The 137,831-nt window shown below is 48.4% G+C and overlaps 5 protein-coding genes and 2 long non-coding RNA genes across 19 annotated transcripts; 3 read left to right on the top strand and 4 right to left on the bottom strand.

Moving 5' to 3' along the window:
* Positions 1–25,806: 25,806 nt before the first annotated feature.
* Positions 25,807–32,008, top strand: SFRP5 (secreted frizzled related protein 5). The gene is made up of 3 exons (XM_043597187.1): positions 25,807–26,344; positions 28,449–28,526; positions 30,227–32,008. Exons 1-3 carry the CDS (start codon positions 25,822–25,824, stop codon positions 30,571–30,573), a joined length of 948 nt encoding a protein of 315 aa, XP_043453122.1. The 5' UTR covers positions 25,807–25,821; the 3' UTR covers positions 30,574–32,008.
* Positions 32,009–37,692: 5,684 nt separating this feature from the next.
* Positions 37,693–60,123, bottom strand: ZFYVE27 (zinc finger FYVE-type containing 27). 7 transcript variants are annotated; one of them, XM_043597180.1, is made up of 13 exons: positions 59,913–60,019; positions 58,231–58,428; positions 53,678–53,748; positions 51,896–52,082; positions 48,951–49,046; positions 48,493–48,605; positions 47,620–47,759; positions 46,960–47,031; positions 45,330–45,350; positions 45,021–45,165; positions 40,702–40,748; positions 40,313–40,394; positions 37,693–39,313 (listed from the first exon to the last, which is right to left on the bottom strand). In XM_043597180.1, exons 2-13 carry the CDS (start codon positions 58,425–58,427, stop codon positions 39,249–39,251), a joined length of 1,236 nt encoding a protein of 411 aa, XP_043453115.1. In that variant the 5' UTR covers position 58,428; positions 59,913–60,019; the 3' UTR covers positions 37,693–39,248. The 7 variants fall into 7 exon arrangements, with proteins under 7 accessions (XP_043453115.1, XP_043453116.1, XP_043453119.1 ...); XM_043597183.1 differs by lacking the exon at positions 37,693–39,313 and adding an exon at positions 39,606–39,898 and having other exon boundaries at positions 59,913–60,105; XM_043597181.1 differs by lacking the exon at positions 45,330–45,350 and having other exon boundaries at positions 59,913–60,123.
* An 11,038-nt stretch (positions 60,124–71,161) lies between these two features.
* Positions 71,162–75,529, bottom strand: MARVELD1 (MARVEL domain containing 1). 4 transcript variants are annotated; one of them, XM_043597176.1, is made up of 3 exons: positions 73,368–75,484; positions 71,903–72,120; positions 71,162–71,761 (listed from the first exon to the last, which is right to left on the bottom strand). In XM_043597176.1, the coding sequence occupies exon 1, from the start codon at positions 75,404–75,406 to the stop codon at positions 74,885–74,887; it is 522 nt and encodes a 173-aa protein (XP_043453111.1). In that variant the 5' UTR covers positions 75,407–75,484; the 3' UTR covers positions 71,162–71,761; positions 71,903–72,120; positions 73,368–74,884. The 4 variants fall into 4 exon arrangements, with proteins under 4 accessions (XP_043453111.1, XP_043453110.1, XP_043453112.1 ...); XM_043597175.1 differs by having other exon boundaries at positions 71,162–72,120; positions 73,368–75,529; XM_043597177.1 differs by lacking the exon at positions 71,903–72,120 and having other exon boundaries at positions 73,368–75,529.
* Positions 75,530–75,560: 31 nt separating this feature from the next.
* Positions 75,561–78,833, top strand: LOC122493101. Its single transcript, XR_006299820.1, has 2 exons — positions 75,561–76,274; positions 78,092–78,833. It is a non-coding gene; the product is annotated as an uncharacterized LOC122493101 (long non-coding RNA).
* Positions 78,834–79,764: 931 nt separating this feature from the next.
* On the bottom strand, positions 79,765–82,292 carry LOC122493102. Its single transcript, XR_006299821.1, has 3 exons — positions 81,051–82,292; positions 79,981–80,645; positions 79,765–79,880 (listed from the first exon to the last, which is right to left on the bottom strand). It is a non-coding gene; the product is annotated as an uncharacterized LOC122493102 (long non-coding RNA).
* A 10,798-nt stretch (positions 82,293–93,090) lies between these two features.
* Positions 93,091–100,958, top strand: AVPI1 (arginine vasopressin induced 1). Of its 4 annotated transcripts, XM_043597173.1 has the most exons (4): positions 93,091–93,603; positions 94,676–94,876; positions 99,092–99,388; positions 100,383–100,958. In XM_043597173.1, exons 3-4 carry the CDS (start codon positions 99,102–99,104, stop codon positions 100,540–100,542), a joined length of 447 nt encoding a protein of 148 aa, XP_043453108.1. In that variant the 5' UTR covers positions 93,091–93,603; positions 94,676–94,876; positions 99,092–99,101; the 3' UTR covers positions 100,543–100,958. The 4 variants fall into 4 exon arrangements, with proteins under 4 accessions (XP_043453108.1, XP_043453109.1, XP_043453106.1 ...); XM_043597174.1 differs by lacking the exon at positions 94,676–94,876 and having other exon boundaries at positions 93,091–93,240; positions 98,942–99,388; XM_043597171.1 differs by lacking the exon at positions 94,676–94,876.
* A 1,056-nt stretch (positions 100,959–102,014) lies between these two features.
* PI4K2A (phosphatidylinositol 4-kinase type 2 alpha) lies at positions 102,015–135,202 on the bottom strand. The gene is made up of 9 exons (XM_043597159.1): positions 134,690–135,202; positions 126,297–126,497; positions 121,681–121,812; positions 121,177–121,330; positions 113,907–113,968; positions 111,858–111,957; positions 110,997–111,130; positions 110,437–110,496; positions 102,015–104,499 (listed from the first exon to the last, which is right to left on the bottom strand). The coding sequence occupies exons 1-9, from the start codon at positions 135,122–135,124 to the stop codon at positions 104,338–104,340; spliced, it is 1,440 nt and encodes a 479-aa protein (XP_043453094.1). The 5' UTR covers positions 135,125–135,202; the 3' UTR covers positions 102,015–104,337.
* Positions 135,203–137,831: the final 2,629 nt, after the last annotated feature.

The following is a 137,831-nucleotide window of genomic DNA, read 5'->3' as shown; positions in this document are numbered from 1 at the left end:
GACGAAGCATCTGCTGCCCCAAAGGTCAGATGGGCCCCACTTATGAGGTCCCGCCAATGGACACGAGAACCGCTAATGAGGGCATCATGACAGACAGAGGCCCGCGTGCCAGCTTCTCAGGAGATGGCTCTCACGTCAGGGGCACAGTGCAGGGCCTTGGGGAGGGGCAGGGGCCCCTGTGAGGACCAGGTGTTCTGGGTCCCTGCCTCACCTCTCTCATTCCTTGGAAAGGTCTCTCCTGGGCCCTTTTTCTTCTGTCCCTTCTCCTTCTCTGACTACCTAGAGGCCAATGACCTTGACTCTAGCTGTATAGTGATTCCTTCCAAAGTCAGAGAGGATTGAAGAAGCAGACATTTGCATTCCCATCCTCTCCCCTCTGTTTGACAGATGAAGTTACTGAGACCCAAGCATCATAGAATCACAGGCTCTCACAGAATGCCACTCTTAGAAAGGACTTCAGAATCTTCTCGTCCAGGGGTACCCAACAGGGAGTAGTAGTATCGTCCCCTCAGGGCAGGTAGAAAAGAGTGGGGTTGTTTGGGTGGCCACAATGCCTAGAGATACTACTGGCATGGCGCAAGGATGTTAAATGCCCTGCATTGCATTAGAACAATTTTGCACAGTGAAGAATTGTACCACCCAAAATGCAAACAGTGCCCCCTGCCCACCACCATCCATTTCTATAGAAGAGGAAACTGAAGTTCAATGAGGAAAAGTGATTCAAGGTCAAGGTCAAGTCAAGGTCACTGTGGCAGAAGCTGCCAGTTGCCTACCAACCTCCCTTTTCCTTGTCTTCCTTAGAAAAAGAACCCTTCAGGGGCGCCGGGGTGGCTCAGTCAGTTAAGCGTCTGACTTTGGTTCAGGTCATGATCTCACAGGTCGTGGGTTTGAGCCCCGCATTGGGCTCTGTGCTGAGAGCTCAGACTCTGGAGGCTGCTTCAAATTCTGTGTCTCCCTCTCTCTGCCCCTTCCCCACTTTCATTCTATCTCTCTCTCTCAGAAATAAATAGACATTTAAAAAAATTAAAAAGAAAAAGAACCCTACAAACAGCCAAGTGCCAGCCAGCTCAGAGATTCCATCTCCCCACTTCCCCGGCAGCTCCCTGTGAGCCATATGCAGTCAGGCCCACCAGATTAAACAGGTGTACTGGGCGGGACCACCGAGAAGCCTCCTTGAACAGGAAGTGTGCCTTTTTCCTGCTCCCCACTCCTCCTCCTGCCTAAACCTCAGATGGAGCCGTGAGGCAATGCACAAAGGATGGAGAAGCAGCAAAACAGAAGGCATCCCAGGTCCTAAAAAAATGTGGAGCCAACACCCAGGCCCCAGCCACCCTGCCTTCAGATGTCTGCTTTAAACTCTTTTAAAAAACTACTGTTATTGGGGAGATTTTCCTAGTATTTACAACTAAATTGACATAGTCATGTAACTTGCTCAGATTAATATTCCTCATAGTTTGAGCATCTAAAAATTTTCTTAACATTTATTCATTTTTGAGAGACAGAGTGTGAGTGGGGTAGGGGCAGAGAGAGAGGGAGGCACACAGAATTGGAAGCAGGCTCCAGGCTCTGAGCTGCCCGCCCAGAGCCTGACACGGGGCTCGAATCCATGAACCGTGAGATCATGACCTGAGCTGAAGGCAGACACTTAACCAACTGAGCCACCGAGACGCCCCTGAGCATCTTAAATGTGTCAAGCAGTATTTTGGGAGTTTTCTGTCATTATCTTGGGGGATAATCTTAGGAGATCTGATTTTTAATCCCCTAATACGTACAGACCACTTAGAAACCAAAGGCCTAAAAGAGGAAATAACTTCCTTACCCACGGCAAGGAATAAGCAAAGCCAAGACTGAAACCAAGTCTACTGACTCCTTTACTCTTGCTACTTCTGCTGCTAGCATGAGAAAAATTGGGGCCAGGTCAGTAACTCCTAAGAATGGCACTGCTCATCCTGCGTGACTAACACAGAAGTGTTCTTGGCCAGTATGGGCTCTTTGTGATGAAAATAAGCCCAGGAAGGTAGCAAAGCCTCCTTTAGTGAATAAGGCCAGGTTTGCTGTTTCTTAAGTTGGAAGGTCACAGTCACTCATTCTTCATGTGAACTCCTGGTCACAGTGGACAGAGTAATTCAGGCCAGTTCTTCACTGAGGACAATGAACAGAAGGTGAGCCAAAACACCGGACAAACGTCTTCTTGAAAACACCAAAGATTACAAACTACCAAGGAATTGCAGGGCTAAGATCTGGGAGAAGACAAGAATTCAGAGATGTGCATAGCCTACAAAGCTGCTTTTGTGCAGACGACATTTGCTACCCTGGAAGAAATGGGTACTGGAACAGGAGCTGGGCTTGGAATAACCTCAGTCCTAGAAGCTATTTCCTCTTTTAGGCCTTTGGTTTCCAAATGGTCTGTACATATTATGGGATTAAAAATCAGATCTCCTGAGATTATCTCCCAAGATAATGACAGAAAACCCCCAAAATACTGCTTGACACAATTAAGATGCTCAGGGGAGCCTTGGAAGTGAAAACAAGGGCTTGTCATAGGTGGTAACTCTGAAAACCCCTGCCCTGCGCAAAATTGGGACTACAAACCCTAGATGGGGTGCAGAACAGGTGAAGAATGAACTTGACATAAACCAGCCCTCACACAGACTTATATACCCTGATTTCTTACTCAGCAACATCAAGCAATGAAGTTGAATTATAGTGGTCCCAGAATGATAACACCCCCAAGCTCTTGGCTGAAGCAAATAAAACTACTCTCTGGATTTTGAACCCAAGACTTCAACATACTATTTCAACCTCCATGAGAAGAACCAAAGAAATAAGAGACAATAGAAAGAGACCCAAAAGTACACAAAGTATTGGTATCATCAGACACAAACTGAAAACAATTTTGCTTACTGTGTTCAAAGAAAGAAAGAAAAAAACTTGAAAAATCTGGCAGAGAACTAAAAACTATAAAAAGTGACAGAGCAGATTTGAAAAGAACCCAATAGAAATTCCAACTCTGAAAAAAAATTAAATTGGGATCTCAAGGGATAGGGCTGACAGCAGATAAGACACAGTTAAAAAGAGAAACAGTGAATTGGAATGTAGATGGAAAGAAATGACCCAAATGTAGCCCGCAGAGATTAAAGGTGGAAAATACAATAATGAGAGTGGGAGACATAGAAAAGAGAGCAAGAAGGAGTATCATACTTTTAATAGAAGTCCAAGAAGGAGAGAACAAAAAGCATATGACAAGGTATTCCTCGCGTGAATTTATTCTGTGCGAGTTCGCTATGGTGATGAAAGTTTTTGCCCTTAAGTAAGCAGAACACTGGTCACAAGCCCTGGGAGAAAAAGCCTAAAGTTTGTCAAAGCCTTCTGCTAATTTTCAACCAACCAAATCCTGAGCAGAGAGAATCCCCCCTGACATCTGACTGAAACCTGAGATGGCAGAGTTTTGCAAGACACGGGAAGGAGACTGGAGTCGGGACTCTGTTCTCCTGAGGTGGGGAAGACACCTACAGAAACCAGGGTGTGGATGCCAGACAGGGAGCATGTTGAGAGGTACCAGGGGGTTGGAAGGAGCCTGAGGAAGTCTGGGAAAACAGAGTGAAGTCCTGAGAGGGGTCTCCAGGAACACCTCTGAAGGGTTAAGTGGCCCTTAACTCCCTAAGCATCTGGTTTCCAGGGGTCTAGTCACACTGATCCTTGGGTGGGGACCTGTCACCAGGGTGGGCCTCTCAAGCCCAATCTAAAGCAGCTCCAGGCCCCCTTTCCCTCATGCACAGCCCTCAGGGGTCCACAGGTAACACACACACACACACACACACACACACACACACACACACCATAGATAGGTGGACCATCCCAAAGCAGACCTTTGTTTCCTACTCTTCACTCTGCCTTCTCAAGCTGTAAGCCACAGATTCACCTTTAGAGTCCTTAGATTTATATCAGACATGGCCTCCTGGGCCCCCCACCAGACCCCAGGAGATATATATCACATTCCCCTATCAGTCTCCTTGAAGCTCACTTACAAGGTTTGAGGTAAGGGAATCCCTCCCTCTGGGGTTGGGCCCTCAATTGTCCTAGGGATTGGGACTCATAACACAGCTTTCTACAAAGAACTCCTCTCAAGGGATGTCTGGGTGGCTCAGTCTGTTAAACATCTGACTTCAGGTCAGGTCGTGATCTCCCAGTTCATGAGTTCTAGCCCCACATCGTGCTTTGTGCTGACAGCTCAGAGCCTGGAGCCTGCTCTGAATTCTGTGTCTCCCTCTCTCTCTGCCCCTCCCCTGCTAGTACTCTGTCTCTCTCTCTCAAAAATAAAATAAACATTACAGGGCACCTGGGTGGCTCAGTCAGTTAAGCATCCAACTTCAGCTCAAGTCATGATCTCAAGGTTTGTGGGTTCGAGCCCAGAGTCAGGCTCTGTGCTGACAGCTCAGAGCCTGGAGTCTGCTTCGGATTCTGTTTCCATCTCTCTGCCCCTCACCTGTTCGGGCTGTCTTTCTCAATCTCTCTCTCTCTCTCTCTCTCAAATATAAAATAAAACATAAAAAAATAATAAAATAAATAAAATAAACATTAAAAAAAGAAATCCTCTCAAAAGTCCCCCAAATCTCCAGTTCCTAATCCTCTTTTGCCCTCAGTATAGATGAGCCATCTCACTGGTTCTCAACCACAGTGTCTGCCCTGCAAGTCCTTCTGTACGGGAATCTTTGTCTTCACGCCTCAGCCAGAACTGCAGTAGGAAGAGTACTGGTTTCGTTTCTCATTATGTGTATCGACAACTAAATAGAAAATTCTGGAAGGAGACATAATACAACACTAACAACAGTAATCACCAGAATTTGGAGTTGTGGGCGAATTTAGTTTTATTTCACTTTTATGTATATTTCAGATTTTCTAGACAAATGGTTTTACAGAGAGAAAAGACATCTTATAGAAGAAGGAAGGGGGGGAGGAGAGAAAGGGGGAAGAGGAGGAGGAAGAAAATGTGGTTCCTGAACCAAACATTGTTGGTTACCCACCAGCCACTATTTCCCCATTCCATCCTCACTAAATAACCCTTCAAAATTTTTTTCCATGTATCAGGCAGCCTGAGCTTCAGAGGAGGCTGGACTCTCTCTTCTGCTCCAAAACTGACACTTGTCCAGCACTTGTCAGTCACTTTCCCCTTGCCTTAGGAAGGAACATGTGACACAAAGGGATAAATTGTGACACATCCATGCAATGGAATATTATTCAACAAGAGAAAGAAATAAGCTATCAAGCCATGAAAAGACATGGCAAAAATTTAAACATATATTACTAAGTGAAAGAAGCCAACCTGATTCTAATTCTATGACATTCCGGAAAAGCAAAACTATGGAGATGATAAAAAGATCAGTGGTTTCGGGGAGTCAGGGAGGGAGGAGGTGAATAGTTGTGAGTTGTTGGCACACAGAGGATTGTAGGGCAGTGCAACCATTCGGCACGTTACCACAACGGTGGAGACGTCATTAAATGTCTCTCCAAACCCACAGAACTACAACACCAAGAGTGAACCCTAATGTAAACGACTACGGATTTTCTCAAGTGACAATGTGTTGACATAAGTACATCAATTGTAACAGATGTAGCACAGTGGTGGGGGATGTTCATAGCGAGAAAGACTGCAGTGGGGGAAGGGGGAGTGGAATCTGGGAACTCTGTACTTTCCCCTCAGTTTTGCTGTGAAACTAAAACTGCTTTAAAAATAGCTTATTTTGGGGGCACCTGGGTGGCTCAGTCAGTTAAGTGTCCGACTTCAGTTCAGGTCATGGTCTTGCAGTTCGTGAGTTCAAGCCCCATGTCGGGCTCTGTGCTGACAGCTCAGAGCCTGAAGCCTGCTCCGGATTCTGGGTCTCCCTCTCTCTCTGCCCCTCCCCTGCTAATGCTGTCTCTCTCCCTCCCTCCCTCTCTCTCTATCTCTCTCAAAAGTAAATAAACATGAAAAAATTTCATTAAAAAAAACAACAGTGTATTGAAAATAAAAAGTTTTGAAAAGACACGAGAAAAGAAATAGTTCCCTTCCTGCCTGTTGGCAAGTCCTTGTGAGATGCAATACAGCACCCACTGCCACGCAATGGAAAGACGGAGAATACCTGGCTTGTTGGCAGTGGGGGACCAAGGGCAGCACAGCGCGAGGGGTCCCCCCAGTGCAGGCAACAGGGGTGCAATGACAGAGAATTTTAAAACATTAGTAAAACAAATCAAAAGTCAGTCGCCACTTTATTATCACCAAGCAGCAATTTTAAGCTGTATTAGTGATAATATAACTCTTCCCTAAAAAAAAAAAAAAAAAAAAAAAATCTCTTGTCGGTCTAAGTTCTAAACAAGTGCTACAGTTCCTGCTGGGCTTTAATACACTGGCACTTCACACACTTTCATTACTTAGTCTTTAAAAAGCACCATAGTCCACGTGACCACTAATTCAGAAAGCTCCCAGGTATTCGGCCAGCCCTTCATACAGGCAGACCTAGCTACACATGTGATTTTTTTTTTAATTAATAGCCTTCATTTTCCAAAGCAGTTTTAGGTTTACAGAAAAACTGAATGCACATAGTCTCCCCTATTACTAGCATCTTGCATGAATGTAGTACATTTGTTGAATTGATGAACCAATGTTGATACACTGTTATTAACTCAAATCCACAGTTTACATTAGGGCTCACTCTTTGCATTATACCTTCTGTGGACTTTAACAAATGTACAAATTGTATTCACCATTTCAGTATCATATGTGATAAAAAATATCACTACCCTAAAAATCCCCTGTGCTCCACCTATCCCTCCCGGAACCCCCAGCAACCAGTGAGCTTTACTGTCTCCATAGTTTGGCCTTTTCCAGAATGTCACCGAGTTGGAATCATACACCATGCAGCCTCTTCAGAGTGGCTTCTTTCCCTTAGCAACATGCATTTCAGGATCCTCCATGTCTTTTCATGGCTCAATAGATCATTTCTTTTTCTAGCTGAGTAAGATTCCATTGTCTTGGGGCGCCTGGGTGGCTCCGTTGGTTGAGCATCCAACTCTTGATTTCAGCTCAGGTCATGATCCCAGAGTTATGGGATTAAGCCCCACATCAGGCTCTGCACTGAGTGAGGAGCTTGCTTAAGATTCTCTCTTTTTCCCCCTCTGCCCCTCCCCCCCCATAAAAAAATTCCATTGTCTGGATGCGCCATAGTTCATCCATCCACCTGCTGAAGGACATCTTGCCTGCTTCCCACCTGTGTGTTTCTAGGGTGAGTTCCTAACTGGTCAGAATCATTCAGATGCAATCTGTGTCCCCAAACACTATGATATTAGACGTTCCTGCATTTTAACAATAAATTCAAAATACAGAATGACTGGGGTGCCTGGGTGGCTCAGTCAGTTAGGTGTCTGACTTCGGCTCAGGTCATGATCTCATGGTTCATGAGTTTGAGCCCTACTTTGGGTGTACACATTACTTAAATAAACAAAACATTTTTTTTGGTAGCGGGGCAAAAATTTTTTGGTAGCGGGGCAACTGGGGTGGCTCAGTTGGTTAAACGTCTGACTTCAGCTCAGGTCATGATCTCGCAGTTCGTGAGTTCCAGCCCCATGTCGGGCTCTGTGCTGACAGCTCAGAGCCTGGAGCCTGCTTCAGATTCTGTGTCTCCCTCTCTCTCTTCCCCTCCTCTGCTCACGCTGTTTCTCTCTCTCTCAAAAATAAACAAACGTTAAAAAAAATTTTTTTTTTAAACGAAGAATGACAGCCAACCGAGTATGAAAACAAACAAAACAAAAAAATAGAAATTGAGTTCCTTCAATTCTGTTTTTCTCTAGAACAACTTGGAGGTTTGTGTTTAAAATCCAAAACAGTGATGCAGAGCGAGAACTGACAAGTGGAATGCTTTTGTTTGGTAAGCACAGCATTTGTTTATATGTGAAATACATTACTGAATTTGAACAGTATCTTTAAAAATGAAATTTCTTCCTTTTGCTTCTTCCAAAATTGTGGAACAAATTAAGAAAATAATTATTGCTGATTATTACATGTTTGTTAACCAAAAGAACTTCATTATGTTCATGTTCTAAGATGGCCTCTTAAGATTCCTGCCACCTGGTGTACATGGTCTGAATAATCCCCTCGCCCTGAGTGCAAGCGGTACTGGTGAATATAGTAGAATATTACAATCAGTTGACTTTGAGTTCCTCAAAAGGGAAATTATCCTGGGTGGGCTGACCTAATCAGGTGAGTCCTTTTTAAAGCAGGTAACGAATCCTTTTAAAGAAAGGTCTCTCAGGACACCTGGGTGGCTCAGTCAGTTGAGCAGTTAAGCATCCGACTCTTGATTTGGGTTCAGGTCATGATCCCAGGGTTGTGGGATCAAGCCCCACGTGGGGCTCCGTGCTGAGCTTGGAGCCTGCTTGAGATCTCTCTCTCTCTCTCTCTCTCTCTCTCTCTCTCTCTCTCTTTCTTTCTCTCTCTCTGCCCCTCTCCCCCATTCACATGCATGCTCTCTCTCCCTCAAATAAAAATAAATAGGAAGGAAGGAAGGAAGGAAGGAAGGAAGGAAGGAAGGAAGGAAGGAAGGAAAGTCTCTCCTGCTGGCCTTGAAGATATGGCTTCCATAAATTCCATAACTACAAAGAAACTAATTCTGCTAAATACTACATATGCTTGAAAGAGGATCCCAAGCCTCAGAAGACCCCACTGCCAGCTGACACTCTGACTGCAACTTTGTGAGACCCTGAGCATTAGCAGATGACCCAGCTAACCCATGCTGGGCCCTCCTGACCAACAGAAACAAGGATAATAAATATGTGTTGTTTTAAGCTGCTAAGTCTTGGAAATTTGTTCCAGCAGCAATAGAAAACCAATACATGTGCCTAAGGCCTCCCAGCGGGCCAAAGATTCACACTGTGCAGGAATCTTTGTCTCTGCTTGCAGGTGCCAAAACAGAGAAGTTAGGTGTCGTAGCCAAGATCACAGAGAGAGTGAGTGACCAAGCCAGGCTGGGAGCCAGGCCTGTTGACTCCAGGGCCCGTGGTGGGTTTGCTCCACGGATGCTCCTGCAGGTGGCTGATGGACTAAACGCCCTCCCCGCTGTCACTGCCCGGTTGTTATGGTGACTTGCAGCGGTTTCTGGTGATGACAGGAGCCCGCCGCCAGGAAGGGTGTTGTGCAGGAGGCAGTTCCCCTCACAGACTCACACACTGCTCCCCTCAATCCCCCCTGGTCTCTGGGTGAGTGGAGAGGCGGGCGCCCAGTCGTTGCCTGTCTCAGCCGTCGGCTTATTTCCTTTGCAGCACATTTGCAATTACTCCATGTGTACATCCAACCTCGTCCCAGGCTCCCCACTGGAAGGTCAGTGCTGTGAGAGTCCACATCAGACTTGGGCCCCCAGTGCCTACCAGGGTTCTGGTCACACAGTAGGCTCTCAATGACATCTGCTGAAAGGATCACAGAGTGAAAAATGAAAACCGCTGTTCCTCCTCTGGAGCCCAAGGGCTGCAGGGGTTGAGATACACTGGCACACAGAGGTCCAGGAAACTCCATCCTTTCTCTTCCTTTCCCACGGCCATATCTCCTGGGCTCTAGGGCTTCGGAGATTGCTCCCTTGCAGGGGGTGGGGGTGGGGGGGAATGAAGCCCCCACCCTTGACAGCTCTGCTCCAAACCACTCCTGTCCACTGAACCACCCACCCTACTGAGGGGCTTCCTGGACAGAAGCAGCCCCTGCCAGGCGACCTGAAACTTCCCAGGTTCCCAGACACGGCACCTGCTCCCTCTGCTGGCAGAAGTGGGCAAGTGCCTGGAGATCCCACCAAAGGGGAGATGCGGGGGAAGCACTGGGAACACCTGAGCCCAGAAAGACCCCGCGTAGGAAGGGGCTGGGGGAAGTCAGTAGCCCGGCCTGAGTCAGGCCAGCGAGGAGCCTCCTGCCCTGAGGCCTGCAAGCCTGAAGCACCCCCTTACCTCAGTCCCACTCCCAGGGCTGGGAAAGCAGCAACATGCCTCCGATGCGCTTTGCCAAGCAGGGGCTGGACAGGGGACTCCACACCAGGAAGGGGAACATTGCTGCCACCAGGAAAGCATATCATTCACAGGAGAGGCAGCCCTCTAGCAGCCCAGCCCTGAGAGTTACCTGGGCCCACTCCGTGATCATAACTATACACACACCCAGCACACACACCCCAAACTATGCTTGCAGCAGTCTTGCCGGGGGAATGCTATTACTTCTACCATAGGGATGAGGAAACTGAGGCACAAAGTAAGCGGCAGAGTCAGAATTCAAGCCCAGGTCAGGGTCTAAAAGTCCATGTTCTTCTCATGTCCTGTCCATGTGTGCCTCATATATTATCTCTAGTCCTAATCCAAGAAGCCCTCATTACCTTAGATGTCTCATGTGCGGCTTCAAAGCCAAGGCTGACTGGGGTACGGCTGAAGCTGGGAAGGTGCCTGGGGTGGGGAACGGCCTGGTCCCAGGACCAGACAGCGCTACGGGCATCTCCTGGCTGGGTGACCTTGGGCAAATCACTTAACTTCTCTGAACCACTATATTCTCATCTGCAAAAGGAACCTAATTCCTGACTTAGAAAGCGGTTGTGGGGATTAGAGATCAAATGTGTCAAGTTCCCAGCACAGAGCACCTAGGCACAGAACACCTGTTCTCTTTTGTCGTTATTGTCATGTATGTGTCTGATACTCCCCCCTTCCCTTGAAGGCGTGCCAGGCTTAGTCACTTGCTGCTAATGAACGGGATCAAGTGGAAGAGATGCTGTGCGCTTCGGAGAGCAGGTAGTAAAAGGCGCATTCCCTCCATGCTTGCTTCTACTTCATTTGCTCCAGAGAAGCCAGCTGCCATGTTGTAAGGACACTCAGGCTGTCCACACGTCCAGCCCCAGCCAACACCTTGATCGTAACCTCATCAGAGATCCTGAGTCACGACTACCCATCCAAGCCACTGGTGAGTTCCTAACCCACAGAAGCCGTCTGTGGGGATTCATAAATGTTCGCCGTTCTAAGTGTGTTGTTTATTCGTTAAAAAGATACAAGCAATACACGCTAGAATCAGCATCCTTGGATAGCAATTGCTTTGGGGTCAAGCTGCCCCGGGCTCCTTCATAGCTGTGGTCACAGGAAACCTGCCCTGAAGAGGTTCCTAGCCGTGAACGAAAGAATGATAGCTCATATTTACCGAGCGCGTGCCATCTGCCAGGCCTGGAGCCAAGTACTTTCCATTTATCCTCCTAACAAAACCCCAAGAGGCAAATGCTATCACCCTCGTTGTACAGATGGGGAAACTGAGGTGCCAGAAGGTTGGGTAACCCACTTGAGATCGCACAGGGCAGGATTTGAATCAAACTCCAAGTGTTTAACCAGTATACTGTGTGGCCCCCCCGAAGGCCCATCCCCTGCTCCTGTCCCACCGCCCCCCTCCCCCAACCACTGCTCCCAGACACACGTGCTCTCTCCTGTGTGACTAACACAGGTTCTGGGACGAATCCCACCCAGCCTGCTGTCCCTTAGCCATGGCAGTGCTTCTGCCCTCTCCCCGCTATCAGGGGAACCCACCCCTCGCTCCGTGCTTGGTCACTGAGCATGCTCACGGCGAAAGAGCCCCCGCCACATCATCTCGTCCAGCGCCCCCTGCCCCTCCTCCAGACATAGAAACAGGCCCAGAGAGGTGCCGTGGCTTACCTAAGGAAACAGAGGCACTCGAGGAAGCAGTGAGCTGGAAGCCGGGTCTCCCAGCTCCTCTCAGTCCAGCCTGCACATAGGGGCTGCCTTTCCCAGTATCACCTACCCCAGTGCCCACTGTGCGCCCCGGCCACCCACCTGACACCTGGGGTTGGAACCACAGGCCAAACTTCCCAGCATCCTCCACTGCCCCGGCCCCTGAGGGAGCCAGGAGGAGGGGGCTTATCTCCACCTGTGAGGTGATGTTGTCTCACCCCACCCCCACCCTCCCTGCCAGGCTGCCTTGATTAATGGGCTGGTGCTATCTTATCTCCCAGCTGCAGCAGTTAGGGATTAATGGGTAGTGGCAGGGCCCCAGGAGGACAGATTCTGCCCCCCAGATCAACCTGAGAGGTCTGCAAGAGGGCGGGAAGCAGGAGGAGAGGGCACCAAGGGGTCTGTTCTCCAGCTGCCATCTTGCTCTCCTACTTGAACTGGCTGAGTCACTGTAAAATGTGTAAAGCACTCAAAGCTGTGCCTAACACTTAATAGGAGTTCAATAAATGGTAACCATTATTCCATTCTCCTACTGTCAGCTCTTGGAGTCCTTGGACCTGTGCCTGCCCTGGGGCTGATCTGCCCCACTTTGCTAGTCAAAGTCTCCACCACTGAACAGCCCATGAGCGAACTTGGAAGTCATCCCCCACTCCAGCCTCAGGTGCCCCATCTATAAAATGGGCCTAGGTTTGGGGTTTGGGAACAGGGTTCTAGGTCTGATATTATTTTATTGAGTGACCTCAGAGTGGATTTAGGGATTTATTTATCCAGCTATAAGGCTTTAGAAAACCCCTTTACACTCAGCCTCAATTTCTTCATCTGTGAAAGCAATATTATAATCTCTGCATTGGCCTCCACACAACATTGCTGGGATGAAACTTCTGGAAAGCTGTTGGGACTATTCCATGTCATACTGGAATGTGGGCTTTGGGCTCCCAAAGGGGTTCAGATACCACACTCTGACCAAGGGGTTCAAGTTGACATATGTTGCTGCTCACCGAACCAATCCCCAAATCCAGGCTCTGCTCTCGAGGAGAAAGACCACCTGAGTCACAGACCCTCTCTGGCTAGGACTGAGGAGGAGGGACCAGATGCTCTGCTGTGCCCAGGGAAGTCTCAGGTTACTCCACTGCCTAGATGTGATTGCTAGTGGCACCCCCTTCACTCCCCAAGCTGTCCCCCCTTGGACAATCAGTTATGTGGTCCCTAGGCTGGAAGAATAAGGTTCTATCCTCCCAGAGGGACAGAGAGACTCCATCCAACCTTGAGCACATCTGAAGTCAGGCAGTTAACTCCACCAAGGCCATGCAGGGGTCTAGAGGCTCAGAGGACTCCCACCTACCTCTTCCCTGGCTGTCTCAAGAAACATATGGTCACTATGCAGAGGGGAGGAGGGATATGAGGATGAGGGAGGGGTGGGGGGGGAGGAGAGTGGAGTTTCAGATGAATAGATAGAATAAAGGGAAAATGAATGGAATGAGAAAGAGGGGAAAAAAACAGCTGGGTAAAAGCGGGGAGTGGACAAATAGAAGAAAGGAAGGATAGAAGGATGGAGGGACGAAGAGACACATGGATGGATAGATGGAGAGAGGGATGGATGGACAGATGGATGAGGGGTGGGATAAAGAGAGATGGATGTCAGAGTCTCACTGGTCCCCGTCCCCCATCGCTATGAAAGTACAGCAAACAAGGAGCCCAGCAGAGGATTTCATTTCCAGAAGGACATACAATTGGACCCTCAGGGGCCCCAGAAACTCAGTCTTCCCTCCCCCACTGCAAAGACATTCTTAGGACCACTCCTTTCCCCTGAATGTCTGCCTCTTCCCATGCCCCTTCCCAAAGGGCAAAGGGCAGCACAGCCAAGGAAAGCTATCTACTATCAGCCCCATTTATCCCAGCCCTGTTTACTCTGGGTCTGCAATTAACAGAGTCTCTTTCCCAGATCAGTTCATAGTGGGGGGCCCAAAGAGGGCACTGGGAGCCCCGACAGGTCAGGCTACTCACGCACGAACAATGGGGAATTGATGGAGCCTACTCCCTAATCCTGTTCTGAGGTGTCCCATCAGCCACTCCTTCCTGACTCTCAAAGAGGCAGTTCTTAGCTCAGAAAAGCTGACATGGGATGGTGCTAGAAAGCCCTGCCTCAAGCTGTGCAGCTGCAGGTGGGGTCCTGGATCTGCCTTCATCTGGGCAGCTCCCAGGGTCAGGGTAAAAAGGCTGGACAGTCTCATGAAGATCATCGGCCTAGAAAGGGACCAGACCTGGGTTCATAGACCCATCTCTTCCCACTTAGCAGCTGTGTGACCTTGGGCAAGTGACTTAGTCACTCTGAGCCTCTGTCTTCCCCTCCGTGAAATGGGCATGATAGAAAGACAGAGCTCTATCAAGGGAGCTGCAAGGATGGAAAGAGTTAATGGAGCATGTCAGTCACTGGCCACAGCTTTGAGCTCCTTTAGGGAGCCTGGGGCACCCATCCCAGCCTGTGCATCCTCCCAGCTCCTTCTATGCTCCCCTGAGGTCCCTGCAGGTACCAGCAGACATTTGGAGGTTCTATCTCCTCCCTTGCCCAGAAGGATTCAAGAGGTTTCCTGGTTGTCCAGGGCAGTAGCCACCAGCCACATGTGGCTATTTAAATTTAGATGAACTAACATTAATGTTCCCCAGCCATTAGAAAGGACCGCAACACTGACGCATGATACAAGCTGAGCGCAAAAGGGCACGCACTGTATGATTTCATTTATGTGAAATGTCCAGAGTAGGCAAATCCACGGAGACAGAGAAAACGGAGAGTAGCGTGGTGGTTTCCAGGAGCTGCGGCAGGGGGAATGGGGAGAAACGGCCTAATGTGTGTACAGTGTCTCCTTTCGGAGAGACGAAAATGCTTCAGAACCCGAAGCGGCGGCTGCAGAATGCTGTGGATGGGCTGTGTGTGCCGCTGAATTGTTCACTTTAACAAAACGGCTGATTTCATGTTATGTGAATTTCATCGCACCAAAAATGTTAAATTAAATTAAAAACTCGGTTCCTCGGTAGCACTAGCCACATTTCAAGTGCCCAGCGGCCACATGTGGCTAGTGGCTACCGAACTGGAGAGCACAGATCCAGATCCAGAACATTTCCATCCAGGAAAAACTGTTTTTTTAAACAATCTTGACCTTCAGCGAGTCAAATCAAGGTGATAACACCTCTTCACATCCCTTCTCTGATCCTGTCGCCAGGATGGCATTATTTCCATTAAGAGATGGGGCAACCCAGAGAGGGGCTGTGCGACCCCATGGCTGCACAGGAAGTGGCAGGCCAGGCACTTGCTCTAGGGTCTTCGGGCATCGGGTCTGGGATGCTCTCTGCCTCCCTCAGAGCTGGGCCCCGGAAGCAACAACTAAAGTGTCTGGCCGTCCGGCCGTCCTGCTCACACAGCAGCCTCAGCTTCCTCTCGATCTGCTTTCTCCCAAAGGGGCCCTGGCACCAGTTTCAAACGGGAAAGGGTGTGAAAGTGTGCAGTCTGGAAGATGAAGGGTGTTTGGTTCCTGTTTGCAAAAACTGTGGGGAAGAGGACTGACTTATTGCCAAGTGATTTGGAATTTTAACAAAAATTCCAGGAAGCCAGAGGCCGAGTAATGTGAGTGGAGGGAAAGAATGCACCTTTCCCTGACCCCAAGTTGCCTGGCCACAGAACTCGGTCAAGAGGGCACAGACCTCCGTCTCTAGCGGACCCTGAGCTGTCTTCAGAGTCCCCCCGGGTGGGCTGGGGAGGGGCACATCTCAGGCTAAAAAGGCCTGAATGTTTTCCTGACCGTGGCACGGTCTGGACTCCTGGGGAGGCAGAAAGCTGGGAATGTAGGGAGAGTCAAGAGTTTTGTTCAATTCCAACTCCTCACTTTACTGCCTCAGTGACCTGGACTCAGTTTACTTACTCAGTTTACCTACTAACTTACTTACTTACTCAGTTTACTTCCCCTAACCTCTCTGCGCCTCAGTGTACTCATTGGCGAAATGGGGACTGATTGCTCATGTCTCCCTCAGTCGCTGCAAGGATGAAGCAAGATAAGAGACGTGACTCCCAGACACCCAGTAAAGACGAATTATCCCCACCAGGACCCCAGCTGTCCTCTACTACTGTTCCCATGAGGATCTCCCCTTAAGCACAAACCTCTGGAAAGTCGAAACCAAGTCGCTGCTGATAATAATACTAATAACAGCACCATGCCAGACTCACTGAAGGGTGATTATGAAATCCCAGACGGAGGGATAGGATGGCTGCCCCATCTGTATCAGAATGTATGTGGTGGAGTCCCATCCGTCTGGAAGATTCCCAGCTGTGTGACCTCAGGCAAGTTCCCCAGTCACCTTTGATTTCTCATCTGTAAACGACAGTGATAAGAACATCTGCCTCTTGGCATCATTGAGAGGTTTAAATGAGATGATAAAGCACTTAGCACAGCGCTGGCCGGCCGAGGAACCGTCTGCTGACGCTGTTATTAATCAGAGCATCAGAGCCCTGCGCTGCACGCTGGAGAAGGTAAGGTGGACAGGAACCCAACCCAAGTTCCTCCCCAGGCAGAGGAGGCAGGTTGTGTGAAGCTTCCAGATGGGAGAGTTTTCACATTTCCACCTCAAGGGGGCCCATGAGCCTTGGAGTGAGGCTGCAACAAGCAGGGTGGGTGGGGGGATGGAAGAGGGGAGCAGGCACGGTCCCCTCTGAGCGTCCTCTCTGAGGCCAGCGTTTCTTATCATGGTCCCCAGGCCACTGCCTCAGAACCACCTGGGGTGGTCCAGTCGGTTTAGCATCCAACTCTTGACTTCAGCTCAGGTCATGATCTCATGGTTCGTGGTTCACAAAGCCTGCATGGGATTCTGTCTCCCTCTCTCTCTGCCCCTCCCTGCTTGCTCTCTATCTCTCTCTCAAAATAAATAAAAATAAACTTAAGAAAAAAAAAAAAAGGACCACCTGGGGTGATGTGTATTGAACTGAAATCTGTAGGTAACTCAGCAACAATCTGAACGTGTATTTTAACCAGCTTCCAAGGTGATTGCTTCCCACTGCAAATTTGGGAACCTCTCTCCTCTCCTGGCTGTGGGTATGCCCTGCGATGGCCCAAATCGGCCAGCCTAGTCCAGGTAGACCAAGGAAGCCAAGGACAATTTACAACCATAGGAAGTTAACCCCAAATCTCATTTGCCTGCCCACCGTACCTCTCTATCAATTAAACAAAATCAAACAAACCACGGTGCATATGCAGAGGTAAGGCATAATGACAGGCACAGTGCAGACACTGCCTGATCTTAGCAGATGTCCAATGGCTGAGAATAGATGCCCACCAATCAGTCAGAACACCCAGAGCAGCCAAATCGGGCCTAGCCTACAGCATGAGGCCCTGGAGAGAATTCACACTGGACAGGAGCCACTGTGGGGTCTGGGAATGCTCTGTGGGTAGGCTCTGGGCCCCGCCCCAGACCTCATCTGTTTTATCTGCTGAGTTCCCACAAGCCACATCGTTTGAAAACAGAGTTGCCTTACTTTAAAAACACCAATGATGAAAAGCATTGATTTATGAGCACTTCTCAACAGGGTCTCTATCAGCCTTTGGGGCAGGACAACTCTTGGTCATGAAGGGCTGGGCTGGACACTGCAGGAGTTAGGCATCCCTGGCCCCTGCCCATTTAAATGCCGGTATCAGCCCCGGGCTCCCTGATAACCAAACCCAGGCAGGGTGGGGCAGGTTCTCCATGCAGCTGAGTACTTTGAGCCTAATGCTCCCCAGCTTTATAGGTGAAACAATTGAGACCTGAGAAGTCAAGCAACCAGCCCAAGGCCACAGCAGAGCACGCAAGTGGAGAACAGGAGAGCCACAAAACCTGGGCTGAGCCTCAGACCAACCTAGTCAGGACTCAGTTTTCCAGAAGTGGGCAGGAGGGAAGCAGGGGCCCTTTTTCAGAGAGCCTTGTACGAGCACCCACACCCTGAACCACCAGCTGGAAGCACTAGGACCAGGTAGCCTGAAGCTAAGCATTGAGCACAGAGGAGCCATTCTGAATCCAGGCAAAGAGGCTGGGACCACCTCAGTGGCCCTCAGGGCAAGCACCCAGCAGTTCCCAGGCCCAGGCCCCAGCTCCCTCCTAACAGAGGACAATCGCTCCATTGGCCAGGGTAGGGGATTGGAGATTCTCTGGCTCTGCTGGGCTCCTCCCCACCAACACCCTCTCCTTAATGAGGCCATTGTTTGCCCAGGGTGCCCCAACAGCTGGGCCCCACCCCTACCACTCCTGCCCTGGGTTTCCCCTCTGCAGTCCTGCCCTCCAGCACCTCCTGGGGGCTTCCTGACTTCCTCTCCTATACCCTGAGCACAAAGGCCCCTGGGGCCTCTCTGACCTACAGTTCCCCTTGCTTGGCCACTCACTTCCCTCACCCAGTCTCTGTTTTTTAAATTAATCAAAGATGCACGGACTGCCAATCTACTCCTGTTCAGCATGAGAAGGCCTTCCATCCTGAGAGCCTGTAATTCCAGCCCAAAGCAAAGCAATCCGCTGTTTTATTTACGGGCAAATGAGCCGTTCTGTGTTGATTTGGAGAAACGTGGAGAACAGTTTATGAACCTTCAGTAGTGCCTTCACAGACCCTGATGGTCAAGAACCACAGGAATAGTGAACAGCTTTCAACTGAAATGTTTTCTAAACCTGGGGTCCTGAGGGCCCGAGGAGCCATAGCTGGAACCGAGAGACTGGGGGCCGTGCGCAGGCTCCCTCCCATGATCGCACAAACTCTGACCACTTGCACCCTGGCAGTTTTCAGCACCTTCAGGTACTTCTCATGTAATCTTACCACGCGTCTGCAGTAGAAAGTCCTTGTTTGCAGAGGGGGAAACTAAAGCACGGGTAGTTGTGTCTCACCCGAATCCCACAGTCCATAAATGGTAGAGGCAAAGCCTACTAATAGGTGCCTTTGACTCTGTGTCCAGTGCTCATTCTCCTTCCCACAAAGAGGAGGCTTTGGGGTACCTCTCTACATCCCAACCAAGAAGTCGCTGTAGTTGTGATTATAAACTATTCGTGAATTTTGTTCGTTGCCTGGCGGCCCCTCTAGATCTTGAGCTCCCCAAGGGCAGTGGCCTGGCCGAGCAGGGTCAAACCTACTGGCAGCCTCAGTTACCTGAGTCCCGTGGAAGTCTCGCTCTGGCCCTAGGGCCCTCCTCCTCTGCAAGACAGTTGGGGTCAGTGCTCAACAAGATGCAACTCCCCCCAGTCACTTCTCACATGCAGCCACAGAGGGAAGTCCAGGCTTCAAGTTTTGACTTCTTGGCTGTGTGATTGGAAGCAAGTTACTGAACCTCTCTGGGTCTCAGTTTTCTCATATTAATTGGGGGTAATAATACCTACCTCGCAGTGCATAATTAAATGAGATAATGTATGGGAAAGCACAGAGCCTAATATCGGGCACCAAGATGCCCTAAACAAGTGTTCAGGAGAGGACAGGGAAAGAGGGAGGGAGGGAAGTCAACATGAGCATAAGTGCTCGTCCATCACCCCCAATCCCTCAGCAAGCATGAAATACTTCTCAATTTACTCCACTCGTCCACAGTCACCCTATAGCCCTGCTGATCTTCCCTGAGCCACCCAAGAATTCTAACAGAGACCAAAACAGCTTAAAGGAAGCTGGCTCCAGCCTGAGCCCGGCTGGCTCCGAAGACTCCCTTCTTCAGCCACGTCCTCCCACCAAGTATTCATCCACCCGTTCAGTCATTCATTCATGCAACATTTACTGAGCACCTACTACATGACTGGAGGTGTACGAGGAACTAGAAAAATGGAGACGAACAAGATAAGCTCTTGCCCTTGTGCAGCACTCTGTCTCTGGGGATGCCAGAAATTGAGAAAATAAACCCAGTACTATGATGACCAGTGTGAGGAGGCCGCCGGAGGAGGGAGGGGGGGGGGGGGCGGGGCTGGGGCGGCGGGGTTCAGGTTCTATGTGCAAGCCCAAGGAGGAGGCCTGGCCCACTAAAGTCTTGGGAAGAAGTTTATGCTAAAGGCAATTGGAGCAACTAAGGGTCCTGAGCATAAGGGAGAGGCCAGCAGGTTAGCAGTGTGAAATGGTCAGTTCTCTCCTGCAGCAAGGAAAACAATGGGACCAGAGGGCAGCCCTCAGCAGTGAGGGAAGACAAGCCAGGAGGAGGGAGAGCACAGGCGGATTTAAGAGAAATTGAGGAGCAAGGAGCCACATAATTTGGTGACAGCCTCTGAAGACCATTGTCATGTCAATGTTCAATAGTATTCACTAGCAGCTATATAGACAGCTCTTCCGGTCTGCACTGCTGTGAGCAATTGTTAAATGAGTTCTAATCCTCTATGTACTCCAAAAAGGAATTATTGTTATTATCCTTACTTTACAGATGAGAAAGCTGAAGCCCAGAGAGGTTAAATAACCTGCCCAAGGTCAAGCAGCATTACTGAAATCAGAATCCAGTCTCATTCCAGAGTTCACGGTCTTAACCAGAACATCTGGCTGCCTCTCTAGCCAAGGTTACCCACTAGCCAGACCCTGGGGGTCCCAGGTGTGCTGGGAACCCAGGGAGAAAAGAAGAGCCTTCTCTCTGTCCCCAGCCCTGTCCTGAGAATATTAGCAAAGCCCACCTGCATGCTTTCTTTTGCATTTCAGGCATTCTTAGGGCCAGACATGCCCCAGGTCCAAGACGTGCTTGGTCTCTGCTTTTGTTCCCCCGAGGTCCAGGACAACCAGTGTGCCTGCCGGTGTCCAGGGTCATAGAAGGAAGGACTGCGACTTGTCTCCCTGGCCACTTGATTCAATGACAGCGGGCCCAGGTCCAGCCCCTCTGCAACCAGGCCCCCACTGCTAGAAGGCACCCAGAGATCCCAGACAGGCCCTTCTGAACTGCTTCCCAGAGCATAGGTTGTGCAGCAGGAAGACTCTGCAGAGCTGGGACTCTGCAACAGATGTTGACTTTACAGTCAACAAAGCTAAATGATGGAAAGTAAAACAGCGTTATAGGTGTGGTAGGAAGAGCACTGGGCTGGGAGCCAGGAAGGCCAAGTTCTAGTTTCCTCTTCTAGGCAATGGGAGGGGAGGAGACGCTGGGGGACAACAATGGGTTCCTGCTAGCTCTGTCTCAACGCTTTGGGCATCCCAGCCCTCCTGGGAGGCAGGCAAGCCTGTGCCAGCAGGACCTCCTCACAGACCGGGACAGAAGAGGTCCTTGGCCTTGAGCCAAGGACACAGCCAGCCTCACTTCCATCATCATCTCAACTCTCTTCCTCTTCATTATCTCATTTGATCATCGAGATGGCCCCATGGAGAATGTAAAGCAGAGGTGATCCTCCCCATTTCCCAGATGAGGACACTGGGGGTCTCCCCAGATGAGACTCAGGGTGTGTGGGGGGAGGGGACTTCCTACTGAGTTGAAAACACACAACTGAATCTTCTGAATCCAAGCTTGGTGCACTCCCCACTGTCATGCACTGCCTCTCCCTGGGGGCCTTGTAAGAGACATGAGAGGGGCAGACCTCTCGCTCATGGCTCCATTATAGTACTGATCACAGAGCTACCAGATGCCAGGCACTATGCTGGGTGCTCCTCTCCTCCCTTCCCTCAGTATGTCTTCACTAACACCCAGGAAATAAACGTTCTCCACCTCATTCTACACGTGAAGAAATTAAGGTTCAAAGCTCAAGAGACGTATGCCCAAGGTCACACAGCTAGCAAGTGCTCAGAATTCACCACCAGTCAGTCTGACTCAAAGCCCAGATTCTTCCTGCCACACTACGTTGCCTTTGTGTGTCCACATTCTCCACATGGACAGGGACTGAGACTATTTCATGTATATGCCCAGCCCACAGCAGGCTCTAGTTAAATGTTGGTTCCTGGAATTATTATTCCCAAGACCAAAGCATTAAAAGGAATGAAGAAGGCTATCTCATACAGATGGAAATTATAATCCAACCAGAACATATAATTGTCATGAAACTTTATGCTCCTAACACAGCTTCAAAGTATATAAAGCAAAATTGATTAAAAAAAAAAAAGGAAAACCCACAATCAAAGTAGATGTTATACACCTCTATCAGAAATGAACAGAATAGGAGTGCCCGGCTGGCTCAGTCAGTAGAGTATGCAACTCTTGAGCTCAGGGTTGTGGGTTCCAGTCCCACCCTGGGTGTAGGAATTATGAAAGAGAGAGAGGGAGGGAGGGAGGGAAGGAGAAAGGAAGGAAGAAGGAGGGAAAGGAAGGAAGGAAGGAAGGAAGGAAGGAAGGAAGGAAGGGAGGAAGGGAGGGAGGGAGAAAGGAAGGAAGGGAGGGAGGAAGGAAGGGAGGGAGGGAGGAAGGAAGGGAGGAAGGAGGGAAAGGAAAGAAGGAAGGGAGGGAGGGAGGGAAGAAGGAGGGAAGGAGGAAGGAAGGAAGGAAGGAAATATGTAAACTGGCAGTTCTTAAACTTTTTGGTCTTAGGAACCCTTTATACTCTTAAAAGTGATTGGGGTTTTTAGATTAATTAAAGACCTTTTGTTTATATGCTTTTATACCTACCAATATTTACACGTTTAAAATTAAAACTGAGGGAAATTTTATTTATTAGCCCATTTAAAATAACAAAAATAAACCTCTTATATGTTAACATAAATAACAAATTCTGTGGAAAATAATTATATTTCACAAAACAAAAAAAATAGTGAAAAGAGTGACATTGTCTTGATTTTTACAAATCTCTCTCATGTCTGGTTTAATAGATTTAGATTCTCATACCTCTTCCTGCATTCAATCTGTTGTTACGTGTTGTTTTGCTTGAAGCATATGAAGAAAATTTGGCCTCACATAGAAATGTAGCTGCAAAATAGAATATTTCAACAGCCTGTTCAGATATTGTACATATTCTTCTTTGATACTACTAAAAACCTGCCATGTGACAGTTCCTTAAATGTTGGTTGTAATGTAGAATCCGAATCCATATCAATAAACTTTTCTTACCCTGTTACCTTAAGATCCATTAGTCTATCTTGTTTAGAGTGAATCTCTGAATTGCATACAATTCTGACAGTTGTAGATTCCCTCAAAGGGACTTGGGGCCCCTCAGGAGAACTCTGACCACACTTGGAGAATCACTGAAGTAGGCAATAAAAAAGTAGAAAAACGTAGATTTGCTAACATAACTAACAAGTTTGATCTAACAGGCACCTATGTAGACCTTTGCTCACGACAAACCACAGATATGCTTTTTTTTTTTAACGAACGGTCCCTCAATCACCTCCGGGAAACGTGCACCTGGACAGACTGCAGAAGCTCCAAGATGGACAGATGCCCAGCACGCCAAGCGTTCCCCACAGCTGCCTAGGCCCTGGAACAGGCTCGTCAGGGAAACACATGACATCAGAGTGCAGCCTCCTCCCTGCCACAGAGCCAGGGTGACCCATTGACCTGGCTGGAGAGAGGGCTCTTCCTGACAGCCCCCACCTAGGCTTCATTCCTGCGAAGCCCTTCCCTCCTTAATCTCACATGTCAGGGAGTCTTGGGAGTCCCCAAGGCAGAGTTGTCGGGCAAAGACTGCCCATCTTCCCCTTCCAGGAGGCTCCCAGCTCGGCCCCTCTGCCCTTAGAAGCCCGTGAGCTGCTGGGTACAGACTCACCTGGCTCTTAGGCCTTGCACAGTTCTTACATAACCAGCAACAGGAACAGGCCGGGCACTGGGACTCCAAGAACAGCACAGGCGACCAGCTGCCCAAGGAGCCTGCACCTTGCACGACCACTTGGGGGGCGCCAACACTCCCTGCCAGTGCCCAGGACCACACCTCCCCGAAGTGCAGAAACCCTGCCAAGCCTGAATCAGGGATGAGAGCGAACTGGAGCACAGAGAACAGCATCGCTGCTCAGAGCCCCAGACCAGAGCCAAGGCCAAGGAAGCTTTCAGAACACACATCACATTCTTACCCTAAAGTCATACATTTCTTAGAGATCTAACATTCCTAGGTGCCTATTATACGCTGGCATTATGCAGGGGGCTTTCTTTCCAGGCGTCATTTTGTTGGCCCCTCACAATAAGTACTGAGAATGTTCCATTTACAAACAAGAAGATGGATGGTCAGAATGGTTAAGTCGTGGCCCAAGGTCACTCAGCAAAAGTGCGCTTGGACTTCAACCTGGCTCATTTTGTCTGCAAAGTCCTGGTTCTTGTACCATTACTACACTCTGCTGCCTGGGCCTGCAGGGAGAGGTCCTGTACCTTCTGGCTTTTCATCCACAGAACCTCTTCGTGCTGGGGGTTGGAAGAGGAAGAAAGGAGGGCAAAGGTCCTCTGCCTGTTTCACCTGAACCCAACTAGGTCATCCTGGACATCAAAAGCCATCATTTCCCACCCTGGGCTCTATCTGCTGAACTGCTTCTGTTTCTTCTGTCCTGCCGTTTGTCTTTTTTTCACAACTAGATTCAGATAAAGCATCCCATCTGTGGTGTGTACACCACACCCCAAGCCTTGCACATAGTAGGTGCTTCATGTGTGTCTGCTGAACATTAGGAAGAGTGGCCCCTCACCCCTCTCCACTACCACAGGAAGGACAGATCCATGGGAAGACAGGAGCCTTGGAAACATTCAGGAGGATGGGGGTAGGAGGTATAAGGGCAAGAGTGGAAGGGGCAAGCACAGACCCAAGCCCCAGACTTCCCCAAGCCTTCCTACGAGGCACATTCCCAGGGGACCTCCCCACCAAAGACCGGGGAGGTCAGGTCTCAGGTCAGGCTCTCAAGAAGAAGCTTCCCCACCCCCAAGCCTCCGTCCAAAGGCTCCTCCCACACGAAAGCCACTGGAAGGCAGGGGGCGAACATGGGGTTCCTGAATGCCTCCTCTCTGATGCCTCCCTGGATATCCTCAATTCCTTCCTCCTCCCACAGCCATTCCTGTCCTGGGTTGGAAATTACCTTTGGGCAGAGTACTTAAGCCCTGGCCTCTTTGGAGCCCAAGCCTGGATTCAAATTCTGGCTCCTTCACCTATTAGCTATGTGACTGAGGGCCAGTTACTTCACCCTAAGCACCCCATAGCCAGGAAGCCTGCAGACTCGGAATCCAGACTTCCTGGTTGTGCCCTGGCTCTGACTCTGGAACCAGACCACCAGGGTTCAAGTCCTGGCCCCTATCCTTACTTAACTTCTCTTTACCTGGATACTTTTATCTGTAAAGTGGGGATAATAACTACCCACTCGCCTTATTATAGCATTGCTCTGAGAATTAAACAGGGTAACCTATGCGATGTGCTTAGAACAGACACAGTAAGGATCCAATAAGCATTAACTAGCAATGGAAATAGTAGGTGATAAAGCCGTGAAGTGCTGCGCCGTGTCTACGGCCGTGGGAGCTCCGTGAATGGCAGTTATGATTACCTGCGCCCCCACTAGGCTACGATGTCCCTGGAGGTGGGAAGTCCTGGGTCAGATCCATCTCTGCTTCCCTGGCAGCCAGCACAGTGCGGGGCACCAGGGGGAGTTCAGACAAATGCTCGAGATCGGACGGGTGAAGAACTGCCCTCCTGGAGCAGGAGGGTGTGGGCAGCCAGGAGCCTCCCGCCAGGAGAAAGGAGAACCGAGGTGTCAGGGAAGAGAAAACAGAGCGGAGGGGGAAAGGCCGAGACGGACAGATAAGCAAGTGAAGTGAGTGAGAAAAGGAACAGGAGAGGCTGTGGCGGAGGGAGATAAGGAGGAAGGATGGAGAACTCGACCTGAGACGTAATGCCCAGGGAGGCGAGGGACGTGAGGACGCCCCGGGAGCGGCGCGAGGCCGGCCCCGCGCTGAGGCCGGGGAGCCGGTGCGCGAGAGAGGGGAGCGCGAGCCGGCGCGGGGCGGGACGCACGGGAGCCGGCGGGAGGGGCCGAGGGGGCTCCACCTCGACTCCCAGCCGGGGCCGGGGGGCCGGGCGGCCGGAGATTGGCTGGGGCGCGCGGCGAGGCCGGGCCCGGAGCCCCGAGGTGGGAGGCGCCAGGATCACTCGGTGCGCCCGGGAGCCGAGCACTCGGGCCACCTCGGCGGCGGCTGCAGGGGAGCGGCAGGGCGGTGGGCGCGCGCCTGGGCAGCTGGGGGCGCCGCGCACCGAGAGGCCGGGGTGTGCGCAGCCATGCGGGCGGCGGCGGGGGGCGCGCGGGCGGCCGCGCTGGCGCTGCTGCTGGGGGCGCTTCACGGGGCGCCGGCGCGCGGCGAGGAGAACGACTACTACGGCTGGCAGGCCGAGCCGCTGCACGGGCGCTCGTACTCCAAGCCGCCGCAGTGCCTCGACATCCCCGCCGACCTGCCGCTCTGCCACACCGTGGGCTACAAGCGCATGCGGCTGCCCAACCTGCTGGAGCACGAGAGCCTGGCCGAGGTGAAGCAGCAGGCGAGCAGCTGGCTGCCGCTGCTGGCCAAGCGCTGCCACTCGGACACGCAGGTCTTCCTCTGCTCGCTCTTCGCGCCCGTCTGCCTCGACCGGCCCATCTACCCGTGCCGCTCGCTGTGCGAGGCCGTGCGCGCCGGCTGCGCGCCGCTCATGGAGGCCTACGGCTTCCCCTGGCCCGAGATGCTGCACTGCCACAAGTTCCCCCTGGACAACGACCTCTGCATCGCTGTGCAGTTCGGACACCTGCCTGCCACCGCGCCTCCAGGTAGCGCCGCCGCCGCCGCCACCCTTGCCCCCGCGCGCTCCGACAGCCCCGGGCGCCCGCGAGCTGGGCCCTTAGCCTCCCGCAGATGGCACCCCACCACACAGACACACACGCACACACACACACACACAGCGCCTTCGCTCAGCCCTGCGTACCCCGGGAACTGTCCCCCACAGCCTTCCAGCACCTCCCACACACTGCCAGACTAGTGCCTTCCCAGGCTCTGGACAAAGCTCGCGTGTTCTCCCCATTCCAACTCCGTTCCTGAAGACGCCCCTGGGGTCCCTGGCAGCGCCCACCTTCCTAAACCTCTGGAATCCCTGGGTAGCCCCAATGCTGTCCCCCCATCCTGGGGCATCCCCATAAAATGCCTTGTGGCCTAAGCCCAAGAATGCCCAGGGTCGCTAAACAATGCCCAAGCCCATCCACCTCCTCCACATCTCTGGACCCCAGGGCACCAAAACAAGCATCACTCCCATCCCGTGTTGGGACCTCGGGAGGGGAGAAGGGCGGAGGGAAGGGGTTTAGCGAAGACTGGGGTAAGCACACTCCTGGGCTATGGTTTCCACCCCCCAACACTCACACCCCCCATTTTCTGCACCTGGGAACCCCAAATTCTCCCACTCTCTTCCCCAATCCCCCAGGTTGGGAGGCCTTGGGGTAAAAGCTCAATGCAGGAAGAAAGAGCAGATTGCCAGCGTCTGCCACTGACAAGGAGCCCTTGGGAGAGCTGCTGAACTTGGAGCTTCGGTATTCCCATAAGTAATATAGGAAGCCAGCTCAGGTTCCAGAAACCCGTGAGATCCTACGTGCCACCTCCCAACCGCCCCAAGTCCCATTACCCCTAATCTCTCCCTGGCCTCAGCCTCCCTTCCCTGTGCGCCCCATGGCCCGCCCCAAACACCAAACTCCTTCCAAGCAGAGTAAGCCTGGGCTGGGCACCAGACCGGGGAATAAACAGCGGCATGAGCAGGAGAGCTGTGTCTGGGCAGTTTGTCAGGAGTCTAAGGAGCCCCTGATGCTGCAACTTCCCCAGGAGGCAGCACTGCTTTCCCCTTTTCTTGTCTGACCACCCTACCCACCCCCTCAGGGCTCGCCTCACCCACACAGCCCTTGGTCCTGCACCCCCACGTCCCCTCCTGAGAGGGGTCCTGTGACTGGGTGTGGAGAGTGTGGAGAGAAGGGAAATACCCTGTGCTGGAGTCAGGAAGCAGGGGAGAGACAGCCAGCTCAAGCAGAGACAGTGCAGTCCCTAACAGGGATCCTGGCATGATTCCTTTTTCTGGTTTCCTTGGAACCCCAATATTAACAGCCTGTAAGGCAGGGAAATCCCAGGCTCAGAACCCCACCTGGCCCCGCCCGCACAGTCCTGCCCTCTTTGAAGCCCACCTTCCCCTGTGATGGGGCACCTACCTGGAGGCAGATACATGGGACAGAGGTCAGGTGCTGTGTGGTGGCCTGAGAACCAGAGGCGGCCCAAAGCGTGTGTGTGGCCAATAAAACAAAATATTTCATATAAAAATTAAGATTTGTGGCTTCCCTGGAAAAATCAGAAGTTCTGGCCACGCTAAGCCACCCACCTTAGAGGGTGGTCCCCTCAGTTTACCACAGTCCCTGTTCTGGCAGTGTCACTTGTTCCCCACCTTCCTGGACCTGTGTTCCTAGAAAGCCCCTGCAGATTACCCCTACTGCAGCACTAGCCTGGGAGCCTCAAATCCTGAGTCCTACACTCACTTCTCAATAGTTTTGCAGAGTGGGTAGCCACTCTGGACCTCAGTTTTCTTTTCTTGAATAGTAATACTTCATAGTCTGAGGATTAAATGAAACAAAGTTTAGAAGACAGCCCACGTCATGGTTGCAGTTGCCAGGGCCATGGAGCAGTGGTGCCCACTGGGACAGTTTTGTCCCCATGCAACCTTATCTCTTTTGAACCTCACAACCCCTCAGTGACCATCAGTACCGTCATTCCAGTTCCTGATGACAGAGTGGAGCCTTGGCAGGGGGAGGTGGCTCTTCAGTCATTAGCCTGGGCTCTAAGTGGTTTATTGAACTCTGATCCCCTCATGAGCTTCCCTCGCCTCCACCCCTGCTTCTCTCTTCACAGTGACCAAGATCTGTGCCCAGTGTGAAATGGAGCACAGTGCCGACGGCCTCATGGAACAGATGTGTTCCAGCGACTTCGGTGAGTGTGGAGCCCACATGGCCACTGCCCCAGTGCCTCTCCTTGACACACACACACACACACACACACACACACACACACACATCCACAACCATCACACTGAATACTAACAGTTTCTGCATCATGGATTCCTCTTAGAATCTGATCAGGGCCATGAACCCTCTCCCCAGGGAAATGCAGCTCTTTTTGCAGGTTATCTCAGGGGCTTCAGAAGCCCCTCAAGGCCATGGTCCATGGGCCCAGAAACCATCCCTGGCCAGGGCTCCTCCAGTCCTCCCTTGGCACTGGCCCACAGAGGGGCCTCCAGGGCTGGATTCCCTTTAGGAGAAGCAGGCTAAGCCCGGAGATGGATGGGGGCACCCGGGGGAGAGATGGGCCCCAGGGTGGAAGTACAGCACCCTCATCCCTGGGCACCTCGGCCTGGTACCCGATGCACCGCTGGCCAGGCAAGCTGCAGTCACTTGTCCCACGGCTTCGTCCTGGGGCCTCTCCACTCCTGGGACAGTGAGCCAAGTCTAGTCAGGCCCACACGACCCAGCATGTGGCCTTTGCCAAGTTGACTCCTGTTTTGTGTCTTAGCCTCCCTGTCTGTAAAAAAGAGATAGCAATGAAATCCTTACTTCAGCAAGTCTTTTATGTTGTTAGTCTGTTTGTAAAGAGATTACTATTATTGCAAGGTATGTGTGTATCCGAGAGAGGGAAAGAGAGGGGGTAAGGGGAGAAAGAGAGAGATAGAAAGGTTTTAGAAGTTTCCTTCCCTGGGTGGACAGAATCATTCTCTGGCATCTCCCTGGCTGCTCACACAGATGGGGGATCCAGATGTCTGTAGAAGGGGGAGACTAGCCCAAGTGACCCCCATGTTCCAGACTCCCAGTCCCCAACTGTATGAAGCTCTCTGCAGCCACCCTGAATGTCCTGATCACCCCGATCACTCAGGCCTTCAACCACCTCCCCCACGCTCACCCCTACATTCACACTCCAGACATACCACAGATACTCTCATACATAAAATACACAGCACCACACATCACACTCTGAACCCATTCTACAGTCACACAGATTACAGTGGTGTGTTTGCACCAGCAAGAGCTGGTTGTGCACGCTTCCCAACCTAGTGCTCTGTGATGCGGTGGGCCATGGTGGGGGGATTTACCCCATGGGAACCAGCACATGCTACAGAGCGGGCCCCCTCCCTAGGGCCAGCTGTCAAACATTTATCAGCCCATCATTGCTCCAAACACACACACACACACACACACACACACACACACAGCCAGAAATCGCATTTCAAAGCACCCCCAGAGATCATGAAGTCCAGCCTCCCTCCGTCACAAGGGCCCCGCCCCCCACCAAACCTCCCCTTCCAGTTGGGTAGCTCCACCTGAGGTATTTCCTGGGGACCCCGACACCCTACTCCACTCCCCACCAGGAGCTGTCCACCCTGCACTTGGTGTCATGGAAAGGCAGGGGCTCTGGGGTTAACCTCATTCCCCCCCACCAATACCTCAAGGCTGAAACATGATAGTGCCGATGAAAGTCCAGCACATGATAGGAGCTTCAAAAATGTACCCATATAAGCCCACCTTCCCAAGCCCCAGGCTTGGAACTTCAGGCTTGAGCACCAACGGTGGGGCCACCAGCAGCCGGAGCAAACCTGCCCATTCTCACACGGTCCCTCTGTCTACCCACCCCACACACAGTGGTTAAAATGCGCATCAAGGAGATCAAGATAGAGAATGGGGACCGGAAGCTGATTGGAGCCCAGAAAAAAAAGAAGCTGCTCAAGCCAGGCCCACTGAAGCGCAAGGACACCAAGAGGCTGGTGCTGCACATGAAGAATGGTGCCAGCTGCCCCTGTCCACAGCTGGACAGCCTGGCCGGCAGCTTCCTGGTCATGGGCCGCAAGGTGGACGGACAGCTGCTGCTGATGGCCGTCTACCGCTGGGACAAGAAGAATAAGGAGATGAAATTCGCAGTCAAGTTCATGTTCTCCTACCCCTGTTCCCTCTACTACCCCTTCTTCTATGGGGCTGCTGAACCCCACTGAAGGACGCTCCTCCCTGCCCCATCCAGCCAGCTGTGCCTTGCTCTCTGTCCCCACCCCTGGGGCATTCTCTCTCTTCCTGCCCATCTGGCCTCACCTCTATTCCCAGGCTGACCCAGCCCTGACAGAGAGCGGTTCCATGCAGAGCAGAGCTCTTACCAGCACAGGCCCTAAGGAATGGGCATGGAACCCAAGCTGTCCTTGACTGAGGGGTTCTGGAGTCCCTGGGGACTTCTCTTAGGAGCAGAGCTTTCTCATTTGAAAGCTCAGGGTTTCAGAAAGTAGGTGGTGGGAGGAGAGAGCAAGGGAAGCATGGAGGGGCTCTGAGCAGCCTCACGAGGTGGTTTCCAGAACAGACCATGCTGTCAGCTCCACTCTGTTGGTGGGGAGGCCTCGCCTCGGAAAGTCTCACTATTAGGCTGAGCTACTTGGGGGCCAGTCCCCCACCCCCACTGCTCCCTCGTGTCATCATAGTCCCCCCAAAGGAGGGGCATTAGGGTCGTAGCACCTTCCAGCTACAGTTCCCCACCTTCCCCATCTCTTCCCCTCTCTCTTCCTGCTAGACTGGAGAAGCCCAGCCCAGACCCCCTCCCACAGGCTGCTTTTTGGGATTCATCCCTCAGCCTCCGCATGTCCCTTTTACCCTGATGATGAGTAAATTATTGCTACGCAGCAAGGCCATAGATACTAGATTAGTTGCAGGCAAGGTTTGGTTTTTAATTTTTTTTTAAGTTTTTAATTAAATCAAAGAAAAATAAGTTGGTTTTGACTAGGTTATTTCTTTGTCAGCTGGTCCCCAGAGGTGGAGAGAGGGAGGGTCAGAAGGGACTTTTAGGAAGAGGCCCTTGTCATAACCCATGGCCTGTCCACACAGGCATACTTGGAACGCCTAAGAGCAATGCCCATGTTCTTGTAAGATCCCTTGAGAGCACCCTTCTCATCCCCATCACTAAGTGAGGGATGGAGATGGCCCTCCTTTTATTCCTGAAGAGGGAGATGCCAAGATCCCCAGCCTTCTCCCATGGTCAAAAGGCTCTCACAATCCTGCCACACCTCCCTGACAATGTCTGCCCTCAGTTCCCAAGAAGGTTGGAGCACAGAAAACTACTCTGAAGAGCCAGGGGTCTAAACATGTCTCTCCTACCCCTTCAGCACTCAGACCCCCCTGCTCCCCGCCACCCCCCCCCCCACACACACACACTGGGCACTGATCCTGAACTGTAGGGATAATGGTATAGACTTGTGCTACAGGGACCAGAGAATCTGTAGCCCCTAGGAGCTGGTTAGAAATACAAGCTGGGGGGGTGGGGGGGGGGGGGTGGGGGGGCACCCCAGGCCTGCTGTATCAGAATCTGCATTTTCACACATAAACCTTCAAATCTAGAGAGCTTTTGCAAAACACTGGGCCCCACTCTATGCAATTAAATCTGGATCTCTGGAGGGTGCTCGGAAATCTGAATCTCTAGATGCTCTCCGGGGTGGGATGCCGCCTGTGTTGAAAACCTTGATCTAGATAAGCCAGCCGCTGAGGCAGGAGGATGAGGGGCTGAGGTTACCTCAGGCTTGGAGCTTCTTGGTCCTGCGTGCGGGAAGGAAGTGGCTATAATAACCGAGGGGCTTCTTCAGCGACTTCAGAGCACACGCAGGCCGCTACCGTGAACTGAATGGGGCAGGGAGGGGAGAAGGCTTAAAATGGAGGCAACGGGCTCCTGCTACTCAGGGAAGGGGTGGTGTGAGGAAATCCCAGGGGTTTGTCAGGAATGCCGAGCGACGAGGCAGAGGTACCCAGGGCAGGGGGGCTGGGGACACCCCAGAGCAGCTTTCCTCACCAGCGACAGTACGTATAGCTGCCAAGTCCAGTCCAGGCTCCCCGCTCCTCCAAGACAATGGGGCGCGTCCTGTGAGGAGGACCTTGGCTTCCAGGGCTCTCAGAGAAGCAGGCTGCCACAGAGAAGTGAGGCAGGCCAAAGGGCCCACATTCTGCTGTGGGGCCAGGGGAAGCTAACAGGTGGTCTGACAGCCTGCCCGTAAATCACCTCCCCGGGCAGTCAGGTGGCCTCACCACAGGTCAGGAGCAGCAGAGGCCTGCTTGTTTGTCCTCAGCTCCGAGGAAGCCGCTGCCGCCCACCCTCACCCAGAGCCCTCCAGCTCCCTGAATCTGCCCCTTGTCTCCCAAACTCCTACCCCGACCAAATATTTACGGACACTTCTATGGTCAACCAGGACCAGGGATTATTTTTCCACTGAACACACAGGACTCAAAGCAACTTCTGGCTAGAGCACAATAGCGACCTCTGTCAGGTGCTGGCAGCCAGTGAGAGGCGGCGGGCGGGGAGAGGCTCCCTTAGCCCATCCTGGGAAGCCCCAGTAAAGCACTCCTCCCCCGCCCCCCACACAGGGGTCAAGCCCTGCTCTCTGCTCTGCTCCCGACATCTGCTGTGGGACCCTCCCGGCAGTCTCTCCCCTGGGACCAAGAAGAATCCTTCCAAAGACCGGGCAAAGCCCCACGCGGCCTGAGCCCACCCTTCATTTCCTTCAGTCACAACATGCTCCCTCCTGGCCGGCCTGGAGACAGACAGCTGGTGCTGCCCGGCGAGCATCTGGGCTGTGTGTCGGTGAACGGCTGCCTCTGACAGAAACCCCAAGAAACAGTGGGGCTGCTCCACACGAGAGGTCTGGAGACGGGCTGGTGGGAGGTCCATGTCCCTGGCTCATTCTGTCTTCCTGCCCTGCGAGGGGTGGCTTCTGTTCTCGTGGTCGCCTCCTCCTCCCCACTTCTCGACCACATTCCAGGCAGCAGGGCAGCGAAGGGCTTCAAGCAAAAGCAGCCTGTCAGCTGCCCCTGGCCCTTTTGATCAGGAAAACAGTACTTTCCCAAGTCCCACCTGGTAGATTTCCACTACGTAGCTCCTCGGCCAGAATGGAGTCACGTGGCCATCCCTAGTTGCAAGGGAGCAGAGGAAGTCAAGTGTTTCAGTCGGGTGCAAACTCAGAGTTCTGATAAAGAACGGGAAGGATTTGGGGCAGGCTGCTAGACACTCAGGATCAGGTGAAAAGAGGTAGGAGAGCCCAGTTCTGGGTTCCAATCCTGTGACTTAGATACCATGTGACATTGGGAACACCGTAAAATGGAGTAATAATGTCTACTTCACAGGGTGGCTGAAAAAATAGGAAAATATATGAAAAGCTCCTGGAGCCAGTGCCTGGCATTTGGAAAATGTTCATTAAATGATAATTAATATTTTTTATTAACCAAAGGCCTTGACCTAGCTAGCACAGTGCCTACACATAATGGGTGCTCAGTACATTCCTGATTGGTTAACTAAGAAACGCTACTGGCAGAAAGGCAGGGAAAAGACGGGAACATCTTACCTACCCGGAGTTGTTACTTTCAGGAGGACAGAACCTACACTTGGGAGTTTGCTTCAGAAAATACACACCCAGGTGCGATGTAAGCCAATGGAGGGGAGAAGACATAATACTAGCAATCAAAAAATGTCAAGCCCATGCTGGGTGGCAGGCACTACCCCAGGCACTTTGGTATTATAATTTAATCCTGCCAACAGCCCTTGGAAGTAGGTACTATTATTATCCCCATTTTAATGATGAGGCTGAGGTTCAAAGAAGTTAATTAACTTACTGAAGGACACACAGCTTGTACATAGTGGTGGCACTAGGATTTGACCCCATGCTCTTAACCACTATACTACTGGGGGCGAAGCCCAGCGGGGGTGGGGTACAATGCCTCTGCTGCCCTGCCTTACAGGAAGATTTCTGGGAGCCCTGCTCAGATCCCCCTCCAGGGGCCATGACAGCGGCAGAGAAGCCTGCCTCAGACGGCAGCTTTTCTCCTGACTCCTAAAGCAGCCCACCCCCAACCCCTCCTCCCCTCTCAGCCCCATCAGCATCCAGCCTCTTGAGCCCCACAAAGGAAGCTCACAACCCACAACTGTTTAGTCGGCTGTAATCCTGGCTAAAGTTCACTCCTTGGCAAATCCAACGTGGGGGGTGGTTGCTGCTGGAATGTGTGGGGCTGGGACCCAGTGTCCCAGCCCAGACAGCAGGCTCTGCTGGGGCCCTGAAGAAAGCAGGCGGCCAGGGGAATCCGGAATCCCCAGCCCCCAGCTGTGCTACAGAATGGAATGTGCTGCTCTGGGGTGTTGAAACAGACCCAACCAAGGGGGAGTGGTGCTGGCAGTTGCGGGGAGCTCCCGCCACAAGGCTGCCTCTGTTCCCCTGGAGGCTGAGCCCACTTTGCTAGGGCTAGGGATGGGCAGGCCCCTCCAGTTAGCTCAGGGGTGGCTCAGAAGATCCTGGAGCTAGTGGGGGCAAGGCAGAACAGAGGGGAGGGTGAGAACCAGGACTGTTACGTTCACCCAAAGTTTCTCTGATGAGGCATCTGCAAGCACCTGTGGCACGATCCACACCCTGGCTCCATGGCTTACTAGCTACGTGACCTTGTGCAGGTTACTTGACCTCTCCAGGCCTCCGTTTTACTCATCAGTTAAATGGAGTTAATAATCGAGCCTAGCTTCTAGGATTGTCATAAGGTTTAAGTAACAGTCGTGTTCAGCACATTGCCTGGTACGGTGCTCTACAAACGTAGGTGTTCTCATGATCTCAGAGCCAGCTGTAGGGGAGATGCTAGAACCACGGCCTCTCAAAAGGGGTGCCTAGAAGGTTCCATGGAGATAAGGGCATGAAAATGGAACTTCGTTTGGCTTCAGCTCTGAGGGCCAGGTGATAAATGACTACAAATTCTGAAGACCCCAGAAACCAGGACCAGTTCAAAGTCTGCCAGGGCTCACGGGAGACTGCTCCCCACCCCCACCAAACCACAAAAAGATGACAGAACCCTCAACTCAAGCCAGGCTGTGGGAGGTATCTGTCTGTCCCAGGTCTGTCCCAACGGGCACCAGAGCCAGAGCAGAACCTGGCTATTGTCCCTCCCGGTGGGTGCCTGAGAACAAACTGGGGACATCTTTTAAACCAGGCATCCAGGAGCACCTGGGTGGTTCAGTCAGTTGCGCATCTGACTTTGGCTCAGGTCACAATCTTGTGGTTCATGAGTCTGAGTCCCACATCAGGCTGTCAGCGTGGAGCCCGCTATGGATCCTCTGTCCCCCCCTCTCTCTCTGTTCCTCCCCTGCTCACGCTCTCTCAAAAATAAACATTAAAAATAAATAAATAAAAATAATAATAAACCAGGCATCCAATTCTCTGATGGCCAGTCCGTCCTCCAAGCCACCTCACATTCAGTCCTCTCCATGCCGTGGACCCCCGCCAGCTGGAAGACACAGTCCAATCCTGGTAAATCCCTCCATGGCTCCATCTTCCCAGCGGTACCTGCCCTTGAAAGTTGTCTATCCCTGGCTTCCCTTCTGTGAAGATCCAGACCCCGGATGGTGAAACCCACGTTTCCCAAGCCCCGGTATCCCATGTCCCAGACGCTACTCATGCTACAGACTATTTCATCAACGTTAGGCATTGTTTTCCTTTTCCCAAAATACTGACTCTGCTTTTTCAAACTACACGCTGGCCTGATTCTTTCCTGAATAATAATCTAAGATTATTCTCTGATTAAAATAAATAAATAAATAAAACACCACTGTTCTAAGCCATCCAGGCCATCTAGAACAGAGTTATCTTCACTGTAAGATTGCCAGGATGGTAGTAACAGACTGGTGTTTATGGAGCATTCAGCCTGTGCCCGGCACCGTGCTCCATGCCTTGCTCCATGCTCACTGACTCCTCACAGCAGCCCTAAAAGGTAGAGGTCACTATCATGACCATTTTACAAAGGAAAGCAGCACAGAAAGAAAGGCCTAGAGGCAATGCCCCTGTGGCAACTCACTCCAGCATGGCCGCCGCCGATGGGAGAGCAGGGCCAGGTGTGGGGCCGGCCATAGCAGTGCCTGCTCCTTACTGCCACCAGACTGTCGCTGGGTAACACAGGCTGCTCTTGCTCTGAGAAAGGCCCTTCTGGTTCCATCCTCTAATGCTGTGGGGAACACGTATCTTCAAATGGATGTGGTGTCGCTCCCAGACGGGCTGGTCTGGATGATCTCTGAACAGGCTGCCAACTGAGCTACTACCCACGACACACGCCATCCACGAGAGCATAGGCACGGCACCAGTAGTCTCTCCCCTGGGCCTGCACGATCACTGCTGTCCCCTTTGGTTCCAAGGCCCTATTTTCCGCTCCTCCAACATCTTTACTGTTCCTATGGACCACCAGGCTGCTGAGGCCACTCTGATGCTTTTTAAAGTGAACATGGTCTTCTGTAAAAATTGCCAGGAAGGGGTCCTGGCTGCTTCCCTGCCTCTCAAGGCCCCTCAGAGCTGCCAGGGCTCTCCCATACGGAATTTCCTGAGTTAGAAGAATCGCCACAGACCAAGGCCTCTGTGAGCTGCATATGCAGGGGGCCGTGACAATGTGGCTGCAACCTAACCTCAACTCTGAGGCAGGGTCTCTCCTCCCATTCTCTGCCCCAGGCCTCCGTCTGGAAGACCCAGCTCAAACTCAGCTCTGGTCTGCAAAGTGCCAGGTGAAACCTTTCACTACCACTACCTAACTTCCCTGGGCCTCAATGTCCTTACCTATAAAATGGGGGAACAGTGCCTACCTCACAGGGCCATCCTAAGGATAAAGAGAATAATGTGTGTAAAGCACTTACCACTGAGACTGGCACCCAGTAAACACCCGACAAACCCTGCTTTCAGAGAACTGCTAATCCGTCCCATCTCACAGCCAATCCTCTTTCGGCCACCCCCAGCCTGAGGGCCAATCCTTTTCTGCTTTCTAAGAGGGATTAGCTGAAATCTTTCCATTCTAAAGCCTGCATTGCTTAGTGCTGGCCAAGCCCTGGTCCTAACCCCAACCCCTCATAATTTGGTCACAAGACGGAGCCTCAAGTCAATCCGACACACATGTGCTGAGCCCCACCTGCACAAGGCACGGCTTTCCTCCCCTGCCCCGGCAAACACCCAGACTTCAGCGTCCACAACCCCTCCAGCCCTGTCCTGCAGGCACAGCTCAAGCCTGCAGACTCTGCCACTGCAGGGGGAGTCTGGCTCTCCAGCCTCAGGAGGAGGGTTAGTGCAAGGACCAGGACAAAAACATAAGAAGCTTGAGGCCTTTTTATTGACATTTCTCCATACACACAGAGATCCTTTCCGTTCCTCTCCAGTGTAAATGAAGCACAGGGTACTTCACTCTCATCTGTTAACAAAGGAGCCCGAGGAAGGGGGTATACCAAGGCCTGCCCACTTCCCCAGGGACTTGCACCTCCCCGGCCTGGAGCAGGCCCGACTGCCGGCCCTAGTTACACTGGTTGACCTGGCAAGAAAGCTGGCCTCAGATGGCCTCTGTCTCCCCAGCCCGTCTCCTTGGATCCCTGCTTGCCTCCCATGGGTCCTGGGTCCCCGGCAGCCCGTGGCTCCGGGGAAGCATCCTAGAACAGAAGCACCCCACTCTTCTTCATTCCATTCCTTGTGCCACCTGCTCCCAGGAACCATGCAATAAATAAATAAATACTTCAAAAAGGCAGGGCAGCTCCAAGGGAGGGAAATGGTGCCTGAGCCTGCTCAAGGCTTAGGGAGAGACACTGACGGCCTAAAAGTCCAGAGTGAACAGAAAACTGTTGGAGAGGATGGGGACCTCAAGTGGCCTTAACCCGTGAGACTGTCCTGCTGGGGAACAGTGCCAGAGTCTAGGACCCAGCCCAGAGAGATCCTACACTTCCCAGGCCCCCAAGGGTCAAGGGCTTCAGGACCTCTGCTCTGCTTGCCTATCTCACACTCCATGGGACAAGGGGCCAGGGAGAGAAATGCAGCTCTGTGCCAGAGGAGGGATGCCCAAGGCTCCGAGCAAAAGAAACAAGAGTGATCTGAATGCCTGGCATCTACCCAATGGAGCTGTCACCAGGGTAATATGTGGCCTGAGATTCTGCTAGTGAAGGTTTCTGCAAGGTAAGGCTGAGGCCCTTTGAGCTGCTGGGGATCCCTATGTTTTTTCCCACTTAATACTAAAGAACTCTGACAGGTCCTCCTAGACACATCCTCCTCTGGGAGAACATGGAAATTTCAACCCTGTTTCTAGAAGGACTTTCGGTCTGGTTAGCCCTGGCCATACCCTCTGGTGGAGAAACAAGGAGATGCTGATGCCTGAAGGAACGTTCGCATAGCAGAGTGGGGTCACGGCACATTCAGGCCCTTCTGCAGGCTCTCAGAGGCCAAGGGCTTGGACCAGCAACCAGCAGAGGAAGAATCTCTTTTCCCAGTCTCTGATCTCTGGTCTCCTAGAACTGTCAGGTGTGGAGAGATGCCCTGATGCTCAGAGACCCTACAGAGACCAGGCCTAGCTCACTCCTGCCCTCTAGTTTATATTCCCTGCCCAGCTCTGAGTCCACTGATCAGTCCAGAGCGGAGGAGGGCACACATGCCAGGCCCTCCAGGGGCTCCTCTTCCCTCTGGGTTTCGAGAACGGCCGCTTACTAGCCCTCCGCAGGAGTGGGGAACAGCTCCAGAATCCAGCTGGAGACAGCGAGGACAGGAAGGGGACGCCTACCTAGCGTTCAGGCCACATTTGCCCAGCACACACCACATGCGGCTAGGGAGGGTGAGGCCTGCTGCTGGCCCCAGGGACCGACGCCCACTTTGGACCCCAGCCCCTCTTCTCACTTGCTCAAGGTCTGGTTACACGAAGCACACACAAACACAGTCTCTCTCTGGGCTTCGGGGGCTGAAAAGGAGGAAGAACTTGGTGAGACACTTCCTCATGCCCCTTGGTTACGGCCCCACTACTACAACCACCTCCCCAACCCCCAAAGCCCCACAAGAGCTGCCCACCAGCCAGCCCACATCTTCACTAACCCAGCTCACTAGCCTGCCCTCACACTTCTCTTTCCATGGGGACAGGGGACTGTAGGAGTGACCGTACCAACAGCAGGCCTCTCCCAGGTGCTCTACATTAGAAATTATTTTGGCACCAACAAAACCCCATTGAAAATATTTTTTAAATACAACACCAAAAGTTCATTTTCCAAAATGTTTTAACAGTGGTTATCTCTAGGAAATAAAATTACAGGATTATTTTTTTCTTCCTTCTTCTTCTGTATCGTAATCTCCAAATCTTCTAGAATAACCATGTTAGTTGCATGACCAGAAAGAAAACCAAAAAACCTCGATTTGTGATTATAACATATTTCAGGCAGTATGAAAAATATGCTCCCAATTTTTTTAGAAGATGCATATGCATTTATCCTACATGCACACTGGTGCTCTCCCTTTATCTGTATCTTTTGTTTACAATGAGTATGTACAGCTTCTATAAAAGGAAAAGAAATTATTTTTGTTGTTGTTGTTAAGTGTTACCAAGGTAATGAGAACAAGAATAAAATTTAGGACGGTGGCTTCCTCTGGGGAAGGCAGGATGGTACCAGGGAGGCTCGGTAGTGTTGCTAATGCTCTCTTTTTTTAACTTCAGTGAAGCAGCCATAGGTATTTAGATTACACCTTATAATTCAGATATGTTAAATAGGTTCCTTTGCATGCATCAAATACTTCAGTATTTTGTGTGTTAAAGAATGGAAAATGTTTCTACGGGCCAGATAGGATCCCGAGTTCCCCTGCCTTCTCACTGAGCCCCTACTCCCTTCCCACACTGCAGCACCCCTTGGAGGAAGCGGGAACCCGCCAAGCCCTACCAACAGCCTGACCCCCGGCCACTTGCATCACTCACCTGTGGCCCCCATAGAGGACTTAGGCACCTTGAAGGAGCAGCACCGGGAGCAGAAGCTGTTTCCACAGTTACTGCAGCTTCGCTGCAGAGAAGAGCCAAGGTCAGTATCAGATGCGTCCCCCACGCCCAGAGCCCACCTCCTTTCCACCAGGTGATCCCACCCAAGGAACCAGAGACTACCGTGGGACTAGGGAGGTGCCCAAGTGGGGCAGGACAAAGCAAACACAACATCCAACGGGAGGGCTGGTGAAGGCGTGGGCAGGGGGGCAGGGAAGCCCTGCTCATTTGAGCAAACCTCGGACCCCAGGACCAGTGTGGCCCAGCGACTCCCCACTACTCCCCTGCATCTCATCCCAAGCCCCTGAAAACACACCGTCAACGAGACTTACCCTCTTCTTCAGCACTGAGAAGGTGGCCGAGCAGCCCGTACAGTTCCCTGACAAACAGAGGTAGCAGCTCAGCCCTGACCCAACCCAGGCCTCAACTCTCACCTGCCCCTGGCTCTTCTAAACAGGCCCACTCAGGACACCAGCCCAGCCCAGACACCGTGCTAGGAGCGGTGCGCAAGGGAGCAAAGTCCAGATCTGCAGACAGAAGGGAGGACTCAAGCTGACAGTCCCTGGGAGTCCATGTCTCCAGACCATACACAGCTGCCGGTCCACAGGCCTTCCCAGGACTTAAAGGCTCCACCTGTAGGTCCAGCCAAAACCGAAGAACATCCAGCAGAATCTGCTCCCTGGAAATCACACCAAGCCGGGGAGGACCTGACAACAGGCATCCTTCAGAGAAGGCAGCTCCAAAGAGCGCAAACCAAACCTGCCTGACACAACCCCTTCCCAAGTGTCTCCTTACAAATACTCCTTGCAAATACTCTGCCCACAGGTAAATTCAGAAACATCTCCTAAAACCCAACTCCTGCTTCCTGCCATCTAAAGATTCCAGGAGAGGACCTCAGAACCAGGCATCTTCCAAGAAGTCACGCAGGGCAGAGGCACAGACACTGTGAGAGGTGGGCAGGAGGGAGCACGACAGAGCTGTGAGACAGACCCACCTAAACCACCACACAGGATGACAATTTGCGACCACGACCACGGTGGCAGAGGAGCAACAGCAGCTTAGCAAACGCACAGGAGGAGGGGAGGGGGTGTAAGAAGAGATGAGAGACAGGGAGGAGGGAACCGAAAGTTTTTTCAGAGGCCGCTGCGCTCACCACCCACTCATGCTTCCAGGAACGTTAAGGATGGAAAAGGTGGACCAAGGCAAAGGCAGTCTGCTGAAGAGGGGGCCTGCAAGTGAATGATGAGAACCAAAAGGGAGGCGACCTGAGGAGGAGGAAAGGCCACACTGGCTTCTCCAAGCTCCAGAAACAAAAGCAAACCCTGAAGAGAACAAAGAAGATTCCAAGGGCTGCCCCCAGGATCACAGACTGTGGTTTGAGGCAGAAATCTCCGTGCAGGCCCGGGGCACTGACCCAGGGGAGAAAGGCACGAGGGTGCTCCCGGAAGGGGCTACAGAGCCCAGCAGGAGGCTGAGTTGAGTCCTGGAAAAACTTGGAAGCAGATAATAAGGCTACTGGAGTAAGTGTCTACAACTTGGGGCCCAGAGGCCTCCTGTGATCTGGCCAGAGCAATTGGCAGCTTCACGAACCACTGCTGAGCCTCTCGAACCACCTGTATGACCAGGTACAGGAACCCAGGCCTCATCTTCATCCAAAGGCCCAAAGCTGTATTGACAGCTACCTGCGGTCCCTTCCTCTGTTCTGCCAGAACCCTGCGCAGCTCTTGCTAAAGGACACTCCCTGTGTTCAAGGAAAGGAGGGCCCAAGCTAGAGCAAGGAGAAACCTGAGGCCAAGGTGTATGAGGTGAATGCCACTGCTGCCAGTCGGCTCATGGCCCAGCAGAGGAAAGGACATGGAAAGGCATAGCAGGTGCCGCTGCCTTGATGCCAAACAAAGAATCGGGCCACGCTAAGACTTTGGTCCCCACACTAAGAATGTGGGCAAAGCAACCCATCCGTGCTCCTCCTCGGCAAGGGGAGCAGGGGCATGGGCACGGGGCAGGGGACCAGAGCCACTCAAAGACTGACACTCACACCCACGTCCAGGATGGAGTGCCAAGGCCAAGCCACCCAGGGCTGCCATGTGGTCCCCCAAGTAGCCGTGCACAAGCCTGGGCCAAGGAGGGCTTAGGGTGCTGACACCGGCTCAAGATAGGTGTTTGGAGGAAGCACCCCTGTTCTCTTCCAGCATCTACCAACTTTCCCTGCCCTCATTCTCAGCAAAGGGCCTGACTCACCATGTGATGATGCCATGGGAGCAGGCAGAGCAGGGAGGAGCCCAGGACTGCATGGGCCCTGCAACGGTAATGGTCACAGAGCCTCTGGGACAGAGGGGGGCCACAGAGAAGCTCCTGAGCAGCCTGTCCTCATTTTCCCCAGGCACCCCCATCATCCACTGGCATGTGGACCGGAGTGGCCCTGAAAGTGGCTCACCCCATGCTGGCCTGCAGGAGCCAGACCCAGAAGCGGAGCTGCTACGGCTGACCTCATGGCAAAGACCCTGAGAGCATCTCAAGGAAGGGACAGAGAGCAGTTTCGAAAAATGTACAATTAAGAGGGGAAAAAGAAGCATTTTCTGCCCTTGCCATCTTCATGCGAACCTAAAAGGCCTTCACCCATCCCAGCAGGGATTATCTGAACTGAAAATCAAATACTGAAATGGGACAGACGTAAAACGAGAGGACTTCGGACACTACGGCAAAAGGAGGAAGATGAGTTAGAAAAACAAGAACACAGGGGCGCCTGGGTGGCTCAGTCGGTTAAGCGTCCGACTTCGGCTCAGGTCATGATCTCACAGTTTGTGGGTTCGAGCCCCGCATCGGGCTCTGTGCGGACAGCTCAGAGCCTGGAGCCGGTTTCAGATTCTATGTCTCCCTCTCTCTCTGCCCCCCCCCCCGACTTGCGCTGTGTCTCCCTCTGTCTCAAAAATAAATAAACATTAAGAAAAAAATTTTTTTAAAAAAAGAAAGAAGGGGCGCCTGGGTGGCGCAGTCGGTTAAGCGTCCGACTTCAGCCAGGTCACAATCTCGCGGTCCGTGAGTTCGAGCCCCGCGTCAGGCTCTGGGCTGATGGCTCGGAGCCTGGAGCCTGTTTCCGATTCTGTGTCTCCCTCTCTCTCTGCCCCTCCCCCGTTCATGCTCTGTCTCTCTCTGTCCCAAAAATAAATAAACGTTGAAAAAAAAAAAAAAAAGAAAGAAAAACAAGAACACAGGAGCCAGAGCAGATGGCTTGGATTTGAGTCACAGCTCGACCATTTACTGGCTGAGAACATGGGCCGAATCACTCTTCTCACCCAAGGTTACTCACCTGCAAATGAGAACACCTAAGGCCCTTTACTTAAAATTCAGATACAAATGAATCACATGCTACAGCAAGAGTACTAATTCTTCTGTAACGTCACTTGGGACTTCTGGAACCCAGGCTGCTTCTAAGCCCTAAGAACTGCCTGTCCCTATCACATCTCCCATCGGAACTAAATGAGACCATGTACATGCAAGTGCGCTGAACACAGAGCTCCAGAGAAGCCGGTGATCATCATGAATAAAATGGAACTTGAAACGACTGAGGGACACTCACACAGCTGAAAGACACAGCATGTGGAGGACCTCTAATCCTGAAAAACAACTGCGCTGGGTGCTACAAGGGCAGGAAGGGAGGTCCCCGGATGCTCTGGGTCAAATTCCTCAAAACAAATCCCAGGGGCTTCTCCCAGGGTGCAGGCCATAGAACTCACTCCCACCAGAACACACAGTATAGCCACCCCACCCTCTTCCCTGTCAGCTGACACTAGGTACAAGTAAGGCTCTTCCTCAATCATAGCACTCAAGTCACCCGCGCTCTTCAGCCAGAACTCTATGTGGCTCATTAATCGCTGTTCTGGCCTGAGTCAGGTTTCCCACAGAGCTAACAGTCAAGTCCACCCTTCTCCAAAGCTGCCATCCTTGACCCACACCCACCTCCCAGTAAAGTAAGCACTTGGCTGAGGAGAAGGGACCTCAAGGTTCTATCACAGGCAGAGGAAGATACAAAAGTATCTTTGCTTCAACTTGTTTCAACTTGGATAGGAAAGATCCAGACAAGCTCCTCGGCACCTGCAGAATGGACCAAGCCCTCTCACACTAACAGCACCCCTTATTAAGCATTTACCATGACCCAGCCAGCATTGTGCTAACACTTAATAAGCATCATCTCATTAGAGACCTATAAGAGTCCTGTGGGCTAAGAACTATTCTTACTGCCCTTTTACAGAAGGGGAAACCGAGGCACGGAGAGATTAAGTAATTTGCTCAAAGACACCCAGCAGAGCTGGAATTTATACCAGGCAATCAGACTCCACATTCTGTTCTCAATCATTAGGCTCCACTGTCTTCTGAGGCTCTGTCTCAGGGTTACATCTCTACAGTCCTGGAGCGGCATTTCTCAAACTGAGTGCCTCAACTTCCCACAAGCTAATACTCAGTAAGGACAGAGGGACACGAAGGAACCTACACTTGCTCCCTTGGCAGTCCTACTGTGTGTCTGCTACCTTGCCAGGGGCCTGGGGACATAGCTTCACTCCTTGCTCTGGTCACAAACCAGAACCCACAATTCCAAGACTGGCCCTGTGGCCACAGTGCCCACGGTGCCCCCGTCCCTCAGCCCCGGCCATACCAAAGTTGTTGGTAGGGTAGCGTTTGCGGAGCCGCTCCGTGAGCCGGGACACCTTGCTGCGCAGCACCTCGTTCTTGCTCAGGAACCCGTTGTCCTGCAGAACCAGCTCATCTTCTGCTGGGCACGGGGCACCCTCGTCATCCTCCTGCGGGAACAGCTCCTTCCAGTCCTGCCCACCTCGCGGCGCGGCTCCGGGACCCACGTGCAGAGGCACCCAGCACAGCAGACCCCAGGAGGCATGGTGATGGCTGGCTCAGTCGCCCTCCCCCCTGCCCAGCCCCTGCCCAGCTCACCGAGGCTCCAACTTACCAGCACCACCAAGTGGGTCTCCTGCCTCCCGAGGTGCAGGGGAGAAGGAGAGAAAAGAGAGAGATAGCAAGAAGAAGGAAGCTGCTGGGAGGGGGCCCCCAGGCAACAGGAAACACAGAAGTGCCACTCTTGAGTTCTGTCTGAGCACGTCCCAAAGGGTGACCCATTCACAGAGGCCCCCAGAGAAGGATCCCAGGACTGGGAGCAGCAGTATACTACTGTTTTTCAAATTGGGTGAAATTAAGTGGATTGTTATTTTAACAGAGCAGAAATTTATAATGTACTTTCAGAAAACTTGCTTCATTTAAGCTTTACATATTTTACAGACATAAGTGTGAATTAGACTAAGATATAAAATGTGTTCACTACTGTGGGTTATGAACAAAAACACTTGAAAGTCCTGGCTGTATATATCCTCCACCACCACCACCACCACCACCCCCACCAAGATGCACAGTCTGCAATCACGTATTAACGTCTTGGAGAAATCTTTCAGTGGCTGAAAATTTAACTGCCTACGTGGACGGGACTAAAACGAGAGAGGTGAGCTAGGGCAAATCACAGGCCCAGGGGCAACTCACAAAACCCCATTTCTTATACCTCAATTTCCCACTTACAAAGGAACATAGAAATGACTTTCTGCTATACAGAAATACAATAGCACAGCTGTGACAATAAACAGTAACCACCATAAGGACTCAGTGACTGGGGACAAGGGGAGTGGGGGCAGTGATGGGGACTAAGTGATTTTTCTAAAGGGGACAGTCACTCCTCAGCTACACTGACCACTGAAGACTCAGGGCTACCAGAGTTTCTGATTTTTCAGAAGACACTGAAAATCCAGACTTTTCATTAAGATCTCCTCCCCATTTGTAAATTTTTTAAGTCTTGCATGCCAAATAAAACACTTCTGTGAACTACCAGTTTGAACCACTGTCTTAAAATGAGGAAGACTCGGGGTGCCTGGGTGGCTCAGCCGGTTTGGTGTCCAGCTTTGGCTCAGGTCATGATCTCACAGTTCATGGGTTCAAGCCCCACATCAGGCCTGACAGCTTGGAGCTTGGAGCCTAGAGCCTGGAGCCTGCTTCGGATTCTGTGTCTCCCTCTTTCTCTGCCCCTTGCCTGCTCACACTCTGTCTCTGTCTCTCTCAAAAATAAAACATTTAAAAAAATTAAAATCAGGAAGACTCTTTGACCTATTACTTGACCTGCAACCACTTTCTCCAGCTTCCCCTTCCTGCCTCCCAGAGATATCTTTCTAATCTCATTCTGCATAAGGGCAGGTAGAGGCCCAGGGCAATGCCCTCCCTCGAATCTGCCTTCCCCACATCAAAGGCACCAAGCCCAGAGTCCCCAGTCTAGGTGGGAAGTGACACACCCCCCCCTCCCCACTACAGAGTGTTTCCCAGAGGCTTCCCTGCCCTGGGCACCCTGAGAGATGTAGGTCAGCTACAGTATGAGTGGAAGTTCACAGGTACCCTTTCGTGCAGTATGTTCTAGCTCAGAACCAGTGCTGGCTGCTGATCTGGATAGAAGAAAACTGAAAAATCCTACATTTGGGACACAAAAAGCCAGCTGGCTCCCGGACCATCTGCCTGGTGGGTAGGGGGTGTAGGGAAGGACCACCCACCTCAATCGCATCTTTAAACTCCTCATCAGGCTCAGCCTCCTCGGCCTCCTCCACACTTCCGGGTGTGAGGTCCTGGGAAAAGAGAGGATTACAGAAGGGGAGGGACGCGGCCCTGCCCACTTAGGCAGAGGCCACCAGCAGCAGAGCCAGCACCCAGGTTCCCCAGAACATCTGTCCCTGCCCAGAAGAGGTGGCACACCTGCAAGAAAGAAGTCATGAGAAGGAGTGCGCCCTCTGACCTCCAAGGACAGGGGGATGGGCCCAACACCACAGGTGGCCCTACGGTGGCTGCAGAGCACAGTGACCGACAGCATGGGTTCTAGAACCACAGGGCCTGGTCTGAGTCCTGGCCGCACCGTGTGCAGGCAACTACTCTGTGCCCCGGCCACCTCCTCTGCAGAAAAGGATCCTCTCATTCTCAGAGACAACCTACACCTCCAAGGGTTGGACACCTACAACAGGGTAAGCAGTCAACAAAGCGCCCAGTTGCTACTACGGTTACTATTATTATTATTATTAAACACTTCAGAGGAAATGAGGCCGGGGAAGCAGCGGGAACCAGAACAAGGCCAGGAGCTGTGCAGTATAAATAAGCTGGGAATGGGAAGGCCCCACAACCTGCCCACAGCAGGCTCTGCCCTGACAGTGGGGGGTGCTCACCTCCGTGGGTGTGGGCGCAGGCGTGCAGTCCGGCAGGGCACACTTTCCCCCAGCATCTGGCAGCGGGGGGCTCTCAAAGACACTGTCTTCCTGCTTGGGGTTCATCCGCCGCTGCAGACATGCCCTGTACTCAGATACCACTACTCAGGGCAAGAACGGGGGGGAGGCAGAAACAGGATGGAATGAGCGGTGCCCTGGGGGACCCCCTTCTGCAGGTGGCTGGCCTGTTCCACCAGCGGCCCACTCTCCACAGCAAGAAAGTCCCCTTCCTAACTCTGAACAAGTCACCCAACCTAAGCTTCGTAAACAAACCAGAGATACTACCACCCACCCCATGTGATTGCAACACAGAGATTAAATGTAGTAAGTGCTTGACGAATTACAGCTTCTGTAATTAATTACTCAACCACAGGGAGGAGGAAAAATACAGCAATCACCCAAACATATGCATAGGTCCAGACTTCTGTGACTGAGGGCCTCTCCAGACTGCCTGACTGCTTTAGAAGCAAGACAGCCGACAAGAACTCTGGGACCACAGAGTACTGGCAGCATCTCAGGAGGCGGATGGCAGCACTGGGAAAACATCCCTCCCTCACCTCCTAGAAGCCACCACATCATGTAAACAGGGATTCACCTGCTTTGGGAAGGGAGAGGGACCCTACAGCAGCAGCTTTGCCTGTTTCCCTGTATCCCACCTGACATCTGAGAGATGCACATTCGGGGACCCTCTGAGAAACTACCCTGGCATGGTGCTGCCCCCTTGTGGATGGCACAGCAAACAGATGGTTAGCTGTAGAGACTTGGTAAACGGGGGAAGCCTAAGCTAGCCCTCAGAGCCTGGGCCCCAACTCTGTCAAGCTGTCCAGGGCTTACCTCGGAAGAACTCCACATTCCCCAGAAAGAGCGTGCTGTTTAAAAGGGCAAGGACCCAGCACAGGGGCAGCAGGTACAGCATGCAAACTGTGCCCAGAAGAGCCCCATAGAACCTGCATGGACAGAGAGGAACCACAGGGTCAGAAATTCTTAAGATCAGAAGGAAACCAATTTGGAGCACACCCACATGGCAATAGGCACGCTTAATAATAAACCAACGAGATCTGCCCGTCAAACAAGTGGGTGAGAGATTACACGGAGGGACATGTTTCTGCTACTATGATTATTTGTACCACCCCCGAAAGTGTCTAAACAAAAGCAGTACATTCCAGCTCACAGGTTTATGTGCAGGTTTACACACAAGAGTCTCAGAGGCTCTCTGCCCCTGAGCTAGGCGAGCAGGGACTCCAGCGGCAAATCCCAGCAGAACAGCAGTGGGGGGAACGAGGGCCACTCACTGCGAGGACGCGGCAGGGTTCTCCCAGTGCAGCACGCGGTAGGCAGCTTCGCAGGTACGGCACAGGCGGCTCAGGAAGGCCTCCAGCTGGATCAGGCTGCGGGCACACAGGGCTTCTGTGAGCCGCACGCCCCGGGGCCCGCCGGAGCTCAGGGCCACAGAGCCCAGGACTTCACAGAGATGGCTAGCTAGGCACAGCTGGTCTCTTCAAACCCACGAGAGGGGCCAGAGAGCTCAGGAGAAACTGCATACATTTCAGTCCCCTTTTCAGGACCCCTCCTGAGGTGTGAACAGGACACAGGTTCCTGCCTGGGTCTCGTCCAGGCTGTTGATGTTGGGCTACTTGACGTTCCCAGGGCTGAAGTTTCCTCATTCATAAAATGAGGAGCAGGGTACCCACCTCCCAACACACTGCAGCTACGGGATAAATGGCAGGATGGATATCCGTGTGTCTCCACCTGGGCTGTGAGGCAGACTCACTTGGGAGGGTTTTTTTTAATGGCTGCACCCCCAGAAGCAATGAACGCACGCTGCACCCAGATCTTGGTTTCTGAAGGGCTCTGGGGAGAAATGGCTGAATCTAGAGTGGGGGCAGCACAAGCGTGAGATAAATCTGAACATCACATGTACTCAAAAATAATGGGGACATATTGAAAGGACACAAGAGCCATTTCAAAAGAGCTCCTACTGCCAAACCTAGGACAGTCTGAGATCAAAATAATGACAGTAATGGATTATAACCCATTAAATAAAACTAAAATCTTGAGTTCGTATTGGTAAAAGGAAGAGCTCTTTCTTACAGCGGAATACCAGCTAACAATGACAATTAGAAAACCACCTTTGTAACTATCACAGTAATAAACTGATCAAGGCAAGACCCAGCAATGGCCGCCGTCTGATAGAGAAACCTTAACCAACTGATCAAAGTTAGTATCTCCCATAACAAGACAGACTGACATCACGTACCTCCTGACAGGATACACTGACAACAACACACACACTGTTTGTGGCATTCCCGCCAAAAATGCATAACCTTAATCTAATTACAAAGAAACAAACAGACCCCAATTAAGGGACATTCTACAAAATAATAATCTTGTTTTTACTTAAAAACGTCAAGGTGTGGGGTGCCTGGGTGGCTCAGTCGGTTGAGCATCCAACTTCATTCAGCTCAGGTCATGATCTCACCGTTTGTGGATTCGGGCTCTGTGCTGACAGCTCAGAGCCTGGAGCCTGCTTCCGATTCTGTGTCTCCCTCTCTCTCTGCTCCTCTCCCACTCACACTCTGTCTCTCTCTCTCGAAAATAAACAAACATAAAAAAAATATACCAGGGTGCCTGGGTGGCTCAGTCAGTTAAGCATCTGACTTCAGCTCAGGTCATGATCTCACGGTTCATGGGTTCAAGCCCTGCATCAGCCTCCGTGCTGACAGCTCGGAGCCTGGAGCCTGCTTCGGATTCTGTGTCTCCCTCCATCTTTGCCCCTCCCCCACTTGAGCTCTATCTCTCAAAAAGGAATAAATGTCAAAAAAAGTTTTCTTTTCATTTAAAAATGTCACGGTCATAGGGCACCTGGGTGGCTCAACCGGCTAAGCATCTGACTCTTGATTTCAGCTCAGGTCATGATCTCACAGTTTGTGAGTACGAGCCCAGCATTGGGCTCTGCACTCAATGTGGAGCCTGCTTGGGATTCTCTCTCTCTCTCTCCTGCTCTCTCTCTCTCTCTCTCAAAAATAAACAAACTTAAAAATTAAAAAAAAAAAAAAAGTCAAGGTCATGAGAAACAAAGACTAAGGAACTACTGCAGGATACAGGAGACTAAGAAGACATAAAAACTAAATGTAATGTATGACTCAGGACTGGATCCTGGATCAGGGTAAATTCATATAAAAGACCTTATTAGCACAACTGGTAAAATCTGATTATTAACTGTGTATTAGATAATTGCACTAATGCTGTTAGCCACGTAAAATTTCCTAATTTTGATTATAGGATTATGGATATCTAAGAGAATGTCTTTGCTCTTAGGAAAGAAGCATTTGGGGTAAACAGGCATGATGTTTGCAACTTACTTTCAAATGGTTCAGGAAGAAAAAAAATAATGTGCAAGGATACGGCAACAGATGAAGCCAATGTCGCAAACTGTTAATAATTGTTTTATCTGGGTAAAGGGCATAGGGGAGTTCTTTGTATTATTCTTGCAACTCCCATTTAAGTTTAAAGTCATTTCAAAATAAAAAGGTTTTTTGTTGTGTTTTTTTGTTTTGTTTTGTTTTTTTTTAAAAACCACAGATACCCAGACCCACTCCAGATAACTGACTCAGGCCAGGCCCAGGCTCCGTCTGTTTGTAACTCTTGTCTGCAGCTTTGCAGATGCTATGGTTACTGTTATTCACCAGTCGTAAGGTGCTTCTTCAGAAGTACCAGCTCTGTCACATTTAGGAAGCCTCTCAACAGCACAGTGATGGTGACTGGTATTTACTGAACACTTCCTGGGTACCAGACACTCATTTACTCTCCACACCCACCTATGAGGTAAGTCTATTACTATCCCATTTAACGGATGAAGAACCCGAGGCACAGGGAGGCTGGGCAGCTTGCCCGACGTCACACAGTAAGTAAAGGGAAGAGCTGGCATTTGAACCCTGGCTCCTGTGCGCACATGCTTAGTCAAGACCCTAAATTGGGTCTCTGGTGGAAAGAACACAAACTGTTGTGAAATCAGCTAGATCTGGATTCTCGCCCCACCATGGTCCCCTTTTAGCTGTGTGCGCCTCTTTCCTCAACCATAAATGGAAGATAATAATAGCAGCTACCTCCCAGAACTGGTGGAAAGACGAAAGGAAATAACATCTGTGGTTTGCCTAACACAATGCCCGGCACAGAGCAAGTACTCAGTGCGGCGGTCGTGACTGCCTCCCACCTCCCCGGCCCCTTTCATACTCACAAGCTCTTCACCTCAGCCACAGCCTCGGGGCGAGACAGGCGAACTCTCTGGAGGTCCTCCTGCCTCACGCTGTGATACTTCCTCCGCATCAACTCAGACTCAGGCAGCCGTGCCCGGCAGACCTCCTGAAGGTAGCCCAGGAGGGCGGGCACTGAAATCATCAGGGCACCCACCGAGTACCACGCACCTATGGGATCGACGATACTGCAGGTGAACGGGTAGCGAGGACCGGCAGCCTCTGCCCACCAGATGCCCACGTGTTAGCTCCCTCACCTCCTCCAGGGCTCCGTCCAGAAGGCCTTCCCTGATCACCTCGCATGACACAGTATCTGGCCTGCTCCCTCTCCAGCCCTTTAACTCAGCTTTAGTCTTCCTCATAGAATTCCTATCGCCCTCCAATAGGATTCCTATAGCCACACAACTGACGATATGTATAGTTGTCTCCTTCACAATATAGGCTCTTGAGGGCTGGGACTTCATTTGCTTGGTCACTATAGCCCCAGACCCATTTTTTTTTTTTAATATTAAAAAACTCATGCTAGCACACAGTAGGTGGTTCGTGCCTGGAGTCTGGCTGCTGGAGCACCCCGTGACTGACATGCTGACCTCTGGGCTACTGGGACAGATTAGAAGTCTTTCTTTTGGCTTTTGGAATACCACAGACCAGACCACTGTGGACTAAGAAAAGGGAATGCTGAGAGAAAATCCAAAGAAGAAACTTGGCCCATGCAGTACGGTACCCCCAAAGCAAGCTAACACAGCACTGACCACAGAGTAAATGCTTGTTAAGTATCTGTCATATGATTTACTTTGGAAATATGTTAAGAAAAATCTTAACAGCCTGAGAAGGATATCTGAGTTTAGAACAGGCAAAGAGTCCTACTAAGAAACAAAAAACGAGGTCTTCTGTGAACTGGGTTTATTTTTAACCCATCAAATCCATATCTCCATAGGAAACAAAGGAGAAACTTGAGAAATGCAAGTTCGAAAGAAGAGTGAAAATGTGAATAACGGTCCCAGCTCCTCAGAACATTCTGTCCCAGGCCCTTCACACATTCACCCTAGGGATTCAGCTTTTTCTGCAGCCATCTGCCAGTTCCAAACAGGAAAACGGCTGGGTCCTGGTGTATCTCGTCACAAAAGGTCCCCAGGAGACATCACTACCCAAGACCCCTAGAGCCACCCACCTGTCCACCCGTCTCCCTCAAAGGCTCCACACCACAGACCGCTCATTGCTGGTGACTTCCCAGCAGCCCCCCTCCAGGCTCACTTGCTGAGCCAGAGAAAATCCAGAGATATGGCAAAAATCTCTACAAAAATCTATTCACCTTCCTGGTACCCTGACCCCATGTCATGCCCCAGTGACCCCAGAATCAGCTTGAAAGTCAAAATGGAAAAAGGTCAATCCGCCAGCATTCAGTCAAGAAGGAAACAAAAATAATAATAATAGCTATCATACATCGGCTGCTTACTCTGTGTCAGACACTGTGCTAAACGTTATACATAGACTGTCTCACTCCGCACAACCACCCTCGGAGGAAAGCACCCTCCTGTTAGAGATGAGGAAAATTAGGCCTTAACAAACAGATTCAAGAACTTGCCCAAAGTCATCCAAACCACCCAGCCAGGATTCTAGCCCAGAGTGTCTCTCCAGAGCCAGTTTTCTGACATCAAGCAGACATGAAAGGAAGCCACCTCCAGGGCAAGACAGGCGGCCACTTCTTGAAATTCTTTCCCACATTCATTCACAAAAACCCCCTGGCCCCTGGAAGCAATTCTTACCTTCATTCAAAGTGAGGAACAAGATGTTGAGGCCCAGGCAGGTCAGCAAGGAACACAAAGGTGTCTGCCACCTACAACACAAGAAAGGCCTGGTCACCAAAGACGGCCACTCCTCCAGTGGGAAGGGGAGATGGCTACCACGGGTGGGTCATCAAAACCAGGAGCAAGAGGAGGGGGCCTGGAGCTCACAGTGTCAAGGAGAAATGAAAAGTGGGTCCCTCATGTGGACAGGTGCCTGGGGGAGGAGTTAAGGTCACACATTAGGCCCTGCGATGAGAAAAGGTATCCTGGCAGAACTAGAATACCTATGGAACTTTCTCCCAGAAGAAGAATTTATAAAATATCCATTGAGAGACCCAGTTAATACTGTTTAACCTGTGTTTTATAAGGTTCTGGTCCCTTTAAGAGGTGACAATGACAAACTTTCTTCTTTAAAATTTTCCCTTAGAAAAATACATGAACCATATATTCACTGTGCAAAATTCATCTAATACAGAAATCAAGAGGACAAAACATGAAGGATTTCTGTGACCCCAGTTGTGACTTTCTTATTTCTCAAATTTTGTGAATTTATTTTAACATACGTTAATTCAAAAGGAGAAAAAATAGGGGTGTGCCTGGGTGGCTCAGTTAGTTAAGGGTCCAACTCTTGATTTCGACCCAAGTCATGATCTCACGGCCGTGAGACGGAGCGCTGGGTCAGGCTCCACACTGGACACTGAGCCTGCTTAAGATTCTCTCTCTCCCTGTGCCTCTCTCTGGCTTGCACGAGAGTGCGTGCTTGCCCTCTCTCAAAAAAATAAAAATAAGTCAGGGTGCCCGGGTGGCTCAGTCGATGAAGTGTCTGACTCTTGGTCTCAGTCAGGTCATGATCTCATTGTCATGAGCTCCCTGCTGGGCATGGCACCTACTTAAGATTCCCTCTCCCCATCTGTGCCTCCCCAACTCGAGTGAGGTCACATGCTCTCCCTCTCTCGAGACATAAAAATAAAAAATAAATAAATAAGGAGAAAGAATGATGTTTCGTTTTAATCTATCAAAACCGAACTTGAAACCAGCACACAGCATCCTTTCAGCAGCCACGCCCTAAGTGAACCGGCAGCGCTGGGGGCCCACGCAGGCCCAGCCCACCACCACCAAAGAGCAGCGCACAAGCCCCCAAGGAGGAAAGAAAGAAGACCAGAGGCTCGAGCTGACAAAGACCAGCAAAGGCTGCTGGCTCCGCCTCTCATAAAGGACATTTAACAGGGAAAAAGGAGCAGAGATGTGGCAGTGAAGCCCGACACCCATATTTGAAAGAGCCAGTATAGCATTTCTAAGGTCAGCCATCAGAGGAAGAGTCAAAGAAAAATAAACAGGTAAGTTGCTGGTAAGCAACATATTCAGAACTCCAATGTATTTTCTTTCGCTGTGATTGAGGTATTTCAGTTGCTAAATGAGATTCATTAACTTATGTGCTGTTTTTACTTTGAGTAAGGGAATAAAATGACCTTTCTCGACCTTTCTCTAAAAATTCAGCATACTCCCTCTATACCATCCTAATTAGGCCTCAGAACCATCCAGCGGCAGGTACCAGCGTAAAAGCAAATTAAAAATCAGGTCTAAGGCCGATCTCATTTCAGAAATAAAAACATCATACAGTCACTAAAGTCACTTTCATTGTAAAGCCTCTCCCATTCTGTCTCATATCTTCACTGACACTTTGGTCATGGAGACCCACCCACTAGAGTAGCTGATCCCAGAAGAGGAGTCTTTTAAAAATCTAACGCAGCTCTAGGCTTCAGACGTAACAGACAAAGCTGAAGATTAGGTCCCTCTTGAAAGTCAAATCCTCTTTACTAAGAAAAGAACAATCAAAAGCACAAATTAATCTGACAGCCATTTTCACAGACCAGTGCTCTGTCTTCCGCTGGCACAGAAGACAAGCTCCTTGGGGCTTTTTAGACCAAATGCTGCTCTCCTCCCCCCCATCCAGCTTTAATCAATTCCATCACATCCTCAGATTTCTAATTTCATAAAATGGAAAAACCCTAACACGAGTTCCAAGAAGCAGGATATAGTTACTTTTGCACTTTGCCACAAAAGGGTAAAACACATACACATACACACGCATGCTTGCATGTGTGCACAGAAAACACCAGGGCCCACCCCCTGCCCTAAGGAAGACTAAAATTCATTTCAGCTGGACAATCGTGGTGGGATTATAAAACAAGCCCCTAGTCCATTCTCCCCTATCTCTCGTGACAAGAGTACAGCGATCTAATAGAGAACATTCCTCTGGAACACAAACTAGCTCATCTCTAGGGTTAATGCCATAAATTAAGGGGGTTCTGGGGTGAACAAGAAAAATTTAGGGGGCCTTGTTCAGAGAGTTAAAAACAAACCTTGCAGGGTGCCTGGGTGGCACAGTCAGTTAACTATCTGACATTTGGTTCTGGCACAGCTCATGACTGCAGGGTTGTGAGAGCGAGCCCCACATCAGACTCTGTGCTGAGCGTGGAGCCTGCTTGGGATTCTCTCTCTCTCTCTCTCTCTCTCTCTCTCTCTCTCTCTCTCTCCCTCTGCCCCCTCCCCCAACAAGTATGTTCTCTCGCTCTCTCTCTCTAAAATTAAAAAACAAACCTCCCCCACTACTTCCAGATTGAGGTAAGAATGAATACTCAACGGCACTCTTAGAGATTAACCCAACTGCACTAACCCTGCCTCCTACCTGTCTCTCTCAGGCATCTTAGAGGGTTGGAGATCTGTATGAGAATCTGATGAAAATTAGAAGCTTCTTCCTTAGAAATACACATATGTGCACAAAGATATATATATAGTTTCAAGAGATTCAGTGACCCCATAAAGTCCCACTCAGGCCCCAGGTTATGAACGTCTGCTGTGTAGGACAACAACCAGATGTGATGTGGCTCCCAATATTAGCAATACATAACCTTTGGGGTTTCACTTGAATCTGATCCAGCCTTTAAATCTAACTTCCAATTTGCACCATGAGGAAGCAACCAGACAAATCTAAGTAGGAAATTCTCCAGAACAGTCAGCTCAGTCTCCAGCAAGTCAGTATCATGAAAAAGAAACCATTTTAGATTGAAAGAGACTTAAGGGACACAATAACCACATAGAATGCACAGTTCTGGATTGGAATCGGATTTGGCCAAAACATGACATTCCTGCAACAACTGAGGAAATCTGAACGTGAACTGAATATAAAATGATATCAGGGAATTACTGTTAACTTTGTTAGGTGTGGTGTTGCTTTTTCTTATTAAAAAAAAAAAATGTCCGAAGGCACCTGGGTGGCTCAGTGGGTTGAGCATCCAACTTCGGCTCAGGTCATGATCTCACAGTTCATGAGTTCGAGCCCCACATTGGGCTCTATGCTGACAGCTCAGAGCCTGGAGCGTGCTTCAGATTCTGTGTCTCCCTCTCTCTGCCTCTTTCCAGTTCGCACTCTCTCTCTCTCAAAAATACATAAACGTGAAAAAAGATTTTTTTTAATGTCCAGGAGGCACCGGGGTGGCTCAGTCAGATGAGCATCTGACATCAGCTCAGGACATGATCTTGCGGTTTGTGGGTTGGAGCCCCCATGTCAGGCTCACTGCGGTAAGCACCGCTGATCCTCTGTCTCCCTCCCCCTGGGCCCCTCCCTCGCTTGCACTCTCGCTCTGAAAAATAAATAAAACATTTTTTTGAAATGTCCTTATTACTTAGAAATAAACTGACATATTTATGAAGTGAAATAGTACATATCTGTAATTAAAATTCTTGGGGCGCCTGGGTGGCGCAGTCGGTTAAGCGTCCGACTTCAGCCAGGTCACGATCTCGCGGTCTGTGAGTTCGAGCCCCGCGTCGGGCTCTGGGCTGATGGCTCGGAGCCTGGAGCCTGTTTCCGATTCTGTGTCTCCCTCTCTCTCTGCCCCTCCCCAGTTCATGCTCTGTCTCTCTCTGTCCCAAAAATAAATAAACGTTGAAAAAAAAAAAAATTAAAAAAAAAAAAAAAAAAAAAAAAGCTTTTAAAATTCTTTAAGATAAGAAAGTGAGTTGAAAAGGGAAAAAACAAAATTATAGAGAATGAAAATCAAAGCAAAATAAGAACAAAAATTTTGAGATCCATAATCCCAAAAGATTATTGAAAAAAAAGGTTAGTGAAAACGGTACCTGCTAATTCATAGGTATTTACATTTAACTTCTGTTCAAAATTATATTCTAATTCTAATATTAATTATGCTGATACTGAGAAAGGAAAAAAAAAAAAAAAACCCGCTTTAAAGATTTAGAAGGCCCGATGTTCAAGGCTAGTTAGCAGTCCTGAGGTATGATCTTACTGAACCACAAAGAAACTCTGGTGAAAGGCCATATGGTTTCCAGGGCCTGCCTCTCCAGGGGTGGGCCTGGAATAAGCCCAGGGAACCAATGGACCTCCCAGAACTGCTCTTCACTAGGGCAGAAAGGACAGCCCGGCCACTGCCTAAATGGCTAGCACAACTATGGAGCAGGAAAGCAGAAGGCCCAGATGGTCAGAGCAATCAGAGCAACTCTACAAAGTCTATTACCTGAGCAAGTATCGGACACCGTCACCTGCATCCTTTAGGGGTTCCAGGTAGATCTCCAGCCTCTTGTAGGACAGAACCAAGTTGAAAAGATCAAACGCCGGGGACTTGGTAGGGGCAGGTGGAGACTCCAGGGGAGCCTCAGGCATCACGCTGGGGCTTACCTCTGGCCCACTCCCCTCACGCTCTGATGTCTGCATCCTGTAACCATAATAATTCCTGACATTTGCATTGCACTTCCAATCCCAACACACTATCTCATGTGGTGCATGAGGTTTATTACAGAATAAACCTGTAAAGTAGCAAGGGTTACAGATGGAATACCCGTTTCACAGAGAGGAAACACCATTCAGCAGGGTGAACCGAATTACCCAGATATAAAACCCGGCTCATCTGACTCTCCATCTAATGTCTTTTCCCCCACAGATCCATCAAGAGTATAAACCATAGGGGCGCCTGGGTGGCGCAGTCGGTTAAGCGTCCGACTTCAGCCAGGTCACGATCTCGCGCTCCGTGAGTTCGAGCCCCGCGTCGGGCTCTGGGCTGATGGCTCAGAGCCTGGAGCCTGTTTCCGATTCTGTGTCTCCCTCTCTCTCTGCCCCTCCCCCATTCATGCTCTGTCTCTCTCTGTCCCAAAAATAAATAAACATTGAAAAAAAAAATTTTTTTTTTAAAAAAGAGTATAAACCATAAAGACCAAGAACACATGGTTGCTGGGAAGAGGCAGTCTGTTGTCTAAAAAGAAACGATGACCTGGAATATTTTTCACCCACTCTTTACCTGGTTAACTCCTACTCATACTTCAGGTATTGGCTGAAACATTGCAACACCGTCAGTCTGGAATGGGCGCCCATCCCCAGTGATCCTAAAGGATCATGAACTTGCCCTAACAGTATTTATCACACCAAAGTAAAACTCCCTGCTTTCTTGCCGGTCTACACTTCTTAACTTTAGTAGGAGTTCCACCAAGTCAAAAACTATGTCTTCCATTTACCACTACTTCTGCACATAGTGGACGGTTAATTTATGATCAGTGAATTAGTGAATGAACTGAATGAGTGAATGAACTGCCCATCCTCCAGGACTCCAGTGCTTTCTCCTGCCCTGTCACATCTTCTAACCCTTTCTTCTCCCTTCTGTTCCCAACCACTTCCTGTACCATTCCTGCCCATTACCCTCCCTTCTCCCTTGAACCCGGAGAGGCAGTCACCTCCTTCCATAAGGCCCCGTTCCCATCTCCCCTCTCCGATGGGGAGAACCGCAGGAACCCTCACCCTCTTTCCTAATTTCAAAGTCCTACCCCAAATGCTAAGCAGAAAACAAGTGATCAAAATCTCGGAACACAGCAACATAAGCCAGTCCCACGCAGGGGACTGCGACCTGAAGGGGGTGGGGATGTGACAAAGAGGACACTGGGAGCCCGAGATGTCCGCGGAAGGAGATCGGATAAAAGGACCCGGGGTGGGCGCGGTAAGAGCCCGTGTGGGCGGGGAACCGGTCAGCGCAGGCAGAGGCCTGGACTACCACCACCGCAGCCCAGGGAATCTGATGGGGCCTTTCGGCCCAGACCAGGGAAGGCCACGCCCAAAGCCGCTGGGCCGCAGGTGACGGCCCCTGCGGCGTCCAGGAGCCCAACTCCGTGCCCTTGGCAGAGACGAGGGGATGGGGAGGGGGTGGCACCTCACCTGCCCGGTCGCTGGGTTGGTAGAGGAGGGGCGGGGACGGCCAGGGAGCACTGGAAGGGCCAATGGGCCCAGGAGCGTTTTCTCAGGCCCGCCCCACCCCGACGACAAGCCTCTTCCAAGGGCCTCAGAAGTCGCAAATTGGAGAGCCTCCTCCGCCTACCCCGCCGCCGCCGCTTCCGGGACGCGAATTGCTCAGCGGCGGCGTGCCCGTGACGTCATCGCGCCCGCCCCGCCTCCGGCCCCTGCTGCTGCGTTTAGCTCCGCCCACTCTAGCACAGGTGAGCGCCCACCTCAGCCCTGTGCCTGCGCGTCTTTCCTCCCTCAGCCTCGCCCACGCTCAGCTGGGTCCCTGAGTGATCAGGATTCGCAAAATACCGCAGATCGGTGGGAGCACGTGCTTCAGTGTCACGCATCTCGCCACTCTGGTACAAATCGAACCGATTCGTATAAGCAGGAGTCAAATGTCTGTACCCCTTCCTTGATTGCCCCAACTGGAAACTATCACTTTCCCTTCCGAACAGCTAGACTGTGAACAGATTCGAAATCACCGCCCGGACCACACTATTTCAGAAATCCTCTCCCTTCTCAGAGGAGGCTTTGTGTCTAGGTCAGGCTTGTCGGCTGCACTCTGCCTCTGCTCCTTTAGGGTGAGTCCAGGGGAAGTATAGAAAGATTTTTTTTTTTTCTTTAATATCTTAACTACCTGAAATTTCACCATCAGTAATTTACTCCGAAGGTAAATTTTAGTGTCTTTGCAGCTCCTCCTTGAGTGGGCCTGGATCACTGGTCTCACACTGGCTGTGGCTAGTAGTATAATTGGTTCTCTCTTCTGGCAGCTCTGCAATTGAGAGATATTATTTAAGAACTAGGCATTATTCCGGGGGAACACTGGAGGATACAAGAAGGCTCTAAAGGCCAGAAAGGGACAACAGTCATGGCCAATATCGATGAACAAAGACTTCCCTTGGTAATTAGAGACTGGTCAGCTGGATTCTGCTTTTGAGAATCTACCTCTGAATTTAGTATAATGAAGTTCTCCCAGTTCCTTGTTTCCCTTCTCCAACATTCTGAGTCTTCATTCTTTGCTCCAAATCCTAGTGCCACTGATAAGTGAAAGAGACTGAAGGAGAACAAACTAGTAAAAGAAGATAAGTAAAAACTTGACATTTTCCAGATGTTAGTCTTTGCATCTCTAAGCCACAGTGTGTATGACCCACATGATTGACTCATAAACCTCGCTGTGGCCCTTGGAGAAATACTCGTGGGAAATGCTGGGTAGAACAAGCTGGAAAATAGGAGTGGGGAGAGAAGAGAATGTCTAAGCAGCTTACCTCCACCAGATGGCTCCCTCACCCACTCTTACATAAACCTTGGGGTTTCAGAGCTGCCTTTGAATTTGGGAGTTTCTGTCTGTGGCCTTTCCTGCCACCATTTCCACCGCACGCCAGATTTTGTCATGCTTTGAGCGTTACTCGTTATTTCATTCTGTGTAACAAATTATTTCAAAACTTACTGGTTTAAAACAATAATAAATATATATTTTCTCACACTGGTGTTTGGCTTTTGGGTGATTTTGGTCAGGAAATGGAGAGTGGCTTCGTGGGCGGTTTTGGCTCCAGCTTCCGTGAGACTGCAGTCGGATGTTGGACAGGGCTGCTATCATCTGAAGGCTTGATGAGGCTGGGGGACTGGCTTCCACAGTGGCTTCCTTGCACTGCTGACAAGTTGATGCTGGCATTCTTATGCTGATAGGCTGGGAAGAGGTTTCAGTTCCCCACGGCTTGGCACTCTCCAGAAGGCCTCTTGAGCGTCCTCTGGCATGGTGGCTGACTTCCTCCAGAGCAAGAGATCCAAGAGGGAGCCACAAGATCTATGATACATCCTCAGAAGGACACACGGTCATTTTCACAACATCCTACTGGTTTTACAGGTCAGAACTATTCAATGTCCCAATGTATAATGGGAGGCTTATACAAGAGCATGACTGCCAGGAGGTAGTCATTGGGGCCATCCTGGAGGCCATATTGGAGGCTAGCTGCTGCTATGTGCTGCTCTGTGGGCTTAGAATATCCTTCTTCCTCCACCTGACCTCCTCCTGCAGACCTTTGAACATCCAGCTTGAATGTCAAGTCCTTTGTGAAGCTTTCCCCAAATAATTTCTCATTTCCTCCTCTGTGTTTACACAGAACTCTGATCCATCCCCTATTAAGCACCTATCACTTTGCATTTCAACCTGTGTCTATAATCCCCCCCACCCTTTGTTCGGGAGAGCAGAGAAACTGAAACTTAAAATCCTGGCAGCCCCAGTTTCTGCCAAGTATAGAGCTTTGGCACAGTAAGTAGTCAATGTATGCTTATTTTTAAATAAATGAATAAAACAGAGAAAATAGCAAGCGTTGGTGAGGATGTGGAGAAACTGGACCCTTTGTGCACCATTGTTGGGAATGTAAATAGTGCAGCCTCTATAGGAAACGACGTGTCATATCCTCAAAAAATTAAATGATCCAGCAATGGCACTTCTGAGTATATACCCAGGAGTACTGAAAGTAGGATCTCGAAGAGATATTTATGCGCCCATGTTTATAGCAGCGTTATTCACAATAACCAGGAATGTAGAAGTAACCCAAGTGTCCATTAATGAATGCACAGATAAAATATGCAGGGATAAACATATATACACACACACACACACACACACACACACACAATAAACGATTATTCAGCCTTGAAAAAGTAGGAAAATTCTGACACATGCTACAACATGAATGAACCTTGAGGACATGAATGCTAAGTGAAATAAGCCAGCCACAAAACAACAAGTTTGTACAATTCCACTTACACAAGGTCCCTAAAGTAGTCAAATTCATAGAGACAGAAAGTAGAATACAAATGCCAGGGGCTGGAGGGAGGGGAGAATGGGGTGTTATTGTTTAATGGAAATCGACTGTCAATTTTGCAAGATGAGAAGTGTTTGGAGATGGCTGCACAAACAATGTGAACGTACTTTAATACTGCTGAACTGAACACTTAAAATATGGTTAAGATGGTACATTTTATATGTATCTGGCCACAATTAAAATTCCTTAATCTTCATTTATTTATTTATTTATTTATTTTGAGAGAGACAGTGTGCAGGCAGGGTAGGGACAGAGAGAAGGAGATGGAGAATCCCAGGCAGGGCCCACACGCTCCGCCTGACATGAGGCTTGATCCCACGCCCGTTGAGATCATGACCTGAGCCAAAATCAAAAGTCGGACACTTAATGGACTGAGCCAGCCAGGCCCCCACAATTAAAAACCTTTAAATGAAAGATTGATGTGTAAACAAAGTGGAATATATCCATTCAATGAAATATTAAATCAGCTGCAAAAAGAAATGAAGTATTCATACGAGCTACAAGGATGTACTTTGAAAACGGTATGCTGCATGAAAGAAACTGACACAAAGGCCACGTGTTGTTTGAATCTATTTACATGAAATGTTCACAACAGACAAACCTATGGAGACAGAAAGTATATTAGCGGTTGCCAGGCACTGGGGGCGAGAGGGAGGGGCAGGACCTGGGAGTGACTTCTAACAGTTACAGGGTTTCTTCTTGGAATGATGGAAATGTTCTGGAATTGGAGAGTGGTGATGGTTGCACAACGTTGTGAGTATACTAAAACCCCTGAACTGTACACTTTAAAAATGAGACTTTTTATGTTATGTCGTGTGAAATCTTGTGTTATATGAATTATATTTCAATTAAAAAGTGAGTGAAATGAAATACTTGACTGGTATGTATTTTTAGGTTGTCTTTAATATTTGCATTTTCTCTAGTATTTACACTTAATATTTGAGTATAGTTTTTGATTAATAGCTCATCGCCATTGCTCTGAAAAGAGTTCAGTAAATACATCTTTATGTTCTTGTACCTGGGAAAGAAGTACCCATGAGTAATGAGTTTTCCAGCTGTGAGACAGTGAGTTGTCAGACAAACACAGCAAGGAAATTAATGTCTGCAGTTACATTCTTACTCAGTAGCTCTTGGCAGCCATGAAAACAGCCATTCATCAAACACAAGCAAAAAAAAGCTTCACAGAGCAAAGCAGTGAAAAACCTCAGCAATAAAACTTTGTGGCCTCCTGTGAAGGAGACAGTTAACTGTCCACTAAAAAGTCTCTTTCGCCACTTCATGGTATAGAATTGCAGCTGAGCAGCCGAGGCCCAGCCAGGAACTACATTTCCCAGCCCCCCTGCTGCATATAGATTGGGTCACATGACTCACCAAAGGCTGTGAATAGAAGCATTGAGTGTCGCTTCTAGACCAAGGCATTTAAAAGTCAGAAACCTACTCCTTCCTCTCTTCTCCCAAATGCCAGCTCAACGCAGAGGGAATGGCCAGGCCACATAGTGGAAGGAGACTGAGTCCTGAATCATCGCAGTGGGAAGGCTCCCACTGACCTGGGATACCCACAATGGACAGTTAGGTGAGGAAGAGATTTGTACGTGAATAACAAAGAGATTTTTATTAAATTAAGCTACTGAATTGTTGGGAGATATTTATTACAGCAGTTAAACATCAATATTCATTTATTCCACTGAATGGCTATTTATTATGTGCCTTTCATGGGGAATATAGAAATGAATAGCCTGGAATTCTTCCCTCAAAAAGTTCTAATTCTACAGTCACCTGGCTGGCTTGAATTCGTAGAGCACACAACTCTTGATCTCAAGGTTGTAAGTTCAAGCCCCATATTAGGCGTAGACATTACTTTAAAGAAAAAAAGTTCTAATTACAAATTGGAGAATTAGATGGGAGACTACTTGAGTAAATATGCTACCAGTGGACTGCAGTAGGTAACCCACCAAAAACCCTGAATAGACCATTAACCATTACAGAAATTGAAAGAATTAACAGGGGCACCTGGGTGGCTCAGTTGGTTCAGTGCCCAACTTGGGCTCAGGTCCTGATCTCACGGTTTGTGGGTTCGAGCCCCACATCGGGCTCTGTGCTGACAGTTCAGAGCCTGGAGCCTGCTTTGGATTCTGTGTCTTCCTCTCTCTCTGCCCCTCCACTGCTCTCTCTCTCTCTCTCTCTCTCTTTCTCTCTGTCTCTCTCAAAAATAAACATTAAAACATTTTTTTAAAAAAAGAAAAAAATTAACAAATAAACTTCCTTAATGGCATCAGGCCCAGATTATTTTGTAGACAATTTTTATCAAGCCCATAAATAAAATGATATAGTTAAACTATTCCAAACAGAACAAGATGGAAACCTTCTCAATTTATTTGTGAGTCCAGAATTACCATCACTGATACAAGTGCCAGATAATAGTGCACACACACAAACAGTATCACCTGAACATAGCCAATTTAAAAACAATAAAAGTACACCTACCACGCGACTGACCCTTCCACCGCTATTTATACAAGAGAAATGAAGTCATATGTCCACACAAAGCTTGGTACCTGAACATTCACAGCAGCTTTCCTTGCAATAACCAAAATTTGAAGCAACACAAATGTCCATCAACAGGAGGATGGATAAACAAATTATAATATATTCATACAATGGAATGATACTCAGCAATAGGAATGAATGAACTATTATTACCATAGTACCATGAATGAATCTCAAAATTATTGCGTTTAAAGGAGCCAAATACCTCCCTTCCGCCCAGAAAAAAAAAAAAAAAAAGCATATACCATACATATATATTATGTTTATATAAACTAATCTATAGTCACATAAAGTAGATCAGTGGTTGCTTGGGGGTAGGGGAGATGGTACGGAATTATCAAGGGGCACAAGGGAGCTTTCGGGCATTATGGATATGTTTAATGTCAGGGCGCCTGGCTGGCTCAGTGGGTGGAACATGGGACTCTTGGTCTCAGGGTTGTGAGTTTTAGCCCCATGATGGGTGTAGAGATTACTTTAATAAAAAAAAAAAACAAAAAAACAAACACACACACACACACACAAAAACAGTGGATATATTTACTGTCTTAATTGTGGTGATGATTTCATGAGTGTATACGTATGTCAAAAATTATCAAAGTGTACATTTAAACTATGGGCAGTTTAATGTGCATCAAGTATATCCTAATAAACCTGTTTAAAAAAAAGAAATATCTAGGCAAACACTTCACCCTTCTGAGCATCATCTACATAATGCAGTTATTATTATTTTTTTTTTTTAGAGAAAGGAGGGCAAGTGAGTGAGGGGCAGACAAGGGTAAGAGAGAGAGAGAAGTGGGGCTCATGTGACGCGGGGCTCACGTGAAGCGGGGCTCAAGCTCACTCGATGTGGGGCTGGAACTCGTCAACCGTGAGATCATGACCTGAGCCGAAGTCAGATGCTTAACTGATGGAGCCACCCAGGCGCCCCTACAAAATGCAGTTATTATCTGAACTGTTTATCTGTTCATATAAGGATGGGATGAAATAATGATGTAAAAATATTTTGCAAACTGTGAATACAAGAATACAGGGACGTTGTGTAATCTTTATTACTACTAATGCCTTTATCGACAATAGTATTGTCATTACTATCATGGTCACTACAAAAACACTCCATCACCTAGGCCTTCTGGCACCTTATTTTTAAGTAATCTCTACATCCAACAAGGAGCTTGAACTTAACAACCCCAAAATCAAGAGTCGCATGCTCTACCAACCGAGCCAGCGCCCCAGGAGTTCATCATTTTTTTTTTAATTTTTTTTTTCAACGTTTATTTATTTTTGGGACAGAGAGAGACAGAGCATGAACGGGGGAGGGGCAGAGAGAGAGGGAGACACAGAATCGGAAACAGGCTCCAGGCTCTGAGCCATCAGCCCAGAGCCCGACGCGGGGCTCGAACTCACGGACCGCGAGATCGTGACCTGGCTGAAGTCGGACGCCCAACCGACTGCGCCACCCAGGCGCCCCAGGAGTTCATCATTTTAACTGAAAAGAAAAAACAAACCCTGCAGGTTCCTAGGGATGGCTGGGAGGAGAAGGTGACAAGCCAATAAATACAGCAAAGTTTACAGTTTACCAGGGAAGTGAGGAAAGACATGTTGTGAAATGCCCAGATACGAAATAGCTAGGGAAGCCAACCACTTAGAAACACCCACCGCCCCCCGCGCCTGGACAAAGTTTGATTTGACTGCAAACACATGAAGGAGCCTGCAAACATAATGAGGGGAGTCTGTGAACATCTCACTGCTGGCACTGAGAATCCATGGTCAGCTCATCTCTCTCTAGATAGACTAGAACTTAAAGAAACTAGATGAGAATAGGGAGTCCTCCTTCCAGGCCAAAAGGAGGCAGAAGGGGATACGGCTTGGAGCACAAAGCAGGCTCCCAGGACTGGAAAAAGCAATAAATAAAAAGGAAAGCAAAGAAGGCCCTCGGATCCTCGGGAAAAGAAGAAGGTCCCGACCTTCACACAGATAACTAATCTTTAACACTTCTGTGCTGTCTTTCAAGAAAATTCAAATCTGAACGCAAGAAAGAACAGTAGAGGGATCAATCCATGGCTGGTGAGATTGTCATTTCTCAGGTGGGGAGAGAGCCAGGGTGGAGTCGGGGAGAAGGGAACTAACATTTGTGAGCACTTACTGTGGCTCAGGCTCAGCATTTTATAAGCATTATATCCGAAGCCCTCCTCCCCTCTCCAGGTCAACATTACATAGCTGAGAGCTGACCTGCAGCGATCAGTCACCAGGCGCTCTGATCTGGGCGCATCGTCTCAGTGAGCCCTTCCCACAGACCGGTGAGGTAGCCACTCACGTTAACTCCATGTAGGAAGTGATGAAAGTGACATGAAGAGTTTTAGTAAAAGGCCTAGGAGCAGACAATAAGAGATTGGCCTCACTTCTGACATCACAGGATGAGCTCACCTAAAAATCAGAGCCAGTCATATTAACTGCCCAGGGGAACACAGGAGACAGCACAGAGCACAGAACAAGATTTCGAAAGGCAGAGGGTTCTGTATCCACGTTTGGGATCAGGTCAGGTGGCCATACGTACCGCATGAGGCCTCAAGAGGAAGGGGGGAGCTGAGTGCAGGGGCAGTCTTAGTCCTTCTTACATCAGGCAGACAGAGAGACTGTCTCCGGGAATCCGGAGCGTGGTTTCAGCATAGGGAGCTGATTAAACCTAACTTCATCGTCCACTGAGAAGAGAGTAACTGACATAATTTGGATTTGCAACGATATAACTTTCTTCACAGGCTTTCCTGCCTGCCTTAGCTCAAAATATAACTATACAAACTCCAGCGTAGCTCTAGATAGGGTCTTTGGATGGCAGGAAGAAACAGTGTTTCTGCTGGGAAATCCTCTGAAACAGCATGGCATGGTAGCACAGACTTGAGTTTGAATCTTGTTACTGTCACTTAAGTCAAGTGACCTGGGGAAATCAGCTTACCCTTCTGAGCCTATCTCCACGTCTAGCAAATGGAGGTATTTAATACTTCTTGGGCTTGTGAGGTTGCTAAGAGATGTTATATGAGGTATTCATTCTCCTTGTTCTTGGTTCATTGCAGCCACTTTGGCAAGTTAGCTCCCTTTCTCCCCTCTTGCCAACCTTGACCAAGAAGTACTTTATGCAGTGCCTGGGAGGCTCAGTCGTTAAGCATCTGACTCTTGATCTCATAGTTTGTGAGTTCGAGCCCCGAACTGGGCTCTGCTTGGGATTCTCTCCTTTTCTCTCTCTGCCCTTTCCCCGTTTGAGCTCTCTCCGTTTCTCCAAATAAATAAATTAATAAACTTAAAAGAAGACGGAGGAGGAGGAAAAGGAAAAGGAGAAGAAGAGGAAGAAGAAGCACTTTACAAAGTGGGGCATCAGAGCGCCCCATCAGGACTCCTGGAGATGGCAGCAAGGAGACCCTGCATTCAGCCTGGGGGAGATACAGATAAGAGCCTGCAGAGGAACTGACTCTGGAAGCTTGCCCTAATCTCAGTGCTGAGGAAGGACCATCACAGCCTTGGTGCCTGTGGCATCCCAAATAGCCATCCAGTTCAAAAGGAATGGGGTTGTGGGACGGGGCAGCAAAATGGAACCTAGATGAGGAACCTAACCGGGATTTCGTGTGGGTGTTCCACACCTTCCTGCTGGCTCTGCCAGGTGCCCTCCTCTGGGTTCTGGCCACCTCCCCAACATACCTCTCCCTTGCCTTACAGGGCCCAGAGAGCCTCAGGCCCTCCCCACTTCTTTTCAGCTGTCCCCTCCCCCTGGTCCCTGGTGTTCCTCTCCCCCAAGACTGGCTATGAAGTGGAATGTAGCCACCCCGGTGGTCCTTCCGCTCCTTGCTACTCTTGGCCCTGTTGAGGTACAGAGAGCACAGACCTGGAGAGTCCCATCCCCTCCTAAGCCTCCATTCACTCATCTGTAAAAGAGGATCCACCCCCTTTTAAGGGTTTTACTAAGATCTCTACAGGAAGCAGCCAAGGGAGTGACAAAGTTAACCAATGTGAGAAATTTACAAAGATTCCAGAAAGTACAAAAAAATTCTTGGCAGTCCCTGACTATTTGCATGGGCATTTAGAAAGGGTTAGAATTATATTATCATTAATTTTAAAGAGCAAGTTGTAGAAGAGTCTAATGTATATATGTATACGCGTGTATGCACACAGATCCATAGAAGTTTCATTAGTTATAAAAATTAAAGAAGGGGAATTAATAGTTAGCAATGGTTTATCTCTAGGGTTTGAGATTAGGATGATTGAATGGCTTCTCTTTTTACTTTGTATCCTTCTGTATAGTTTAATTTTTTTAATGGGTATATATTGGTACTTTATTTTACAAGTAACTACTGTAACAAATAAAACAATAAAAATGTAAATCAATGGTGCTAACCAGACCTTTCTCTCTCACACCCCTGCTCTTCCCTTTTATCCCTGAAAATGTAGGTTTATTAGCTTTCCTTTTTCACCACTGACCACCCCACCCCCATCCTTAGAAAAACAGGAAAAGTAATAGACATAAATGAGCAAATCCCTCGGGTTCCCCAGACTCAAATGGGCTCAATTATGTCCCTGAAGAGCAGTGTCTTATTTCAAAGTGCCCTCCCCCCCCCCCCCCCCCATGAGCAGGAAATGTCAGGTTAGACCATTCCTGAACACCTGGTCTCCAAGAGTGAAAACCAAACTCCACCTAAACTTCAGAGATGCCAGAGGACAAAAAGGACTTACCAGCTGCCAAGGGTAGTGAGAGAACATCTACCTCCCAGTCCCAGTCCTACCGCTGTCAGCTGTGTGACCATGGATAAGGCCCTTCTTCTGAGGCTCTATTTCCCCATTAACTGGGGTTGACAATGCCAACCATTAAGACTGTTGACTAGACCAAACAAGGTCACGCAAGGAGAAGCATAATTTTTTTGTTTTTTTACAGCTTCTTTATTTTTGAGAGAGAGACAGGGCATGAGCAGGGGAGGAGCCTAGAGAGCAAGACACAGAATCTGAAGCAGGCTCCAGGCTCTGAGCTGTCGGCACAGAGCCCAACGCGTGGCTCGAACCCATGAACCGTATGACCTGCGCCAAAGTCGGATGCTCAGCTCAACCCTGGAAATCCAAACCATGAAGGGTGTGTGAACACACCCAGCGTCAGATCCCTGCCTGGAGCTGTTCTAAGTGAGTTTTGCAATCTGCCAGTATTATACTATGTTCTGGCTGCAGACTTCAGGTTCAGGGCACAGGAAGGAGCAGCTGGCAAGGAAGCCTGCTAACTCCTCTTTCCTGCCCTTTCCAAAACATCTCTTCACCGGGGCGTGGCTGGAACCCAGAGGAAAGCAGGTAGGGTGTGTCCAGGAGGCAATGCCAGAGCACCGGAGCCTGAGCCCGAGAGACCCCGCTCAGCTCTGTGACATGAGGCAAGCTGCCACTCCACCCTGGGGTTCATTCCCCTTTCTGCAAAATACCGGAGTCGGATAAGAACAGGACTCTGTGGCTCCATAACCACAGTCATTCTGTGCCTGCCAGTTGGGCAGTGGAGCTTCCGACAACAGAGGGACCATTGAGAGCCAGGATAGGAGCCTCTGGAATTCCCACCAGCTTTTGTCAGGGGCAGACACAGGCAGTTTTCTTCCCTTTGGTCCCTGTGTCCTGCCCTAAGTGTGCTGAAAAGCCATGAACTCATGTTTCTTTTCCTCCCAGAAGGAAATCGGAAGCTGGGGAGGCAGACAAAAGGACAGTGCGGCATAATGAGAAGATGGAGGGAGGCCGGGAGCACCCAGTACACGGAGTTACTGCAGGAGGCCAGGAGGGAAGACACGTACACCAAGATCAGACAAACCAAACTTTATTCAGAAAAGCAAATTAGTCATCACAACTAAACTATTAAATGAGGCACATTGGTCCCCTCTCGCCACCGGCCCTCACCCCACCCACTCCCACCCTCTCTATTGGCCTTTGTAGAACACTAGAAAATTCCTTTCCTGGGTCCGCAAGCGGTCCTAGACTTTTGGACTGGTAGGAGCCCACAGTGGTCTCGGGCTGGACTGAATCCTGGAGTCTAATGAGGGAGGCCAATGAGATTGCCTCCAGTATTCAAAAATTCTGGGCCAGGTCAGGTAGCCCTTTCCACCGTACAGGGTCTCAAGGGTAAGGAGGGGGTGGGGGTGGGGGAGGGGGCCGTTTTACAGGTCCTTCTCACATCTCGAGAGGCAGCTGGAGGCCAAGCAGGAAGGCACATCTAGAAGAGCCAGTGAGCTCTGGAATGTTTCAGGCACATCTGGATGGATAAGGTAGCATGAAGGAAGGCCAAGGAGATGTCTACTCCTGAGTAAGGTCGCCTGGCCACAGACAGAGCACCGTGAGCAGGGGGGCTAAGAAGAGATCCTCGGGGGGCTGGTTCTGAGCTGAATACGCAGCTTAAATGGTGATCTGAAAAAAGAGAAAAAAAAAAAAAGCTGGAGCCAAAACCCACTGTTTAGAGCACAGAGGTGCACGGCTCAGTTCCAGGTGTCTGGAATCTCGTGCCCAAGTAAGTCAGCACAAGGAGAATCAGGATTTCTCTTGTGTTACAGTAAAACGAATCTTCACTCATCCCGGATCTCCCACTGGATAGTGTTGGCGGAAAGCTGCTGGGCAGAGGTCGTCGTTGGCTCTCCCCACTCCGCAGCCCTCTGCTGGCCCAGGCCAGAAAGGCGCCCCCCTGCCCAGGGAAGCAAGCCCGGGGGGGAGAGGTCGCATGACCGCATGACCGGCTACGGGAACCTCCACGGCCTCAGCAACGTGGAAACCTGCAACAGAAGAACCGAAGTCACTGGGCGTCCCACGCACCTCCAAGTACCCCGGCAAAGCCCAGCCCCAGGCTCTGGCTGGCACCAGTGGTGCGAGCTGAAGGAACCGGTGCCCCTCCCGGAGTAAGGCAGCAGGACTCCAGCCTAAATGAGACAGCGAAGGGCTCGGTGTTCCAGGATTTCCCGAAGGGCAGAAGATAACAGTAACAACAACAACCACAAAAATAACCACAATTTTCACGGGGACAGAGTTTCAGTTTTGCAAGATGAAAACCGTTCTAAAGATGGATGGTGGGTGACAGCTGCACAACAATGTGAAAATGCTTAATGCCTCCCAATTGTACCCTTTAAAATGGTTGAATGGTCAATTTTATGCTATGTATATTTATACTTCACCCCAACTTTTTTTAAAGTAACCACATTAACAGCATCTAACACGTATTGACTCCCTACTGTACACAGTCCAGCCCGGTCCTGAAGAGACCAAACTGCCAGAGTCCAGATCCGAGCTCCCCAGTCACAACTGGGAGACTCTGGGCAAGATACTTAACCTCTCTGTGCCTCACCTCCCTCCTAGGCAACATGGGAGCACCAGAACTCACCTCAGTATGGTTGTTCAGAGAACAAAACACATGGCACGTGCCTCAGGCAGTGCCAGGCACAAAGGAGCCCTGGATAGATGCCGTGACCCTCCACACTCCCATCCAGATCTTCACAAATGCAACAGCAAAGCCTCACACCTCTCTGCCTAGGCTTTATTTTTTTTTAATTTTTTTTTTCAACGTTTATTTATTTTTGGGACAGAGAGAGACAGAGCATGAACAGGGGAGGGGCAGAGAGAGAGGGAGACACAGAATCAGAAACAGGCTCCAGGCTCTGAGCCATCAGCCCAGAGCCTGACGCGGGGCTCGAACTCACGGACCGCGAGATCGTGACCTGGCTGAAGTCGGACGCTTAACCGACTGCGCCACCCAGGCGCCCCTCTGCCTAGGCTTTAAAAACACACTCACACAAACACACTCTGGCCATCCCTATTCTAGTTTCTAATCCAGACGTGGCTGAACTTTTTCAAAGAGCAGATCTTTGAAGGATTTAGCATAAAGGCTAAATTAGCACCACTCTTAGGACACTGTAGCCACCTGCCCAACTTGTTCTGAATAAAAACCTCTTAACTTTCAGAAAAGGGAGCTCTGTGTGTTTCATTCCAAGGCCTATCACCCCTCCAGAAAAATCAAGAAGCACCTTACCTTACGGAGGCTGGGCCAGCTGTTCACCCCAGCTTGGGAGTTTTCTTCTCTTTGGTGACTGTGCCCCACTCCCGCCAGTTGGTCACAGTCAATGCCAGCATCTCTTACAGGTAATGCTCCAATTGACTTGGAAACCACCTGGATGACTTTGGCTTCATTTTGCAAACAATGTAGAGGAATGTTCAGATCCACCAGTTCCCAGGTCTCTCAGGGGCCTGGCAGGGACAGCCATCTTCTCCCTCACTGGGTCAGGCCCTCCCTCAGCTACAGAAATTCCCTGGTAAATAAAAGGAGCACCCCAGATCTTCAATCATACTGTAGCCAGTGGGTTGTATCCCTTAGGAATGAATGACAGCCAGGCCCGCACAGGGATGCTTGGAAGCCTTAGGCGGCAAAAACTAATTGGTCCAGGTCCAGAGGCAGTTAACACTGTAAACTAAATTACTTGGGCTTCTTTTACAGCCGGACTTCTCAGAACCTATGCTAACGAGCCTCGTGAATCTCCAAGAGGAGATAGCACCTTTGAGAAACCCATTTGGCAGTGAAGCCCCCTTTTAGAGGATAGCTCCTGAGCCAGGGCTCCTGGGAACACCCACTGCTCTAATGTAAACTGCTGGACTGGGAGTCTGGAAACAGGGTTCTAATGGGAGTCCGCAACTGGGTTCCAATCTTATTCCGGCTTTCCCAAGAGCAAGGGGTGAGGCTCACCCTGACATTCCTTACGGTCCTGTGGGATCCCTAAGGCAAAAAGAAACTGGGGGGGGGGGGGGGAGTAGAAGCCCCTGAGAGGAAGGCTGGTAAGGTGAGGCCTGGGAAAGTCGTGTGCATTTGGGCCTGGCCTCCAAGAACCGCGAGGACAAAGGCTGAGCAGGCAGAGGGAGAGAAGACTCCAAAGGTGCAAAGGTGCAGCCCGCGGGCCTTTCCAATCCATCCTCACCTCTGCAGACAGGCCCCACCCCAACGTCACAGCACAGACTGCGCTGGATGCTCACACAATCCCAAACGAAAACGAAAACTCTTCGCTCGTCCCAGGACCCGTGGAGGCCTGTCCCCAGCTCCGCCCGCGGCTGCGAGCCTGCCCTTCACGGCACTCGAGGCTGGAAGAGGGGCCAGGGAACGGGGGTGCTCTTCCGACCGCGGGGTGGGGAAGGAGGGGGCAGTGGCGCAGCCAAACGCTCGTTCCAATTGGGAGCCTCCCCCGGATCTACGCGGCGCCTGTACACGTCTCGCTCTCGGCGGGGAAGGGAACGAGGAAGCGCGAGGTTTCGCTTCGGGCGGCCAGGCTGAGCGTGGGGGCCACCTCCTCGGACGTGGCCTTGCCCGGGTCCCTGGAAACGAACGGCGTGGGCGGCGGCGCTGCCGTCGGGCGGGAACTGAGGGCCAGGGCGCCTGGGCGCGGGCGGCGGCGGGAGCGCGGGGCAACGGGTGGGTGCCGGGGCGCACGGGCGCGGGGCGGCGGCGGCAGGAAGGACGGGGGCGTCGGTGTCGGGAGGGTCCCCGCCCCGCGGCGCGGCGGCTCACGCCACCTCCTGCTCCCCCTGGTAGCGGCGGCAGCAGCCGTAGAGCGCCGAGAGCAGGTAGAGGCCGAGGCAGAGGCCGCCGCAGACGGCGGCCGCCAGGAAGGCGTGGTAGGCGCAGGCCATCTGGTAATCCTTGAGGTTGCAGTAGCTGTGGCTCTGCGTCTGGGAGATCATGATGCCCGTCGCGGCGCCGTAGAGCGCGGCCGCCAGCAGGTCGTGCGCCACGTTGACCACGAGCCAGCGCGAGCCCAGCACGGGCACCAGCTCGTGCTTGCCCAGCAGCGTGAGGAAGTAGAGGCCCAGGGTCAGCAGCCAGAAGAGCACCGACACGAAGAGCGCGAAGTGCACGGGGCCCTGGTACCGGCTCGTGGCGATGGTGATCCAGAAGGCGGCGCCGGCCAGCAGCTGGAGCAGCCGCAGCACGCCTAGCGGGCCGCGCAGGAAGGCCCGCTGCAGGCGCACCGCCCCGCGGACCGCGCGCGCCTGGGGCGGCGGCTGGCGCGGGGGCGGCGGGAGCATGGCCCCCCGGCGCGGTGGCGGCGGCGGCGGCGCCCCGAGCAGCGGAATGGCGGCGCCCGGCTCGCGGGGGCGGCCCGGCCGACGTGCCCGCTGCGCCCGCGGCGGCCTCCGCGCGTCCTTCCGAGACCTCCCGGCGCTTCCTCTCGCCTTCTCCCCACCCTTCCTCCCCTCTCTCCTCCCCACAGTCCTCCTCTCTTTCTGTCTCCCTCTCTCCACCCCTCCTACCCGCCCTTCCCCTTCCCCTCCCCGTCTCCACCCCCGCTCGCTCCTCCAGGCTTCCAGCCACCTCTTTTTGGGCCTCGCTCACCACCCCGGCCCCCCTTTTCTGCCGGCGCCAGACTCCCAGCTCGGATTCCTTCCTCCCCGGGGCGCGGCGGAGGGCACTCGCACCCCCCAGCCGACCGCGGGCCTTCCGCTCTGGCAGCCCCGGCCAAGTTTGGCACATCTGGGGCCGCCCTGCCTGCCCGGCCTCCCCTGCTCCGGTCCAGCTTCGGGGGGGAAAACTGTCTTCTGGAGCGTTCTCTCAGCCTCTCGCTGGGCCCCTTTCTTTCTACTTTCTCTTGCCCTAGCGCCCACCCGGGCCCCCTGGTCTTTTCCTGGCGCTGGAGGAGAGCAGTGCTGGTGTTGAGCTGACATCCATTCTCACGTGGACGTCTGGAATATGCTACCAGGGTCCACCTCGGACTTCTCCTGGGCTCTCAGACATCAGAGAAAGGGACCGGCACCCACCAGAGGCCCCACTGCCCCTCCCACACACCACAAAACCAAGTCCTGTCGGTCCATCCGACTTTTTCCAAACCTCCTTGCCGTCCAGGGTTGCCCAGATTAAAAATGTGCTACCCAACATGGCCGGGACACGGACCCTGGGGTAAGAGACAGCAAGGCCCGTGTGCTTAACTGCTAGGCAAAACGGCCGGTGGTGGAAGCTGATGATGCTTCACACCGTCCTTTACCTGTACGCCCATTTAAGCGTCAAGACAGCCTCAGAGATACACACGATTATTTTCCTGGTTTTACCGAGGAGGAGAAATGAGAGCTAGAGGGGCTAAGACAAGAAGCTGGTAATTGCAGCTGGTCTCTCTTCTCTCTCCATCCCATCCAACCTTTGTGCACTGTGTGACATCTTTCTAAAGCACAGTCCCGTTGTTGCCCAGCTTCCTCCACTGACCACAGGATAGAGTTCTATCTCTTCTGGGGGCAGATTTCACAAAACGGCTCCAACTGACTTTCACTTTCCTTGTTTTCCACTTTCTTCTCTTACCCACGCTCCCACCCAGCATGCCAACCCCACCAAACCTCTTAAGTTCACCCGAATAAGCTCAGAATGCCCTTCATCCCCAGGCCCGCACTTGGCTGGCAAACTCCTACTTATCCTTCCTCCCTTTGGTCCAGCCTCCCACACTGTTGGTTCCCGGCTCGTCAGGCCCTCACTGGGTGCATCCATTAGTTCTGCAGTACTTCGAGTCTGGTACGTTGCAACTGTTGGCTGTCACCTCTGTCTGCCTTTGCCTGGCATGTAGGAGGCTCAGTAAATGTCAGCAGAACGGATGACTGAGTGGTAGCGATGAGGGAGTGTGGGGCAAGCTGAGGGCAAAGTACAGGCTAAAACAGCCCCCACCCCGCCCCCCGCCAGGTGGGATGTGCGTGGTATTCCTTGGACACTCCTGGCTGCCCAAGAACAGGGGAAAGGAAAGAGAGCAAATGGCTGACGGACAGAGGTCACGGTCATGCAGGACAGGAGTCTCCTTCAGTTTACGGAAAACTTAGTAAACTGCAAGAAAAAGCTAATCTTATCCGTAGCCTTATCTCCAGACCTGTAGCGTCCGTTTCCTGGAGCCCTAATATCACCCTCATCAAGATGTAAGGGGGTTGAAGTGCTTCCCACTTAAGTGATGTGGGAAACAAAGGCAAATGAAAAATTCCCTTACTGTCGACAGCCCATTGGTAAGTCCTTGAAACAGGCAGAGTGACCCTCCTGTAGGAGCTCAGCTGCCTTGATGGTGACGCTTTGCTAGGGGCAAAGGGCAATCTTGGCCTAACATTATCCCAACCTCCAGGATCCTGTAAGTCTTCTTTAACATATAAAAATTCCTTTGGAAACTTCCTTTATCTCAACTCTGCCAAGGTATGTGCTGGCAATCGTAGTATTATGATTATGACCCCGATATACGTCTGAAGGCTGTCATGACTGAGGTTTTACTAAACAGTAATAAATGGTGTTTCCCTAACAACAGCTAGCCCCTCGAGGTCCTGGAAATCCTGCTTCCAACATTCCTTAGAGATTTACGCTGTCCCTGCCCCCCTCCCAACCTGAGAGTGTGTAATCAGTTACCCATCACAACCCCAGTGCAGCTCTTCCTGCCCACAGGTCCTGTCCCTGTGCTTTAATGAAATCACCTTTTTTTGCACCAAAGATGTCTTCAAGAATTCTTTCTTGGGGCGCCTGGGTGGCTGGGTCGGCTAAGCATCCGACTGGGGCTCAGGTCATGATATCGGGGTTTGTGAGTTCGGGCTCCGTGTCGGGCTCTGTGCTGACAGCTCAGAGCCTGGAGCCTGCTTCAGATTCTGTGTCTCTCTTTCTCTCTGCCTCTCCCTTGCTCATTCTCTCTCTCTCTCTCTCTCTCTCTCTCAAAAATAATAAACATGAAAAAAATTTTAAACAAAATAATTCTTTCTTGGCCATAGGCTACAGACCCCCATCATCACCCCAAAAACCCATCATTTGGTGCCCTTAACAGGGGGCTTCGAGTCTTTTCATCTGGACTCTGAGCCAGTGCAAACCTGGTGAGTACTTTCTCTTTTCTTCCTTTTCTCTCATTTCAGGGGCTTTTTGAGAAGTATGGCCTTAGTGGGACACTTCTATGTGGATTGCTCAGGCTGCAATCCGGTCCCCCGTGGCAACTCTACAGGGAGGAGAAAGCCTGCCATCTGGCTGGAAGTTAGTACTCCGGCCAGAATTGTAATAAGACCCAGAAACTTGATGTCCTCTCTTTATTCCTGTCCTCATACAAAGTTGTCTGTCTTGGGCATGGGACCGCCACCTAAGTGATTAGCGTGGCTGATCTTAAGACTCCCGTGTGAGGTTTCCTCCTCATTGGTGTAACGTGATCCCCTCCACATCTCTTCAGTTGTGGGAACCGCAAAGAAACAGAGGGCCCTCTTACCTTGGGGACAACGCACACTTCAGTCCCCCGGCTGACCCTACCTCCAGAACTAGTCCCTCATCTCCTGGTCATGGGACGTGTCCACTGGCCCCCTGGCTTGGTGAGCCGGTCTGTCTCCCAGCAGCCTGTCACTTTTGGTGGGAGAAAGTTTATGTGGCTTCTCAGGGGCTAATGCCCCTCCCTGCCAACACAGCCCCGCCTCCAGGGACTTGAGAAAGCTCCGAATGCATATCTTAAGTGAATAAAAGGGGAAGTAAACATCGTATCTGTGTGAGATGACATAGTATAGAGGCTTAGGTGCAAACCCTGGAGGCAGACTGCCTGGCTATGCATCACTGCTCCACCACTCCCTCGTGCTGGGCCGGGGGTGGGGGGATGGGGGGGTACTTAACTGCTTTGTGCCTCAGTTTCCTCATCTTGAAATCCTTTCAGCCATGGACGTCAAAACCTGTTAGACACTGGGCACCATTTTAGGGTCTAGGGATACATAATATATATGCAATCATTGTTATTTGAATGCCTACTATACTGTAGGCACAGTTTTTTTTTTTATTTTATTTTAACATTTATTTTTGAGAGAGAGAGACAGAGTGCAAGCAGGGGAGGGGCAGTGAGAGAGAGAGACACAGAATCTGAAGCAGGCTCCAGGCTCCGAGCTGTCAGCACAGAGCCCGACGCGGGGCTGGAATCACGAATCACGAGATGGTGGCCTGAGCCGGTTAAGTGTCCAGTTAAGTCGGACACTTAACCGACTGAGCCACCAAGGAACCCCTCTAGGCACTTTTTTTTTTTTTAAGTAAGCTCTACGCCCAGTGTGGGGCTTGAGCTCACTGACCCCAAGATCAAGAGTCACATGCGATACCAACTGAGCCAGCCTGGTGCTCCTATATACTCTGATTTGCTGGTGGGGAACCCAGGATTCAGAGGGTTAAGGGAGGTGAACATGTTCAAGGAGCTGACGGAGCAGCCCAGGCGTGGCTGGCTCCAGGTCCATATTCAAAGTGCTTATATATACTTTCCCGTATTTTATTCTCAGCTGTTATTACAGGGATCCAGAAAAGTTATGTAACTTGCTCAGAGAAACAGAACTAGCGAGTATCAATGTGAAGACTGAAAACTAGGTCTTCTGGTGCCAATTCTGGGGCTTTCCTCTCAGCATCCCTCAGCAGCTCCTGGAGGGACAGTCTCAATGTTCTCAGGGTACCAGTCTTGAGAAGGGCTGGAGCGAGGACGGGCAGTTGGCGGCCGAATCTGGGTGCGGGGCTGATGACGAAGTTGTGCCGCACAAACTATCTCCGTGAGCAGGGGACCTAACCAAATAAACATTTAGAGTGAGAGAAGAGAGTCCTTCCTCTTCTAAAAAAGGCATCTGGAGATTTAAGGGTGGAGCGCCACCTGGTGGGCACAAACCTTCAGCCTCACAGCTAAGTCCAGCTCCTTACAAGGAAGCCAGTGGTGGCTTTGGGAAGATATTTTTAGCCTCTGGAATCCTGAAGACATTCCAAGGGCAGTCCGGGAGACTCTGCAAAAGCGTAAGCACGCCAGATTGTGATTCCTCCAAAACAAATATGGTCTAAGCACCTGCTGGATGCAAATGATCTGGGTGTGGAGTGTAGGAAGAAGGAGCACCCGCTCATGCCCTCACGGTGTTTGCACTCTTCTGGTAGTGGAGGGACAGCTGTGGACAGAAAAGAGGGAGGAAGATGCAAGGAAATACAAAAGGGAGAAGGCTGGGGAAAGCTTTCAGAATGAAGTGCCTTTAGAGGGTGGATAGAATTTTGACAAGCAGAGATGGGGGCTAGGCATTGTTGGGCAAGGCAGTCTACCACGGGTCCCGAGCGGCAAAGGATGCAAAGCCACGGCCGCCTATTCGTTTGCCAACCGTTTCTCAGTGTTGTGTTCTGCAGCCGGCAACTTTGAGGGAGGAGGGAACATCCCCTCCAAGGCAGAGAGCAGGCTTGCTTATTGCTTACGATAAAAGTAGCGGCGGTAGGAGGGGACAGCGGTGGGTTTCCCAAGCTCAGCGCTCCGCAGCTGTGACACAAAGCTCTCCCATGTGTAACATCCCTGTGAAACTAGGGAACAAGGGAAAGAGACATACTGATGATGCTCACCCTGTTCCCTGTGCCAGGAGTGGCAAATTCTTTGTGTCCGACTCAGGGAGCCACGTCTTCTGCCAGCATTTATGAAACAACAGCGGGCTAGCTTATTGGCTTGTAAGCGGGATAAATCCCAGACCCTGACAGGTGCTGTAGGCAGAGGGCACGGTGTGAGCAAAAGCAGGGACTAGGCTGTTCGGGGAACAGGAAGTACTGAGGCTGAATACTCAAAGCCCCAAAGCAAAGGACTTTCAGTAAGCCCAGAACAAGAAGGAATGCGTGGCCACCCGGAGATCCCATGACCAGCTCTTAATGTTCAGTCAGTCCTGTCTTCAGTCTCTGGGCTACGGGAAATGTACCGCATATATAGACTCAACTCACCTTGGTTTAATACCTGTTGAGCTGGCACTGGACACAAATTAACTAACAGCAGAGGCAAAACTTATAGTGAGGAAGTATATGGGTGCTGGGACCTGCAGAATCTTGCCTTGAATCTTATCGTTAAATTACTAAATAAACATCTCCTGAACACCTACTACGTCTATACCTGGCATTAGGCTACAGTTGTATACCTGGGTTGGAAGAGGCCTTAAAGACCATTTACTCCAGGCTTCTCATTTTATGCAGGGGTAACTAAGGCCTGGGGAAGGTAAGTGACCTGCCCCAGGTCACACAGCTGATTGATGACATGAATGCCAGATTTAGAACTTAGGTCTTCTGACTCACAATCCACTGTTTACTTGGGGCAAGGGCTCTGTATGCCAGCCCAGGACGTGAACTCTCATCTGTCAGTCAAGTGGCTCATACCTCCAGGCCTGTTCCCGAGGGAACTCCCACCAGGCTGTAGGAACAGGGGCCTCTGGAATGGTGGATGGGGCCCCCTCTGGGTGGAGTTGGGTAGGAATCTGGGTGGCTCTTGTCTTCGTTATCCCAGCCCCCACAGAGTACCTGGCCTTTGCTGGAGCTTCGAGGCAGCCTGGATTCTGGGCACCTTTGGGCAGATGGAAGCAAGGGGCCCCGGGGGCGTGGAAGTGATAAGGGCATTCAACTCTGGCAAAGCTCAGCCCTCACGCTCCAGGAGAAGCTGGCCAGGACCAGACTAGGAGCCGCAGGTACCCTCTGCGGCTTATCTTTGCGTGAAGCCGCCCAGAACGTTGGCTGGCAAGGCTGGGTCCTTAAGACTAAGTAACCGTGAGTGACCAAGGTAGATGCCCCTGAGACTTCGCCATGAATCCGCCACCCATGAGGTGCCGAAGATGACCTCCTACTGGGACCCGTCGTGGGGATGTGCAGACCTCAGCAGACCGCATTCCTGAGGAAAGGAAGGGCCTCACCTATGAGGATGGACACCTGGAGCCAGGATGGATTGAATCAATCACCACCACCCTGCCAGTCAGCCTTGGATAAAAGCGGCAGAGGCTCAATAGTAAGAACCAACATTTGAAAAGTGCCTTCCATGTGCCAGGCACCATGCCAGGTGCTGTCCACACTTGTCTCGCTTACTTCTCACAATAGCTCTGTGACGGAGGGTCATTAAAACCACTTCCACTTTTAAAATGAGGAAACCGATGGGGCACCTGGGTGGCGCAGTCGGTTAAGCGTCCGACTTCAGCCGGGTCACGATCTTGCGGTCTGTGAGTTCGAGCCCCGCGTCAGGCTCTGGGCTGTTGGCTCGGAGCCTGGAGCCTGTTTCCGATTCTGTGTCTCCCTCTCTCTCTCTGCCCCTCCCCTGTTCATGCTCTGTCTCTCTCTGTCTCAAAAATAAATAAACGTTAAAAAAATTAAAAAAAAAGAATCCAGCAACAATGATTTTTGCTTCTTTTATGTATTCTTTTAAGAAATGTTGCACCATCGGGGCGCCTGGGTGGCACAGTCGGTTAAGCGTCCGACTTCAGCCGGGTCACGATCTTGCGGTCTGTGAGTTCGAGCCCCGCGTCAGGCTCAGGGCTGATGGCTCAGAGCCTGGAGCCTGTTTCTGATCCTGTGTCTCCCTCTCTCTCTGCCCCTCCCCCGTTCATGCTCTGTCTCTCTCTGTCCCAAAAATAAATAAACATTGAAAAAAAAATTAAAAAAAAATAAATAAAATGAGGAAACCGAGGCACAGGGAGCTTATGTGACTTATCTAATGGCACACATCCAATGGAGAATGGAATTCAAATATGTGATCCCCAAGTCCAGGTGTTTTTTTTTTTTTAATTTTTGAAAAATGTTTATTTTGAGAAAGAGAGGGAGTTGGGGGAGGGACAGAGAGAGAGAGAGAGAGACACAGAATCTGAGGCAGCTCCAGGCTCTGAGCTGTCAGCATAGAGTCTGATGTGGATCTCGAACCCACGAACCGTGAGATCATAACCTGAGCTGAGGTCAGAGGTTTAACCGACCGAGCCACCCAGGCGCCCCACTAAATCCGGGCTTTTAATCAGTGCGTATATCTCGGACTTCAGCCTTGGTCTTGGAGGACACATCAGAGGACTGCCCCTGAACGGCGACAAAGAGACCGATCCCTGTTGTAGAATGGTCAGCAGGCAGGGGGCCAGGCAGGGGGCCTCGAGAGTGGGTGTGGCTGTCACAGGTCCCAAGATCTGCACCTGGGGAGCCTGTGTATGCTGTTTCCATACCTTTGCCTACCATGTGAAAGGGGCTCCAGGAAGGGGTGATTTATCACCCTAACTCTCTACCTCACCCACAGCTGGAGCTTTAAAGCCAGAGGAATGAGGCCCAAAGGCTGAGTTAGAGCCCAGGGTTGCCATCAGATGACGCTTTGTGCTGAGTGTTTCACCTGCGTCTCCTCCTTGGCCCTGGCAACAGCCATGGGGGATAGGTAATTCGTTATTTCCACTTGACAGTTGAGGAAAATGAGAGGCAGAAAGATTAAGGTAGGAACTAAATTTAGATTTTTAGACCACTGGAAACACTACATCTGTCTGAGATTCCCTGAACCTACTTTAACCATGAACTTGCCCCTTAGGTCCAGTCTCACAAGACCCTTTATAAGACATTATTCACTGAAACCACAGAGCAAAAGCAAATGTGGTCTCTCCTCCACTACCCCCTTGGTCTCCAACTCCCATTACCACTGGGGCTTCTTACGGATGGGGAACATCATGGAGATTTTCTCCAACTCTGGTTTTCGCTCTACTGCCAAGAAAGCCCACCCCCCTTAACCTAGACAGGCAGGGTGGGACACGGCTGCCGTGGCTGAAAGAGATCAAACCCACTAGAAGCCACTAGAGACCAGGGGGACCTTGTCCTGACCCACCAGGAAGATGCCAAAATAGCTACTGTCCTGGCATTCAGGAATCAAGAGAAGAGCGAGAGTCTTCAGTGGCATCGAAATGCTTTAGGAGGCCTGCCTGTCTCTCCCATGGCAGTCTTCTGCCTGTACCCACAGCCCCTGTCGGAGTGGTGGCTCTAAATATAGATGGTATATTTCTGCTATGAAGCTCTGCCTCTACTTCCCCACCTCCACGTCCGACCCAAGCCGGACCTATCAGATTCCTTCTTTTGGAATTTGGCCAAATGGTCATTTCTAAATGGAGCTAGTGCTGTAGGAACCAAAGTCAGTGCATGAGGCAAATTTAGGGGGAACAGAAATTCTGAGTTGGCAGAGGAAGCCGATCTGCAGAGAAAAGGGCAGTGTATTAGGGTTGTCTACAGAAACAGGATGGATGGATGGATATAGATATACATACACATACATATTTATTATAAGAAATTGGTTGGTGTAGTTATGGAGGCTGATAAGTTCCAAGATCTGCAGTTGGCAATGTGGAGACTCAGGAGAGCCATGGTGTAGTTTAGTCTAAAAGCTGCAGGCTCAAGATATAGGAAGAGTCAGTGTTTCAGTTAGAGTCCAAAGGTGGGAAAAACAAGCAAACAATGTCTCAGCTCAGACAGTCAGGCAGGAGAAAGTCTTTCTTTCTTTCTTTCTTTCTTTCTTTCTTTCTTTCTTTTTTTAAAGTTTTTAAGTTTATTTTGAGAGAGAGATAGAGAGCACAAGCTGGGGAAGGGCAGAGAGAGGGAGAGACAGAATCCCAAGCAGGTTCTGTGCCATCAGCGTTGAGCCCAACACGGGGATCAAACTCACAAACTGTGAGATCATGACCTGAGCCGAGCTCGAGAGTCAGACACTTAACCAACTGTGCCACCCAGGCACCCCGTTCTTTGGTTTTTTTTAAGTGTTATATTTATTTAAGTAATTTCTACAGCCAACACGGGGCTCGAACTCACAATCCTGAGATCAAGAGTTGCACAGTCTTCCGACTGAGCCAGCCAAATGCCCCAGGAGAAAGTCCTTCTTACTTGTGAGAGGGTCAGCCCTTTTATTCTATTCAGGCCTTCAACTGATTGGACAAGGCCCACCCACGTTAGAGAGGGCAATCTGCTTTACTCAGTCTACCAATTCAGATGTTAATCTCATCCAAAAACATCATCCAAAAACACCCTCACAGACACACCCAGAATAATGTTTGACCAGATATCTGGGTACCCTGTGGCCCAGTCAAATTGACACATAGAATTAACCAGTACAGCGGGGTGCCTGGGTGGTTCTGTAGGTTAAGCCTCATGAACTGATAGCGCAGAGCCTGCTTTAGATTCTCTGTCTCCCTCTCTCTTTGTCACTGCCCAGCTGGCACACACTCTCTCTCAAAGATAAATAATAAATAAATAAACATTAAAAAAAAAAAGTAACCATCACAGGCAGCTCTGCAGAGACGAAAGATGATGAGGAAGAACAGCTGCCTATGACTTACTCCAGGTTGTTCAGCGAGACTTCATTTCTGTGCGCTCACTGTTGCTTTACAGTAGCCTCCTTCCCCACTTCTTTACCTGAGATAACAAACAGATTTCTGTTTCTTATGATGGCACCTTAATGAAGCAAGCAGGGTTCGGATCCTAACTGTTCGGGTCTGACTCCTAGTTCCACTCCGCGGAGGTTTAAAAACAAAATGGCTCCGGGGCGCCTGGGTGGCGCAGTCGGTTAAGCGTCCGACTTCAGCCAGGTCACGATCTCGCGGTCCGTGAGTTCGAGCCCCGCATCGGGCTCTGGGCTGATGGCTCAGAGCCTGGAGCCTGTTTCTGATTCTGTGTCTCCCTCTCTCTCTGCCCCTCCCCCGTTCATGCTCTGTCTCTCTCTGTCCCAAAAATAAATAAACGTTGAAAAAAAAAAAATAAAAATAAAAATAAAAACAAAATGGCTCCAAATTCTTTGATTCCTCTTCCATCAAGAGGTTGGGTCTATGCTTCTTCCCCTGAATCTGGGTAAGCTTGTGACTCGGTTATAACTAAGAGGATGATAGAAACCACACTGTATGACTTTTAAGTTCTGTTCAAAAGACAAAGCCTCTCCTGCCTGATTCACGAGAACTCATATTTGTAGCCCTGAGCCACCATGGAAGAAGCCCATGTTCTAGGTCACATTGACAAGCCACTGAAGCACTCCAGTCAGAAGTTCTGGCCTTCAAGTTCCCCCAGCCTGGGCACCAGACATGAGAAATGAGCTTTCAAATGATTCCAACCCCCGGCTGTCAAGGCAACGTCAGCATTCAAGACTTCCAGCGGATGTCCTGACATTGTAGAGTAGAGACAAGCCGCTTCCTCCGTGCACTCTCTGAATTCCTGTGTATCATTCGTGCTTTTTATTTTCTGTGTGTTATGATGTTTTGACATCTCGGGACCTTGCAGAGCCAGGGAGGGACTCTCCCTCCCAGATTTTGCTAATTCCTAAAGATAGCAGATCATGTGACGCTGAGCATGCCTCTGACATGCAAACCAACCAATCCTGAGCCCATACTCCAAACCACCTCCTCTATTTTGGTTCTTACACTCCAGGAGGCAACATTCCTCTGCCCTAATCATCCCAGGGGAAGGTATCAGACAATTGGAGACAGTCCCTAAGCCCCGTGCCTGCTGGAATTATTCAAACTATCCTAAACCTGCCTAGCCTGCTTACTTTGCTGCAACCATTTCTTCCCATAAAAACTACAGTAAGAGTTCATGTCCATGCTTTTCTCTTGCTCCTTCTGCCTCCTGAATGACCCTGGTGCTTCGTCATGTGGCCCCACGTGGCATGGCCTGTCCCTTCCTCTGGGGAACTGTGAGTAACAAACTGTCTTTTCACTGGCAGCCATCTCCTGATCTGTTGGCCTCACTATTCCTAAACAAAACCAAAATCCCGAGTACATTTTTTTTTAAGTTTACTTATTTATTTTGAGAGAGAAGGTGAGAGCAGGTAAGGGGCAGAGAGAGGGGGAGAGAGAGAGAGAATCCCAAGCAGGCTCCACACTGTCAACACAGAGCCTGACGTGGGGCTCCAATTCATGAACCGCGAGATCACGACCTGAGCCAAAATCAAGAGTCAACCGAGAGTTAACCAAGAGTTAACCAACTGAGCCACCCGGGAGCCCTGAGCTTGAGTACATTTTAAAATATCCTGACCCACAGAATCCATGAGCATAATAAAATAGTCATTTTACACCCCTCAGTGTTGGGGTGATTTGTTAAGCAGTTGTGGTACCCGGAGGGCACGTTGACATCTTGCAAATCTCTCAACCTCAGCTTCTTCACGGGTTTTACGAGATTAACAGCATGATTTCACTGGGCTGTTGTGTGGATTCCATGAGACGTAAAGAGCTTAGCGCTCACATGTGTTAGTTTTATTTTCGATATTGTTTTCTGAACGAACTTGGACACCCAGCTCACTGGTTCCCAGTGCATCACTAGATTGTAAGACAGAAGCCTGCTGTCACTTGAGGCTTTTTTTTTTTTTTTCCACTTGAGGTTCTTTATCCTTGCCAACCTACCAGTCTCGCCATTGTCCACTGGATCAGCCGAAGTCCAATCATGAGACGGAAACCACACGTCTTTTGAATAAGGAAACCTCAATGCAAGGAATTATTTACTATAATGGAGTGCTGAGGCATTGGCTCACAAGAAGTTAAAGATAACTCTAAAGAACACAGGAAAAGATGATATAAGGAACACCCCCTACCCCTAGAGCTGAGATGGACCCTTAAGAAGAGGTTTCTTCCCCCTCCCTCCCACCGAGGCCAAGATTCAGATCTCCTTAGAAAGGACGTAGTAGCTGTGGCTCAGTGGCTGGCAAAGAAGTCTCACTGACGTGCCGCACTTGTAGAACTTGCCAGAAATTAGCAAGGTGGGGTGCTGGGAGCAATCATTCACAGGGAGCGACCTCAAAAGTTATTGCAAAGCCACTCAGGTGGCTCAGGGCAGCTAGTAGCCACTGTGTGTTGCAGGCACTGAACGAGGCGCGCACATTGAGGGAGCCCCCACTGCGGGAGCCCACACGGCAGGACCTGGTGCCTGAAAAATCACGTGCACTCCAGGAGCCGGCCCTGGAGAAGCCTCGAAGGCTGCAGGAGCTCAGGGACAGGACACACCAGAACCAAGGAGAGAAACTCTTCCTCCTACGGTGTCTTGCCAGCTCCCTCTACTGACAAAGCTGAGCAGTGTGCCAGCTGGAAAAAGAAATATTTCCAGGCCTTTGCTCCGTTATCCCAGAGATAACTGGCACAGTCTACCTCTTTGGAGACGCATCTTCCGTACGCAAACTTTTACATACATTCGGACTTCCATACTACAATGAAACAACTCCTTGTTTCCACCGAATGAGATACAGCTCTCTTTCTTGGAAGTTCTCACATCCTCTCTCCAAAATAGGGAGATACACAGTCCCAACAGTCTGTATTCAATACTTCTGAGTTTGCCAGAGTCCCTCAGAATGTACTGTTAACTAAAGACTAAGCTGGTAACGTTAACTTCCGATGACTTACGAAACTTACAAATGAAATGAAAATGTGAAGAGAGAGAAAAAGAAAAGGTTACTATGAACCAAACCACCATGTATATACAACGGAAAGAAAATATGCAAAACTACTACAATCCTTATTTTTATGATTGGCCACAGGGCTGTTGTAAGAACCATTAAGGATTTTCTAGCTGCTTCATTGCTTCTACACTTATTGGTTGGCGTTCTACCATAAGGGAGGCCTATTTCTTCTCCTCTGTGTACTCATTTATTCATTTATATATTGCTATGGACTTAGGTATTACTTCACTCACTGGGTTATAATCTGTTACTGTCATGCTTTGTTTTGATGCTCTGCATTTGCTGATGGGAGCCCTCATCAACTGACTCCTAGTCCTTTTGATGTTTCCATCATTCTTTGAGTACTTCCTTACTTTCCAGCACAAGATGTTCTAGAATCATCTTGAAATTTCTCAACCCCAGTGGTTGATTCATTTCTCCAAGGAACCGTGGTTCCTTTTGTGGAGCATGGTACTGGGAACTCAGTATGTGGGCTGTAAATGTGCTTATTCCTGCTGTGGTATCATTGCTTCTAGGCCCTCTCAGCAGACCCAGCTGGGGAATGTGTGTGTTTGTGTGTGTTCGTGTGTATACATACACATGTGCACATACACATTTAAGCATATGCATACATTTACGACTCACTTATTTCTATACCTACTTATCCGTTAAAAACCGTGAGTTCAGGGGCGCCTGGGTGGCTCAGTCGGTTAAGTGTCTGACTTCGGCTCAGTTCATGTACTCAGATTTGTGAGTTTGAGCCCTGCATCGGGCTGTGTGCTGACAGCTCAGAGCCTGGAGCCTGCTTCAGATTCTGTGTCTTCCTCTCTGCCTCTCCCTGCTCTCTCTCTCTCTCTCAAAAATAAACATTTAAATAAATAAATAAATAAATAAGCATTAAAAAAATACAAACAAAAAACTGTGAGTCCATACTTGCTATGGACTGAATTGTGCCCCCCCAAAATTCACATGTTGAAGCTCCAGCCTCCGATATAAGTGTGTTTGGAGTAAGGAAGTAATTAAGTTTAAATGAGGAGCGGAGCCCTGATCTGATAGGATTAGTGCCCTTATAAGAAGAGACACCAGAGAGCTCTCTCTCTTCACCATAGGAGGACACGGTGAGCAGGCTGTTGTCTGCAACCCGGGAAGAGAGCTCTGATCAGAAACTGAATGGCCTGGCACCTTGACTTGCCGTCCACACAACTGTGAGAAAGCAAATTTCTGTTGTTAAACCTCCCCCCAGCCTGTGGTATGTTGTTATGGCAATCCGAGCAGACTAATATAAAACTGACCTTTAATTATAATCTACATTGGTTAGATTAGGTGTGGGTTTTTCGTTTGCTGTGTCTTGTTTTTCACTGCTTCTATATTGTACTATTTGCCTGTAGGACTTTGCTGTTTTGGGTTAAGTTCAGAGAAGAGGGCTGTAGTAAGTTGCCTTGTATAATGTCCTAAGAAGAAGGGTGCTTTTTAAAAAAGTTTAGAAGTACCAGGATCATTTATCAAGAAAAACAGAGGCGGGGTGCCTGGGTGGCCGAGGGGGTTGAGTGTCTGACTCTTGATTTCGGCTCAGGTCGTACGTATCTCAGGGTCGTGGGATCGAGCCCCCGTCAGGCTCTGCACTGAGCTAAGCATGGCATTCTTGGCATTCTTTCTCTCTCTCCCTCCCTCTGGCCTCTTTCCCGCTCACACTCTCCACCCCCCTCTACAATTAAAAAAAAAAAAATCTTAAAAAAAGGGAAAGGAAAAACGGAGCTGACTCAAGAGTCACACTACTGCTTGTCAGCTGAGGGTGAACGTTCTCTCTGCTCTCCCCAGAACAGGACAGAGAGCAACAAACCCACTGGAGCAAATCTCAACCCCAGTGGGGAAGCATTGGTAAGAGTTGCTTGAACAACTCCTGCAGGACAGAGAGGGAAGGAGTCAAATGCTGGTTTAGTGTCCGTAGCAAGGTTTATATTGAGTGTTGTGACTCCTCACTTCATCGTCACAGCAACACAGAGAGATGGGCATGATTATTCCCACTCTATAGATGAGAAAATAGAAAAGTGGAGAGGTTAGGTATTTGCTTAAGGCTGAACAGCTGGAACCCCTTTCCTAGACTCTACTCCCCTAGAAACTAGCACCTTGCTGAGCCATACTGGCGCCCGGGGCAAAAGGAAACATACGCACTCCTATATGGACGTACCGAAATATCCTTCCACATTTTGAGTCAAATGGAAAAAGCTGATGAAAGCCCTACCATCAAAAAACAGGACCACACATAAAGCCTTGTGTTGCCCAATCTGTTCACACACTATTTTCAACCCTCCTAAAGCTAATTGGCAGGGAACGTAATAGTGACCTGCATGGAACTGTGGGCTGATTGGAAATGACTATTCCTGTTGCAAAATGACGCCAGGCCATAAAACAAACAACGGTCTGTCTTTATTTTAAGTGCTGATATTTTGTTCACCGTGGATGTTTTACATTTTGCTTTTTAAAAATACTACATTAAAATATTTATCTGGATTATTTAGTGCCCCCTTAAATACTGCACCCAAGGAGTATTCCTCACTCACCTCACCTTAATCTGATACCTCGTAAAACCGAGTCTTGGCCTGAATTACACCAGGACTCTACTCCTCAGAGCCGACCTTCTCTTCTAAACAGGGCTCTGTCAGGGTGTGGATCCCAGACCCTGCACTCCGGCATGATGTTAGTGCCCTATCTTCTCATCAGAAACACTGAATCATAAAGCTGTAACAACAGAAATGGTTCCATTGTGTGGTAAGCATATGGTCACATGCCTGCAAAAGTGTTTGGAGAGACCAGATATTCTCCACCCAGCCTTAGTCACATCTGACCCAGAAGCCACAAGTTCCCAGTTCCTATCCTGGTAGGCTCATCTGAGCTCCTGGCATCAGGATACAGGGTACAGGCAGTCCCTGGTTCAGAAGCCCAGCCATCCTGTTTAGGAGCCCACACAGTCCTCTCTTTAGCCAAGCAGTTGGCTGAAAGGCGTTGAAGCAATCAGCCTTCTATTGGAGCCGAACATTGCTGATTTCTTTGTTCTTTTTGCCATTTCCCCAGGTCTTCAGAAGTCAGGGAGACCTAGCTGCCTATTGCCAGGCGCCTTCCTGACCATTTTTGAACCAGTGAGCAAACAACTCCTCATCTTCCAAACAAGTAAACAAGCATTCATGGAGAACCTACCGGGCACTCTGCATCCACACCCGCCCCCTCTAATCCAAGTTCCAACCTATGGCCGAAGTGACCTTCTAAAAACACAAATTTGTCAGGAGGATGAAACGAGCTAACATTTGTAAAGTGCTGACTGGCATTACTAGCACATGGTGAGTGCTATAAAATATCTATTAAGGGGCACCCGGGTGGCTCAGTCTGTTAAGCGTCTGACTTCGCTCATGCTCATGTCCTGATCTCACGGTTGGAGCCCGAATTGGCTCCGCTCAGACAGATTCTCTGTCTCTCCCCACTCTGCCCCTCCCCGACTTGTGTGCAGTCGTGTGCTCTCTCTCTCTCTCTCTCAAAAATAAACTTAAAAATAAAATAAAATGCCTATTAAACAAATATATGTAATGGTATTCCCTGCACAGAATCAAATGGAAACTTTTTCACGGCCCCCCTCTGCCTCCTGCTTCCTCACCAATCTCTCCCTTGCTAGCCTTACTCCAGGAGTCCAGCTACCTCCTAGACTTAGCACATGCCATACTCTCTTCCTTAAACACTCTTCTCAGACCCACTCCTTTTCATCTGACCAACTTCAACTCCTCCTTCACATCTTAGCTTAGATGTTGCTTCTTTCTATCTCCCAGGACCTCCTACAAGGAGCTGAGATTCCTTCATTTGACTCTTTTCTAGCTATAATGTTTATTACATTTGTAATCACTGCTAAAATGTTTTAAGCTTTTTAATATCTGCCTCCCTTACTGGGCTGTAAATTCCCCCAGGGCAGGGGCTTATAGGGGTCTCCTATGCACTGCCTGTTAAGGAACTTGGACAGGGTGGGTCCCTAATGGACTGACCATTGCCCAATGAATGTATAAAACCTTCTTAATACTGTCATTTAGGTAACTGGCCCAAGGTGACACAGCTGCTGTAATACTCGAACCCACGACATTCCAGCTTTGAAGCTCAAGGTCTGACTATCCCTTCCTTTCCCTCAAAGCAGGAGCCAGAAGGCAAGTGGTCTGTCTGGGAAGTGAATTTAAGGAACTGCAGGTCTATTTGCAGAGGGCCACACGCGGCAAGGAGCGCGGCGCCTTGAGCGCTGGCCTCGGGCCCAGGAGAGGGGGCACCCGTCACGTGTACCCGGCTGGGCTCGCAGCCGCCTCACCCGGAGGCTGGAATGCGGCCCCGCCCGCTCCCGCGCCAGCAAAACCGCGCTCTCCTAGGGGACTGACGTCAATGAAGGGGGAGCCTCCGGGCGCCGCGCTAGGGCGGCCGAGGGCGGAGGGAAGGGGCCCCGGCGGACACGCCCCTCGCCGCTACTCCGCTGCTGATTGGACCCGGGGAATCTTCGCACTCGGGTTTCGGGGCCGGCGAAGGGAAGGAGGCGGAGCCTGAACACGCCCCTCGCTGCTCTGTTGCTGATGATTGGCCCACAGAGTCTCCGCGTTCGATTTTGGAAGGCTCTCTCCGGAGCTCTCACCAGGGCTTGGCCGAGGATTGGCTCTTCCCCGGCTGGGGAGCGTTTTCTCCCGGGAGTCGCGGCTGTGACCTAGGTGGCCCGCCTTGGGCAGCCAGGTACGTAGGTCGGCGGCCCGGCTCGCGCTGCGGTAGGAGCGGGCGGGCCGGCCGTCAGAGCCCGGGTGCCGCTGGGACCCGAACCCGCAGGGCCACTTTAGGGCACGGCGTTGTGCGAAGCGGCCACGTCTGAGCCCCGGGGGCCGATCTGTGCCGGGGGTTTCGCCCAGCGATCTGGGCCAGGATATCCCCTCCCAAGCTCTCGTCCTGTGGGCGAACGCCGCCCGGTCCTTGTGAGCACCTTCACAGCAGGAAGCGCAGAGCTACGCCCGCCCTTTCGAAAGGCCGTGAAGGGTTTGGGGTGGGCACATCTTAGCTTGCCCCATCCCGATCTGAGGTCTGTCGACGCTGCCCTTCAGCGTGGTGAGTAATCGCTCCGACTCCCCGCGGGGCCGCGGAGTGCTGAGGGCGCCGAGGCTGCCTTGGGAGATCTGACTTTCAATCCCTGCGCCTTCCGAAACCCGCAGAAGCAGATAGCAGGCTCGAGAGGTTTCAGAGCCTCCTGGGTCATTCCTTCCCCCGAAGACCTCGACAGCCATCTGGCAGGAACAAAAATAAGAGTGGTTGAGAGCCTGGGTGCTGGGATCATATACTACCTGGGTATATCATCAGTTACCTCCTGTTTGACTTTGGGCAAGTTACTTAACCTTTCTGAGCTCGGGTTTCTCATCTGTAAAATGGGTATAACCAGAGTGCCCCTCGTAGGAGTGAGGATTAAAGAGATTACCTATTTGAAAATGATGTTCTGTGCTTGACACAAAGCAAGCTGCCTCAATGGCAGCCGGGACTTAAAAGTCCACAGATGAATCCATCTCCCTTTACCCTCTTTCCCCAAGAGTGTAGTCCCCTTTTGAGGGAGTTTCATGAAAATGAAAATGGTTCTATACTGTCTGGTTGTTAAACAGCCTTTCCCTTAACATCACTCATTCATGGTATAATGTACCGAGATGGACGCTTTCACGTACTTTTATCTCCCTTATTCCCTTGAGGGTTGTTTGTTCTCACTCTTCTCACTATTTTAATGATGAGCAAAATGAGGCAGGGGAAACGGGCTTGCCAACGTCACTCGGTTATCAGTGGCACAGCCAGAATTCAGGGTTCTTGAACCACTGAAAAGAGTTACTGCTAGATCTAGAGTTTCTCTTCCAGTCGTATCTGAGAACTGGTCTGGGGGTAGGTCCCCATTCCCTTTTCCACGTCCACATTAGGTTTGGAGACCAACGTGTGCATTTCTCTCAGGTGCTCCTGGCGGGGGCTAGGCCCTAAAGGGCGGGGGCTCACACTGCCATGTGGACTGGACCTCCCACTGGAAGAGCCACAGATTTTGGCAGCTGTCCAGGGTCAGGGAAGCAGTCCAGGGCCACAAGTGTTGATTTGGGCCTTGGGCCAGAGCCTCCAGTTCTTCTCCCAAGAGGCCCTTTGCCTCCGATTACAGATTATTACCATCACCAGAGTTATCTGAAGGAGGTGAGCTGAGTGTGGAAGCAGTTGCCCCCCGGCTCACACAAAGTGTGCTCTGCCTCTTGTGGATACATGTGCCTCCCTGAGACCAGTCAGAATAGCTGTCTGAACTGAGCTTCATATACCACAAAAGATGCTCAATTGCGCACTACATATGTTGCAAATTCATTGCGTGGTGAGTCACTTTTTAAATATATGTCTTTGTTAAAGCTCTATAGTTCATTTATTGCCTATTTCAAAGCAAGTTGAACTTTGTCATTTTCAACATTTGGTATTTACGTTGGGGGGGTTCATTTTTTAAGCTAGCTTGTGTCAAATTGCAATTTGCAAATGAGTTTTTACTCATTTGCTTACAGACCCATGTTTATATTCTTTCATGTCAACTCTGGAATGAAAGATCCATTTGTAATCTTTTAATAGCCCTGTGGTGTCATTTTCCAGTGTAGAAAAGTACCATTGTTCAAGCATACACTGACTTTCCTGGTTTCAGGTCTTATCTAAGAAATTGGGGGGGGGGGGGGAATCACACATTGAATAAGATAGGAAATGTTTTTTTCTGGGGAGGCTGGCTGGCTCAGTCAGTAGAGCAAGTCACTCTTGATCTCAGGGTTGAAAGTTCGAGCCCCACATTGGGTGTAGAGATTACTTAAATATAAAATCTTTGGGGTGCCTGGGTGGCTTATTTGGTTAAGTGTCAAGCTCTTGATTTCAGCTCAGGTCATGATGTCACGGTTCCTGGGATCAAGCCCCACGTCGGGCTCTGCACTGACGGTGTGGAGCCTTCTTGGGATTGTCTCTCTCTCCCTCTCTCTCTGCCCCTCCCTTTCTCATGCTCTCTTTCTCTCTCTCTCTCAAAATAAATAAAAATAAACTTAAAAAAAGAGAGAGGTTAGGATTCCTTTAAAAAAATAAAATAAAATCTTAAAAAAATAATAAAAGTAGGGGCGCCTGGGTGGCTCAGTCAGTTAAGTGTATAAGTAAAAATAAAATCTTTTTTAAAAGTTTCTCTTGATAATAAAAGTTCTGACTCAGTTTTCCCCAAGTTTACATCTAATCCTATGTGCAATACATGGATTTTTATTCCCAGTCTCACTGCTGGCTGAATCCCAGGGTGGGAGGCAGAGCCAAGAGTGAGGATCTCAAAATCTGGGGGTGCCAAGGCTCCCCACCCCACGGTGCACGGAGGGTACGGTGGAAACTGGCCGAGACTCACCCAGATGGTTTGTTGGTGTGTGTAACTCACTGTAACGTGGAGGCTAGAGGCTGGAGGCAGGGCCTTGTAGGCCCTTGCAGCCTGGCAGAGGTGGCCGGGGCCATCTGGGAAGTCAGGCTCCAAGCCATCCCTGAGGCCGCTGCTACTTCATCCTGTTGCCATTTTCCCTGAAGGGAGGGTAAGAGGGCCTGAGTCTGAGAGAAGCAGGATCACCCCTTGTCCCACCACCCAGACCAGAGGAGGAGTCTGCCCCGGGCTAGGCCACAGCCAGCCTGGGTCACTAGAGTGCTTTACAGCAGTGATCTCTCTGCCTTCTCCCACACCCTAACCCCACATCCCACAGCAGCAAAACAGTGTGTTGTCTCCATGGAAGATTGAGGAGGGCGGAAAAGGGGAACTATTGGTTGGGGAATTTCCTGGCACCTGATATTAACCAGACCTGTCCACACATGGCCTTGGCAGACAAGCACATCCAACTGCTGCTTCTGTACCGACCTAGTCTCCCCAGAATCATGGACTCTGCACACGCCCTCTGAGAGCATAATCATCCTGTTCTTCTTACAGATGTAGAGGGAAACCGAGGCCCATGGAGGTGACGTGAAGTGCCTGAGGCCCCTTGGCCGCTGAGTGGCAGAACTAGGGCCCGGACGTAGTCCTCTGACTCATGAGCCAGTACTCTGTGCACTGGGCTGGGTTGCAGTTCCAGATTTCTTTTGTGGGAGCTGGGGATCTTCCTCTTCAGAGTGCCGCAGGTTAAGGCTAGAACAGCTGGCCAAACAGTAAACAGCTCTGACGTTAACAAAAAGATGAAAATAAATTCTACCACCCCGCCCCTGCCTCGTGTGCATGTGTTCATTGTTCTTCCTTTCCCACTGGAGGCTTCCTCCTTTGTGAATCAGGTAAGAACCGTGAGACACCCCCACAGGAGCGATGGGAAGAAATACGCTCTGAGCTGCTTGGCTGTGAAGGCAGCTGTGGTTTTCATACACGGTTGCAGTCCCCTTACACCGGGTCCTGACCTTGGCTGAGCCACCGGCATTTCATCTGTATCTTGCCTTCCTTTGCCCCACTGTGCGCTGGGGTGAGGGTAACAGCGTCCACTCCTAGAATGCTTTTGAGGATCAGATGATAGCATGCATATTGCCACGTTGCCTGGTGCCGAGTAAATGCCCCATAGTTAGCTTTTTTCCTTTATCAGCCTGACAGTGTTACTTGGTGACTGTTTTCTGGTCACAGTGTATTTTTATTATCCAGCTCAGGGGATTTAATTACCACACATACAAGGTTGTTAACTGGATTCCATAATAGTGCCCAAGGAGAGGTAGATTTTAAAATTCCCATTTCCAGATAAAAAGCACAATTTTTATGAAGTTAATTTACCTGAAAATCTTCTACAGGTTTTAGTTATTAAATCTTTTGAAGAGAGTGAGGTTCTAATAGGCCTAGACACTGGGACAGGGGGAGTGTGGAAATTACTGGAATGAGGAGGGTGGCTGTTGAGGTGAGGAGGGAAAGCCAGGGAAAGGGAGGGCCAGTTACATTTGAGGAGTCTAAACGGGATGGAGAGATGGTTCAAACTCTCAGGAGAGTAAAGGCAGGTGCGAGCCGGGGCCACTCTGCAAGCAGGCTGAGCACTGGAAGCTGGGAATGCGTTTTTTATGATTTCCATCCTGTGTAGGTTTGTCACGGTGAGCATGGACGTTTTGTGTTTAAATGCTTTAATTTTTGCTCCCCCCACCCCCTTTTAAGCTAGTGTTAAAAGGGCAGCGGGTGGGCTTTTCGTTTATTTGGCTCTTATCAGGTACCTGATACCACACTAGACTCATTCAGTCCTTACAACAATCCTGGGAAGCGGTTATGAGCCCCATTTTACAGCTGAGCAAAGAGGCTCAGAGAGGTTGGGTAACTTGCCTAGGGTCATAGCTAAGAAGGTGGCAGGGCTGGGATTCAAGCCCAGTTCTGTGTTGTGCCAGAGTCCTTGGTCCTCCTTGTCTCTAGTCTGCCTTCCAATCTCATAACTTTCTCAGGCTGTACTAGACAAGGATAGGGTGAGTGAGCCTCTTATGCCTTTATTATTCAAGGTGGAACTCTCTCGAACTGAGGAAGACCATTTAATTTTCATTTTCGGCAAGGTGGGGGAGGACTTGGACGTAAGTCTTCCTTTTAATTAAACTTCTAAGATTTCAGCCTCTGCCCATGGTTGTATATTCTAACCCCGTAGCTGCGTCTTTGTCCCTACGTTCCTCTCCATGGCCTTTTGGACTACAGTTAGATCTGACTGGTCTGTTTCATACTGTGTTTGTTAAACTGTACGGACTTGGTTTGTCTCTGAGGGTCTTGAAAATAGGTGGGATGACTGTTCTCAATTTTACAGATGGAGAAGCAGAATAGTAGAACACTGAACACTGTTCTTAACGCTGCCTTCACTCAGTCCTCACTGCAACTCAGGCCGAAATTGGTATAGTTTGAGAAGTTTACACAGGAAGCAGCTGAGCCAGTAAGTGGCGGAGGTGGCTAGGAGTGGGATTCCAGCCTGGGTAGCCCAACGTCATACCCCTTTCTCACTTCTGTGCTAAGAGCCTGGGCCTTGGCATCAGCAGTATCTGGATCTGTCCTTCAGTTTCTTCATTTGTGAAACGAGGCTACAGCCCCTACCGCATATGGCTGTCGTGCTCACATTTTAATGACGTGACGTGACTACGACTCTTACAGCGGTGCCCAATACATGTGAAATGCTCGACACATTTCCGTGGCTGCTGCTGCGTCGTCCTTACGACCTGGATGTCCTGGGGTCTGCCTGGGCTTTAGAACCACAGACCTGGGTGCTACTCCTGGCTCTGCACTTAACCAAGGCTTCGTGTCTGTGGAAGGATCGTTTCAACTGAGCTGTACTTCATCTGCACGGTGGGGATAAACAAGTCTTACTTCACTGGTTGCCGGGCCTCTTCAGGGAGGTAGTACATGTGTCGCACTCATAAGCACTTTATAATAAAGTCTGGCTATCCTTATGCATATAATTTCCCCCAGGTGCCCTGGCAGTTGGAGTGATTTTAAGTCAAGACTTACTGCACATTGGCTCCTGGAGAACAGAAACACCAGAAGCCCTTGTATCCGTCAGGACCCCAGGTTTGGGAAGGGCCTGCTGAGCTGATGCCTCTCCGTGCTTTCCTTCCCCAGAGCACCCAGGATGGGAACGCCCGCCTCTGTGGTGAGCGAGCCGCCCCCCTGGCAGGCCCCGGCTGAGGCCCGGGGCCGCAAGCAGGCCACAGCCAACATCTTCCAGGATGCCGAGCTGCTGCAGATCCAGGGCCTGTTTCAGCGCAGTGGGGACCAGCTGGCCGAAGAGCGGGCACAGATCATCTGGGAGTGTGCGGGAGACCACCGTGTGGCAGAGGCCTTGAGGAGGCTGCGTAGGAAGAGGCCCCCCCGGCCAAAACCCCTGGGCCACTCACTGCACCACTGCAGCCGGCTCAGGTGGGTTCCTGGAACTGGAGGCCTGAGGGAAGGGGGGCACTACTGATGCTCCTTCCACCATTTTCTGGCTGTATGACCTGGAGCTACTGACTTGGCCTCACTGTAAAGTATCTGCCATTGGGGTGGCGGGGGGGGGGAGGTACACAGTGCCTACGATTGCTGTTACTGTTGGAGTCCTGTAGGATCTTGTGAACTTCCACAGAAGGGAATGCCTGGGTCCTATCAGTGCCACTTCATTTTGCAGTGATTCTCAGCCAAGTGGGAGGGACTATTGTTTGGGAGGAAAAAAATGTGTTTCCCTGTTGCAGAAGAGGTAACAAATCAAGAGTAAACCTGGTTAAGATCTTGCCTGTGGAATTACAGAGAATATAGCGTAGGAAGGTTCAGTAGAGGCACTGAGGGTTAAAAATTGTTGAGGAACTTCCAACTTCCCCTAGTCATCCCCCTCTTTGCCTAGGTCACTGAAAGCCTAGGAACAGCGAGCCCCACAGGGTTGAGCGGAGCCACACAGCCTAGCCAGTCACTGTGGGTTACACTCTGCCCTCCATTCTTCCCGCTGCCTTCTCGGGCCCCAGAGTCAGAATATTAGTCCTGGATAGGTCTTCCGAGTCATCAGGTCCAGGGGGAGCAAATCAGCCTCTTGTTCATATGAACTTTAGCTGACTTGCAATCCCAATTTAAAACATCTTGCTAAGGAGGATTCTTGGTTCCTCCAGTCTCATATCACGGCTGACTAATGATGGCTGCCACAAGTACAGCATGAAGCTGGAGAAAGGCTGAGTTGTCACACACCCCGATCTAGTCCAGCTCTCTTTACAGAAAAGAAATCTGAAAGCTTTGCCTAGTCTTTAGCAATCAGGGGGGCAGACGAGTCCAAAGCCCCGGTCTCATTTTGCCCCAGACGGTGTGTTTAGTTCATCCTGACCAAAATCTCTTTAGCCTGCATTCTGTTCTTCCTATTGATTTGGGCCTATCATACACTTGTTCCCTGCAGAATCCCCGAGCCCCGTGCTCCACTGGCCGACCCACAGAGTGGTGCCACAGAGATGGCCTCTGGCGATCAGTATCTGAACTCCAGGAGGACAAGTGCCAGGATCCGCCGGAACTGGAAGAAGCCAGGCCCCACAAGCTACCTCCATCAGATCAGACACTGATCCAGGGAGGGGGCTGGGAACGGCAGTAACTTCCCCAGGAATCATAGGGACTCTTGCCAAAGGGCCCAAGAAGTGAAGAAGGAAGACAGACTGGAGGCAGACAGCCCCACAGTGGTAAATGGAAGGCCACTACCACTGGCCTGCTCCGTTCAGAACAGGACTGGAGGTGTCCCCTGAGCTCTACACCATGTGGGACCCATTCCTGCCTCAGCTCTTCCCACCTGACAGTATACTCGGGCTGCATGATATCCCCCTGGGAGTCCAGCGATGGGCACGGAGACTGAGCGTCTCACCACTCCTGCTCTAACCCTCCTACTACTGTAACCCATGGTCCAGCCACCTGCCCACACCCCTGCCTGTCAGGCCAGCGCGAGAAAACCGTGGTTTAAGTGGCAAAATAAAAACATTTGCATCAAGAACTGTGTGAGTCTGTCACAGAAAGGGAGGCTTCTTCAATGGACATTCTGGAGCCAGGGGGTGAGGGCTTGCACTTATTGCAGGGAAGGGGTGTTCCTGGGAAGGAGAAAATAGGCCAGGCCTCCTTTTCCTCCGAGAGCAACACCCACCACCCCCCATCCCCTAGATCCTCTGTGCTAAAGCCTCCGTTTCCAGAGATCGGGAGATGGAAGCATTTCCGTAGGCAGTCCTGATCCACAGGAGAGAGAGGGTTCTTGGCCTCTGGCCAGTTCTAGAAGGGGAAAGACTATTCCAGTCCGCCTTGCACAGTGGGCAGTGAGCCTGCAAAGGAGTGGCTGCCAGCTCCTCAGATGGCATCTTTATCCCCATGGGCCAACCATCCTGAGGTGGGTCAACAGTTGGACCAATCGTTCTTGAGCCTCCAGCATTATCTGAGATTCCCTGTAGCCTGATAACCTTTAAGGGGAGGATTTTTGACTACTTCTACTGGCTTCACCTCAACAGCATATTATGTGCTCATTAGCATTCACCTCTGTTTCCCAGGCATCCTATCTGTCCCATTACCCACCCTTTAAAGGACCCAGGGTTCAAAGTGCTTCAAGCAGGCAGTGATGCGCACGAAGGATACGCTGCCCTCTTGTGGCCAAGAAGAGAAGCAGAGCGCATTCCTCATCCCAAACCCATAGGGCTAGAGGATTTTGTTACTCAGAATTTTTTCAGCTTGTAGGAAGTACTCAGTGCAAATACTGCATAATCCCTAGTAGGGAAATATCTCATAACAAAACATGAGTATTTCTGCAACAAATACACTAAGAGGAAAACATCATGGTTACAAATAGCTTCAATTCACACCAGTGTAGGGTCAGGTCAGGTTTTGGTGTCAAATGAGTCAATGAAAATATTTCTGGTTTTTAGAGCACTGGGACCTTGGAAATGAGGACCTGTATAACTTTGGGGCTGTATCTCAGCGATTCCATGGAAACACATGGTTCTTTGTCCTTAAAACTGCATTCTACCTTGTCTTCCTTTCACCCAAGAAAACTAGACAAAAAAGGTCAGAATTGGACTTGTTATTCATACATTTGCATTGATTTAAATACATTACATACAAGTTCTACAGTGCGTTGGAAGAACACAGGCAGCAGTACTCTCCCAGCCCGGCCTCTCCTCCCTGACACGGGGACAGGGCCTGCGGCTGACAGAGGGCCCGGCTGTTCTGTGAGTGCCGCCCAGAAGCCTGCCCTGGCACTTTGAGGCTCCTGGCTCTCCCTAGTCCACATTCAAGGCAACCTGAGTCCAGGCTTCAAGGAGAATGGAAACATGCCAGGAAAGGATGGCCCACGTTCCCGCCTGCCAGGACTGGGGCCAGCCCCCTCGTACGTTGGACTCGATTTCCTTCTCATCACAGAGCTGGTCTAGATGAGGGCGATGTGCAGAGCTACTTGCACAGGCTGGCTTCCCCCAGCCTCCTCTAAGACAGCTTAGGCTCTCTCGACGCCCAGGTGGGAAGCTTTACCGACAGGTTTGTGGAGAGAGATCTTTGGAGAGCTAAGCACACCTGGGTCCCTTCTGGCCTCTGGGAGCCCTGCTGCTCCTACAGTCTGGGGGCAGGCACTGTCACAAACATGGTCCCCAAGGTTAGATTCCAGGCCAGCTGAATGAGATTGTCAGGGTCAGGAGCTGTGCCTTTGTCCACAGGGCATGCGTACCCAGCTCCCAGAGACTCCTCCTGTCAGCTGGGGGGGCCCCCGGCATAAGCTGGCCCCTGGGGGCTAGGATGCAAAGGGACCATCTTGGCCCAGCTGACGAGAGGGCTGCACATCTCTGCTCTGCCTGCTGGGCAGTGGGAGCTGGGCAAGCAGAGGGCACGCAGCCATAGTCCTCGCTCCCTTTCTTTGGTTGTTTTTCAAACCTTCAAGATCGTTTCTTTCCAAGACTGATTGACCAATCGCAGGGTGCCAGAATCTTGAAGTGTCCAGTAGCACAGAACTGCCCCTTAGCCACAGATGGCACCCTCTCTACTCTCTCCTGAGGCCATTCTTTGCTTTGGTGTAGAAAGGGCTCGGACACCTGGCAAGGGGGACAGCTGAGGGAAAAGAGACAGGGAAGCAGGAAGATGCACATTGAACTGGGCAGGCTTTAGGGGACAGTTTGAAGGCCCTTCTCCTTTGGGCCCTGCCTTTCTCTCAAGAAGCCATGGAAAAATTGGCCTAGAACAAGAAGTCAGGGAGCAAAGGGAAGCTGCCGACTAGGAAGAGAATATGAGTCCCATTACCTCCGCCAAGCAGCAGCAGTGGTAGCATAAAAAGAAGTCCAGGGACCTAATATCCTGTCCTCCTATGAGCTGAGATGCATCCCAGAATCCTCACTGAGACCCACTCCAGAACCCAAAACTGAACCCCCTGAGGGAAAAGTGTCGAGAAAAAAAAATATCTGAAACAATAGAAACAAATAAGAGGACCGGGGTGTCTGTCACCAAGACTGGGGAAGCAAGGCTGGGATGTTTGCCCACAGACCAGTTACGGCCCCCAGCATGTACTCAGGCCAAATGGATGGCTTGTGCATACTGGGGGAGCCGCTTCTGCCCTCTTGCCTTTGCCTGAATGACGGGCAAACTGCAAGCCTGGACTAGAGACACTGTGTCCCTAGAAGGGCAGAGAGCAGAGCCAATCTCTACAATCATATGCACAACCACTAAGAGTTCTGGAGCAAAAGTGTCCCCGCTGCGAGAACTGGGTTGGGAGGCTTTCAGTCACCCTATTGCACTGGTGGGAGAAGGGGAAGAAAACTTGGCAAAAACCCAAAGGAAAGGTGTGGCTTCTGTCTGTCCCAACTGGTGAGTCACCCAGTTGCCCTCTGAATCACCCAGCTGCCTTGGTCCACGGGAGTAAGGAACTGTGAGGCACCTGAGCATCTGGGTCCATGCAAATTTAGGTCTGGATCAGAGGTTTCTGACCTGAGAGGATCTGGGAATCTGCCTCGGTTTTGCTACTAATATTTAAATGTGTATTTGTCTGTCTGTTTTCTGATGCAGAATATAATGAGGAATTGCCACAGAGCAGGGTGTCAGGGAGGGAAGGGAATTTCCCAGCCTGCCCCAGGGGATGCTGGAAGGGAGCTGCTCCTTCCCGGGCATCTGGACTACCTGCACAGAGGCTCCAGCCCTCCCTAGCACTCAGAAGGGCCCACAGGCACACACTGTCCCTCTGATTGTGCTTCTCCCTGTGCTTGGGAAAGCCCTGAGGGGGGTGACGAGCAGAGAAGAAGGGCTCTCAAGGGCACTGCTCTCCACCGGCTTCTCGGGCTTTTCCTGCAACCCACCCCCAGGCTTCCTCCCAGCCCGAGTCTCGAACAGTAGGTCTCTGTCTGACTCTCGGGCTACCACCATGAAAAGAAGGGCTTCCGACTCTGAAAGCTCTGTGTGTAGGACTCGCTAGAAGACCGCTGGTGGGAACGGGCCGTCTCGACAATCACGGGTGGCATCTGGACAAGGTGCAGGGGACTCTTGTTGTCTTTCAGGGCCTGGGTCAGATTTAGGATCTGCAGTAGGAAAAATAAGATCAGTGAGGAAAAGACCAAGGCATCCTGGTCTGCCTCTGAAGGGAGACCTGCTGATAGAGTGCTCCCATAAATCAATACAAAAATAAACAACACACAAATGAAAAACTATACACCTAGGGTATTTCCAGAAGTAGGAATATAAACGGGCAAAATACGAAAAATGGAAACCTCTCCAGTCATTTAAAAAATACAAATTAAAACAAAAACCTCCCATTTTTTCCCCTTCCCATTAGTAAGGATACAGAAGAAGATGCCTCAGAGGTGGGGACAGTTCAGAGCCAAGCTGTGGGGCTGGACCCTGGGCCAGTTTTTCAGAAAGGCAAGCAGACGATAAAGGCTTATAAGTGAACAGGCCCTCTGACTCAGCAATTCCACTTTTAGGAACTAAAGAAACAATCATGGATAGGCACAAAACACTTAGTTTCAACTAATACAGTGCAGTATTGTTTTTAGCGGTAAAAATGGTATAAATGCCTCAGAGTATGGGAACAGTTAATAATGTAAGGGCTAAGAAACAGCAATTAAAAGATAAGATTTTATTGCCATGGAAAGCTGATCACAATGTCATTAGATAGCAAAGGACAGAGACAGGAGCCAGTATTATGATGTAAAGACTCTACCTTCATTTTCTAAAATTCTATCTACCTATCTGCAGAGAAAAAAATTCTGGAACTTGGCACTGATTATCTCTGGGTCAAGGAATTATAGGTGATTTTTATTTGTTCATGGTTGTTTATACTTATTTTCTGATTTTCCTACAAAGACCATATATTTGGGAAAAAGCCAACATTTCAGTTGGCTTCTCCCTCTACTGCTATCTTTTTTTTTTTTTTAAGGTTACTTATTTATTTTGAGGGAGACAGAGCACGAGCAGGAGAGGGGCAGAGGGAGAGAGAGAGAGAATCCCCAGCAGGCTCCGCACTGTCAGCGCAGAGCCCAACATGAGGCTCAATCTCACAAACCATGAGATCATGACCTGAGCCAAGATCAAGAGTCAGGTGCTTAACTGACTGAGCCCCCAGGCACCCCTAATGCTGTCTCTTTATCATCGTTTTTGTGAGTCTTTTTGAGTAAAATTTTTACTTTGGAATAACTTTAGACTTACAGAAAAGTTACAAAGATAGTACAGAGAGTTCCTGTACACCATTTACCAGTTTTTCCTAATGTTAAATTTTTATAGAACTATGGCACATTTACCAAAACTAAGAAATTAACAGTGGAACATTACTATTAACCAAACGCCAGACTCAATTTGGATTTCATTAGCTTTTCCAGTACACTTCTTTTTTGATTTCAGGATCCCATTCAGGATACAACATAGCTCTTTACCAACTTTAGTCTGTTTTTTACAGATATTTCAGAAATGTGTCCATGGGGACACGTTTGCCAAAATTAGAATCACCACCATCTATCTTCTCTGATAGGAGAGTACAAAAGTGGAAGTAGTCTGATGATAGCCTGCTTGCTTGCTTGCTTTCTAAAACAGTTTCTTTTTTTTTATGTTTTTATTTATTTGTTTGTTTGTTTAATATTTGAGAGAAAGAGAGAGAGACAGAGTGTGAGCAGGGGAGAGGCAGAGAGATGGAGATGGAATCGGAAGCAGGCTCCAGGCTGTGAGCTGTCAGCACAGAGCCCGATGCAGGGCTCGAACTCGCGAGCAGTGAGATCATGACTTGTGCCGAAGTGGCTTAACCAACTGAGCCACTCAGGTGCCCCAGTTTCTTTTCTTTTTTCTTTTTTTTTTTTTTTAAGATTTTATTTATGGGGCGCCTGGGTGGCTCAGTTGGTCAAGTGACTGACTCTTGATTTCCGCTCAGGTCCTGATCTTACAGTGCATGAGTTTGAGCCCTGCATCAGGCTCTGCACTGACAGCGCAGAGACTGCTTAGGATTCTCTTTCTCTCGGTCCCTCCCCTGCTCACACACTCTCTCTCAAGGTAAGTAAATCTTAAAAAAAAAATGTTTTTAAGATTTTTTAAATTTATTTTTAAGATTTTATTTAAGTTTATTCTGAGAAGAGAGGGGGGTGGGAGAGGGTGGGGCAGAGAGAGAGAGAGAAAGAAAGAAAGAGAGAGAGAGAGAGAGGAGAGAGAGAGAGAGAGAAAGAGAGAGAGAGAGAGAGAGAGAGACAGAGAGAGAGAGAGAATCCCAAGCAGGCTCCACCTTGCCAGCACAGAGCCCAGAGTGGGGCTTGAACTCACAAACTATGAGATCATGACCTGAGCTCAAATCAAGACTCAGACGCAAAAAAAAAAAAAAAAAAAAATCAGACACTCAACCGACCGAGCCACCCAGAAGCCCCTTAAGATTTTATTTTTAAGAGGCGCCTGGGTGGCTCATTGGGTTAAGCATCCGACTTCAGCTCAGGTCATGATCTCACGGTTTGTGAGTTTGAGTCCCGTGTCAGGCTCTGTGCTAACAGCTCAGAGCCTGGAGCCTACTTCGGATTCTGTGTCTCCCTTTCTCCCCCTCCCTGCTCACACTCTGTCTCTCTCTGTCTCTCAAAAATGAATAAACATTAAAAACAAATTAAAAAAAAAAGCTTTTATTTTTAAGTATGGGGCATCTGGGTGGCTCAGTCAGTTGACGGCCCAACTCTTGATTTCAACTCAGGTCACCATCCCAGGGTAGTGCGATGAAGCCCCGCATTGGGCTCTATGCTGAGCACGGAGCCTGCTTGAGATTCTCTCTCTCTCCCTCTGCCAATCTCCCCTGCTCACACACTGTCTCTTTAAAAAGTTAAACAAATAAAAAGATTTTATTTTAAATAATCTCTGTAACCAATATGGGGCTTGAACTCACAACCCCGAGATCAAGAGTCACACGTTCTACTAACTGAGCCAGCCAGGCACCCCTATGATAGCCTTCTTTAAACCGCCAGATATCGAAGATTTTCATGGCCAGGCCACAGACAGAGGGGAGGGTAAGAAAGGCTGGACCCTCAAATCACAGAGACACACGGCCTTTAAGCCACAAATATCCCTGGCCTGCAAACGCTGCCCATGAAGAGGCAGAGATACACCTGAAACAGAGGTGAGAAGTCAGAAGTGGATCCTATCTGTAATTAATTCTGTTTTACTTCATTGTTTTAGTATCTGTCAGCATCCTCCACTGCTTCAAAGAGCCTTGAGCACAAACTCTGGGTAGAGAATGAAAAGGAGTTTCAAATGGAATTGGAGTGAATTATGCAGGAAACCACCCAACTTAAGAGGCAGGATTTTTTTTTTAAGTTTCTTTACTTTATTTGGGGAGGGAGGGGCAGAGAGAGATGGAGAGAGAATCCCAAGCAGACTCCATGCTGTCAGCACAGAGCCCAATGAGGGGCTCGAACCCATGAACCATGAGATCATGACCTGAACCGAAATCAAGAGTTGGACACTTAACTCACAGAGCCATCCAGGCGCCCCAAGAGACAGAGAATTTTAAACCTGCCCTGGCTGGTTCTTCCTGTGCTTCCCCTATTATTCTCTGGGTTACAAGCTGCCTTTTATGCATGCTGAAGTTATTTGGGGTAAAATGTCAAATTATCTACAGCTTACTTTCAAAAGATTTGGCCAAAAATAGAATGTATCAATCTATCTATCTAGAGAGAGACAAATTATACAGTTATATTAAAGAGAGAAATTAGCTACATTTGTAGAGATAGATATTCCTCAGATAGATAACCTATAGAGATACAAGCAAATAGATACGGAGATAAAGCAAGCATGGCTAACTATAATAACCGGTGAATCTAGGAGAAGATCCTATTTTACTAAGGTTTGAAATTCTTCAAATTAAAAAGCTGACAGGAAATTGATAGCACATATTCTGTAGCACATAAAGCTAAAGGATAAAATCTTTGAAAGTGCCATTTAAAGAGACTTTCCCTCAGACCCCGCAGTAGATCTAACATCTGGTGCAAAGTCTTTGAGTAACAACTGGCATCCAACTCCAGCTCTCTGGAAGGTCTTTACTCTTCCCCTTTGGCCGAGGGCCCTCATATAGGCACTCTGTGATTACAGTTCAGGTACGGAAAGGGTTGTGACCTCCTTTCCCTGTGGTATGTCAGATTTCTGCAAGGTGGCGGCTCGTCTTGCCTCGTTGTGTGTGACTGGTAAGCAAGTAAGGATGTGACCGATATATTGGCCACCTACCTGCTGAAATGAGCTGGATGCTCATGGAAACTTACAGTGTTGAGAGGGAGGCACTCTAAGTCGTAAGAGGCCAAAAGGCCCTCAAAGGATATTAAGGGCACAAGACAGAGAGAAAGATAAAATTGTACTCTCCCACCCCACCCCCCCTTTTGCCACTCTAGATAATGGCCCTGACCGATATGATGAGAGGAGGGTTGCTATGGTTTTGGCAAGGGACTGAGCTGGAAAGGGATTAGAGAAGATAGTATAATAGGGACAGAGGCACAGCCTACACAAGGTTGAGAAGTTCATTCCTTTATGCTGAGTTCCATAATACCACAGTACATCATGTGGCTTTTAAGGTCTCCAAAAATTCTGCCAGCTTAACTGGGCCCTTACATTATTTGGGAAATGGGGGAAGACCACGTCACGGGTATTCAGGCAGCTATAATAACTGCAGCTCTTGAAACCTCTGTACATCCCACTTCCAAGGAAACATGAACTCAGTAAGCCCAAGAGTTGCTCTCACAAGAAGCCTTTACCTAAATGGTAGGTAGAGGTAAATGCATAATTATGACTGGAAAGACCTTCTTGACCTTTAAAGATGTGAGAACCTACCTTTTCTGCACACGAAATCATAATCAAAACCGCTAATACATATTGATTACTTCAATACACCACGTACTACTCTAAACCATAGATCTCATAATAACCCTATGAGATAGGAGCTATTATTAACCCCATGTTACATATGGACACACTAAAAGGAGGAGAGATTAAACAACTTCTCCAAGACCTCACCAATAAATGACAGAGCCAATAAATGACAGAGCCAGGATTCAAACACAAGCACTGTGTCCACTAAGTCATCCCACTAGGCCATCCCGGATGTCTTTAAGACTTTAAAGTTGGGGCGCCTGGGCAGCTTGGTTGGTTGAGCATCTGACTCTTGATATTCGCTCAGGTCATGGTTCGTGGGTTTGAGTCCCAAGTTGGGTTCTGCGCTGGGCATGGAGACTACTTGGGATCCTCTCTCTCCCTCTGCCTCTCTGCCCCACTTACACTCTCTCTGTCCTCCCAAAAATAAATAAACATTAAAAAGAAAGAAAGAAAATATCAAAGTGATAAGCAGAATGTCAGTGCTCTACAGAGCTTTAAAACAATTTTTCAGGCACAGTCTTTACTTTTGAAGATCAACAATGAATGCCCTAGGGGTTTCCTTAGCTCTCTTTGAAGGTAAAGTGGAGAAAGAAGAAATAATACAACTTATAATGATAACAAAAATTATAACCACGATCAATATATGAGTGCTAACCCTAGGTAATTATTTTTACTGAACACTTATATGCATTTATCTTATGTAATCCTCTGGCCAACTCTGCAAGGAATTATTATTGTCACATTTTATAAACAAGGAAACCGAGGCTCTGGCCCAAGGCCACAGGGGTTGTAAGTAGTGAAGAAGTCAGACTCCAGAGGCTGGCTCTTAACCACCAAGGCCTATGGCCTGCCTTGAGCAACTTGAAGACAGGGGCCGCTGGGTAAATTTACCAATGAACTAGCCAGCAACAGGCACAGAGCTGAGCTCATAATAAATGCCTCACCAAGCACTGGACACCGTGGAAGAAGTGGGAGATTTGAAAGGGCTACCTTTCCTCACCCAAGTGCTAAGTCAGAGTCACAAATATGTACGGCATAGACTAAAAGGGTGTAAAACACAAGCTTTACATTTACTCAGCATGAACATATAACCCTCCCGGAGAGAGTCCAGGGATGACAACAGGAGGAAGTCCCAGGCTTACCTGTCCTCGCATGACAGCAATCTGCTTATGGAACTGGCCCCTGTCGAAACCAGGATCTTTCTGCAAAAGGGCAGGAGACGGAACCTGCGTGAATCTCTCAGAAGAACCCACTTTCTTCCCCCAATTAAAAACTTTCTAGTAAAGAAAACTTACATGAGGTTTATGAGGCTTAGTGAAGTTAACTACCACCCTAAGAACTCTCTGTTTCACGGGTGAGGAAAGAAACAACAAGTGAATATCTTGTCCCGAGTCTCATTATGAACTGTGTAGAATTCCGGCCTCTAGTGCTCCATTGGAAAAGGCGAGCTCTACAGATACACTGCAGCCCCGTGACACGCAAGACAAACCCATGTTGATTCATCACGGCTGTCAATTTTTTTCAAACCAACCCGAACTAGGTCTTGATGCCCACATGTGGGAATTTTGTTTGCTCTTCATTGGCCGACACAAGTCAGAAGAGTGTTAGCCATTCTCTCTTGGCTTGTATCAGGACCCGTTAGAAAAGCCATTAGAAATTCCTTCTTCCATATAGTTACAAGGTTGAGGTTCCCAGGGCTAACCTTGAAGAGTTCATATAGGTCCTCCTCCAAGTCCTTGACGAAGTTAGGGTCCGATATCTTTGGAAGAATCAGATCTTTGATCTCCTGAGAGAACGGGACTTTTGCCTGGGGCAACCAGGCCCAGTAAAAGGGATCTGAAAAGAAGAAAAGCAAAAAACAAAGCTGCCCATCTCTGTCCTCCACCTATCAGAGCACTTCCAAAGGTAGAACAGCCCTCTTACTTGACATAGGACAGAAAAGAAATGTTACCAGGGCTGTTAATCCTAAAGCCTAAAGAGTAAGCAAGGAATTAGGATTCAAACCCAGGACTGCCAAATCCCAGAGCTTGTGCTCTTTCCCAGACATCACAAGACCTTCTAGTTACTTCTAGTTATCTACCAACGAGACATTGAGATCGGCCTTCTGAAAAGACACACTGGTACTGCAAAGGGGCTAGTGACCCTCTACTTGTATCTCCCTTTCTTTTTCTAAGAGTTTCTCAGTTATTAGCAGGGCAGGGGCTGGCTTCGAGGATGTCACCAAGGAAGACAGAAAACATTGACGATAGCTTATATTTAGAAACACAAATAGAATAAATCATAATAAGATAGTCCTCAGAAAAAATGAGAAAAATGCAAAGCACAGATGAGAAAATTCAACTCTGTGCTTCTAACAGGACTAATGTCAGGCAAAAATGACAAGAGTAGCTTGCGTTTTGCAGTACTTGCCCCATGTGTCAGCTACTGTGCTAAATGCATGAGCTGCGTCATTCTACAAATTCTTAGAACAATCCTGTGGTAGAGGTATTATTATCTTCACCCCATAGATGAAAAAATTGAGAAGAGCAAGAAAAAGCCAGACCACAATGGTCTTGAGACTTACATGCCCTCCAGGAGTCAGGGTGTTTCAGAGGGAAAGCCAGCCCATTGTCGATAGCAGCCACCTTGATAACAGGCTCCTTCACCACCACCCAGTCTGTGTCCTGAAGAACAAGGGAAGACAAAATACTTAGGGTCCCACCTGTCTCAGGCCCTTTAAAGTAGTAGCAAAGTAGCCCAACCCAACCCCCTCAGGCACCAATCCTTATTCAACCTCTGAACTGGCTTCCATAGTTACCTGAGCTTAGTACATTTATGGCACCTCTGACTTGATTATTTAAGGTTCTCAGAGTTCCTTATCTAAGAAAAGGTACACTTCCCCAAGAGTTGCCACAGCCCTCCTTAAGAAGGAAACTGACAATAACAAAAGGTAACTCTAAGCCTTTCTTCCTAGGAAAAGGCAGTGAGAGTCCTGAGAGTATGAAAAGGAAAAAGAAAAATCAAATTCAGCCAGCCAAGATCCTTTTCTGTAGACCTGGACCAGATGCTACCACATTTTCCCATGAGATAAGAGGACCATGGAAGATAACAGTTGGTTACTCTTGCACAAGAGAGTTTCTTGCCATTTCAGGGACAGGTGAAAAGGAAAAGGACAAGAGCTGAATGCAAAGAGTGGGGCGGGCTACCTATGATGGCCTGTCAGACACTCCCATGACTGTCTACCTGGCTCCATGCCTCAGGCTCACAGGTGCCATCACAGAAACAGGGATTGTGGGTCCAGGATACTGGCATCAGAATCCCCTAAGGTACCTTATTAAAAGTGCGGAAGCCTAAGTTTTACTCCAGACCTAGTGGGGGAAAGCCTTGAAGAATCTGTGCTATTTTTAATAAGGCTTCCAGGTAATTCTGATATGTACAAAATATGAAAACCACCATTAGAGAAGAAAGTAAAAACACTATGAGGATGTGTTAACTAACCTTGCTGTGGTAAATAAACATTTTGCAAAATATACATTCATCAAATCACTACGTCGTACATCTTAAACCTGTACAATGTTATATGTCAATTATAGTAAAAGCTAGACAGGGGCGCCTGGGTGGCTCAGTCGGTTAAGCATCCAACTTCAGCTCAGGTCACGATCTCGCGGTCCGCGAGTTTGAGCCCCGCGTCAGGCTCTGGGCTGATGGCTCAGAGCCTGGAGCCTGCTTCCGATTCTGTGTCTCCCTCTCTCTCTGCCCCTCCCCCGTTCATGCTGTGTCTCTCTCTGTGTCGAAAATAAATAAACGTTAAAAAAATAAAATAAAATAAAAAAATAAAAGCTAGACAAAAAAACTACTATAAGGATAGAAGTCAACCTCATTCTCCCATTCCACTAATTTTTTTTTTTTTAATGTGCAGCCTGAGCAGGACTAGAAAAGCATGGTAGAATATGAAAGCAATGAGAGAGTAAGGGAAATTGCAGGAAGCAGCTTTTTCTAAACTGATGGTTCTGTGGAATTATGGTCTATTGTGAGAAAAGTATTCTAAAAAAGTTTAGAAATCATGGGCCAAACAAAATTAAATAGGTTCATTTAATGGACTACTTCTCAGACCTTTACTACACTACTATGCAATGTGAATCTCCAAGAAAAGCATAAAGTATGTAATATATTCCAAACTTATTTCAAATTTTCTTCTACCTCTATTAACATTATTCAATAGGATATTCCTTAAAAAACAGATTGAGAGGGGTGCCTGGGTGGCTCAGTCAGTTAAGCATCTGACTTTGGCTCAGGTCATGATCTCACAATTCATGGGTTTGAGCTGCACATCGGACTCTGTGCTGACAGCTCAGAGCCTGGAGCCTGCTTCAGATTCTGTCTGTCTGTCTTTCTCTCTCTCTGCCCCTCCCCCCTCACACTCTCTCAAAAATGAATAAACATTAAAAAAAATTTAAATAAAAAAAAACAGATTGAGAAAATCTCTATCAAATATTAACCTATCAATTTTAAATACATGTGCTATCCTGATTCTTCTCAACTTATATGGCCTAATTTCTGATTATTATATGCTTCTACATTATGCATATACACTACCTCATCCTCTTCTTCAAGACATAGATCAACCTCTTACCCGAGAGCTAGAACTATCCATTGGACAGTCATATTTAATCAGCCAGTTGTCATTGCCTCGATCTGTGAACAGAAACATGATGTTAGAAAAAACTGGGGTGATTTTCACTTTCAGTAATAATGGACTATATATTTTGGACACTTGGACCAATCATTCTACTGAGAACAACTAGAAAACATTGATAAAGTATTTTTATTTTTTTAATTTTTATTTTGTAGAGTGTGTGAGCAGGGGAAGGGGGCAGAGGGGGAGAGAGGGAGAGAGGGAGAGAGGGGGAGGGGGGAGAGGGGGAGAGGGAGAAAGGAAAGGAAAGGAAAGGAAAGGAAAGGAAAGGAAAGGAAAGGAAAGAAGGAAGGAAGGAAGGAAGGAAGGAAGGAAGGAAGGAAGGAAGGAAGGAAGGAAGAAAGAAAGAAAGAAAGAAAGAAAGAAAGAAAGAAAGAAAGAAAGAAAGAAAAGAAAGAAAGAAAGAATGAATGAATTTTAAGCAGGCACCATGTTAGGTGTGGACACAGGGCTCAATCCCACGACCTTGGGACCATGACGCAAGCCGAAATCAAGAGTCAGATGCTCAACCAACTAAGATACCCAGGCGTCCCAATAAAATATTTTTAGATCTCTTTAAGATATCAGAGGTTTGAATAAGTCCATTAAGAGTTAAAATGTCAAGATCTGGGAGAGAAAGGAAATTCAGACAGAAGAGTCTAGCATTTGTGGCTTCTTTTCTCCTAGAGCACCTGCTGATTTGGGAGGAGGTGGCTAAGAGGTTGAGAGGTAGAAGAACAGTGTTCTAATAGTCTTGTGAAGCTAGGGAGAAAAAATCATAGTCCAGTGACTGATACAGGGAGGAGACCCTCATAAATCACCCATGCTTTGGGTTGAAACCTGAAGGACTACACCTTGGAACTAAGCAGAGTTTCCCTTTAATACCTGAAATTAAAGTGAATCTGGATTGCTGGTACCCTTAGCTGCTTGCCAAAACAAATATCATCTTCTACACAGATGCACTACACATCTTCTACTACTTTCTGCATCCTAGGCCTCCAAATATTTTCACCATTTTTGATATATAATATCTGACAATCAAAATAACTAGGTAAAGAGACAGGATGACATGGCTAAAAACAAAGGAAACAGAAAATTAAAACAAACCTAGAGGGGCTCCAAACAATGAAGATACAGACTCTTAAATATTTAACATAAAATCCTTACTATTTAAGAAGATAAAAGGCAAGATTAATAATATTAGTAGAAAACAAGACCATAAAAAAGAATCAAATAGAAATTCAAGAACTGAAAAATATGGTTACCAAATTGAGAACTCAATAGATGAGTTTACCATTAGACTGTGCCAAAGACAGAAGTAATGATCTGAAAGACGGGTCATAAGAAAAGAGCAAAACAAAGCACCCAGGAAAAATGTGTTTCTAACATGTGACTGGATTCTCAGAAGGAGTGGAGGAAAAAAATGGGCAGAAATAATTATTTAAAGAGAGAATAGCTGAGAATCTTCCAAAAGTGACAAAAGGTCAAACTGTTGATTCAAGGAAAACTGAATCCCTAATAGGATAAATACAAATAAAACTATACCAAGCATATTGTAGTAAAAATTTTGAAAACCAATTACAGGGGACATCTCACAAAGAGCTAGAGAAAAAGAGAGATTACCTTCAAATAAACAGCAATAATACAAGGACAAGTGACTTCTCCACAGAAATCATGGCAGTAAGACGACAATGGAATATTTGTTGTTGTTGTTGTTTTTTTTTAATTTTTTTTTTTTCAACGTTTATTTATTTTTGGGACAGAGAGAGACAGAGCATGAACGGGGGAGGGGCAGAGAGAGAGGGAGACACAGAATCGGAAGCAGGCTCCAGGCTCTGAGCCGTCAGCCCAGAGCCTGACGCGGGGCCCGAACTCCCGGACCGCGAGATCGTGACCTGGCTGAAGTCGGACGCCCAACCGACTGCGCCACCCAGGCGCCCCTATTTTTTTAACTACTGAAAGAAAATAGCTGCCAATCCCAAATTCTATACCCAGCAAAAATAGCCTTCAAAAAATGAAGGTGAAATGACATTTTCAGACAAACAAAACCAAAATTCATCACCAGCAGACTATTGCTAAAATATTCTCTAAGTCAAAAGAAAATTATCCCAAATAGAACCTTGGAGATACAGGAAGATTTAAAGAACAATAAAATGGGTAAATATATTAGTAAATCTAGATAAATATTATTAGTTTTGTTGGAGCGTAATAGTATTTTTTTAAAAGAGTTGTCTTTTAGACACATACTGAAATAATTAGGAATAAATTTATACCTGAAATTACCTTAAAATAATAAAAGAAGGTAACTAAATGGAAGTGTGAGTGGGACAGGATTAGTCATGGACCAATGATTGTTAAGGCCGGAATAACCAGTTCATGCAGGTTCACTATTCTGCTTATTTGTATATGCTCAAAAGTCTCCAATTATATTAATAACAGTAATAATAATGACAATACCATCTTAATAGTTTTATAGAAATGTGGTTTTACATATGCACATACATGCAGACACATACACATATATATGCATATATGATTAAAACATATGACATTTATAGTATAAAAGTCTGGAGATAGGTAAATGAAGCTAAGGGTTTCTACCAATTAGTATTAGATTTTGGGAAATCAAGGATTCACATGGTAATCTTTAGAGTAACCACCAAAAAAAAAAAAGAAAAGAAAAAAAAGAAAAGAGTATACAGCTTCTGAGCTAAAAGAGGGGAGAAATGAAATAAGTACAAAATAATTTAAAAGAAAGCAAGAAAGAGGGGGAAAAAAGATCAGTGGAAGAAGGGGAAGAAAAAAAAGATAGGCACAAACATAGAAAGCACATAAGATGGTAGATTTTCATCTATATGTACATTATACATAAACTAAATGTTCTAAAACTAAAATGTAACAATTGTTTCACTGAATGAATAAAACTGATAAACTTTTAGCTATTTAGATTAAGAAAAAAATATACAAGACTGAAATTGCTAAAATCAGAAACAAAAGTAGGGACATTACTACCAATTCTACCAAAATAAGGATTGTAAGTGAGTACTATAATAGGGGAGCCTGGATGGCTTAGTCAGTTAAATGTCAGACTCTTGATTTTGGCTCAGGTCATGATCTCAAGGTCATGAGATAGAGCCCCACATGGGACTCTGCATTAGGTATGGAGCCTGCTTAAGATTCTCTACCTCTCCCTCTACCCCTCCCCATTACGCTCTTTCTAAATTAAAAAGAGAGAGAGAGAACTATAGGAAACTGTATGCCAACAAATTGGAAAACCTAGATGAAATGGACAAATTCCTAGAAACGCAAAATCTACCAAGACTACATCATGCAGAAGTAGAATATCAGAATAGACCTATAACCAGTAAGGAGACTGAATCTGTAACCAAAAGTCTCCTGACAAACAATAGCCCTGGACCTGATGGCTTCATTGGTAAAGTCTACCAAACACTTAAAGAAGAACTAACACCAATTCTCCTCAAAATTTTCAAAAATTTGAAGAGGAGGCAACATTCTAAACTCATTCTATGAAACCAGCCTTACCTTGATACCAACACCCAACAAAGATACTACAAGAAAACTGCAGACCACTATCTCTTACAAATATTGATGCAAAAATCCTCAACAGAATACTAGCAAACTGAAATCAGCAACATTATTAGAAAGATTTTATACCATGACCAAGTGGGTTTTATTGCTGGAAAGTAAATATGGTTCAACATATGAAAATTGATCAGTGTGATATACCACATTAACAGAATGAAGGATAAAAATCACACATGATCATCTCAACTGATGCAGAAAAAGCATTTGACAAAATTCAATATCTTTTCATAATAAAAACACTTAAAATGGAATAGAAGAAAACTATCTCAATATAAGTCATAAATGAAAAGCTCACAGCAAACATCATACTCAATGGTAAAAGACTAAAAGCTTTTTCTCTAAGATCTAGACAAGGCAAGGATGCCCACTTTCAACATTTCTGTCCAACACAATACTGGAAGACCACAGTAATTATGCAAGAAAAAGAAATAAAAGGCATCCACATTTGAAAGAAAAGAGGTAAAATTATCTGCTTGCAGGTGATATGATGTTATATATAGAAAAGTCTAAAGATGACATACCAGAAAAACACCAGAACTAATAAGTAAACTCAGCAAAGTATCAGAATACAAAGTCAACACACAAAAATCATTTGCATTTCTATTTACCAACAATGAGCAATCCAAAAAAGCAAATTAAGAAAACAATTCCACTTAGCATCAAAAAGAATAAAATACTTAAGAATTAATTTAACCAAGGAGGTGAAAGAGTTGTATAATAAAAACTACAAGGGGCACCGGGATGCCCACTCTTGACTTGTGGCTCAGGTCATGATCTCATGGTTCATGGGTACGAGCCCTGTGACAGGCTCTGCACCGGCAGCTCGGGGCCTGCCTTGGGATTCTGTCTCCCTCTCTTTGCCACTTCCCCCACTTGCTCTCTCTCAAAAACAAAAAACAAAAAATAAAAAACAAAACTACAAATATTGCTGAAAGAAATTAAAGAAGACATAAATAAATGGAAAGACACCCCATGTTTATACACTGGAAGACTCAATATTGTTAAGATGTCAATATTATTCAAAGCAATCTAGAGATCTAAGGCAATTACTATCAAAATCCCAATGATGTTTTTTGCAGAGACAGAAAAACTCATCCTAAAATTCATATGGAATCTCAAGGGACCCCAAATAGACAAAGCAATCCAGAAAGAGAAGAACAAAGCTGGGGGACTCATACTTCCTCCAAAACTTTCAAGCTTACTATAAACTATGTTTATTACAAAAGTTACTACAAAGCTATAGTAAGTACTTAGTAAGTACAAAGTACTTACTGTCACAGTATTTTGTACTTAGTAAGTACAAAATAGTGTTGTACTTACTGTCACAGTATTTTGTACTTAGTAAGTACAAAATAGTGTAGTACTAGCATAAAGACAAACATATAGGTAAATTAAATAGATAAATGTAAAACAATAGATTCTAGACATAAACCTTTGCATATGTGATCAAATGGTTTTCAACAAGGGTGACAGGACCCTTCAGCAGGGAAAATCAGTCTTTTAAACAAATGGTGCTGGGGAAACTGGATATCCACACACAGAAAATGAAGTTGGACCCTTACCTCACATCATACACAAAAAATTAACTCAAAATTCATCCATAACCTAAATCTAAGACCAAAAACTATAAAATTCTTAAGACAAAAACATAAGACAAAAGCTTCATGGCATTAGATCTGGCAGTAATTTCCTACATATGACACCAAAGGCACAGACAAAAATTAAGAAATGGACAAACTGGACTTCATGAAAACTTTAAAATTAATTTCATTGAGGTGGCTCAGTTGGTTAAGTGTCTGACTCTTGATCTTGGCTCAGGTCATGATCTCATGGTTCGTGAGACTGAGCCCTGAGATGGGCTCTGCACTGATAGCACAGAGCCTACTTGGGATTCTCTCTCTCCCTCTCTCTCTGCCCCTTCTCCGCTTGTGCTCTGTCCCTCTCTCTCTCAAAATAAACAAACTTAAAAAAATAATTAAAAAAATAAAAATTAGTTGCATCAAAAGATTCTACCAACAGAATAAAAAGGCAACCCACAGAATGTGAGGAAATATTTGCAAGTCATGTATTTGAGATGGAATTAATGTCCAGGATATATAAAGAATTCCTACAACTCAACAACAAAAGAACCTGACTCAAAGATGGGTAAAGGACTTGAATAGTTATTTCTCCAAAGATATGCAAATGGCCAAAAAGTACATGAAAAGATGTTCACAACATCACTAATCATTAGGAAACGCAAATCAAAACTACAATGATATGCCACCTTATACCTATTAGGATGACTGTGATCTAAAAGCAAAAGGAGTGGTGTCTGGGTGGCTTAGTCGGTTAAGAGTCTGACTTCGGCTCAGGTCATGGTCTCACGGTTCGCAGGTTTGAGTGCCGGATGGGACTCTGTGCTGACAGCTCAGAGCCTGGAGCCTGCTTTGGGTTCTGTGTCTCCCTCTCTCTCTGCCCTTCCCCTGTTCATGCTCTGTCTCTCAAAAAAAATTAAATTAAATTAAATTAAATTAAATTAAATTAAATTAACAATTAACAATTAACAATTAAAAATAAATAAATAAAGATAAAAACAAAAGGAAACAAAACCCGGAAAATGACACAGTGATGAAGAGGTGGAGAAACTGGAACGCTGTCCAACACTGGAGGTAATGTAAAATGGTGCACTGGAATGGAAAGCAGTACGGCAGTTCCTCCAAAGACTAAGCATAGGTCGCTATACTTCAATTTAAAAAAAGTTAAACAGGGGCACCAGGGTGACTCAGCTGGTAGAGCATCTGACTCTGGATTTCAGCTCAGGTCATGATGTCACAGTCATGAGATTGAGCCCTGTGTCAGGCTCTGAGCTGGGCATGGAGCCTGCTTAAGATTCTCTCTCTCCCTCTCCCTCTGCGCCTCCCCCTCTTACACGTGTACACTCTCTCAAAAGAAAAAAAAAGGAGGAAAACTAAACAATTCAACAGAACTGCCATGTGATCCAGTAATTCCACTTCTGGGTATACATATAAAATAACTGAAAGTAGTGTCTCAAAGATATTTGTTCACCCACGTTCATAGCAGCATCATTCACAATAGCTAAAACATGGAAGCAACCCCAGTGTCCATCGATGGATAGATAAGCAAAATATGGTATAGGCACACAATGGAATATTATTCAGCCTTAAAAAGGAAAGAAATTCTGATGCATGCCGCAACATGAATGAACCTTAGGGGCATATGCTAAGTGAAATAAGTCAGTCACCAAATGACAACTACCATATAAGTCTACGCACATGAGCTACTTAAAGACAAAACTGTCCCACGATAGGTCTTGCTACTCTGAGCGACTAGGGATCAAGGACAAAAGTACTCTCGATGTTGCTTCGGAAGGGCCAATGTGTCTTCTGTCTGGAACTGGGAAACAGGCTAAGATAAAATGTACTACTGGCTCCAGGACTCATTACCTCTGATGACTGCACAACTGGACAAAGCGTGTCTTGGCAACCTATTTTCGAGGCCCTTCTGACTCACAGACAAACCTCATCCCGAGAAGGCACTCAGGTATGGAGCTCGGCAGGCCTCCAGGCCTCCCCGCGCCTCCCAGCCGTCTAGCACACCGGGACCGCCCACAGCTGCTCACCAGTGTTGCGGATGATGTAGTCCAGCACCACCAACCGCTCGAACTGCAGCAGTAGTTGCCGGTTAGTGTTCTCAGGGAGAGGTTCTGCTTCAAAACGCCGTAGCCAGTAGTCTGCGTCTTTGTAGCCTTCAACAAAGAGCTGGAATGAACCAACCTGCAGCCAAAGAGGAGGAATAAAGAGACTTCCCTGTGGCTCGAGTCCAAAGAGCCCAGGAGTAAGCCAGGTCGCCCACAAGGCACTGTGGAGTTTATATCAGAGAAAGGTCATGGGAGTGCTTGCCCAATCCAAATTCAAGAAGCCTATCTAAATGGGCCAGAGGAGTAAAGTGAGAAGTTAGGAGCTCTGTTCTCTGGAAAATTATTCCCCAAACCTTAAAAATGAGGAAGACAGGAGCCTCAAGGCAGGCTATTCGCATGTCTACATGCAAGTCTCTAGGTGCCTTGTTTCACCACTTGGATGGTTATGCCACCATAAATCATCACCTTTGCAGGTGCAGTTTATACCTTTGGCGGTAGCCCGATGCGATTAAACCGCTGCCCAACTTTTGGCACTTTCTCTAGTGCAAGCCGCTTGCCCCTGGACTTCACTCGGTCAATGGCACTATAGTTGAAGGTATCGCTGGCCAGATACACTACCTATAGTGGAAAGAGAAGAGATATCTAGGTTACAATCGAGTATAAGAACTATACCATTGGAAGGGAACAGCTGGACGCTCACCAGTGCTGCTCCTCTCCCAGGGCATGCAGAAAGAATGCACTTCTCAGCCCTTCTAAGGACTAGTTCAGGCCAATGGAATGTTGACAAAGTGATATATGTGTATCACCTGCAGGGCTGGCCCCTAAAATCTCCCATGATCCTTAGTTCATACTCTCCCATCTGTGCAGCTGGAAACGAAGGGCTCTGAGATGGCAAAAACACATCATGGAAGGATTTTAGATCTCTTGTTACTACATGGAGTGACAAGGGATCTAGGAGAGCTGACTAACTGGCATGGATCTATTATGTGAGCAAGATCCATTAAACCACTGAGACCCAGGGTTTGTTATAGCAGCTAGCATGAATTCCTCTAATACAGCCACCACCTGGGTTAGGAGAAGAGGGCCCAACACCTAATTTCTGTCCACATAAAAACAAATTGTAATTTACTCCATACCCTTATATTTAATTTTGAATTTTGTACTATGTACAATTATTCACATTTAAAAAATAAACACTAGGGTTGCCTGGGTGGCTCAGTCGGTTAAGCAGCCGACTTCGGCTCAGGTCACGATCTCACGCTCTGTGAGTTCGAGCCCCGCGTCGGGCTCTGTGCTGACAGCTCAGAGCCTGGAGCCTGTTTCAGATTCTGTGTCTCCCTCTCTCTCTGACCCTCCCCCATTCATGCTCTGTCTCTCTCTGTCTCAAAAATAAATAAACGTTAAAAGTAAAAAAATAAAAAATAAACACTAGGGGTGCCTGGGTGGCTCAGTAGGTTAAGCGTCTGCCTCTAGATCTCAGCTCAGGTCTTGATCTCAGGGTCATGAGTTCAGGTTCCGTGTTAGGCTCTATACTGGGCATGGAGCCTACTTTAAAAAATAATAATAATAATAAAAATAAATAAATAAATATAAACATTAAAACTTGTTTTAATTTTTAGTAGATTACTACATATAGGCATATTTATGCAGACTGTATCTGGAATATTATACAAGAAACTAGTACTAATAGCTGCCTCCAAGGAAGGAACAGAGTGGCTGGAAGACAAGAGGTGGGAGAGAGGCTGAACTACTCTGTTTACCCTACTGTGCCTTCTGATCTCTACACTAGATGTATGCATTGCCTATTCAAAAAAACATTTTTTAATGGGCCACCAATATTACACTTGGTTGTTAGGGTGCCTGGGTGGTTCAGTCGGTTAAGCTCACAGTCATGATCTTTGGCTCACGTCATGATCTCACAGTTCTTGAGTTCGAGCCCCACGTCAAGCTCTGAGCTGACAGTGCAGAGCCTGCTTCGGATTCTGTATCTCCCTCTCCCTCTGCCCCTCCCTCCCACCTCCCTCAGAAATAAATAAACATGAAACAACAAAAAAAAAGATAACTATGATTGATTGTCAAATTATAGTAATATCACTACAATCTGTATGTGTCCATTATCACCCTTTATCACAGTGTTTTGCGATTATCCATTCATTTATCTAACCTCTCTCTTAAGATTAAAGAGATTTGGGGAAGAAGAGATCATATTATTCACATTAGCATCCTCGGTACCTAACAAAGTGATTGGTACATGCTCATTAAATATTTATTAAGTGAATGTAATATTTATTAAGTAAATGCATATTCTTTCGGAGATAGCAACAAGTGAGTTTCAGCATATAAATACCTAAATTAAATAAAATTAAATTTAAAAGAAAATTCTTTCTTTTCCTAAGCCTTGCAGAACTCATTACAAATAACTAAATATTGTGCCTATGAATCTTAGGGACGAAATCATTCCCTCCCTCCTTACCCATCCATCTGTCCATCCAATGTTAACAGAGTATCTAAAATGGATGTGCAAGTTCCTATAAGTTGGCATTCTCTGCTGAGGAAACACATGCACAGGAATCAAGGGGAAAAAAGGCCTTCCTAGGGACTACCTTGCCAGTTTCCACAGTGACAACCCTTGCTTTTCTCAAGTGATAAACTACCCTTCCCCCCCCCAGTCAGATTTATCTTCTGTCGTTCTCTTTAACAACCCACTTTTTCCGTATGATTAACGAAGCTATCATAACCTGAAACCCCACAGGAACACAGAGCAGAGACAGCTACTGAATGAGAACTAGAGCCTTACTATTTGAAGCTCCATCACAACATGAGCCCCGTTTCCATAGTGACAGATGCTCTAATCAACTGGATAGAATCTTGTCAGAAGGGTGGGTAGGCTGGGAGGGGAGAGACATCCTCTCATTATTCTTTAGCAACTCTTTGTTAAACTTGCAACGTTCTAGCTCATCTCAGTCTCATGGAAGACAAGTATTTTTTTTTATTGTCGCTGACTTTCTCATGCAAAAGATCATCAGGCCACATTAAAATTCTCCATAGGGACAGAGGAAGACCAGAGATGGGGAAGAATGGGATTTTGGGGGGTGACATTCTATTATGATTAGCATTGACATAAAAATACTACGGGCTAGGACGTGTGGAGTGTTTATATTGTGCAAAGGCACTAGGCTACGTGTTTTACATGGATTATCCTGTGTAATCTTAATAGCTGCCCCATAAAGTAGGAACTATTTATATCCCTATTTTTATAGTAAGGAAACTGAGCAAGCAGGGGATATGGGGGTGTTTTAAGTGACTTGCCAAGGGTCACCCAATAAAAAGCTGCAGAGTCAGAATGTGGCCTCAACCTCTGATTCTCAGGCACTGCACTCCAGAGGCACAAGCAGAGCAGGCACATGGCTAGGCGCTGACTATTTACCTAGTGAAGAAAGGGAATGACAGTGCTGAGCAAGGAGTATTTAAAACAATTTCTAGAATCTAGGAGGGGCCTAGTAGGAGGAATTCTGGTTAGGCAGGAGATCTTTAAAGCATTAATTATCATACAAGATGTTCAAAGTGTGCTATTTAACTCTGTGTACAGAGAGAACTAAAGCATAGAGGGAAGGAATGAACTGTACAAGACCAGGCAATGAATCAGATGTCCATGGGAGCTACAAGCATACGCTCTCCCCACGGACCTGAGTCGGGGGGGATCTCTAGAATTGTCCCTCCTGGTTTGATACTCGCTCACTGACTCAACTGGCACTTATGGAATACTTCCTATAAAAACAGCACTTTGCTAGGTGCTGAATATAAGAGGAAATTTCAAGAAATGGTCCCTGACCTCTACAAACTTACAAACCAGCTGGCTTATTGTTTGGAGTTCGGTGGCAAACGAGCAGACAGTTAAACAACCACAACAATCACAATTTCTTCTAAAACACCCTGGGAAACAGAAAAAAAACAGGTTTGAAGGAAAGCTTCTATCTGCTGATCAGTCTCTGCCCACAGTCTACTATCTAAACCTTCAAAGAAAATCTTAAGCAGGGGTTTTTAAGCTAGAGGCATGGTCCTTACAAGGTAAATGAGTAGATTGCAACTGGTCCATGAACCATCCCCCTGAAATTCTATGCAAACAACAACTGCAAATATATGATTTTTTTTCTGGGAACAAGATGTATAGCTTTCATCAGATTCTCAGAGGATTAAAGCCCATAGCTATAAAGATGCTCCTGCAGCCTCAGGGCATATCAGATCAGAGCTCCACCTTGTTACTAAACCTGAGGTAGCCACATACTAAATGGGTGATGATGTGTCCTTGAATGTTCATATGCTGACCAGCAGATTCCTTCCCCTCATAACTCTTGGAAAGTTTCATGTAACACCCCGCAGTACAGGGATTCTTAGCCTGGCATCAGTAAATGTCCTGAAAATGCAAGCAAACAATTCTGTATTTCAGCATATTGGGAGGAGGGGGAGGGAATCATTATTCCCTTAGAACCTCAGCTAAGTCTATAACAAACATAGGGGATGTGCAAATCCATTCTAAGTGTGGATTTGCCTGGATCTGGGACCCTGATTTTACTATGTTCAGAGAAGTACAAGAATTTCACAGCAAAAAGATGGATGAGAATTCCAGGTCAGTTCCCTGCACAGGTTCAAGCCAGACTCTCATCCCATCCTAGATTCCTCCTTGCCAGACCTTGTATAAGTGATTAGCTGACATAAGCTAGTCCATTCTAGATTATCTCTAAATCATGGAATAGCTCAGAAATCTAAAAGAATGAGCTATAAAAGTAGCTAGGTTTCTAACCAGTTTACAGTTACCAGGGATTGAGAAACACAGGGAACCCGTAAGTGTGCATCAGAGGGTCAGTGAATTTCCTGAAATTGTGTGCAAAAATTTTATGCCTATCCTTCTCAGGATGGCTTCCATCAGATGATCAACTCATGAGCCTAAATCTACTATCTGCCCCCCCAAAAAGGCTGAGAACCCTAGACTCAGGACATAAACAGCCCTCCCTGGACCCAAGCCCCATTAACATGTAGCAGGACTTAGGCCCAGGAAAACTCTGGATAGGCAGTAAGGTTCCCTGGAGAGACAAGTCACTGACCTTTGTACGGGGTACAATGTTGAGTTCCAGTTTTTGGTCCACCAGACTGGCCCCTGCCTCTGACAGATAGCCCTGGTTGAGGACAAGGCAGTCACGGCCAAAGCAGCAGGGACAGCATAGCTTCTGCAGCCACTTGGTCCACTTAGGATTAAGGTGCCCATATGGCTCTTCATTCTTGGGTTTGAAGACAGCAATGATCTTCTACACAGAGAAAAGAAAAATAGGATGTTAAAGGCAATTGATTCAAGTAGCTCATAGACCAGGTCAGCAAGACTCTAGAAAGAAATGAGAAGGCACAGGCAGACAATAGCTATAGACAGACACTAGCTTCTCCCAGCTTGTAAGGGGAAGATACAGCTCATGTGTGCAGCTAAGAGACCCAGTGCCAGAAAGGGTTATGGCCAAAGAAGATGCCAAGTCTAGTATACATGGTAAAACGGACTCAAAGCCCAACTTCCAAGGTACATTCATACAAACCGTTGCTCTGCATCAATTAGGTAAAGACTCAAAAAAGTATCAGTTGAGAGGAAATTAGTAAAGTATTATGGAATGGGATTAAGGAAACTCCATCAATGGCTGATTTCCTCTAGCAGCCTTACTATTCCACTCGCAGGGTATTAACAAAACCTTAAAAAGTTTACGAAAGACAAACAAAGAAAGCAATGGAAGGGAAAAATCACAACAGGAAAAATAATCTGCTACCTGGTTAGAATGGGGTTCTTTTAAGTAACTCTGGTAAGCAAGAGACCAGGACATGAGAGTCCCCAAAGATTAAAATCCACCTTCTCTTGCAGGTGGTAACTTAATCCTCAGAGGTCCTTGGAATATGGGACAGTGAAGCAATCTATACACTATGGACCTCCCTCCTGAGGTTTTCTTCCCCAGGCCAGGGAGCCCTCCAAAGTTATTTCACATTTACCTCATTCCCTCCAGTCCCCAACCTGGTAAATATGAAGAAGAGGAAGAAAAGTAAATATGCTATCTCAGTGATTCATCTTCATATCATATGACTCTCCCTCTCCCCTCACCCCACAGCCAACTCAAGCTAGTCTGGGTCATAAGACATTTTCCTGTGGGTGTCACTTCCTGACAGGCAGGTCACAGCAAAAAACATACACCCATCTGCCTGCATTAAGTATGTACTCATATTAGGAATTGGCTGGGTGCGTGTCTCCAACAATAATTGGTCCATCTGGAGGCTAGTTCTTTCAAGAAGCCTTGCAAGAATTTGAGAAGCAAGAAAAACACAGAAGTCTCCTCCCTCCAAAGGAAATCAATTTATTCTTAAACACAAACAACCTTACATATTCAGGAGAAAAGTCAAGTGCATATATTCATATCCTAAATCTTCAGGATTACATTCTTATCCAAAATGGCTAGCAAAAGGCCTAAGGGACAGCAATCTTCTTGTCTCCGTACCCCCTGGAACCCAGGGCTCGGAACCAGACAGCAGCAATAGCAAGGGGCTCCTGTCACTCACAGAATGACTCATGAGTCCATTGTAACTCTCTGGAACTGGGCAGTAAAACCACAGGACAACTTGAGGCATGCCCTACAACTCAACAGTCAGTTCGACTGAGGTACAAAGTGGAGTTCAGCAAGCTGGTCTCCAGTGGAAGGAAGACTGAGACATTCTTTCTATTAGTATTTTTCAGCTACCCAGACTGACGCTTAAATACTTCCATTAAATAAAACAGAACTCTGGGGTGCCTGGGTGGCTCAGTCAGTTGAGTGTCATGACTTCAGGTCATCATCTCAAGGTTCGTGAGTTTGAGCCCTGTGTCAGGCTCACTGCTGTCAGTGCAGAGCCTGATTCAGATCCTCTGTTCCCCTCTCTCACTCTCTCTCTCTCAAAAATAAAAAAATAAAGGAAATAATGTAAATTAAAAAAAAAACAAAAAACAAGAAAAGCAGAACTCGAAGGCCAAGATTGCAGCCAAACCATCATTTACAGACTGACCTCTCAAACTTCTCAATTTCCTTCCAACATAAAGAGAATCAGAAAGCATTTCAACAACTCTAAAAGCATTAGTAATCATCATTATCTCGGAATCACACAGGTTTCATTAAATAAAGACGTGTGGACTGGATAAAGGAGGAATGGTGGGTGGGAAGGATAGAGGAACCGAAGGACATTAGGCAGAAAGGAAGACAAGTGCCTTTCAGGACTAAGTGTGGCCTCAGTTCAATTCAATTCTGTTAACGTTTGCTCAGTACCTCATTTGTGTGAGCACTACAGGTTTGCCAAATGATACATAACAGCATTGGGCCTAATTTCCAAAGCTAATGTGAACTTCACATTTTCAACTGTGTTCCTGAATACTCAAGGATATCTCCTATTCACAGAAAACAAACTCTAGAACCATTCAAATTAGAAAGATACCCACCATTATTTGGTTGAGAAAGAAAATGACTACTGCCTAATTTTTCTGTCTTCTCTCTTCCCTACTATAACTTCAATTTCTTTATTACATTTAGTAGTAAGCTTTGGTTTAATGCTATTTTTATTTTATTTTATTTTATTTCATTTTATTTTATTGTAATTTTATCTTATCTTACTTTAGAAAGACAGACAGAGAGAGAGAGAGAGCAGGGGAGGGGCAGAGGTGGGGAGAGAGAGAGAATCTTAAGCAGGATACACGCTCAGCACAGAGCCTGACGCGGGGCTCGATTCCACGACCTTGGGATCATGACCTGAGCCAAAATCAAGAGTCGGGGATGCTCAACCAACTCAGCCACCCAGGAGCCCCTGATGCCAATATATTTTTTTTTGATGTTTTATTTATTTTTGAGAGAGAGAGAGAGAGAGAGAGAGACAGAGTACTAGCAGGGGAGGGGCAGAGAGAGAGAGAGGGAGACACAGAATCCGGAGCAGGCTCCAGGCTCTGAGCTGTCAGCACAGAGCCTGATGCGGGGCTCAAACTCACAAACTGAGATCATGACCTGAGCCAAAGTCAGATACTTAACTGACTGAGCCACCCAGGCACCCCGATGCCATTATTTTTAAAAAGGCTTTCCTTAACATCCCCTTACTAACCCTCTTTAATAAAGAGGGTAAAGTACAGGTAGTTTAAGCAATAGCAGTCAGTGAAGCTAGGGATAAAAACAGAACTGCACAGGAAGAGACCACTCACCGGCTAGTGTCAGAACCCACAACAAATACTAAGAGACCTGGAACTCACAGGTTTCTCCCATCTGTCCAACAGCCCTAAAAAGGAGGGTATTATACTGTGCTAACATTTAAGATAGTTTTGGGGCGCCTGGGTGGCTCAGTCAGTTGAGCATCTGACTTCGGCTCAGGTCATGATCTTATGGTTGATGAGTTCCAGCCCTGCAACAAGCTCTGTGCTAACAGCTCAGAGCCTGGAGCCTGCTTCGGATCCTGTGTCTCCCTCTCTCACTGCCCCTCCCCTGTTTGTGTTGTCTCTGTCTCAAAAATAAATAAACATTAAAAAAAAGAAAAGATAGTTTAAGCATATCACTCACTGTTGCACGGTGAAATATACAGACACAACTTTTAAAAGTTTTTGTTTAATTTGTTAAACATGAAGCTGATGGTTCTCAAACAATTTTGGTCTCAAGATCCCTCTAAACTCTTAAAAGTTAGTAAAGACTCCCAAAACTTTTGGGGGTAATGTAAAATCTACATTTGCTGTATTAGAAATTAAAACTGAAATGTTATGACTGTTAATTCAACTTAATAATAAAAATAGACCTGTTACATGTTAACCTAAGTGATATGTTTTTATGAAAAATAACTATTTTCAGAAACAATTTTTAGTGAGAAGGCAGGCACTATTTTACATTTTTGCAAATCTCTCTAGTGTCTGGCTTAATAAAAGGCAACTGTATTCTTAACATCTTCCTTAATATTCAGTCTGTTTCAATATCACACATCATGTAGCCTCTGGAAATCTCCACTGTATACTTACACAGAAGTGAGAATGAAAATGGCAAATAGTCTTAAAATTGTATTAAAAATAATTTTGACCTGTGGATAGCTAATAGGATTCCTATGGGTCCTTTGGCCCCACTCTGAGAACTGCTGCATTCTGTATTAGCAGTTGGATAGAAATAGCACTGCCTGACTTGGCTATTTAGGCAAAGAAGCCTTATTTACATGCTAACTCTCAGAAAAGAGAGGGATGGGCTACTCTAAATGTATGAGACCCTAAAAGAAGATGGGATCCAAATAGAAGGCAATAGAAGAGATTTAGCCTGTATTTATTTTCCTGTCCACTGCCATTGACCCAACCTTCCTCATCCATTACAACTTGTGGTCTGGGACAGGTCCCTAGAACAGACAGTAATGATGCTTCAAAATCTCAGGGGTGCCTGGGTGGCTCAGTCAGTTGAGCATCTGACTTCAGCTCAGGTCATGATTTCCCAGTTCACGAGTTCTAGCCTCACATCGGGCTCTGTGCTGACAGCTCAGAGCCTGGAGCCTGCTTTGGATTCAGTGTCTCCCTCCCTCTCCACCCCTCCCCAACTCGTGCTCTGTCTGTCTCTCTCAAAAATAAACATTAAAAAAAAAATCTCAAGGGGGCGCCTGGGTGGCGCAGTCGGTTAAGTGTCCGACTTCAGCCAGGTCACGATCTCACGGTCCGTGAGTTCGAGCCCCGCGTCGGGCTCTGGCCTGATGGCTCAGAGCCTGGAGCCTGTTTCCAATTCTGTGTCTCCCTCTCTCTCTGCCCCTCCCCCTCCCCCGTTCATGCTCTGTCTCTCTCTGTCCCAAAAATAAATAAACGTTGAAAAAAAAAAATTTAAAAAAAAAAATCTCAGGAACTACATCTAAAGATGACATACAAACTTGACTGCCTCTTAACATTTAGGTAAAAAACAATTAATTATCCTGTTTGAGATCTTTATTCTTTATCAGGCTATCAGTGTTACTCTCAACCACGTGTAAGGACATCAGAATTTCTTGGGAGGGCACAGGTAGTTGGAAGAAGCACATTCAATATTATAACATAATTTTATATTTGAAAAATGAAAAAAGAAAAACCTGTATCATTTTATGACAAACTCTTGGTCGATAAGTTTGTTTAAAAGATTGAATATTACTGGTACAAGGCCTAGGTCCTAGCACATGTGATCAGTATCTGTAAAATTCTGAAGCAGATACAAATTAGCATTAGCTAATAAATTACTATTCTCAGTGGTCATAAAATCTTCTCAAAATTATACTACTTTTGCTTTATTCAATGCCATGTGTCCAACAAAGCCTAATCCAGGGGTCAGTGGGCATACGACTTAATAAAAACCAAAATACTCTGAACCCCTGCTAAGCAACAGGAACCACGCCAGGGGCTTTCATGTGGGATATCGCATTTAATCTTCTTAGTAAACTCGTGAATCACATGCTATTCTATGATTCTTGGAATATGAACATCTAATATTACTAGCCTTGCAAAATAAAAAAAGCTTTAAAAATATTTTCATAGGTGATTGAGCTTAAGACCAGAAGCACAATAATACAAGTGAGGAGGGTAATATGAGCGTTCTCTATCAGGCCTTCTGATCTAGCCTTTTCCATCTTACTGTTCTAGGTCCCCATTTGCTCGCCCTGAGGGAGAAACCATCCTAAATTGGGAAAGGGAATCAGGGTTATTATCTCCAAGAACCTTCTAGCCTCTCTAGCTCCAAAAGCAGCTCTGGCAGAAACAGCTGGTTTCCCCAAACTCTGTTCCCCCTTCTTCCTTGGACATAGGACTCCTGATTTTTAGTGGGGCAAAATAAAGACTATACTTCCCAGCCACTACTGCAGTTAAGTTCTGGACAATGGGATGTAAAAAGAGTCTGGTGCAACTTCTATGAAACGTCTTGAAGGAAGAGGGCATACTCTCCCTCATCCTTTCCTTCTTCCAACTGGCTGAAAAACAGACCAGTTGTCTGCAGTCTGAGTAGCCATCTTGGATTATGTAGTGGAAGCCACATTCTAGGGATGGCCCATCAGCTGGATGGAAGGAGGCACATTGTTCATACTGCCATGCCAGCCCTAAGCAGCCTATAGACTTCTTCTATGAGAGTTAGGCGTACTTTTATTCAAGGCATTGTTGTTTTAAATTTTGTCACACATAGCCCAATTTAATCCTAACCAATATGGTAAACAAAAAGAAACCAAAAATTCAGATGACTGACTTCGAGGCAGCCCAGCATAGAGGTTAGGAGCATGAATTCTGGACTCAGTAGGCCTGAATCCTGCCTCCCACTCACTAGATGTTAGGACCCGAAGAAAATTAGTTATACTGTGTGTCTCAGTGTAATCTGTCGGAATAATAATAATAGTACCTACCTTCAAAGGTGTTATAAGTACTAAGTGAATTATTATTTGTAAAGCATTTAAAATAGTATCTAGCATATAGTAAGTGCTACCTATGTATTTGTTCAATAAAATAAATAAACTAATTTGGAACAGGGCCAAAGACCACACGAACAACTACAGTGAGTCTGTGGTCCCTAACCTGACCCACCACAGCGTTGAAGAAGTGATCCTCTGCTCTGAACCATATTTTACTCAGTGGGACTAAGATGGTTATATTAATAAGTTTTGCCAGGGCATATGTGTTTTGACTTCCTCTCTACGAAAGGACAGTGGCCAGGAAATTTTAGACCTTGGGATCCTGCAAATCACTAAGAAACATACCCACAGTCTGTTATTCTCCGTGGCCCATGCACAGAGGCGGTAATACTTTACCTGCCAGGGAGAAGTGAAAGATCTTATTACTCCCACCTGTCAGAGCACCAGGTCACTTCTCAGCTGACCTGACACACTTCCAAAACAACTGTAACAATGTCACGAAAGAAAAATAAAAACCTTCCTACTGCTCCTATACCTATCAAAGATACTCAGCTCCTCCTTACATCAGCCAACAAGCTAAAAAAAAAAGAAAAAGTAAAATAAACAAAAAATAAAAACCACTTATATAAAAGATGAAAGCATCTTGCTAGCATTTAGACCTAAGGAGACCCACTTTTTTTCTAGAAGTAATGGTTCCCCTTTGAGCTTTCAGTTTAACTCACTCCTCCCCTTACTTGAGGGACTTGCAAAGACTTACTATTCTCAAAGTTTTCCCCACCTTTTCCCCAGCTCAGTTTATGGTAACTGAGTTGATGGTATATTGCTTTCTGGTTCTTGAGAATTCAGGGACAACATCTGGAAGAATGACCAGATCATTAAATGAACCTAACCAAGAGCTACAAGTCAGTCCATCCTGGCCACTTGGCACTCCTATCAGAACAGCACGCCAGCCATGTAAAGAGTTCACACAGGAGAGATGCAGGGAAAATCTGTGGGAGATTTGACAATCATCATTTTAATAAGTATCACAATAATACCTTTTTCCAAGAAACCATTCTGATCTATCCAAGAACTCTGACAGGGAAAAGTTAATACTTTTTGACCCACTGATATTCCTCTGATCCCTCTGGTCTTATATAAATGCCTTAAATTCTTCTGCAGCTATCAAAAGAATAAAGGTCACCGCTCAGCTGCCCTGGTCACCCCATGTCCCATCCCAACCCATCTCATCCCCATCCCCCTATTTATACACATGCAGGGGACAAAATAAAGGCCAGCAAACACTTTGCCTTAGCTAAAAAGCGAACTGCTGATAGTCCTAGGAGAGAAATGAAAGTAAAATGTAGCAGGTAGTCCTGTGTTTCTAAAACTCCACATTCTTTACTGAGAAGACATGAAAAAGAATTTGAACAATTTCCCAGAAGTGAGCAATAATCAAGGCAGATGAAACTGGTAAGTCCACCCACTTCATCACCGACGTTTGCCAGTAAGAGACCTGGGGCAGTGGTAGACATCCCCACGACACAGAAGGCTGGAACTGAACCCTCAGAGGTCCTGATGGGTCACCCGTCCTTCTCAATAAACAGCGACAACGCTGGTTCGGTCCAAAAAAAAGGAAATGGGCCCAAATCTCAAATCTGTAGTACAATGGACAACGCTGGTTCAGTCCAAAAAGAGGAAATAGACCAAAGCTCAAATCTGTAGGACAATGGCCGAATAGCAGTCTCTGTAGTTTAAAGCTAAGGAACCTACTAGAAAGCAGCATCTCCCCGCGCGTCTCTGTCGAGAAGCCGATTGTCCCACCACACCGCTGGGCCCCTCGCCTGTATCTGGTCAATTTCTCTTTTTCATTCTCCGCTCACTCCTCCCCCACCAAATAGGTTCTGATTTATTTCTTCATTCCGCAGAGCTTCTCCATCTCCAGTCCTCAGGGGCATTCCAAAATCTTGCCAAGGGGCTCTGCACTGTGAAGTTTCTCCCTTTTGCAGCCTTTCAACCCCCCTTTTCCCCGTGGCTGTGCGAAGCTGCTAATTCCCCCGGACAGGCCCACCCTCCCCGAAGGCAGCGGCGGCAGCCCCCACCCCGCTCTCACCCCCTGAGGGTCCTTGACGAAGTAGCTTCCGCTGGAGCCCTGGTAGATGCGCTCGGGGAAGATGCAGCGTTCGATGGCCAGCTCCGCCTGCCGCACCACCGTCTCGAACTCGGGGTCCTCCGGAAACTCATTCCGCTCGCGGTGGGCCTGCGCGGCGTGCGCCGCCGCCACCGCCTGAGCGGCCAGGGCTTGGGCCTGCGCCGCCACGGTTTGGGTCTGGCCCTGGGCCGCCGCGCCCCGAGCCCGATCCAGCAGTGGCTGCCGCTCCCGGTCGTGGCCTGGCGAGCCCGGCGGAGAGGGGGCCGGGCCGGCCGCCGCCGCCACTCGGACCGCGCCCCCCGGCACCTGCGGAAAGTGAGCGCCCGAGCCGGACGGGAAGGTGTAGTCCGGGGGTTGGGCCCGCTCGGGGGACACAAGTGGGCTCGTTTCGTCCATCCCTCAGGCCGCCGGCTCCGGGTCCCGGTGCGCTCCACACAGCTGAGCCCCGGGCAGGGACCAATCGGAGACACCCCCAACCCCCGCCTGACCAACCAGGTCGCGGCGCCTTGCCGGCCCCGCCCCTACCTAGCCTGTTTACTTGGCGACGCGTAGGCACGACCCCTCGCGCGCGAACGGTAGCCAATCAGAACCACTGTCTACGTAATCGCGCCCTCCGCATTTTTCGCCCGTCACCGTCGATAAAGACCGCGCATGCTCCAGGAGCCAGACCCAGGTCAGACACGCCCCTTGCTCTTACCAGCCCCGCCCCGCCCCTAGCTTCCTGTTGCTGACCTGTCTCTGGGAGCTTTCAATAAAGTAGCCTACCTAATCAGTCATTTGTTGAGTGCCTGCTATGAACCAACCAGCTGTGAAACTGGAGAGATCTAGTCTTTGTATCTGCATTCATTCAATCATGCACTCATTCATAAAATATTTATTGAGTACCTACTATGTTCTAAAGTGCTAGCGAGACAAAAATGAAGCAAAGAAAAATACCTAATCTGCCTAAATAAAAAGGTTTTTAAAAATCACAGCCGTGGGGCGCCTGGGTGGCGCAGTCGGTTAAGCGTCCGACATCAGCCAGGTCACGATCTCGCGGTCCGTGAGTTCGAGCCCCGCGTCAGGCTCTGGGCTGATGGCTCAGAGCCTGGAGCCTGTTTCCGATTCTGTGTCTCCCTCTCTCTCTGCCCCTCCCCCGTTCATGCTCTGTCTCTCTCTGTCCCAAAAATAAATAAACATTGAAAAAAAATTAAAAAAAAAAAAATCACAGCCGTAATGCAATTTACACAGTGTCTGGCCCGGATGCTTAATGCTTATTTGTTAATTGATGGAAGATACGGTCTTAGACTAAAAAGTTCCATGAGGTAAAAGTCCATGACTGTTTTATTCACCGCTGTAAAACCTCAGTGTCTAGACACAATAGGGACTCAGTATATTTTTAGTAGTGGAAAAGAGAAGGAAGATCAAGCTGAAGACACACAGCCCTCTGAGGCAGCAGAAAAGGAGCCAACAATGAAAACTGAAAACTCCATAATAGAAGTTCAACGATTTGGGGGGAGGGCTTCAGCAAAGGCCTTAAAGGGGGTGTGTGCTATGAAGGAATAATGTAATTATATTACTGGAGGAAAAGAGAAAAAAGAATGAGAGTCATTTGAGTTTGAACCCCATCTGAACACTTAAGAGTGTGTTTTCTCATCTGTAAAATGGGAATTATCCCTTCCTCAATTAAATAAAAATTAAGAGAAGGTATGTAAAACACTTAGCATAGTGGTTAGTACACTCAACAAATGGTAGCTTTTTTATTGTTGGTGCTGTTTTTGTTTTGTGCTTAAAATAACCATCAGACTAGACTATGGGTTTTCACAAGAGATGACCAGCCAAATAGTAACCAATATTTCATAATCATTCTTTCTTGAATCAAATTATTGCCACAGCTAGTAAAAGTACTGATTCGAAACAACTTATTGTTTATTTTGTTTTTGTTTTTTGTTTATTAAATTTATTTATTTATTTTGAGGCGGGGAAGGGGCAGAGAGAGGAGTGAGAGAATCCCAAGCAGGCTCCACACTGCCAGCTCAGCCCCTGATGTGGGGCTCGAACCCACGAACCTTGAGATTGTGACCTGAGCCAAAACCAAGAGTCCAATGCTCAACCAAGTAAGCCACCCAACCACCCCGAAACAACTTATTATTTAATTACATGTATGACAATGTCTTAATGTTTTTTTGGCATGTAACCCATTTTAGGCAAAGGTCCATACAGTTTCCCCTTTCAGTTACAAGACATATATTTCCCTTCCCTATACAGATATCAAATAATTCAGTAGTACTTGCCCTTGTGTCTGAGGGATCATAGTCACAGAGATGATCTCTTGGTATTGATCTCATTTAGCCCCTAAGCTTCAAATTGTCAAGGAAAGCTGCAAGATTTAGAGTTCTCCTTTGAATTCTGGGTCTTCTCTATGGAAAACTCTCAGAATTTTTTTCTGAATCTACCCCTTAGAACTTGATTTTCCTTTTACTGAAAAAAAAGGAGGGGGATCAATACATTCCCTATTACCTATGAAGAGCTAGCACTCACCAAATGCTACGCACGTGCCAGGCTTTATTTTTTGTATATTCCATGGATGTAAATGGACTACATGTAACTGGCATTACAGCTCCTATGATGTTAGAAACTGAGTAATGTATGCAGCTGGTCTGTGGCAGAGCTGGATCCAAATCCAGGCACACCAACTCAATGCTTTTAACACTATATTGCTTCTTATTAAAATCTCTATGGGATGTGTCTCATATGAACCCCCTTTCTTTCCATTTTCATGGATGCCACATTACTTTTGAGACTCTCAAGATGTCTTAGCTATATTATTAAAATAGCTTATGAATTTGTTTCTCTGCTTCCAATCTCTCTGATTATCTCTGAGTATCACTACCAGATTAATTTTCTTAAAATACTGGTTTCCTTTGGGCTCCCGGGTGGCTCAGTTGGTTAAGCATCCAACTTCAGCCCAGGTCATGGTCTCACGGTTTATGAGTTCAAGCCCTGCATAGGGCTCTCTGCTGTCAGCACAGAGCACACACTTCGGATCCTCTGTCTCCCTCTCTTTCTGCCCCTCCCTCATTCTCTCTCTCTCAAAAATAAACAAACAGGAAAAATGAGGAGA

Source organism: Prionailurus bengalensis, chromosome D2 (assembly GCF_016509475.1).
Source record: "Prionailurus bengalensis isolate Pbe53 chromosome D2, Fcat_Pben_1.1_paternal_pri, whole genome shotgun sequence".
In the NCBI taxonomy this organism is placed as follows: Eukaryota; Metazoa; Chordata; class Mammalia; order Carnivora; family Felidae; genus Prionailurus; species Prionailurus bengalensis.
Note: the sequence above shows the minus strand (reverse complement) of the source record. Positions and strands in the feature narration are given on the sequence as shown.

Excerpts from the sequence above, each read along its gene's own strand:
- SFRP5 (XM_043597187.1), top strand. The coding sequence starts at position 25,822 with ATGCGGGCGGCGGCGGGGGGCGCGCGGGCGGCCGCGCTGGCGCTGCTG. Across the intron at positions 26,345-28,448 it reads GCCTGCCACCGCGCCTCCAG|TGACCAAGATCTGTGCCCAG; the intron begins GTAGCGCCGCCG and ends CTCTCTTCACAG. Across the intron at positions 28,527-30,226 it reads GATGTGTTCCAGCGACTTCG|TGGTTAAAATGCGCATCAAG; the intron begins GTGAGTGTGGAG and ends CCCCACACACAG.
- ZFYVE27 (XM_043597183.1), bottom strand. The coding sequence starts at position 58,427 with ATGCAGACATCAGAGCGTGAGGGGAGTGGGCCAGAGGTAAGCCCCAGC. Across the intron at positions 48,606-48,950 it reads AACCCTGCCGCGTCCTCGCA|GTTCTATGGGGCTCTTCTGG; the intron begins GTGAGTGGCCCT and ends CTGTCCATGCAG. Across the intron at positions 47,032-47,619 it reads CTGCGCCCACACCCACGGAG|GACCTCACACCCGGAAGTGT; the intron begins GTGAGCACCCCC and ends CTCTTTTCCCAG.
- MARVELD1 (XM_043597175.1), bottom strand. The coding sequence starts at position 75,406 with ATGCTCCCGCCGCCCCCGCGCCAGCCGCCGCCCCAGGCGCGCGCGGTC.
- AVPI1 (XM_043597174.1), top strand. The coding sequence starts at position 99,102 with ATGGGAACGCCCGCCTCTGTGGTGAGCGAGCCGCCCCCCTGGCAGGCC. Across the intron at positions 99,389-100,382 it reads CACCACTGCAGCCGGCTCAG|AATCCCCGAGCCCCGTGCTC; the intron begins GTGGGTTCCTGG and ends TGTTCCCTGCAG.
- PI4K2A (XM_043597159.1), bottom strand. The coding sequence starts at position 135,124 with ATGGACGAAACGAGCCCACTTGTGTCCCCCGAGCGGGCCCAACCCCCG. Across the intron at positions 111,958-113,906 it reads TGGATAGTTCTAGCTCTCGG|GACACAGACTGGGTGGTGGT; the intron begins GTAAGAGGTTGA and ends CTTGTTCTTCAG. Across the intron at positions 104,500-110,436 it reads TTGCTGTCATGCGAGGACAG|ATCCTAAATCTGACCCAGGC; the intron begins GTAAGCCTGGGA and ends TTCCTACTGCAG.